At 39.4% G+C, this 137,274-nt stretch overlaps 3 protein-coding genes across 15 annotated transcripts in view; all 3 read left to right on the forward strand.

Moving 5' to 3' along the window:
* The window catches only part of LOC121957452 (major histocompatibility complex class I-related protein 1-like), a 5,698-nt gene extending 5,009 nt beyond the window's left edge, over positions 1–689 (forward strand). Inside the window, exon 7 of the mRNA XM_088090474.1 lies at positions 1–689. This exon is cut by the window's left edge and continues 207 nt beyond it. The gene's annotated coding sequence lies outside the window, so the exon portion shown is untranslated.
* Positions 690–17,898: 17,209 nt separating this feature from the next.
* rxrba (retinoid x receptor, beta a) lies at positions 17,899–43,941 on the forward strand. Of its 8 annotated transcripts, none has more exons than XM_088089929.1 (13): positions 17,899–18,001; positions 18,951–19,099; positions 21,822–22,057; positions 22,808–22,961; positions 23,086–23,265; positions 26,273–26,293; positions 28,464–28,624; positions 28,858–28,987; positions 29,958–30,090; positions 34,077–34,112; positions 37,186–37,277; positions 37,376–37,481; positions 37,944–43,941. In XM_088089929.1, exons 2-13 carry the CDS (start codon positions 19,084–19,086, stop codon positions 38,089–38,091), a joined length of 1,413 nt encoding a protein of 470 aa, XP_087946055.1. In that variant the 5' UTR covers positions 17,899–18,001; positions 18,951–19,083; the 3' UTR covers positions 38,092–43,941. The 8 variants fall into 8 exon arrangements, 7 of the variants coding, with proteins under 7 accessions (XP_087946055.1, XP_042362473.1, XP_087946058.1 ...); XR_015779377.1 differs by lacking the exons at positions 17,899–18,001; positions 37,944–43,941 and adding exons at positions 18,040–18,157; positions 35,413–35,468 and having other exon boundaries at positions 37,376–37,432; XM_042506539.2 differs by lacking the exon at positions 17,899–18,001 and adding an exon at positions 18,040–18,157.
* A 19,530-nt stretch (positions 43,942–63,471) lies between these two features.
* col11a2 (collagen, type XI, alpha 2) lies at positions 63,472–121,171 on the forward strand. Of its 6 annotated transcripts, none has more exons than XM_088090164.1 (65): positions 63,472–63,990; positions 79,595–79,756; positions 81,636–81,846; positions 82,023–82,185; positions 82,824–82,946; positions 85,296–85,412; positions 90,142–90,255; positions 91,813–92,028; positions 93,399–93,452; positions 94,530–94,571; positions 95,460–95,522; positions 95,691–95,765; positions 95,964–96,050; positions 96,473–96,529; positions 97,182–97,235; positions 97,414–97,467; positions 98,452–98,505; positions 99,213–99,266; positions 99,488–99,541; positions 99,679–99,723; positions 100,680–100,733; positions 101,503–101,547; positions 101,753–101,806; positions 101,973–102,017; positions 103,625–103,678; positions 103,799–103,843; positions 104,109–104,162; positions 104,804–104,848; positions 105,069–105,122; positions 105,298–105,405; positions 106,342–106,395; positions 106,530–106,583; positions 106,810–106,854; positions 108,069–108,122; positions 108,695–108,739; positions 108,882–108,935; positions 109,144–109,197; positions 110,133–110,186; positions 110,278–110,475; positions 110,593–110,646; positions 110,966–111,073; positions 111,169–111,276; positions 111,425–111,478; positions 111,602–111,655; positions 111,895–112,002; positions 112,153–112,206; positions 112,315–112,368; positions 112,691–112,744; positions 112,876–112,929; positions 113,035–113,142; positions 113,224–113,277; positions 113,454–113,507; positions 113,599–113,652; positions 113,822–113,875; positions 114,548–114,655; positions 114,798–114,851; positions 115,035–115,196; positions 115,315–115,368; positions 115,496–115,531; positions 115,649–115,702; positions 115,799–116,078; positions 116,492–116,604; positions 116,912–116,980; positions 117,238–117,474; positions 118,946–121,171. In XM_088090164.1, exons 1-65 carry the CDS (start codon positions 63,873–63,875, stop codon positions 119,090–119,092), a joined length of 5,427 nt encoding a protein of 1,808 aa, XP_087946290.1. In that variant the 5' UTR covers positions 63,472–63,872; the 3' UTR covers positions 119,093–121,171. The 6 variants fall into 6 exon arrangements, with proteins under 6 accessions (XP_087946290.1, XP_042362102.2, XP_042362103.2 ...); XM_042506168.2 differs by lacking the exon at positions 85,296–85,412 and adding an exon at positions 87,638–88,867; XM_042506169.2 differs by lacking the exon at positions 85,296–85,412 and adding an exon at positions 87,641–88,867.
* The last annotated feature ends 16,103 nt before the right edge of the window (positions 121,172–137,274 follow it).

Here is a 137,274-nt window from a genome sequence, read left to right on the forward strand (position 1 = left end):
AATTGCAATTTTATTTTATAATTCTTTTAACACTAACGCAGTAATGTGTTTCCTATTCAAAATTCTCAGTGCATTTAACAAGATTTTTTTTTATAATGTTACATAATATTTTATGGTTTTAAGGTGACCTCAGTCCAATAAACAGGCTGCTGGTCGAGCATATCAGTCACTGGATGTTTTACAGTGGAGTAAACTCTGAGATATTTGTAACAGGTACTAAAATGCACACCCTGAGATGTTTACAATAAGAAGGTTAGGATACTCTTGAGTTAAACTGAACTCCGACCTTCATTTTGAAAATCATATCAGTAACAGTCATAACTAGGGCAGGATTTTATCACTTGAAAAAGCATTTGATACTAGATGACCGGTTCCTGTATTTCTCAGGAACAGGTAACATTACTGAAACACTCTTTTTGTCAGATAAAACAAAATATTGCCAGCTCACTGAGAACACAGCCACCAGAATCCTCACATGTAAACACAAAGCCAAATACTGGAGCTGTAGCACTAATAACACTTCACTGGCTCTCAGTGCAACACAAAGTCATCTGTAACATTGTAATAGTAATCTAAGGCTAAAGTTTGGCTTTTCAGAGCATTTCTGACCTGTTTGCAGGGTTAGGAATAATATGAATTGCATGTCTGTTAATATGTTTGTTTTTTGATAAAGCGAATTTTGTCTTTAAGTGCTGCTTTCTTATGTTTTGATGCTTGTTTAGTGTCATCTCTTGGAGTTGCAACTCCAAACCAGTCTGCTTCAAATACTGATCATAGAGATCAATTCATGAAATTTTCATGAACAGAGACACAGGCATCCCTTTCCACATTTTTAATCATGTTTATTTGATATTTATGATCTGAATATTTGCAGAGGTTTATCAGGGCCTGAAACAAAACAACAATAAATTTTTTTATTTTTTTTTTATTTTAGGTAAATGTGAGAGGATGAAAACACATGGCAGTCAATGTGAACATACCATGATGTGTAATTTGTTTGCCAAATGGTGCAATGAATGTTCGAGGCTGTGTCTTTCCTTCTCTTACCACCAGAGAGCAACATAACGCTGAAATGTGTCAGCTGTGTAAAAATAACCAACAAGGGCATTCTCTCACTTCTAGCATTTGAGGGGTTTCATTTCTTTTTTAAAATATTATAACTAAAAAGCTTTCTTACAGAAGGTCTATTCTCTGTGAAGAATACAAGCAGCAAGTCCAACTTAAGTGATATTAAACTGACATTTGATACAAGAATTTGAGTACAATTTAAAATTAAATTTAATGTAAAAAGTGCAGCATCAATGGGGTTTTTTTCTTACAATACTATAAATTTAAATGGCTTTTGTAAGTTATTTCCAGCTGAATGTTGTGTGCTGGAAGTGACCGACATGGTGATGGTTTCAGTGTCAGATCAGAGAGGTGAGGTGAGAGGTGAAGCTGTTCAGAATGGTACAGAAATTAACATAAAATACATTTTAGTCAATTTTAATATAAAGCAAATTTTGCATCTATCAGAGAAATCACAAGCATCTTGTTTATGACAGGCTCAGTCTTTCCCACTACAACTTCCTTTTAAAACTTTTGAGTCTGTTTTATGAATTTCAGTTTGTCCAGATGACAGTGCTTCATATGAAATTGGGAACTTTCTAAGTTGGAAGCAGTGGAGCAGTGGAGCAGTGGAAACACAGAGGTGTCAAGACAAAAACTACAAGTTTCATTATATTATTGCTGAACATCAGCACACTACAACCCAAAAACATACAAAAACAGAAATACATCACTGCATCACCGTAATAAACTAGATCAGTTTCTTCACTGATATTGACCTTAAGTCCGTGGATCAGCCAGATACAGGAGACAACGGGCCCCCAGGCACAAACATGCACGGCCCCACCACCTCTCCAACATAAGAGTAAGACTCAGACTTTTTTTAGTTGTTTAGCCTCTTTATTGGTTTGTGTCTCCTCACTTCTACCACATCTCTCTGTGGTTTTGTGCCCCTTTGTGGTCCCTGTGTGCCTTGTGTATATGTAGCTTTTTGTGTCCGTGTTTTTTTTGCCCCGTTTATCATTTTAGATCATTTTGAGTCACTTCACCTTTCCCCGCCCACATGCTCACCTGTTCACACTTTCCTCATCAGCACCTGCAGATAACAGCCCTTTTCCCACTTAGTCCTTGCCTTTATGCACTCTTCTCTGCTCCACTCCTGCTATCCTCTGGACTCTACACTACCTCTGTTTGGATTTGCCAGTAAGTTTATGCACACTTTTGCCATTAATCTCTGAACCGTCGCTGTCTGTCCAGTTGTCTGCATTTGGGTCAGATTCTGTGCTGCCTCACATTCACCCCCATGACAGTGTTGACTCAGTGCTGGTGGATGTGTTATTGTGTCCTTCTTAAGGGTGGCTGTGCACAGAGGTAGAGCGGGCTGAGCTCTAATCAGGAGATCAGCAGTTCAGTCCCTGGCTCCTCCAGGCAACATGTCAAAGCATCCTTGGGCAAGATACTGAGCCTCAAATTGCTGAGTGTGTGAATTGTTACTGATTATCCACGTGGCACCACGCATGGTAGCTTTGGCCACCAGTGTGTGAATGTGTATGTGAACGGCTGATAGTGACTTGTAGTGTGAAAGCCCTTGAGTGGTCAAAAGACTAGAAAAACAAAGCAAAAATGCTGTTTCCTCTGGCTTCATGACATAGTAGGTGGGTGTGCTTTGGTAGAAACAAAATAGTTCCTCCATGAAACTGCAGAGAAAAAGGTCTGTTATCTTCAGTAACCGGGTTGTAATTTCTGCAAAAAGAAAGTGCTGATGACTTTTTGAGATTGTGCTTTTTTTGGCGCAATGAGCACCACAAGCTGAGTGCCATCGAGTTCCGTTATTGGAGAGAAGGCAGATATCTCTATGGCTGATATCTCCAACACTCAGCATATCACACCAGAACAATAGGTTATAGATTGATAAATAGCACTACAGATATGTATATTTTTTCTATTTGTTTGTTTTTTTTGGGGGGGGGGGACTGTCTCTTTAATTGATTTAATTATGGATAAGCTGTGTCTTTGGGGGCTCTTTTTTGTTTCCTCAGAGAAGTGATCGAGGTTCTGGCCTCTTAATCAAACCGGCTGCTTTCTGGTCTGTTTTTGTAACCTTAGTCTGTTTGATGGTCCTGTTGCCTCTGGAGTCTCTGCTCCTCGAGTAGCTTTACAAGGATCTAATAAAAGTACAACAGAAGTGAAGAATTCATGCTGTTTTTTTTTTTTTAAATAAATTTGTGCTTGAAAGTGAAACCTGGTACAAAAGCAAAATTGAGATCTTCCTTTTTGTTCAAAGACAAAACATGAACATAGCCAAACACAAGCTGATTTCCTTTTCTTGGCCCTGTCTTGGCTTTAAAGGAGATTTTTTTTGTTGATGTGAAACACTTTTGATATCAATCTTTACACTCAGTATATAAGCTTTTGTTGAGGTGTGAGCAGTGTTATGTTATTTTTGCATGATTTTTGCATGATAGCATGTCAGTGAAGACATTAAGATGGCAGCATCTGAGTGACCTGTGAAGATTTTTTGAGCAAAACATTGACAACTCTAAAGTAAAATGCAGGCCAATCACTAAAAAACAATTATTGTTTTTTCCATTTCATACTTTGAGAAACAACATCTTCACTGACAGATGTCACATGCACCCCCAGACAGACAGACAGACAGACAGAAATTTGAATCAATCAATACCTTGTCATTGAGTAAAGTCTACTTCAAGTTCACACGTTCTCAGGGGCGTCTGCAGCCGGCTGCTCATTTTGTCCGAGGGATCTCCTCTGACCCCTGAGCCACTGCCAGGGATTGTCCTGATGCAAATCAGGAGAAGGAACCAATTCATCGTCACACAATTCGATTAGACATCTGCATATTGAGCATCTGCACCCCATGAAAATCTGCCAATACTTACTCTCCCTCCCCCGCTGCCCCCACATTTTCTGGCCCCCCACAGGGGTAGCGCCCCACGACCCCAGGGGCAGCCTCTGTCCCTGGTCCCCATCCGCCTCTCCCTGTCTCCCCCTCTTGTCCCCTCCTGACCCTGTCAGGCCCGGCTACAATACCTGACCCCGCCCCAGAGACGAGACGATTGGAGTTCAAGGTAAACGTCCCTTTCTCTGGGTCCGTCTGCAGGCTGCCCTGCCTGGCCCCGTCCGGCCCTTGTCCGCTAATCACATGCACCGCTCTTTTTTTTCATACTTTCTCACACATGCAGACAGAAACACACTCTGTTTTTTCATTACAGCCGTTTTCTTGAAAAGACATGACTTTGCCTTGAAAATGAAGGCTTTCCTTTCTCTGGAGCTTTTCCATTGTAATCAATTCTGACCACTGACTCTTATTCAGACATCTCTGCCACTCAGATGATTTCCCTCCTTTTTTTTAAAATTGCTCTTATTGATTCATCAGGCACTCTTAGCAGTGGGAAAAGAGATTAAGCATGTCAAGAAGTTTAAAGCAACATGCATTGAGCCTTACCACACACAATGCAAAGTTGAGATGTGATGCTCATGCCAAAAAAATCTGGCAGAACTTGCTTTATATACTTTATATATTATAGTGTGACCGTTGAAGAAAATGAATTTTATCTAAGCAGAATAATGTCAGAAACATAGTGACATTTCTGACCTCCTTGTTTTAGGCACATTTTATGTACAAAAAGTTCATCAAACATATTTGGAAGTGTTTCTGTATCATTTTAAGCCATATAAACTACCCTGAATACCTTTTTTTAGATCAACAAAACCTGCCTTCATCAGCTATAATTGTTCTTACAGAAAACTGCAGTTCAGTGCCCAGGCTTGAATAAGAGTGGCTGCATGATGTGATAGTGCATGATTCTGCTAATCCAACATTTATCATCTGGGATGAGTAAAAAAAATTGTGTTTGTGTTTGTTAGACCCATCCACCACCTTAACCTGACTCATTGTACATATTTTCACTCTTTATACTGCTTCCTTATTTACTTCCCAATTATGTGGGCTATACATAATTACTGGCTCATGATTATATGTGTTATACATATAATGTGGTGCATAACTTTTCATAGGTATACATAAAAAGGCTGCATGTGAACAGCCTGCTTCAGAATACAAAATTTCACCACGGCAGATCCATGACAGTAACATCCACCATTGCATAATTACAGAGCCTTGTGTAAGTGTAGAGGGATTCTCTTAGCCCAGTGGCTGTCTTTTCTTAAGTCTCCTTCACATCTTTTTTTTTTCTGTCGAGGTGAAGGAAAAGGCATAGGAGGTTTTTTTTTCGACCACTTGAGCCTATATCTGTACTCATTACACAAAGGTTGAAGGATCTTTGAGAAACAAGTTGAATTTCTTTAAAGGAGAGTCACTTTGTTTACTATAGTTCTCTCAGTGCTTAGTGATAAAAAAAATGTAATTGACTCTTTTGTTCAACTCACTGTCCCTAAACCTGTCACATCTACTTCGTCCCCAAATGTCTTTTGGTAGCACTCAGTAAAAAGGCATGGACTTGTTACCACCTCTTGGCTGTATGTTAGTGAAGTTTCCCTCAGCAGCCATTGTCATAATTATGCAAGATCAGGTTTGAGAAAAGTCAAAAATGCTCAGTAGTTCAGTTTTAAGTGAGAAGTCTGATGGTATGAACGCGTCCAAAGCGAAACCCTAAAACGTGTCTGCCAGGGTTTATGTGTGTTTCTCATTGCACACATGTTGGTATGTGAGCTGCTGATCACTTTGAACCTTGTCTCGTCTCTGATTCTTGGCAGGAAGTGAGCGTCAGCAGCCCTTGGTCGTAAAACTGCTTTTGGTCCCTCTCCCAGAGTGCACTGGGAGGGAAGAGGACAGAGAATCTCTGTGTCACCTCGCCATGGCACGGGATGTGAGGAGATCGTTGGGAATGTCAATACTCGCTCGAACCGAGGACGAGCTGCTGCCTGCAGTGCAACAGAATGACCTGAATATAAATTCAACAGAAATAAAATATAATTATGACACTTTTTTTCACAAAAGCATAAGACTGTAACTGTAATTCTCAAAACACCCGCAAAGAGTTAAATGCAACTCTAACTGCGCTACCAAGCAAATTGTGGTCAGTAGTCCTTCACTACACAAACAGTCCAGTTCACAAAGATCAGCACTAATAGCCACACACAGTTACTGTAAAATTTGTTTGCTTCTTCAGAAAAAGTTGGTGGTAACTAAAGCACACTGACAGACCAGGATATTAAATCCAAAATCTGATTCATCTCTGTCAGGTTTAAAATTATTTACCTGAAGTTTTGAGAAATACCCCTTAGAGCTGGATATCATTTAAAAAATAGCAATACCAGTACAAATAATTCATTTGATGCCCAAAATGTGAATAGAGTGACATGTAGGCACTACTACAAACGTTTTGATCGCATCCCGGCGTGCTGAACCTCCATCAAATACAAAACTTTCGACTTCACCACACCTAACTGTTGCGGGAGTGTGAGCTCCATGCCAGGGACAGATGTGAGAGTGCGCCCAGTTGCATGAACACAGTGATAGGGTTAACAGGTCGCATCACATGCCTATCATTACCCAATCTTTGTTAATTAATGACAAAGTCGAGCGGCATCAGTATGAATTTGTTGGGACTGTTAATTGGCTTAATATTGGCTTTTAGCCTCTGCTGCTGTGTTAGCTGATGCTAATCAGGTAGACGGTGAACCGACCTTTTGCCGGGAAGACAGTGGCTCTGGATGTGGCTGTACCAGAAAGTTTGCTGATCCTGCAGGGAGTCAAAATGGTTGGGGATCAAACCCACGGCACGTAAAGGATCAGATGCAGGCATTGTTTGACTGGAGACCTTTTGATACTTGGTCATGTCAGTCGTTACCTTAAAGGTATCAAGTATAGACACCCAACCCTAATGCCTGCACCTCATTGGCCAGGTCCTGTAGCTTACTGCCTGAAATGCTTAGTTTTCTTTTTCTCTCCGCCATTGTTTCGCCTGTTGTGTTCTCGCAGCAAAGGCAACATAATAACACCTCTTGTACTGCCTGCTGCATCATACCACCTCATGCGAACATAAAAACTTTTTTGCGATAAATGGGAGTTGTTTTTTTTTACTGACTTTCATTTTCAGTTTCAATTTGAGGGTTAATGGAAACCCGCTTAGTGTTGACACTGCTGGCTGCAGCAGTCTCACTCAAAACTGGACCATTTTGAAAAAATATCATTCCCACTGTTCCTTTCGACACAGAAATGTGAAAATATTGTCCAGGTTGAAAAATACAGAAGTTAATCTTTAAGAAAGTTAAGATGAGTTAATAGTTAAATGAAAGTTAAGAAAAAAAACTTTGTACCATTGGATAGAAAATGTACTTTTATTAATGTAGCCCCCTTAGGAAAATCTTTCAAGCATTAAATTGAATTGTGAAAGTTGCCTGGGGCCTCTGGTATCATAACATTTCCCCTGTGAAGAATCATTTAGACTCCCATTTAAAATGAAGAGCACAGATCTTCTTTTTTTCAATAAAATATTTTCAATAAAAAATTTAAAAGTAAACACAGCAGGACTTTGCATTCACTGTTAGATTTATAGGACTGCAATTTATTGATTTACAAGGAGAAAAGCTGTGCCCCCCCCTCAGAACACTTGATCATCCTAAAAATTGATTGAGTTGTCAAAATCGCTGTCTGTTCATTTTTTCTGCTGCGGAACTTGGGGCTCAGCGTTCTCCCATCAGGGTATATTTGTAGCTACAACACAATGTTCAAAAGCTTTTGTCCCTCATCCCATTGCTGTGATCTGCGTCTCAGGGCTTGTGGACAAAAGGTGTCAAACGGAGCGTTGGACTTGGCCTGCCATGTCCTCCCGAGGCTGCTCCTAATCCTATTACTGTGGGCTGTGGAGGAGTATGGATCCCAGCGACTATTAAAGTCTAAGGGAGGCCCTGTGTATTTACTCTGTGTGTGTGTGTGTGTGTGTGTGTGTGTGTGTGTGTGTGTGTGTGTGTGTGTGTGTGTGTGTGTGTGTGTTCTTGTGTGTGTAATTGCATTGTGAGCGACTTCTTATCCACGTTGTCATAATGTGTTATCCACTGATGCGGCTCGCCATTTGCCGTCTTCTTGAGTTTGCTACGGGGCAGGTGGACATTTCAATCATTACTGATGCCTAGTTCAGCACGTTTGTTCCTTGATCCATCTATGAAGCTTCACCAGAAATCTTTCAGTTTGGAGAATATTGGTTGGTGCATTGGGAATAATGCCAACTTTTTTGACGAAGTATTCAGCTTTTTGACATCTGACAACTCTGCTGGCATCTGGGAAGTTATCAAGGTTCACATCACTTGTAAAGTGAACGATTCAAAAGGACTTTTTCTTAAAATCTGTTGTCACATCTGTGCAAAAACTAGAGTAAGAATTAGTCTCAAGTATTAAACATTTATAAGATAAATTGCAGAGGTAGGACCTTGATCACTGTTTCAAGTCACTAGTCACTAGTAAGTCTCAAGTCTTTGCACACAAGTCCTGAGTCAAGTCTGAAGTCCTAAACTGAGTTGAAAGTCCTATGCAAGTCATAATGCACACTTCACTGAATGTAATGCCATATCGTATTAAATCCACAAATCTTAAAAACATGCATTTATTTGTTAAAATAAGTTTGTTGGGAATTGTTGCATCTTTGAATGTAATTTTCAACCTGCATCTTTTGCACTCTGCAATTAGTATTTGTTGACCATCGCACCGAACTGGTGCATTCACTGGTGAATGCCTTTAAATGTGGTCCCCAATCAATCAATAAATCAATATGTTCACAGTTTACTGTGGAGCCATGCAAGAAAATCACAGTTTTCTTCACAAATTCAAGACAACATGGCATGAGTAACTGATTAACAAATAGTCATTTTGTGGTTGACGTATTCCTTTAAGTCATAAAATAATATCAGTACAGTTTCTCTCCTTCCTCGAAATGCAACTTTTCTTGAGGGGTAAATGGTGATTTGACTCAATTTAGATTATGTTCCACAAAGAATCAATAATTATTAAATCTGTAAAAGCTCTATTATGGAAATTGTAAAAAGCAACTAAGATTTAGTCAATAATGCACATGCACAAGTAGACCTAGAGAAGCTAGTGAAGCTTGTGGCTTTATATGTCAGATTTCTTTTTACTCACCATCAAAGAATAACTCTTTTCATATTGAGCTCTGTAGAAGAAACTTCTATTTTTAAATTAGCTCTACTAGTGAAAGGGAGTGTTTACAGTATGTGTTTGCTGTTTAAAGAGTAGTCAATGGCAACTTAATTCTCAAACCTCAAATTTTCAAACTTAAGAAATTGCTGGTGTTTGCTTTCAAGTCTCAAATTAATGCATCTGGATATATCGATGTCTAATCGCACACGACAATAATGAAAGATCACAAGGTTTGCAGCAGATGAAACAAAGTATGATAGAGAAGTTATATGTAATGATAAAAGATGCAAGAGGATCTGGAAAATGTCTTTTTTTAATGTTTTTTATGTTGAGAGAAATACTGATTCATAACCCGCCTTTTGTTTGTCTGCGAGCAGTTTGGAGCTTAAAATGACCGGAATGAAATTTCGCCGAATGGCCTTTTGTTTTCTCTGGGTATCACTTATCTGGCTAAAGTGCAGGCCGCGGCCACACAGACAGACACACACGCAGCCGTCCACATCCTCTCAATAGCCACATTTGCGTGTACATTGAACAGAGTCAATTGCCTGTCAAATGCGTTGCGCAGTCAGACACCAGTAGGTATCAGGCCTAAATGCAGGCGAGCCTCCCAAAGTCTGGACTGCGTGGGGGCCCCACTCTGTGAACCTTGTGGCCCCTCTCACACCCTCTGCAGCCCCCCCCCCCCCCCCCCTTTTTTTTCATCTTGCCGTCCCAGTTCAATGTTAATGTCCAGCGGTGTCCACTCTTCGGACGTCTCCTTCCCGAGTAAAAACCCAGAGAAGAAAGGGCGGAAAAGAGAAAGAAAACTAAACCATCCCTCCTTCTTTTCTCACCCTGGCCTCCTCTTGTGTGCTGTCCAGCTGGCTGTGACCCTTGACCCCCTGACCCTCACTCCTGACCCCTGGACCCGTTCCCACGCCACGCCTTTTTGTGTCCACCTCGCCATGGCAACACCTTGCTCACTGCTGCTGCCACGGTAACAGATGGACAGGGGCCTGGAAATAACTTCATTCAGCCCCACCCGGAGGGGTGAGCACCATGGACAATCTGCCCCAGAGCCCCCCTTTCCTCCCTTACCCTGTCTCACACACATACTTGGACGCACAGCACCCCCAACCCAACTTTGACACCTCCTGTGCCACATTCTAACACCCCAATCCCCTTGGATGCAATCCCTCAGCAGGGGCCTCTGGGTATCAGGGCCTGATAGAGTCATTAACACAGAGATCCCAGATTCACCCTGGCATGTACACAGCACATACATGGGAATAAGAATACATGGCCGTTGTTGGCACAAAAAAGCATAAAAAGACACCCCAAAGTCACCCACATATCCCATTTCACACTGCTGGTATTTATGGTTCAGGGAGTAGGAGCGGTAACTTCATCACCGTGCTGTAATTATCTCTCTGCTTCTTTTATTAGCCCTATTGTTTTCTCACATCCTCCGATGAGCAGAGGGGCTGGGGGGAGAGTTGTAAAGACACAGAGCTGAGCAGCGGGGGATCTGTTTGCTAACTTGGAGACAAACGACGGACTGAATAGCATCGCTGAGGAGCTCAATAAGGTGCAGCAGGAAAATGAACTGCAACAGTTTTGGTGCTAATCAGTAACTAACCTCTAAACAAGGTTGCGTGCGCTTTGTCCCCTTCTTTGGGGAACACCTCTCGGACAGACACTGTGAATAGATTAAAGGGGGATAGTGTAATTACTTGTGCTGAATGGGGTCCGTGCCGTGCAGAGGAGGAGTGGGTTTACACTGTCGAAACACACTTGTGTTTGTAAAGAGAGCTCTGATCCTCTGGGTCTCGTCTTGCACTCCCTGCAGAGAGCAAACAAACAAGCAAACAAACAAAATGGCGACACAACAGAGGGCTCTCATCACATGGTTATTAGGATGGACTTCAATTTAGACTTTGTAGGCAATTTTCGTTTTCCACTTTATCTTGCTGACAGGGCCGTAGCCATGGAGGGAGGGGCAAATATGCTGGGGGGTCTTATTTATGATTATGATTACATTTGCTAATGATTACTAAATACAGCGGTGCTTGGTTGCCTGTCATAGCATTGCATTTTATTTCAATTTTTTTTAAGGCACATTTCAGCATATTTGAATATTTGGTGGGATGTGGGTTAGCATTAGGGTTAACATTAGGGTTAGGGTTAGGAAGTTAAAGTTATCTTGATGACTCCTCTGCCTCGTTCCCACAACTGGGCAGTTAAAAATGGGAAGCCAAAGGCAGCTCTAGGATCCTATATTACTTGAAGTACCTTATTTTTATGTCTTTGGATTTTCTAGTTACTGTGTATTGTTTTGTGAGGGTTAAAGTTTGGGTTAGGAGACTCCTGTGATACATACTATATTTTAATTGCGGCCTTATTTCTTGAGGTAATTTAATTGCGTTTTTATGAAAATGTTTATTTAAAATGTCTTGGGTTTTTTTTTAGTTGAACCAGCTTGACTGACTGAGGAGCAGGTGGAGGGGGGCACCACATGCAACCGCCAAAAGACTGACCATTGAGGCCAAATCACACAAGCGAAGCCACTTATTCAGTTTTTTTAGATTTTGTATCCCCCTTCCATCCATGTATGCATCTGCATCCCACTATCTTTCCCTCTAGTTTCACTCCTTCCCTCCCTCACCCCTCCCTCCCCTCCTATGTCCAACACCCCCTCATCCTACCCCATACCCCCCTTTTCTCCCTCTCTCTCCTCCCCTCTGCCTCTCGCCCAGTTCATTGTACCAAAGGAGATTTTCTCCATTGAGGCCCAGTCTCTTAGGTAACCCCAGCGCTGCATGAAATGAGGAGAGGAAGAGAGCGAGAGACAGGGAATGAGAGAAAGAGAGAGAGAGAGAGAGGGCGGGGAAATTGAGAGAGAGAGAGGGTGAAGGAAATGTAAAGGCGGAGGGAGGGCCGGATAGAAAGGGTTGAAGAAGGAGAGGGAGAAGGACGCAGGATCAGAGGAGGCTGAGGCGGGGAGAGTGAAAGATGGAGAAGTAGGACAAGTGCGGTCAGACGTCGACAGCAATACAACTAAAACTCGACCCAGAACTGAGAAAGGAAGAATGAGAGACGAGGATGTCTGTCGCACATGTAAGGATGAATCCTCTATGGCTGAGAGGGACTTTATCACGTGCTTTTGGGCAGAAATTCTTGATCCAGATTTTAGGCCCCAAAGGGTCCAAACACTGGACACTACTGCGCTTTTGTCTTCTTGTCTTTTTTTCTCTTTCTTTTTTCTTTGCGTTGATACTTGCTTGTGTATCTTTAGGTATAACACTCTTTGTTTTACTTTTCAACAGTTCACTTTTTAAATTGGGGTCCAGTAGCCACTGTGGTAGCAGCACCTAAAGGGGAGTGTAACTCAGATGAGTTTAGGCCTCTAGGCCTTTTTTAAGACCAGCATGATCACAGCTTTTTTGATCAAAATGGAGCAAACTATTTTTGTTTGTAATAGATAATATAGAATGCACATCTTTGTTAATACAGGTATTAAACATTGAGCAAAGTTATTGCAAAGTTTTTTTCTACTTCTGGAAAAAAAGTTTCAACCGTCATTGGCATTCATGACAGAAAGTGTTCACTTCAGTGGTGCTTAGAGTGCAGGAGGATGATCAAGCTCAAATGTTTCCAGTTTTAGAGTATAAACATGTTTGTGTTTTTGCATTCAAATACTTTTTTCTTTTCACTGTAAACTATATGGTGTATTTTCTGTCTATGTTATTTAAGTGTAAACTTTTTTCTGAACAGAGACTTTAACTGTAAGGAGAGGACTCTGTGAAACGCTGCCATCCTTTGTGGCCATGCTGCTCTGCACCTCAATGGTGGGCACACAGCACATGGGGTTCCCATGAATAGGCCAGGCCTCACCAAAGACCACATCATTTGGATAAAGACGGGCTCCCACAGAAAGAGAAAACACCTCACGGAGCGAATCAGATAAAGAGAAAATGTTGCGTACGGCAAATCAGATTAGGGCGAGTCAGAGCTTTACTTTTTCGTTTTCAGTTTTTTTTTCTCCCCCTCCCACCCTCCTGCCTCCAACTCAGTTAAATTTACTACCGCTGCAGCTCATGTGTCTGATAATAATGCGCTCTACTGCTGCGCTGAGTTATCATCTCAGGCCTTTGTCTTCTTTGATCTGTGTGACCGTTGGGGGACCCACTTCTTCTTTTGTACAGGGTCACATCGCTGGCTCCTTTTGGACGGGCCTGCCCCCGGGTGGTGACCCCTTCGTTCATCATGGTGTCACCCGCACAGAGGACAAGCATGAGTTAGAGCTCTCTCCCTCTCTCTTTTCTCTTGTTTTCTTTCTCCTCGCCTTCCCGCTCATTCTTCTGCTCTGGTCTAACCATCCTTTTCCTTCTTGTCCATCCACAGGCGCTGACCTGAGGCAAGCTGAAGGTCACTGTGATACCGAACTTCAGCAGATGCAGGAGGTGATATTTGGATGGAATCGTGCCATTCCTTCTCTGACAGCCAACCAGGCCATCCAAGTGTACGTGAGTGTGTGATCATCGATGACGACCAAAAGAAGGCCGGAGGTCCGGAGCTGATTGTCCAAACGCAATTCTTGCGTCTGCCTTTGTGAAACCAGGAGTTGTGGATGGACATCACGCCCCTGACCTCTGAAAATCAGCGAGGGACAGACCACCATGGACGGGATAAAACTCGGTGGCTTTGTGGGTGGATGAGCGGGAGACAGTGAAAGACAAACAGAGAGAGGGAGAGAGCGAGGGAGATATTGAATAAGGGAGAGTGTGTGTTTATGTAAATGTAAAGCCTGTTAGAGCCTCTCTTGACATTTCTGGAGGTCAGCTTAACTTTTTTTCCAAGCAAGACCAGAATTGTTTCAAGTTGGGCCTGCAAGATCTTTTTGCTCGAGTTTTTACTTGTAACTGAACAAGGTGTCTAATTAATAGTCTTTTCTGCTCTTCAGGTTAACTCAGGTGTGTAGTGAAAAGTTTAGGTTGTTTTTACAGAGTAGTTACAAGCTGGTAAAAAAAATGGTGTCATCGATGGTTTGAAAAGTAAAGGAACCTGACAGCAGCTTAACAGGAAGTTGTTTTTTTTTAACTTTTTTATTTGGCAATTCACACATTTTTGTGAAATTTTTTAAATAAAACCTTTATATATTTCTATTCCATAGAAAATCTTCAGTTTTTTTCAAAATCCATAAGATACTGAAACCTTGCTCTTTCACACTGATGTGAAAATTTCACAATTAGCAGCTTTTAACAGACTGAGGGTTGACTTGATGCTTTCGGGAAGAGAAAGGAACAGCTGCCAGTACCATTTAGTTTTTATTTTTTCATATATATTTCCTGCTCAGGTGCAAAGCCTAATGCTCACAGGCCCAGCTCTGCAGATCAGGGGTGTCCCATTTTGAAAAGAGGGTTAGAGTCTGTTGGTGGAGCAGAAAGGGCTGCTCTCACCATGTTAAGTACAGTTGAATGTGTCCGGTTCGCACTTCAGCACAGGCGTCTAGAGAGGGCCTTGCTAAATTTGCAGTGGAAGGGGTGAGAGTGACAGAAAGGGAGAGTGAATGAGGGGAGGGAGGTGTGTGCGTCTGTGTGTGTGTGCTTACCCTCTCTGTGTTTGCCCCTGTGAATTTGCCTCTGTGTGTTTTTTCCTGTGTTTGACAAAGTTCAGGGGGCCAGACTTGGAGAGAGAAAAGGAAAAATGAGAGAAAGTAAAGGATTTGAATGAGGCAGTGAGGGAGAGAGACGGTGAGCAGGATGAAAAAGAGGGCGAAGATCCGACAGAGAGGAGGACAGAGAGGAGCACAAGAGGACATTTTTGGAGGGAAAAAGAAGACCAGGCACCTTGAAATTTGTGTGCCGAAATAGTCCAGTGCTTCACAGCACGAGTGGCGTAAATTGGCGATATTTATAGATTGAAGCTGCAGGAAGCAACAACTCATTCTGGGAAATATGTATAGAAGAAGTGAAAGAGGGAGGGAGAGAGAGAGCGGGAGAGAGAGGGTGGGAGGGAGATCAAGAGCGAGGCTGCATTAATATGCTAATGGCCTGAGTGAATGCACAACAGGCCCACTGACCAGGCTAATCACTGGTGGACACACACTGAGGCTAATCCCTCACACAGCACTCACACACACAGGCACACATACACATATAGTGCAGGTTAAAATATTTGGACAGTGACATATTTTTGATGTTTTGTCTCTATAGTCCAGCCCATTGAATTTGAAATTACACACAAAGCATTAGCTTCAAGGGCCAATTTTCAGATTTAATCAAGGTTTTTATGTCCATATTGGGTGATTAGAGTGGGAATCATATTTCTTTTTAGATGTGGAGTGTATTTTATGGCAATTTTAGCAGCATAATGATCCCAGTCAGACAAAGCAACCAAAATGTTCTTAGGGTCAAAATGTAGAATGTAACCACAGTCACACTTAGTAGCATCAATATTAAAAGTGTCTGCTGACTTGTATTTCCAAATGCAGTACTAAAAGTATAATTAAATTAATTTAAGTTCATGCAACATTTTGGTTATAAAGTTTGATGGGAAAAGGAATAATGAGGCTGTTCAAAATTTTATTTTGATATGGATGCACAGTGCAGTGATTTCAAGTCCAGTGTGCAGGACAGCAGAGAAAAAAATCAAAAATGTGTCTGTCGAAATGTTGAAACACACAAGGGAGAAATGTGAAGAACATAAAACTAAATCCTCAACCATTTATTGCCAATTTCAGTGGCTCCCGGCCATTTCTTTTATGTGTCTTTTATAGGCCAACATACAATGTTATGTAATATTTGTGTTTGGAAGTATTAATATTGACGTTATGTTGTAGGTTAAAAAACATATGCAAAAAAAAAAGAACATGGAAAAAATAAACTTTCATCATAAGTCTTGGTGTTCTTGTCTCTTTCTTTTCTGGAGTGATTGGACACTTCTGAACTATAAAAAATTAAAAAGGTGAAACACTTAAAAATTGTATTGTAAAACTTATTTCTAGGAGACAGTCGCCTTTGAGATATTGAAAAAATAATGCTTGATTCTGAGAAAATCTCATCACAAATTACAAATTACAAAAAGGGCTATATTGTTTTATTTTTACCTAAACTGTTGGATTAATTCATACAATTTACAAAAAAAAAAGAATTACTAAATTACCTACATGTAACTAAAAGTCATCATTTCACCCTACTGATTAATTATCTTGTCATATAATATAAAATTTAAAAAACTTGTGAAGAAAAACATTAAATATTATTTTTATATTATTTTAATGTTACTTTGACAAAAAAAAATTGGATGTAATTGTATACCTTTGTTTTTATGTCAGGGTTTAGGTTGAAGGAATAGACAACTGTAGCTGGCTGGAATGCAAGTATGTACAGAAGTTCAATTCAGAAAGCAGCAGACAAAATTACAATATATATATGTTTTTAAAAAAAGTTTTATGTTTTGTGTAATGCCGTTTTAGCCCCCTTGAGGGTGGTAGAGCACTAAAATACCAGCTGGAGCTTTTAGCCATAGAAAGTGGAGGGAACAACTCCCATAGTTATGAAAGGTTTTATGGTTTATAAAGACTTTTTTCTTTCCTCCTTTTTTTTACTGGTTATTTTTAAAAAGGAAATGCTCTAGGCTGTGAGTGTAACATATGTTATGGGTGTGATGCAGAACAGACTTCATAATATGTTTATCTTTTTGATTATTAATAATGCTCATTGGTGATGCTAAAATAACATTTGTAACAGCCGTCTGTCAAATAACTAGTAAAGCAACAAAACCAAATTTCATATCAAATACTAAAGCAAATAATGGTAATAATAATGTAAAAAAATTATTTGTCTACTGTTTAGGCAGCACAGTATGATTTACACTGCATTGCACTTCGTTAGAAGGTAATGTGCACACCTGAATATTTTGTGCTAAACTGCCAGCATAGGTTTTGTTTGTTTCTTCGTTTGTTTGTTTTTTTTATCAATACATCTCAGCTTTACTATGTGGATTTGTTTTTGTATGTGATTCTTATATTTTAATTATTTTTGTGAAAAGCATGCAAATCCTTTTTAAGGTGGTGCAGCATTATAAATACAGCAATTAGAACCATTGTGTGCCTTGCCTGAAATTCAGTGCTTGGCACCATTAAAAAAATGTGAAGACATAATTGTATCGAATTTATATTCATATGTAAATATGAAAGTTTGGTAAATTTATAAGTATATATCTACTATAATGTTATAGTAGATACATATAATATTATATGTATATATATATATAATTATACAGTATGATAAATACATTAAACCGAACGATGTTGTGTCAGCTTGGTATGGTATAAACTTGGGGAAATAATTGGATTATCGGATTATATATCTACATGTATGTATGTATATATGTATATATGCATGTATGCATAAATGCATTCATTCATCTCAAAATCTCTATATATGTACACGTATATACGTGTGTTCAAATGTACATAGCCTCAAATTAAAAAAATATCTGTACTGTACATATCTGCTTCTCTTGCAAGCATAGAACAATATTAGCGCCAAAGAGCTGCAAAAGGAAGATGAAGCGATCATATTCCCAGTATCATAACACTGGTTTATCAGCTGTCTGCAGCAGGTCCACCAATGCGCCAGTGCCCTCCAATAACCTTTCCAGCAAATGACATACTGAGATGAACTTGTCTTGACCTCTTGACCTCTTGCACTGGATGCGTCTCTCTCACTCAGTGACATGTGGGACGCAACATGACCACACACAAGTCTTCTCCTGCCTTAAGAAGCAGGGCTGCAGTGTTTTGCAGTGATTCTGGGCCAATGTTCAACAGTAAGAGAGCACTAAGCCAAATCCTCCACCATCATCATGTTTTCATCCTTACAGGGGGAGGGAGGGTTGACTACGAGGCAAAGTGGGGGGAGAAACAGACACACACGGGGCCTAGTCGCCACATCTTTTCATGCGAAGAAGCTGTGCCGCTAAACCGTCAGTAATCCTTATTTATTTGCACTCAATGTGTATTGACAAGATGTAGCTTGATGATATCTAGGAGAATGGGGTATGGGTGTGACAGACGGTAGTAAACTGGACTGTTTTTGGTTATCGCTCCCCGGTGCATTCGGGCTAACTAGCTTGCTAGCTAGGTTAGGTGGCTAACCGTGGCGAGCAATAGCGCTTAGCTTGTTTTGCCAACGGACGCTAGACATCGCATAATTTCTACGAAATGTGTCGTTAAAGACTCGTTCGCTTTAAACGTCATGCTGTTGTATGTAATGGAAATGTTATGTACATCGGATGAGGGTAGCTAACACGAGCCATTTAGCATTACGGTAGGCACAGATATTTTAGGTGTTAGCTAGTGAGGTTAGCTAGTTTACGAGCTAACGTTAGCTTGTAGAAACGGTGGTTTGTTGCCATCTGTCTGGGCTCCATCTAAATAGTGGAATGGGACGTTTTCTTCATTGCGTTGAGCCAAGTTAACATAGTCAGTGTCTGGTATTAATATGTTGTATCATGCCTATTCAATAACGCAGCGTGTTTGCTAATGTATCAGTTTTGCAGCCGACTGCTTTGCAAAGTCCTGCTGTATCGTCACATTGAATGCCAAAAAATGCATCGACTATACAAATATTTCTATTGACAGTCATACAGACAGCTCATAACCTTGCAACATTTTGAGGAATGTTAGTTATGTTTTACAATTTTATGATCAAATGGGCATTCTCTGTACCCCATCGTTATCTTATACCGAGCTCTCTCTCTTGTGTTGGAATTTCAGACCCGTTTTTGGTTTCCCAAAACAACTCCGGCCCGGGCCTCAGTCCGCGGTCTAGAGTTTGGCAGCGGGCTGTTTGAGACGGAAGCACGTCGGTGTGTAGCTGCCAGCCACCCCCTGTGCCCCAACCACCATCATGGGAGACAGCAGAGGTGAGAAAATAACTGCTCTGATTTTGTTAACAGCTATGAAACAACATAAATGTCGACCAGCAGTTACATTTGGAAAGTAATGTTGATATTGGCTGCATCTTTGCATATTTTACAGGCACATTTGTTATAATGCTTGCTGCAAATTTAGGCACATAAAAATGTGGGTTATGGTGAAAGGAAGACTCACCTAAGACTTACTTACATTGAAAAATAATAAAACTTATAAACACATGCCTTACAGCTTTCACAGTTGACCTATATAGATCGCCTGTCTTTCAGAGCTTATTTGACCTCAATCAGTAAGGATCAGTCATCCAAATTACCATCCCACGATTTCTCTGAAGTGAAGTGTGTTTGAATATCATCTGGTTATATGAAATGCCATCCTAAAACTGAGGTAAACAGAAATCTACAAAAGGAAAAAAAAATGCTTAATTTGACAATACTCCCTCCTCCTGCAGCCCTCTGTCTTAAGCCTCTCCCACCAGCTGACCATGGGCATATGCAGGTGCTTCATACAGTAACCCAGTGGTTCCCATACTTTGATTTATTTAATCTTATTTCACTGTAAATTTGCACGCAGCGCATTCACACGGAGCCTCCTTGCCCATCTCTCTCTAAGACCATAAATTGGACAAGAATTAACCACCTAGCCACCCCACGATCCTATCGCCTTGCTCCCCACTGCAGTGGACTGCTTTACTAGGAAGAGAGCAGCCAGCAGTTCTGGAGATCTAATGATGGTTGGCAGCTTTCACGGATTGAATTGGGCCAGTGCAAACCACCCCAGCAACGGGTGTTAGAGCAGACTGGTGGCCAGTAGCAGTGCCTGATCTAACATGCGTAATAACAGCAACAGAAAGGTTGTTGATCTAGTGGGGAGTTGGGACTGTATGGATCCTCAGAGCTGGGGTTTGCACTGGCTGGATTCAGATTTGCACTGTAGGCAGTCATTGCGACTTTCTCTGCAGGAATTCCCTCCAATGAATCAGACTTTTACCAAAGGGACATTCATGCACACCTGCATTCTTAGAACAGCAGCCTCTCTGAGATGATGTGAATGTGATGGGCCAAAGTCTCCCAATTTGTAGTGCTATGAAAATGTGATTAGGCCTATTATTGCTGTTATTATTATTATTAACAGGGTATGTAAATTATTCCGATCTACCTCCAAGCAGCTGTTAAGATGTCATATTCAGCCTTGCTGGAAGAAAGTGAGCTGCTTATCAGCTATTTCCGAACACCATTATATTCACACATGCTTAGTGACGGTTTGATACTGGTGTGTGTTGCCTTAATATGGGTGTGTAATCAACTTCATTGCTTTCTCCACGATAAACCTCTGGGCAAACATATTTTGTTAAACAGGGTTAATGGGGTTGTGGCAGTATGCTGATTGCAGATAGTGGGCATGCACCTGCCAATTTAGAATAACTCTGATTCACTAACATATGCACAGTGGTAAAAACAAGATCAGCCCGTGTAAGTGTGTCATAAATCTGCCAGCAGTTTTGCAGTCACACTTATAATATGTGCAGAGTAAACACTAACTGTTTCTACGCACATAATAGTAAATGAGACCCAATGTATAGTATTGTGCTAGTCGTCTCTCTCTCTTCCTATGCAAGAAAAGTAATGAAAAACCATGTTTGTACTGTTGTTTGGCTTGGCCACACAGGAATCTTCGTACATCTCACTATGCACCTTGAAGTCAGTATTCCTTACAAGTGCTTATTCAGAGAGCTTACTAAAATATTGTTGGAGTTGTACCCGTGTCGGACATTGATGGATTTTTGCGTGGTAAAAAAAAACCCTGAAATTAAGAGAAGAAAAGAAATGCGTGATTCCTTGCATTCGTTGTATTGATAAGTATTCACATTGCAGTGCAGGCTCTGTTCTCCATGGACCACAGTAGGTAATTTGTGTGAGTATTTGATAGGTTGATTTCTTTCCAGACTGTTTTTGATGCAAGAAAAATAGATTAGATCAGATGACAACTAAGAACACAGCCTGAAGCAGTGAAAATGCAGCACACAGCAGGCTGCAGAAAAAAACCCAACAGAATACAAACCACAGCATAAACAAAAATAAATAAATAAATAAAGCTATTGGCATCATAAAACCAGACCTAAATTCTACCAGAGACAGATCACAGAGCCAAAGGAAGGCTTCTAGAAACTGACATTAATTTCTTCCTATTGATTGCACACCAGTGAGATAGAGTAAAGGCACATCTATAGTAAACCTCATCTGAAGTTCTGTGTGTAAACAAATGATAAATCCTAATAATAAATAAGTAAGGAATATCTACTCAAACAAACCATGCCCTTTTGATTGATCACACTGGAACCAGACCCTAGATGGGCCTGAGGAAAGTTTTTCTTAATAAAAAATAAAACAGTTGCAAAAAGCAAGGCCTCTTTGTAGAAATCATTGTTTAACTAGGGATAGATTAATATATTTTCAAATGATTGGTTTTATATTTGCCAGCCCATTGTTATTGTTTTAACAGCTGGTGTTTGTTTAATAATTGAACTGTGAATTTGTCTCATAATTGAATTGTATATAACTGAACTATCTTATTTGTGTTTAAGTATAAGAATAAATTAAAATAATCGATGTGTCATCCCTATTAATAAATGTAGCCTTTTTGCACCATAATATTTTCATTAATGATTACATAAGCTGTTTGTGTGTTCGCCCTGTTGCTGTGTCTTATTAGATTCCCGCAGCCCAGACAGTTCGTCTGTGTCCTCCCCCCCATCGGGCCAGCGTTCGCCTCCGCTGGTTCCCTCAGCTGCAGCTTCCATGACCTCCCTGCCTCCCATCACCACCACTGGGGTCAACAGCCCCATCAGTAGCATCGGCTCCCCCTTTTCCGTCATCAGCTCTTCTTTGGGCTCCCCCTGCCTACCTGGCACACCATCAGTGGGCTACGGCCCCATTAGCAGCCCGCAGGTAAGGGAGGACTTGTACTTCATCAATATTATTTGTAGGTGTAGGTTTTACAGGCTGAATAAAATTTTTCTTAATTGTAAATATTTTTAGGTTGGAGAATATATACAGTTCAAGAACACCTAGAAATATGCATGAGCACTCTTATAGGCAAATATTTAAAAAAAAAACAGTTCTCAGTTCAGTTGTTTTGTCAAGTAAAACTGAATCATTTAAAAGATAGCAGGCTATACTTTCCTGAAAAGTCAGAGTAATTGAATATTGAAGTTTGGATTTTGACAGTTTGTAAGATTATCTATATAATTGCTAAAATTAAAGTAACTGTTAATGCAAGTCCTGCTATAACACACACTTTTTTGCTCAGGTCAGCAAAACACAGAAGACTCCACAATAAATAACAGTTTATAAATAACAATAAATACTCAAGATAAAAATACAGCACAGCATAAAACAAGACATTAGAGACAGAGTGTTATGTTAGGTGACTGGACAGTAAAATAACATGTATTTTGGATTGATCACTGCAACAATATTATAATGGTGTCCTGTAAACTCAGGAGGGTTGGGAAATTCTTGTGTACATGGTACAGAATAAAGAAATCCATCAATCCATCATTTTAGAGATAGAATACTTCATGAGAACAAAAGCAACTATTGCATTCTTACAGAAGGAGAATCATGAAACTCCTGACAACAACAAAAAAATCCTCCTTGCCGTTATTCTGTTCACCATCTCCTTTATTGTTCTTTCAGATCAACTCAACAGTGTCCATGTCAGGGCTCCACGCAGTGAGCAGCTCTGATGATGTGAAACCTCCGTTGGGCTTGAAGCAGCTGTCGTCCCACAGCCCAGGGCCGATGCTTTCCCAGAAACGCCTTTGTTCCATCTGCGGAGATCGATCCTCTGGTGACTAGACACCTTTATACAACTCCAGTCCAACATCCTTTAAAATTTCTGCCTTGAAACAAATTGTCATCCCTGTTGCCTTATTCCTCCTGCTCTTTTCCTTTCTCCTTCCCATGCCCTCCAGGTAAGCACTACGGTGTTTACAGCTGTGAAGGCTGTAAAGGATTCTTCAAGCGCACAGTGCGCAAAGACTTGACCTACACCTGTCGGGATAATAAAGACTGTATGGTGGATAAGAGACAGAGGAACCGCTGCCAGTACTGCCGCTACCAGAAGTGCCTGGCCATGGGCATGAAGAGAGAAGGTGAGCAAGCAGGGACACTTAAGCACACCCTGTAGAAGGCAGATTCTCAGTCCCTGAAGCCGAACTAAGGTCAATTCACTTTTCCACAAAAACAATTTTAGGTTTATATGCACAAAATGGTGCCTTTTCACACTAAGTTTGATTTAATCTTGGTTTTAATGGCCATTTAGGTTGATAAATTATTTAGAGACAACTATTTTGCTGACAGTAAGCCCATAAAAACATTTCTTATATTTTGCTGTAGTGTATGTGTTAGGGATGGATGGATAAGCCTTTGATTTAGCCCAGCGGAAACTCAGATAATGAGCAGTCCATCCCAAATCTGGTTTAAGACTATTCAGCAGTAATTGAGGGGGGAAACAAATATGTTATTCTCCTTCTTTTGTAACACTCTTCAATGATGATTTCGAGTGATCAGCTAATAAAGATAGAGAACGAGACTCAGACACCTCAGTGGACATTTGTCTTGGGCTTTGCTCAAAGATACATACAACACATAAAAACAATACAACATAAAAAACACACAAATGTAGTGCAAACAGGCAGTTGGAGCAATAATTTATATAATTATAAATAAATAGTGAAAGAGAGCACATCTTATAAAATAGTAGTTCCCCTGATACAGTTATCCTGTGTTCAGTGCCTGAATGTCATATAGAATAGAAGACTTCCTGTAAATGTAACAACTGGTTTTCGGGACCCTAAATCGACGGCCGGACGGGAGCAGCTCAAACTCTGAGTGTAATGGATGTGAGGCATCTGCAATTATATGTTTGGCCTTCCTGTGTATTTCTCTGGAGCTGAAACAAATTTGTGTCTTTCATCAGTGGCATATTTGCTCAGTGGCATTGGCACTACTACTAAATAGTCCACTACTTAAATTTATCAAAGGAAAATCTTAAGTTTTGCCAACTTTACTTACTTACTGAAGAGCTCCTGCAAACAGAGTTTTTAACAGCTCAAGGGCTGCCTCGTTCAAATTCAACATTTCAGTGCTGGACATCATTATGGGTCTCCCTTTTCCAAAGGTTCCTCCACATATGTTAGAAAAGTAGCAATCCTCCTTAGCCCAAAACTGGGGGAAGCAACTAGCGTATCCTTTGTGTTCTGTTATCACTGAACTTTACTATGACATTTAATACTCGTATTGCTATTTATTGATACCAAAACTATTCATCATATTCACAGTAATTCAGAGTTGTAAATTAATAAACCAGGAAAAAGTTCAAGGGAGTTTCGTAGTTTGTATAGGCATTGTGGGATGTTATGTTTAGACAATTTTTGCCAACAAATGGTCTGGAAATACCACAAAACAACATCATATTTACCAGGTGTTTGTCTTCAGGTGGCCATCAGACACCATTAGTGAATATATCCCATGATTCATGCAAATGAAAAAAGCACAAACTTCACTCTCAAGTCTGAAACTTTACAAACTTAAAAACTCCTTTCACAATCATAGAATTGTGTGAGTTTACCACTTTATAATTTCTTAGTGTACTATTATTTTAATGACAGGGATTGCTAATAAACTGATAGAGCCCATCTTTATATATGTAATGCTCACAGTGCATTGTATCAAAAAAGCGAACAGACACATTCACATGCTACAACTGATCTACAAACAGTGCCATATAAGCGTGTTAACAATGAAAATGATCCCAGATCCACTGTAAGACAATCAGTCTGAGATTATCTGATGCTAAGTCTCTGAGCGGAGCAGTGAAGGTAAGCGCTAACTGTGCTGTGTGCTTCGCTTTCATATAGTTAAAGACAATTATAAAGGATCTGAATCCCCCAGCACATCACAATGCTACTGTCTATCTAGTTTGATCATAATTCAGTTTATGTTTGATAAGTTGCTGAGACGAGTGGTCACTGTCACTATGATGATTTCTGTCGTCATGGAGTATTAAGCTGGGCATACACTGACCCGGTGTGTGAGCCGCAGAACTCATTTTCGAGTAGCACTTAATTTAAGCTTCTCAGACGTTGTTTACTGTGCAGTGTACGTCGGGAGCAAGGACCAATCGTGGCCGATCGACTGCTCCTGACCAGCTATTTGATATTATGATGACTTTCTGGTTCGCCATATTCAGGCCCCTGCACTGTTGAAGTAGAGTCAAGAGTCAAATCCCCAAGATCAGTACCATTTTTTTCTCACTGCGTCTATACAAAGTGGCGAACAGAGAGTCTGAAAGAGCCGTGGCGACGCGTCATTTGGACGGAGAATATGCAGTTCAGGTTGGTCGAGCTGTTGCAACAGCATACGTGCCTTTTTTGATGTTTCTTCCTCCTCCTATCATGACCAGTATTACAGAGAGAAACACTGGCAATAATGCATGATTGTGAACCATGGTGTAGCGTCACAAACCTCTGCCAGCAAACATACTTGTACCTGCCTTGATGCTGTCAAACCAATCTTAATTGACAGTTTTCAAAAGCCAAAAAACTCTGCAGGGACCCATAGGCCATTAAGCTCTGTTTTACAAATAAAATGTGAGCGCTCAGGTCTTGACTTGACATTTAGACCGTATAGTGTCCACAAATAAATGGTGAGCTTTGGCTTTAAAGTATGATTTACTGGTACACTAGGAGTACAAGTACAACAACATTCTAAAACCAGGCTCAAATCCTACAGTGTTTGCCCAGCTTTAAGTTAACACAGATGAGAATTGCTAAGAACTACTTTTACGTAATTTCCCTCAACCTGTAAATCCTGAGCCTAAACTTTTTAACTTCACCCATAATCTTAAATGAGATCTCATACTAAATCTATGAATAGTCATAAATGCATCAGCAAATGCTAATATCAGTGTTGATGTTTTCTTGTGCATTTTGAGAGCCTTAGGAACATTTGTACGATAGGGGACAGAAAGAACGAGTACAGAGTGGTAGAGAGGGAGATGGGGGTGGGTAAGCCTTGTAAACACTAACCCCCTTTCCCCTCTCTTCCTCTTTTTGTTTCTTCTCGTTCTCTCTCTCCCCCCCCTCCCTCCTTCTGTAGTGGCCAAGATGAACGACAGATGTAAGGAAAAGAGGGAGGGAGGGGTGTGTGCCTGTGTCTGTATGAGTGAGCGAGAAGAAGAGGAGATATTACACTGCATATCTGTGAGAGGGAGCTAGTTAAAAATGTTTTTCCAGCTTTTGCTGCCAGTGCTCAAAGGTGGACCGTTGCCAGCCTTAAATCACTTTCCCATGGCTTTTTTAACCTTTATAGATCCAGGGAAAGTTTGCTGAGTTTGCACACTCCTTTTGATCATCATCCTACTTTACTGTAAAGCTACTTGATGTTTATTCTCACCTGGGTGCTGCCCAGTAAGGTTACAGCTGCTACAGCCAGCCACAAGAGTATTTGCACTTCTGTTCAGGGACATTAATGTCCTTTTTAAGGATACTTTGATTCTTGCAGAGGAAGGATAGATGCTCATTGAATTCCCCACCCAATTTTTTTAACAGTCGTGGCTTCCAGAGTCACAGCTTTCCATCACAAGCCCACATCTCAAAATTCATGGCCGCTGCCTTTTCTTTTCTTTTTCTCTGTCACACACAAACACTGAACAATGAAGAATGATTGTGATACCGAGTAGATTAAAATCAAGGGTTCTAAATGGGTTTGCATAATTTGACATTAAGTGCACAAAATATACTATGATTCAAACTTTAGTCAGTTGCTTTAATCTGTTGACAGACATGTGAATGATCAATAATTAATTCATGATCTAAAGAATACAGAATGCTTATTTTTCCTTGTCAAAGGCAGGAATATTGGGTACTTGAAGCAGAAATAAATCTCTTCATTAGTCAGTTGCTTCTCATGCACAAATGTGATTCTGTCCAACAAATGACCAAACCAATACAAAAATAAACATAAATTCATTTACAGACCTCTCTGGGAAATGTCAGTTAATACAGTGCTATTTTTAGGTATTTGGACACACAACATTTTCTGTTGCGTGGAACTGCTATCAGCTTGGATGTTTTCAGGTGTTCTCATTTGTATGTAGTGAACAGGAGAGGACCTGTAGCCTTTTTTTAAGTCATAGTCCTCCAATTTTAGGGAAGGGGAGCAAGACAGTGATACCAAACATACCACAAAAACAACAAATTTGTAGGGCCTAACAGTGGGTTGTCCTTGACTCACAAAGGCAGACACATAACCTTAGACTGTCAACCGATGTATGTGGGTCAGAGACAATTGACAGTCTTTATTAAATATGTTGACTTTCTTTAAATAACTTCGTCCAATTATGGTTGCTCCCATAAAATGTAGATACTATGAATTAAAAAAACCCACACAGTTACTCTGTAGTGCATAAAAGGCTTCTTCCATATTTTGTTGCAGGACAATTTTTCTAGAATCTCAAGATGAGGGGTGGCTCATTTTATTCATTATATTTACTTGCACAAGTATAAACCTTATTACTGTTGCCTTTCTGCAGTGAAGTAATTTCTTGAACTTCATGAAAACAAGAACATTTTCTCTTAGTGCTTTCAGATTGCTAATGCCACATTTCATATTTACCCCCTGAATGTTGCTTTAAAAAAATAGCTTGTAATAATGACTCCTGTTGGTTATTTCTTATATGGTGCATTTCTGCCACAAGGGCCTGCAAGGAGTATGAAAGACAGCATGAGAGACTTTGAATTTATCATGAATTGTGTCTGTTTGTCCTTTTATTTTATTTTCCATTATTTTGCACATTTTTCATGTTAATTTGGTCATACTCTCTTATTTCTCATCCTGCTATTTTTGCTTCTTTCTTTTTGTGTGCCAACCTCTTGCTACACTAATCTTTCTCGCTCACTCCTCTTCATTTTCAACACATTTGTTTTGTTAATCTTCAATCCTACTTCTCTTATGTCATCCGTTCTGTTGTTTGATGGCACATCCTTGCTATTCATCCTCATGTTATGTCCTCTTCCTCTACCGTGTTCTTCTTGTTGTCTTTAATTATGTCCAATGCGCTCTACCACGGCCTGTCTGCTCAAACCCTTTGTTTCTCTATCCTTGTCCATTCCTTTGCTCTTACATCTTTTCATGCTTCTCTGTTCTTTCATACTAACCTTTCACCCATCTCATCCACCCACATTTCTCCTTTCTGTTCTTCCTTCTCTTTCTCCCTTCCTTTCCCTTCTTGTCCTTCATTGTTTTCTCCTGTGCTCCTCTTTGTCCCTCCCAATCGCCCATCCTGCAGCTGTCCAAGAGGAACGGCAGAGGAACAAGGAACGAGATGGTGAGGTGGAGTCGACTAGTGCGGTGAACGAGGAGATGCCAGTGGAGAAGATTTTGGAAGCGGAGATGGCTGTAGAGCAGAAGACAGAGCTTCATGCAGATGGGAGTTCAGGTGGCAGCTCGGTGAGTTGTCCAGATGGTGGAAACAAGCTTTGTTCCTTTGTGATGACATTCTTTGCAGTTAATACTATATTAAGTGAGGATTGTCACCTCATATATTTTTTAGTTTTTTCAAGTATATCATAATGCTTATATTAATTAAAAACATGCAGGTTTATTTTAACAATCTTCACAGGCTGTTGTTTTAATATTGTGGTGTCTAATTACAAATAATCCTCCAAATCTGCTTTTTTCAGCCCAACGATCCTGTCACCAACATCTGTCAGGCAGCAGACAAGCAGCTCTTCACCTTGGTGGAGTGGGCAAAGAGGATCCCTCACTTCTCTGAGCTGGCCCTGGACGACCAGGTCATCCTGCTACGTGCAGGTAAGTCTGACCTCAGAAAGTTTACTGAATCAGTTCTTGTCTCCATACATTAACCCTGTCCCTCCTTTGTGTTGTGCAAATACAGTCATACATCAGTTTACACAACACTGAGCTCCCAGCCCTTCTGGTTTTGAAAAATTGGTGTGGTGCAAACCCTGGATACTTTGTTGTGTTCCTTTTATCGGTGGCTCCAGAGTTTTAAGTTGCACTCACTCTGCACAAAAATAAAGGGAAAGTAAAATTCTAGTGCAAAATGAGAAAATGTTTACCTGAATGTTTGCCTCACACAATCAGCTGTTGCTCTATCATGTTCTACTGTTACACCATCATACAGTTTCCATTTCAACATTTGGTCTCTCTTGTTAATGTAAATGTTGGTGCATAAAATGTAAGACATTCTTAACACTGTCAGTATAACACAAATCCAGTCTTTTAAACATCAACAGGTATTATAGACAAAGTTGTTGACACATCGCCAAAAAAAACCCTTGAAACTTGCAGGATTTTTTGTGGCACTATTGAATTAGAATTGTCGTGTGCAGGGGTACCATAGACAGTGTAGTAGCTTGAGCTTTTTTAAATTGTCAGGAAAACTGATGGCGACCTTTGCCTTTTTTTAAAATATAGAACTAAACATTAAGTTCCACAATCCCAAAATACTTAAAAGAATCCTTCCTAAAGAAAAAAAATAGTCTTCTTTGTCTCATACAGTCTCATGAGAAATGATGTTAATGGTTTGATAAACAAATTAGTTCCATGCAGTTCTGTGTTTCGGCTCAGCTGGTAGATCCTAGTAAGGGTTAATTATTACAAAATAATGACAACATCGAGTTAAATGAGAAATTTTCACTTCACTAATTTAGGAAAAGCAGCATGCAGTCATATCAGGAAATATTAAGAAAGGGGGTACAATAGTAGAATATGTAGAGTTTAATTCCCTACAAATATTGAGACACTAATTTTTCAACAGGCTGGAATGAACTCCTGATTGCATCATTCTCCCATCGCTCCATCTCGGTGAAGGACGGGATTTTACTGGCCACTGGCCTGCATGTCCACAGGAACAGTGCTCACAGTGCAGGAGTTGGAGCCATCTTTGACAGGTAATACACAGATGCATATATGCACAAACAGCATCACTCTGACAGACGCACCACATCAGTGATTTCAGATGTTTGGGTGGGTTACCCCAGCTGGAGAGGACATGCCGCTGTTAAACAATATTCACTGGAGAGTTTTAGCATACTGTAAGCCTTTTCTACTTTGCTACTTTTAGCCATGAATAGAATGACCCTGGGAAGCCAGGTAAAAATCTGCAGCCCCCTCTGGTAGATCCACATCAGTGCTGAGAGCTAGACGAAGAAAGAACAAACACTTGTCTTTATTTATCCACATGAATTATTCAGGTTTAGCTGGATTAGTGACTGGGGTATGAATTTAGGGTACTGCGTTCTCATCTTTGGTTGGCTACAGCTGCTGTGTTCTGTGTTGGCTGTGATTGGCTGAGAGACTTTGCTTCTTTAGTGCTGCCTGTAGGGTGACAGCGCATGCTGGGCAGGTTGGTGACTAATACTTACACATAGAAATGCATGCGCACACACAGTCAGTGGCATAGCACCTATTACAGCTTTTGATAAAGTAATAATGGCTGGCTTATGTACAAACAGATTTGTAAATATAAAATAAGACTGTCCCTCAAAAATACTTAAAAATGCATTAGTGTGACAGTTCACATCCCATTGTTGTCCAGAACGTTATAGAGGCCATGGGTGTTTATTTTGTTGTTAACTTCTTTTTTCTGTCAACCAAAGAATAATTGTTCTGTGGTCATTTTGACAAAGACGTTTGTTGTAAAATAATTACAATCTTCACATAAAAACAGACTTTCCCTGATCATCAGACCCAAATGCACAATTTTCATTTGTAATTAGATCGCAAACATTGACAGTCTTTATATCAAATCTAAGGTCAGAACGTTCTAAAATAAGTAAATTGCCACAAGCAGATGATAAATAATATAGAAATATTACTGTGCCTTCAGTGTTCTCTATAGGCTTTTGTATGTAGGCTTATTACGATCACTATTATAAATGGATGTTATATTGTCCCAGAAATAATTCCTATTAACAATATTATTGTCATTTTAAGACCACTGATATAAAGATAATATATCAGCATAATAATGTACAACCTTTCGAAGATCAGTACACATCAAATTATTAAAAATCCTGTACATACACATAATAGAACCACACAACGAAAGCAATTAAAAAAATGCTTAGACACTCCGTTTTTTTAGTGTAATAATGGTCCAGACGCCCTTGCTGTTTGTTCACGCATAATTCTGGCTAAAATGCTGGTGATAAGCAGTTCATAAGGTGCATTAAAGAGGGCAGCAAAAATAATTAAGGTTATGTCCAAATATTGTACGATAAGATAATAACGTACTTATCGTGACATGCCTGTCTTTATCATTGGTGGCAACAAGAACACTGACAGTCTATAGTCATGCACATTTATATCTGAAGCAAGCTTATTAGTTTGAGATTCTAAAACACTTATCCCACGTTTTCTGGAAAACAAAAAACAAATATACAGTCATGGTCTCTCCAGCCGTTCAATTATCACATCAACCATAATTTGTTTCTTCAAAAGTAAAATTGTTCTTTTATTCTTATTCTTAGTCTTTATTCTTAATGTTTTTACATGTCACTAAAAACCAATAATGACAGTTGTTGTTCTTTCAGAAATTCTGTCCATAATATTATCACCTGCCATGGTTTAAAAAACAAAAAACAAATCACAACAACCTCTAAATCTCAATGGCTTTTATAGACGTAAATCCCCAACTACATCACAACGTGTCAGTTCACTGTTAATTACACAGTAATAACATTGTTAGGAAGGTTTTTTTTGCTTGAAAACCAGTCAGGTTTACAGCAAGCTAACTGGGCTTATGGCAAACAGCTCAATGATTTTCCTCTGATACTTGTGGATTTTCTCAAAGCACTGCTCTCTTCTAGTAGCAGCCTTTTGTTTAAGCTTTGCTTCAGCGTGTGTTTGAAGCCACTGAATCATATTTTATCAAGGAGGATGTAAATATTAAAATATTACTATGGATTTTTTGTAATACAGTATTTGAGGGAGAGCTCTTAGTAAGTTGGCCCCAGAGTGCAGCAACAACACAACAAAAATACAACCACCTTTGTGAAAAAACAAAACAAAGCCACAACATAAATTCCATTTCACAATACAAATTGACCAAAGAGAAAACTCAAAATTTCAGAAAACCTAACTTTTTTCAAACTGTAAAGGGTGGTTACCTACTATCTCTGTCATTCTAAGCAAGGGGGTATCCCTTAACCAAAATACCCCCAAATCCAAGGAAATGTGGCAACCTGTAACAGTTGCCCACAGAAAAAGCAATGTACATCTTGCCCTTTTGCCATCTGATCAGTGACCAGAATGACAATATAGTAGGTATCTTCCCTTTGAGTTGTCTTGTTTTCTGAAATTTTGTGTTTTCTCTTTTGTGGTTTAATGAGTTGTCGATTTGTGCTTTGTTGGTTTGTTTTGTATGTTGATTTTCTTAAATGTTGTTTTTTGCACTTGGAGCCTTCTTTTTTTCTGCACAATAGCCAAAGTTAAGTGAAACTTGCTTAAAGTCCAACTGAAATCACAGTTACCCTTTTTGTAGTTACAAATAATGCCAGCATGCCAGTATTGTTAATAGTTTTTTTTATTATTATATAAAGGAAATAAAAGGTTATTGCACTCTCCTTGGTTAATGATCGCTAGTTCAACATGCTAAGGTGCAGGGCAAGATGTGTGCTTGTAAGTTAGATAAGAACAATAATTTAGCAGAAAGGCGAATGTTGGTTGTTGCTCAAAGTCTGTGGCTCTTGTGTTGTGTAGCAGGCTGCTGTCTGGCTCAATGTTACTGTGCTCTGCCTATCATAGAAAGCTCTTGTCACTGCTTTATGCAAGATTTAATTCACTGTGTCATAATATGCTTGCTATCTCCATAGACAGAAGCCGGAACAACCACATTAGTGCAAAACCAGGGTGCTTCATCCTGAAACCAAAAACTATATATATTTTTCTTTACAGTGATTTTTATGGCAGAGAGATATGTATGTTATGCTCTAGCAGATACAAAATGTAATCTAATCGATCAAAATCAGTTGGACTTTAAGTTACTTTTCTTTATATATTACTATTAAAACTAGTTTACACTACACGACTTTGAAAGTCATCAGAGAGGTGTACTCTTCACACTACACAACTTGTTGTCTTGTAATCGGAAGTCTTAAAGTTGTAGACCTTTTACCAGAAGGATCCCCAATGAGTATTTCATATGATGCACAGGTGGAACCACAAACCGGCGTTGGGGATCTCATTTGTCCCTGTTGTCAATGCATGTTTTGCTCTCTTATTGGCTGCAGCTCACCGACAAAGTGCAAGGAACACAGGTTCAGAAATTCAGCTTGCTCAATATCTGGGGAGCATCTGTGATGCATGGCTGAGCTACAGTTCACACATAGTACTCAAGCACCAATGTGTGAGTACAGAGACAATGACAATCTGCCTCTGATTTGAGGCTTTTGTCAGGGAGCTCCATAAACTGTTGACAAACTGAAAAAAATCTCAACTAAAGTTGTGTAGTGTGAACCAGGCAATAGCAAGGAACACATATAAAGACTGAGGGTTGATAGTTAATAGTTTTCAACTTATGTACTAATGATTCTCTGCTGTTGTGCATTTAAGATTTATCATAACCTCTTTTCTGCTTATTATGATAACTCTAAATATAGGTGATGCCTTATGTAAGACTACAGTTGATGATGTTACAAAACTGATCAAATGTTATCAAAAGTCCACATTTAGCAGTATCAATGTTTGGATGCAGTTACAAGATAAATCAAACTTTGAGTCCAGGCACTAAAATGTAAACAATCCTCATTCAGTACTGTTTTATAACAGTTTTAAACATATCGGAAGGTAGTTTGTAATACAGAAAACAGAACTCTGTAATAACAATGTAACTGTGTAATGACATTGTAATAACACATTGTGATTGAATACACAGGGCGCACAATGCCGAGGTTGGGGCCATATTTGACAGGTAATCACGCCACTACACAAACACTTTTCTTAAACCCCTCCTCTTGAAACAAACACAGAGCCAAAACTAAAAGATTGATGGTTTTAGGCTTTTCTGAAGCTTTGCAGAAGTCAGCCATTTATTATTATGAACAACATCCTTTGAGAACTGTTTGACCCGATCACTCAGTGAAATATAGGGGTATATGTTTTAGATGACGATGACAAAGAGCAACGCTCTATTTTGAATTTGAATTCGCACCATATTTGGTTTGTGACTCTGACTGCTAATAGCCTCGTCCAATCGCCTGCAGAGTACTTTCCATCTTTTGCCCATTGACGATGCCTCTTCTTACCAAACCAAATGTCTGTTGAGCCTTGCCAGACCATAATGAGCAAATCAAAATGTGTGGGCTAGCTTTGTGAAGCTAGCTTTCCCAGGGCATTAATAGTGGGACAAACATACTGTATTACTCCAGTGAAGGATACACCAGTGCATATCTAGATGCCTGTATTTCATAACATCAATGACATACACTGAGTGCACACCAAAAGTCACTCCTACTTTCCTCCAGTCCTGGGTGTATAATAAAACATGATTGGGCAATGCACTTTATTGTGGGCTTGGGCGGTGTCTGTTAAAATGTCAATTTCCAATGATGGATTAATGACAACCCTTCTTTCCCCTCACTCTCTGGTCTGCATAGTCCTCTCTTCTTTCATCCAAGTCATATTCCAAGCTGGAGAGAAGTAGCTCTATAAGTTTTAAGATAAACTTATGGCGCACACCAAGCCTTTTAAAGGGGAACTAAGTTATTTTTCAGCCTGGACCCTTTTTTCTTCATGTTTTCGTGTCTTCAGTGACTCATGGGAAACATTTTTTAAAAAGGTCAGGTGTAAAACAAAAGTTTTGCAGTGGAGGTTGCGGTGTAACTGCTTGGGAAAGGTGCACACTATTAATTTATGTCTAATCAAAAGTACTTGTTTGTTCCACCGACAGGCTCAGATTGTTGTTATGAATGTCATACGACATTACAGAAAGGACCGAACCATGAAATTAAATTTTTTTTAGTACCTTTCGCTTGTTTCCATCCTGTTTTGTTTCCAGGTCTCGCTAAAGGAGAAGTCTTGTCTTACATTGGCAATAGCTAAATAGCTAAATCAGCTAAATATTCAGTCATGGTATTGAAAATCCTTTCGATAAGAGCAAGATTCGCTTTCTGTACTTCAACACAACAAACTCTTCCCACTGCTCCTCTCTCCAGCTCTCACTTGCGGTTCCACCGCTTTCTTGCCAAAAGTCACCTCTCGTGTAATTTCAGAACAAGACTTCTCAAAAGCAAGACTTGGACACAAAACAGACCGAAAGAAGCAAGAGGTACGGAAAAATATTTCTTGTCAGACACTCATAGGAACAATCTGAGCCTTTAATTGGCAAAAAACAAGCACTTTTGGTGGACATCAACGAAAGGGCCCACTGGCTTGAGTGGTTACATTGTAGCTTGTTTCACCGCTGCCAGCTGCTCTCTCAATACAGGACCAGTTTTACAAATTGTTCCCATGAGTCACTTAGATACAAAAACCTGGGAAAATAGAGTCCAAGTTGGGAAAAAAACAAGAGTTCTCCTTTTTTTCCCAAACTGACTTTCTATATATTAATGGGCTGCACAACTGATAAAGCTTGGTAACTTTTTTGATTAAAAATATTTCAATATCTTGGTAAGTTGGTATTTATTCTGTTTTTGCCAGGTAACGTTTTTGTTTCTTCTGGTTGCATGTGTTACTCTTGAATAACAATCTGTCTTGCAAGATATGTAGAGCTGCAATGATAAATCAATTAATTGTTCGACAAAAATGAATTGGCAACTATTTTGATCGTCAAATAGTCATTTTAATAGTTTTGTAAGCAAAAAAAGCCAAACATTTGCTGATGATTCATACTTCCTAAACCGAACAGTTGTGGATTTTTGGACTGTTGTTCAGCTAAAATGTCCCATTTGATGACATCACCTTGGGCTCTGCCAAATTACCCAGGGTATGTTTCACTGGTTTCCTGCATTTTACTAACAAAACAATTAATTGAGAAAATAATTTGCAAATTGATCAATAATGAAAATAATTGTTAATTGCAGCCCTAAAGATTTTTGAAGCAAGAATGTATGTAAGGCATTTTAAGTATAAAGTACAGCTACAACATTCCTCATCACTCCCTTTCTCTGGCCCTTCATTCTTGCACTTTACATCTAAGTACATCCAAGTATATCAACCGTGCGTGGTTACAGTAGCAGTTTTAACAATGATCAAATGTGGCCCACCCTAAAACGAGCCAGCCTTGCTTAATTGAATTATATTAATTGAGGTATTCAATGTAATAATAAAGTCAGTGATAATTGTGTCTTGATTACATTTTGTAAATAGAAATATGTCTTAAACCCTTATATCCTGACTGCAATATGCTCTTTCCTCCTTGGAGTTATCGTTGTGGGCAAGACAAAATAATGCGCATGTGTGGAATAAGCGAAAGTCTGAAACTTAACAGGAAACTGTAAAATTATATTCTCCAGCTGCTGTAGATTTCAATATTTGGCACTTTCACAGCAACCTACACACATTTTCGAGCACATCTAACAGTAAATGCGACAAAGACAAGCGACCACTCAATTATGAAGAGAAAAGAGAAATCAGCCACAGCCAGAGCTTCTCACCATTTGGTGGCAGCAGTTCACCACCCTGGTCAGTTTTAACTAATGTTTTTGTTTGTTTGTTTGTTTGTTTGTTTGTTTTGTTTGTCTTTGGGTTTGTTTTGGGTGGTTTTCTTGCAGAACCAGCAGTTCAGCTATACCATAACTAGTTAGACATAAATTCATTTCTGTACATTGAGAAGTAACCATAATTAACAATGTGACTATCCAGTCTGGTCCCTCTCTGTTGTTCTTACTCTCGTATTCTTTCCCTTTCTTCCTCTTGTTTTTGTTGCTTTCTCGCTCTCTTTTTCCTCTTCTTCTTCTCCTTTACTCTTCTCTCGTCCCTAATCCCGCATTGTCTCCAACCGGGATTTCCCCCTGCAACTCCCCTCTCCCCTTTCCTCTCTGCAGGGTTTTAACAGAGCTTGTAAGCAAGATGAGAGACATGCAAATGGACAAGACAGAGCTGGGCTGTCTTCGAGCCATCATCCTCTTCAACCCAGGTACACAGATAGGTAGAAAGTTGAAAGTCTAAAATGTCTGAAATGGGGAATGTGTAAAGTGTGTTTTTATCATTGAGATTCTCTGTTTTCACCTGAAGATGCCAAGGGTTTGTCCAACCCCAGTGAGGTGGAGCTCCTGAGAGAGAGGGTGTACGCATCGCTCGAGTCTTACTGCAAACAGAAATACCCCGATCAGCAGGGCAGGTAGGCTATAACACACACACACACACACACACACACACACACACAGGCACACTTAAAAGTAACAGGTGAGGTTGTGACAGTGACAGTTGTACTCAGACTTGTTTCTTTTGCCTTGACTAAAGAAATCCGTCACACTCCGAGCTTTCTATTGATGAACAAACAAATCTTTCTAAACAACCCTTTTTAGTGTCTGATATGCACAGGTTCAGCCTGTTGAATGTCAGAGTGCTGATAAATCCCTGATTTTATCACTAGCCCACTAATTTTTATCATGGCTAATGGCAGGAAGGACAATAATACATTCAGATAAAAGAAAAAATATTTATTAACAGTTCACATTAATCACAAAAGAAGGAGCATATTTTGCATTTTGCATATCGCTTCAAAATTAAAAGTCATACCAACTATTGGGTAAAATATTTTCTTTTACACCTCCTTCTCTTTCTCTCCTCCTTCATTCAGGTTTGCAAAGCTCCTCCTCCGGCTTCCAGCACTGCGCTCCATTGGTCTAAAGTGCCTGGAGCACCTGTTCTTCTTTAAACTGATCGGTGACACGCCCATCGACACCTTCCTGATGGAGATGCTGGAGGCGCCTCACCAGCTCACCTAGAGGAGCCAGGTTCGGTCCAATCAGGATCCAATGCACACCAGGATTACCAACATGTCACCCCATGTCGGGTCGTTGGCTCCTCTCGCTGGGCCTCACTTAACTGCAGCACCTGCTGGTTTTAATGTACCGGCTCTCAAACTTTTACACACATATACACACACACAAAATATTCCCTGTCACTGGCTAATTATCTTTACACATGCAGATCTAAACTTGAATACATGAATTGACAAAAAAAACAACATAACTAATACACAGATAATATGGTTCTGAATTAACAGTATGCTAAAAAACACACACATTTTAACCATCCTCTCCTATTCTCAGTTTTCCACCAGTGGGGTTACGACTCAGAGAATTTATCCCCTTTTTATCACACATACTCAGTAAATGTCTTAATTTTAAGTTATCCTTCAATTTTCACATCTTCATCTCACAGTGGGTTTTTGCTTCTGCGTAACTGGTATACTCCCCCTGTTTTGACTTGAGTTACTTAGTTACACTGCTAGCTGCACCTCTGTATATTATACCCATCACTAGCCAGTTAGTTAGTCATGTATGGTTTTAGCTTGAAATCAGGTGCGTAGCATTTCAATCAACTGTCAAATGTCAAACTAATTTGCTTCTTATTGGTCAGGAGGTGTCCTATAGAGGACATGCAGACACATCCTCCCAGTGAGTTCATCTGATCTCGTAAACATTGAAATATTTTTATGCTTTTTTGAATATTCATGCTGAAACTTGTTTGAGTTTCTATTTTGAAGTACTGTACTCATGAAATGAGAGCTTTTTCCAAGGCATTGAAATCCAGGAAAAGGGGAGTGGGAGCACTTTGTTGAACAAACTTTGTCCCTCCCACCCTGATGCGCACAGCGGGCTTTGTAAGACAAGAAGAATGACTTGAATTTTTTTGGGTTTTTTTTTCCTAGTTTTGATTTCATCCTTTTTCTCTATTTTGGCAGTTGGTTGGCATTTTAAACAGCTTGAGGCTCGCAGGAAGTACAGCTTCATGCAAGACAAAATCATAGTTGTTTGTCTTTTATCTCCCATTCCCCTAAATCCCCCCTTTGCTGGTGGTCATTTATGCACTTTTGTGAGTTGTAACTGTGTAAATGTTCCTGTTTCCTAGAAATGACCATCTATTGTCAGACACCTAAGATTACCTTGAAGGTACTATGTGTAGGGTTTTCTCATTATTGCATCATTGCCCAATCACTTCCTGTACAGATGATCGCCAAGTTTGGGACTTAACAATAACCACCAGTCAGATGGTTGGAAAGTTTTGCCTAATGGCAGGTGTGTTTGTCTGTCCTCACACCTAGTCCAACTGAAAGTCTATTACTTTTACTCTTAAAACCTTCTTAGTATTAACTGTTGGCCATGGAAGAGAAAAACATATTTTTTGTGCTCTTTGAACAATTCTGTTTTTAACTCATCAGCCTCTGTCTGAGTTGTGTGAGGCATTGCTTTGCACTCAATATGCTGCACTCAGTCCTCTCTGTAAAACCAGATGCAGAAAGCTGTATTTTTGTTCAACACAAAAAGCAGCAGCAGAGATGACAAAGCTGAAATGAACAGACAGTGGCAATAATGCAACATTTCATTTCACCTGATCATCAGATTTGACGTATCTGCCAAACTTTTGCACCCTGCCTCTCATGGATGGATCACTGGCTGTGAATATAGATTGGCTACAAATGCACCAGTGTTTGAATTACTTGTGTCGTGTTACTGTAATGCAATAATGAAATTAGTTAGTGCTATATAATGGAAATCCTACACTTACTACCTGCAGCTTTGGAAACTTTATTCAGTGTGTATTGGCTCAATGCTTGCAACTTTTGTACAGTAGATGTAAATAATACAAAAAAGAAAAAAAAACAGGAGTCATGTAAAAACAAAGGCATGTTCACAGTCATGTGAATGTGAAATATGTGGCTCCGGCAAACAAATTTAAAAGCTCTATTTTTTGCTGTCGAATCAACATTAGACTTGCCTCCCGTGTAACGACATCATCATGAAGTTGTTATTGAGCCCAGGGCCAAACCACACCTCACTGCTGCTTTTGCACCAACTTCTGCCAATGTTTCCTGTTGTTCTCAGTAACTGATTGGCCGGATTTCATTGACAATGGCACTTGACATTTACTGTGATTGAAATTTGTGGGCGACTGAATCTGAGCATTGCAGTGAAAAGTCAAATGCAGCTACCACATGATCAGGAGATATACAGTAAACTATGAATCAAACCGTCTACACAGGCTCGAAAGTGAGCAATACTGGGGTACACAAAGATTTATTACCATTTTTGTTAGTATTTAAAAAGAGTATTGAGGTATATTTAGCCTTCTTATTAGTCACCACATTGATTAGCAAGTAGAAACGTACATTTTGCAGTATCATTCTACAGGGAAGAGGTACAGCTGTCCTCTACCAGGTGCTAAATAACTAATATGGTCTTTTAGTTTAAGACTTGCACATGTACATCAATGCAAACACAGTATGCAAGTACACAGACAAATCATTCTCCACTCATTGAACAGGTCTGCTTAAGATGTAGGATTCCCTCTTCTTTTTTGTTACTTTGTGACCCCTAGCATTATTGCAGACTCCCAAACAATGGAAAACAAACACCAGCTAAGTGCTTGTACATTTAAGCTGTGGCTGATAAGTCTTTGTACTTACACACAGCCAGTGTCTTTTATATTTTAGAAAGCAGTAACGCTGGTGGAGCAATGAAAGCAGCTGGTGAGTTTTGGGGTCCACCAGCTACTTTGACCAGAATGAGCAATGAGCTTCCTGCCCTGTGGATAGTCCAAAAACTTCTCAGAGAGGATCCTTGGCCTCCCCTCATATGATGTGGACTTGGGGGCTGACAGTTAGATGACCTGTAAGACAGGTGGTTTTGTTTAACATGTCAGTAAGTTGATCTAATCTTAGAGTTTGGTTTTTCTTTTTTTTTTTATCCATGCACTCGCGTGGCCAGCTCAACAAAGTAGTCACCAGATGTCCATTAATTTCCTACATGGAGAGAAAAGTCCCAGCATGCACCATTGCTGCCTCATTTAGGTTTTACAAGGAAAAGCAAGGTGTTGGCAAGCACCAACATGTGCTAGGATTCTTGTACTGTATATGATGCAGAATGGTCTCAGTGCTTTAGTGGTTGTTTCAGATGAGCTAATATTGGCAGTCTGAGTTGTGAGACTTGAATGAGAAGGACTTTGTGGCCACCAGACTTCTAGATCTGGATGTGTGCTCATCCTCTGTCAGGTTGACATCTCAACTGTCTGTGCAGGATTTTAATTTTGGAGCTTCCTCTGTTGAATGGTAAAGCCTGCTGCTACTGCACCATGCTTATAGATAGCTGGGGATGGGAATGATTACACAATCAGTCAAGTGCTGGAGGATTTACAAGTTTGATCCACTTTTTTTTAAGCACTAGTCATCTGACTGAAAAAAATGCCAGTCTTTGTTGATTGATCCAAAAGGCAAAATATGCAACTTGTATATTCATATTGTGGTAAACAGTTGTCATGTGCATTATGTTTCTGGCATTTGCAAATATTAGCTTAGTCTGTTACGTAAGTTAGATAAAAATTGGCAGTGTAATAATTAAGAATTCCCATCCTTCATATAACAGCAATGCATTATATGAAAACTATGTACGTCTTGCCATCTCTTTTTTAACATTTTGCTATGAGCTTAGGTCATTTAGTGGATGATAAACAGATACAGGAGACACATTTAAAACAAAAAAAAAGCTATACAGTCAGTGCAGGTTCTGTATGCGAAGCCACTTTAAGCTTTGCTGATCAGAGCAGGTGGCTGGGTATCTCAGTTTTTTTTTTAGTATTTGTTTTAGGGTATGTGTGGCCACACGTGTATGCTTCAATGCACATGTGTAGTGAATCTGTCTGCAGCTACGCCTTTTGACTGGCAGATACTATAGCTTTGGCGGTGATGTGCTGAGCGCTGTTAAATTGATTTGTTGAGCAAAATAATCAAAGGATGCACAGAGGAAAAGGGGCCGAGCTGGAGGGGCGATTCACTGGCGTGTTGACCCGATGCTTTATCAACACAACACAGCCTCCTCCTTTCCTCCACTTTGCCCCGTCTCCACTGCTTTACTTTAGACTTAATAAATGCTTATTCACTCACCCATGTGGGCTGAAAATGACTGGGCTTTGCGTTGGAATGGACTTGTAAAATAAACCTATGATTCTTGGACTGTTTGAAAAGGATGTGAAGCTTTTCGTGGGACAAGCGTTGGAGAGCTGTAAGGAAGGGATTCAGCGCCGTGTGTCCCTCTTTGCTTACTTTACTTGACGGCAGAGCAGCGATGATCTGCGGTCGACCATGGGAGGCCGCTGGATCGCACCGCACCGCCCACAAATGTTTGTCCTTGCAACCGTGTGCACTCAAGGCAGACGCATGCTGTGACCTTTTGACTGTGTAGCAGTATTGTTGTCGCCATCTTTGTTACATTTTGAAATTACTCGCTTTTTGAAAATATACATTTTTTGAAATGGATCGCAGGCTGTGACTGAAGAATTGATCACCGTGTATAGATTAGATATCAGGGCGGCGTTTTTACGTATTGACACAGGCCCCCTGGAGCCAAGGCCCATCCCGTTAGGATCAATGAGGCAGTGTGTGCTATGCAGCCTTGAAACCACCACCCTCACTGGTTTATTTATCACTGCCAAGTTGTTTGTGGATGTGGCCGTTTTTAAATGCAGGGCCACTCAGTCCCCAGCGCTTGTTTGTCATGTATGTTGTGATTATTGTGCAGTGCACTAAAGAGTGTGCTCCAACCTTGGCCTGTGTAGTGCATACTAAAGAGGGGCCCTAATAGGAATGGAATGACAGCTCGTGTGGAGAGGGGAGGACTGGTCATTGGAGTGAGAAGTGGACCAGTGTGTGGCCCCCTCTTGGTGCTCAAGCTGTGCATTGGTGCTTTTTTTTATAGGGTCCCCCTGACCCTTAACACGTCTGCTTTGGTTTCCAAGACACAGGGAAATGCATATACGAGTGAAATGCAAATAAGGAATGATTTGACAGACCTGCTCTTCTTAAGTTGCATTTGTTTGGTTGTTTTCTGCGACCGGGTCCACTGCAACCTGTTGTGTGTTTACTGAGTCATATGTGGCTGTAGCTGGATACCTCCAGCAATAACAAGAAAACCTTATGATCATGAGGGAGAAATGGTGGCTCTAATTGTAGACATAGATAAAGACCGATAGTATCCACAGGTCTGGTTTGCAGGAGACACATCCGAGCAGGATCTGGTTTCACTGAATGAACCGATGGGAGGAATCAGCTAAACGTGATTGCTCTCCTTAAGGAGGTTGTTGTTGTTTAGGGTTGGAGGAATTGTGAAGAAAGAGAGAAAGAGGGAAGAAAAGAAGGACAGGGGCTTAAAGAACTCGGATCAGGTGTCCGTACGTCGATCGAGAATAAAAACTATTTTCCAGTAGATCTAGAATCTTCCTTAATTGTTTACTCTTCACTATAAAGAAATTCACACACTGTTTTCTTTGTCTTGTTTCATGTCTCCCTCTTTTCAGACTATGCTATTCATCTTTTGTTTATTACAAAGTATTAAACAAATACAAGAACTGTAAAATCAGAATGGAATCTGTCACTCTTATTTTTAATTTTTCTCCCTTTCTCTTGTGTCTGTTCTTCGTCCTGTTTGTATCCTACTCCATCATACACATGGAGCTGATTGACTATTGTGTGCTTCGGGGATTGAAAGAAGAAAAAAAATCTGAATAATTTTTTCAGTCATTAATTCTGAACCTTGTTTCTGTTTGTTGTATCATGTCTGAGTAAAGGTTTTAATACTGTATGTGAAGTGTTTTTCATTTATTGTAAGACTGCTAAACTTAAAGAAAATGAAGTCTAAGTTAAGCAGAGTCTTAAAACACATTTAAGACTCTGCTAAACTAAAACAATGAAGCTGTTCCAAAAAAAAAAATGAGAGATTACTATATGTAAGTGAAAATTACTTTTAATAACACATTTTACATTTACAGTACACTAATTTTATTTAGGCTCCACATTAAACACCAACTCACTGTCCATAAAATGAAACGTCCGGACTCGGCTCCCAGTGTGTCCTGGAGAAATGTTGGTGAGCTCCTCAGTCCAGCAGGACCGCAGGGCCTCGGGTGACCGCTTGTGCCGCACTCCTCCCTTTCAAACTCTAGAGGGAGCACTGACCTCTTGTCCCCGTCCAAGTTTCAACAACCGTGGTCTCAAGTCGCTCCACCTCCATACTCGATTACTGCTGCAGGGTGGGGACATTGTCCTGGATTGTCTCCCCGCCTACTTAACGCACCTTGGCCAATAAGGAAGCAGCAGAACTGAGAAAAGAACATTTTAATAGGTACATTTCACCCTGCACTGGTGCCTGTATCTCCTCTGCCACATATTTAAATGAAGAAAGAGAGGAATGTGGGTATGAGTTTGTATCTGTGTGGCCATGTAGCTAGCTCCCCTCACTGTTCCTCCAGCTCTCCTCACACCCCCTTCAGTTGGTCTCCTAGCTCGTCTCTGACGGTCCATCCAGGCCATGATCCAGAGTATCTCCTGGTACAGTAGCTAGCCCGTAAAAGCTTTTGCACAGCTTAGCTCACCATGCAAGGCCCGAGATGATGCGCAAAACTTAAGTTACTAAAAGAGCAATGCATTCTGTACACAGATTCATTTTTATGTCACATTTAAAGCTTGTTAGCCAGTTTCTAGAGTTTATATAACTCAGAATATTTAATGGATTTACCAGTATTTGGAGAGAAATAGGCAGATCTTTGTTTTGTTCATGCATGTTTGACTGACCATAATGAGAAATGCACACCATTGAGGTCTGAGTGGCTTTTGATATACAGTAGCATTTGTTAAACTATGTTTTAGTTCAGTTTAAGCAATTCATTTCCAGTTTAACTTAATATATCTCCCTGTAAAATACCCATGTATGATTTTCTGATATTCTGTTTTTGTACAAACCAGGGTTGGAAGAAAGAAATTCATGTATACGTAACAATCATTACAATGTTAATATGTTTTCCTCTTTGGTTTATGTTTGGTTTGCCTAGTTATAGATCCCGCAGAGTCCTTTGGCCTCTTTCATTTCTCTGTTTTACAGAGCATGCATTTAGAATTGTTTCTTTGTAAGAGCTATTTAGCTAAACTATTCATTACTCTAGAGCAAGTGATGTTAAATATGCCTTAAAACATGAGTTTGGTTAACCTGAATTGAATAAGTAGAGTGACACAAATGAGATGGAAGTTAAGCATCATTTTCCATGTTGCAGATGTCTGAGCCAAGTGTGCCACAGTGGATGCTGCTCCTGTAGCGCCCGCAGCTGCCAGCAGAGGGAGCAGGCACAAAGAGCGGTCTGTTCAGGACTACTGCAGCCATGTCAGCAGCATCATATTTAGAGACGACCATATAACCAGACAGTAAGTTGCCCATTTTGCTTAAGAAAAATGGTTACCTATATGTTGGTTTCCAAAATTTCCACATACCATACCATTTTTCCTTTCATTTAAGAGCATAGAATCACTAAATGCTATAATATTACATTCAGTGATTTAAAATTAAACCAGTTAACTATAGTTTATAATTTCAGACACTTAGTGGTTTTGTCTGAGTGCCCTCTTTGAACTGTATTTCGTCATCTTTTTCAACCTTTCTCAGGCCCTTTGCCATCTTACCCCCCCCCCCCCGCATCTTTCTTTTCCTGCATCCTTTTTCTCCCTCATCACAATCTTGTCTCACCTTCTTGTATTTCCCTCTTCTCCTCAGCTTTCTATCCTCCTCTCTCTAATTCTGACACCCTCCATCCTGTCTGTTAACCTTTTGATCTCTTGCTCCATGTCTCTCCTGCCCTCCTCTCTCCCCAGTCTCCTTCTGGCTCTAACTCTTCCTCTCCCTCCCTCCCGTTTCTCCCTCTCCGTTCAGCGTGTTAGGGTGCAGAAAGACACCTTTATACCAGGGGTCAAATTCCTCTTGATTTCTGCCTCGCAAATGTCAGTTTTCACCAAATGTTTTTGCTGTACCCTGTATAAACGAGCCGTGTTTGAAGTCACTTGCCAGCAGCTCTTTGGTGGATCCTGCCTGGTAGAAATACCCCACACATTGCGTTCATGCACACTGCAACACACACGTGATGAAGACAGAGCTTTATTGAGCTTGTGCACTCTAGACAGGGCAAATACCAAACAGGAGGGCAAGATGTCAGGTGTGTTTGCCTGCTCACTGTTATTTAATGTTCTTGTTGGGTAGGTACACAGTAAAATATATATATTTACCCCTCTGAACTTCAGGGTTGCATAATTGTCCTTGACTGCAAAACAGAATTAATCCTGACATTTAAACACAATTCTAAGAACACAACTTTACTTCAAACTCTGAACTTGTAGCTAAAGTATCAGGTTTTTCACACATTATCTGCTCTCTGCTTAGAAAAAAATGCTGATGAAGTTGCTTTTTTCACTTTATGGCATAATAATGAATATTTGGAGTAATGCATTTTTCTGTAATTTCTAATCAAAAGAAAAATGCATAAGAAATGCAGGTACATTAAACTTTCAGACTGCCGCCAGACAATTTATGTAAGAAACATTTAGCTTGCTCATTAAAACCGCTGTTGGCCGCTTTAAGTGTTTATGGCAATAAATTGAAGACAGCATTTCCATGTTTACTTGCTTGTTGGATCAAAGTGTCTGTTGGGTGAATTTTTGGCCAGGTTTCTATCGACTTTATATACAGTCATGTCTCCATGGTGTATTTATTTCTTTATGGCATATAAAGGCAAACTGCCCACTATATCGTACATGTATTTTGCCTCTGTAAGGTCCAGACTGGGGACGGGAAGAAACTTTGGAATGACTAGTGACAACATTTAGGAAAGCCAAATTACTGGTCAGCCACTGTCCCCATGTTCTTTCAGCTGTAATGATATGCTAGGTTTTGGGTACAGTATACACAGACCAAATCTGTGCCAGGGTACACTTAGAAAGCGCCTCCTGAGCAGAGCTAAATCTGGGTAAATCTGAAACTGGGTCCCACATAATGTATATAATTCTACATTTGTGGGAGGTTGTTCTATTCTCTAATCAAGGGAACATGGCAGAAAAAAAGTCAAATGTTTAAATAAGTGTTTCAGAAATACATCAACATGGTACCACTCACATCTTGGGATGTAAAAGATGTAACGAAAGAGGGAAACTGTTCAAATGTATTTCATGGTGTATTCTGCATTGTACATTCAGCGTGAAGGCCTCAGCATTGATCCAGATTCATTTATCGTGTCATCAGCACATGGTCTGTTTGCCTTCTAGATAAAGTAGCCTTTTGCACCTAGTGTCTCTTCGTATGAAAATGATAGTATGTGTTGATACTTTGCATGGACACTTTAATGCACCCAAACACTGAAGAGGAATCACCACAATATTACACTGACGCATTGAACATTGAACAGCATGCACCATATGGTCAAACTGTGGTTATGCAATTCAGGAGTTAAAGTGGAGATTAAATGCTGAAAAATTTGACTGTGTTTCATTTGATTTTTATCTTGATATGGCACTGCAATCAAAGTATAAATTCACTCCGGTTCATGAGACAACTAGTATGTGTTTTACTTTTTTGTGAGTTGGGTGCAGTCATATTTTAACAAGCTAGCTGGTGACATTACATAAATGGTTGATAATTTGGAAAACTGAGTACAGTGCTGCACTGACTAGTTAAGTGTTGCTTCAATAGGGTTTGAGAGTTTTCACAACATGCAGAGAACCACTGACAAAGGCAAAAACCCAATATGCAAATGCGTTTTGAGCCAATTAAACAAAGTAAGTGTTGAGCCCTGTCCTGATTAACAGTAGTGAAAATGTTAGGATGCATGACCTTGAAAGTCAGCACATTGGTTGTCGCATTACTAACATTGAATCAATATCAGAGTACTGTACCTGATTAACCATGAAAATATAATCTCCACGAACAATACGTGCTCTACCACTGTCTCCAACAATTTGTCAAACAGCAACAACAATGCAAGCTTATAACATTACATTGATGTTAGTGTGTCATAGCTAACATAATTAGCCTAAATCGGCGGTCACATCATGCATAATGAAGCATCAGTGAAATAAACACACAGTATGACTCACTGTCAGAAGAGCTATCAGGGTTAGGTGCCACTTCAAATTGTCCTGTTTCCCTGTGTGTGTGCTGCTGATTACTTCTCACCACTTTCATAATGGTTCCTCTCTCAGTTTTTTATATCCATATAAGTAATGATAAACTCAAAATAAGTGAGGTTGACCTGCACCAGGGATGCAACGTGTGTTGTGCAAAAGATCCTGAAAAGGGAAATACTTTCTCGTTTTCTGGCAAATCTAAGTGAATATCAAGTTAGATTGTGTTGCCATACCCTCCTTCGGGTAAAAATCAAACGAAACACAGTCATGTTCTTCAGTGTCTTTTCTGAACCTTAAAGAAGAGCCTGTTGACATGACACTGACTAAGTAAGAACAGTAAAAAAGTCTACCTACAAAAGCCTGACAGGTGGTTGGTTGTTTTTATTACAATTACAGTGCACATACTTAACATTTTCTTGCACTGTTAGACCCACTGTCATTCAACTGTGATACTGAATGTGAATGTAATGCATCGTAGGGTTAAGCGGTACTTCACAGCTTTAACACTTCTCAAATTATTCAAACTTAATTTTAAAGACTGTGCAGCAACAAATATTGGATTTAATAATGTGAAACATGCAGACACTTAATTAATAACATCTTTTGAGCAGTGTACGTAGAAGTGGTGATATGTTGTAACTGGAAAGATTGCAAAGCGCCACCTCTTAATTTCACTGTTATGACAAGAGAGACTGAGCAGTCTGCGTGAGGGAGGGTTAATGAGCTCTTGTCTGTGTGCCAGGAGTGAACGTGAGAGGGAAGAAATGTGTCAGTGAGGGGAAAACGGTGGATGGAGAGGAAGAGGTGTAAATAGGAAGACAGAGAAAAGGAGGAGGGAGGGGAGTATTTTCATTCTGCATTATCACAGTTATTTATCCTGACGCCTTTGTATGTGCGTGTTTTGTTCGTACAGTAATGGCCCGGATGGGACTGAACTGAGATAAAAAGCTCTTTGATGGCACTTCAGAGGAAAGACAGACAGACTGGAATGAGCTCATGGCCATAACAGCTCAGATTGTTTTTACTACTGGTTTTCCCTGAACTTATTAACCGGCTGCTGTTTCTGTGTACAAATACTGCAGCCATGCATGTACAGTCTCTTGTTTTGGAAATCAATAATTAGTTTTTCTGTTTTTGATCTTTTGTGCTTCCGTCCTGTCCTCTTCCTCTTTACTCCTTTCACTTTCATCTGCCTTGAATCATCATCTTCTCATCTCCCCCATTCCTCTTCAATGTATACAATACGGCTTCCCCTGTTGTATTTTATCTGCACAATTTTGATGTTTTTCTTATTAGTACTTCAAGAAATATATCTTGCCCTGTTCACACACAAAGTTTAACACATCCACACATGGAAGCTGCTCAGTGCCTCCACAGATTTAACCACAGATTTGTTGGTCAGTGAGCAGCTCCAGCTGGAGCAGTTGGGACTTTGCTCAAGTGCACCTCAGATGTGTTTGCAATGGCAGGTGCTGATCTTGCACTTTCTCCACCCAGATTTACCCTACTCCTGTAGGGCAAAGGATTGAACGGATGGTTTGGATTTTTTGAAGTGGGGTTGTATAAGATACTTATACTACCCCACTACTGAGATACTTACTTTAAAACAACGTTTTGTTGCTGCTCCCCTCCACAGCAGTATACATTGCTTGGCTTATGCAGCAGTATTTCTGTTTGCTTCTCCAAACTGTGGGTGTGCTGACCGCCATTCATGTTAATGCACTGACTATGGATAAGTACCTCATACAACCCCACCTCAGAAATCCAGAGCCCTCCCTGTAAACTGGTATCTTTAAAGTCACAGGCCAGCAGCTGAAACCTGCAATCCACTAAACTTAATAGACAGTTTATTTCTTAAATCAACCTTTCTAGTTTTTAGGTGCTCCATGCATCTTTCCAAACACTGAAATCTAATTGTCAGCTCACTTGTACGTTGTGGTGCGTAACTTTTGTTCTATGAGTTTGTCTCCTATGAATGGCCCAAGTAAAGTGCCCATATTTTCTAAATTTATTCAGCAAGCTCAATGAAATTCAACAACTTTACCAACACTGTAAGTGTACTGTGGGCAGTAAATGCTTGATCTAGAATGTATTTTATTTCCATACCATTTGGAACTTGAAGTTGACTATATGTTCAAATTTGTTTTACACAGAGTGTGACTTTTGTCAGTGACCCACCATTTTTGAACACAGTTTTTATACAGTTTTTAGTCCATCCAAGTATTGGAAAGGCTCAAACACCTAATCATCCAACACGACCTGTGGGAAAAATACATTTTGGGCACTAAATATAACCATTTCCACTTCTAAACCATATTCATCAGCATACTCCAACTTGCATCTCATTCCTTCACTCAGCCCTCTCTCTACCACTTGCCAGATGTCTTCTCCTTCATGTCCTTAGCTCACTGAGTTCTCGTCTCTCTTCAGTTAAAGCGGTCCCCATCCCCTCAGTCACATCTTTCTCATATCCCGGGGTTCTCTCTGCTCCACTACTGTACCCGGAGAGAGGGCCCTGGTCTCAGCAGTTTCCTGTCTCACAAAAGACCCCTCTGTTTCCCCCCTCTGTGTTTCCTCCACTGCCACCCCACCCCCTTCCTCAACACCCCTGTGGTACATTCCCTCCCTCTCCCCTGGTGCATTCCTCATTGACCTCGGCCGGCTGAGGAGTCCCTCTGTCAGTGGGCTCTGTGAGAGAGAAGCTGAGCCTGATCGGTGGAGGCAGTTTAAAAGGGATTCTGTCCAGGATTCTGTACTCTAGAGAGTATGTCCTTATATATTAGTGGAGTTAACTTTATTGCAATCACAACTTGCCTTTGTGAGCCGATAGAAACAGACAACCCGAAAATATACATCAATACACAAGAGATAATTTGAATATTCACAGTATGGCCAAACATTTGACATCAAAAATCTCCCATCTGTCATATAACCTGCCAATACAGGTTTAATGGCTGAAATCTTCACAAGGCTGGTTTCCATTAACCCTCAAATTGCACAAATTGAAATTGCAAATATAAAATGCACCTAATGAAAACGTGTCAATTTCAGAGGGAAAATAACACCCCTGTTTCTTGGTAAAAAAAAAAATAAATAAATAATGATCCCATGAGTTGGTATGTTAGATTATTTAAAAAGCCATATTTCACAAAACTGCAATGGAAACACTTTTTTCGCTTTTATAGGTAACATGATGCTATAGCTATGCATTTGCTGGTATGAACTGGTTTCTTCGGGCATGATGCAGCAGCCACTGCAAGAGATGTTATTGCATTGAATCTCCTCAAAAGTTGAGTGGATCATCTGGAAGTTTTGAGTCCACTATTCGTCTGTGAAATTGTGGACTATTACCTCCCAGAAATCCCTTTAACATGGCCATTCCCACGTAGAAGGGGCTTGCCTTTCTATTATCGCTCACATAACACACCGACATTGCCCTCGATTGGAAATAATGATGGCTAGAGCGGTAGAAATAAACCTGCTGATGTTTTGAACATATATCGCCATGCTTCTTGGAATCTTATTGCAAGAGGAGAAGTACGAAACATTGCGAAAAAAAGGTGCATAACATCACTCATAGAAACAGTCATCTCGCAAGTGTGTTTTTTCGAATTTCGAAAATGTTGCTTAGTTTTCTGTGCAAATCTGTAATGGAAAACTGCCTACTTTTGTTATATAAACAGTTCCTTGCAATCAATAGACAAATGCAGGACTAATACTTCAGTTCATCGCAGCCTGGAAGAGCTCAGTTGAGCAGCTGGTGTGAAACAGCTCCTGGCTGCTGCTCTGGCTCCTCCACAGCTCTTTGTAATGGTCAGCTGGGCCAGGTATAGCAAGGTGTCACTCCAACGGCAAAATGACCCACCTGACCTTCGCCTCGACCTCACAGCGTCCAGCTGACTAGTCTGGGTTACAGCCGGGCTTCACTGCCCTCTGTCCCTGCACCGTCACACCGACTGAATGCTTTTAATGCTTCACATACTTGCTGCTTCTCCTCTTTCATCCCTTACAATAAACCCACAAGACGGACTTGTTCTCAGCCAGAATGTTCTCTTTCTAAAAATGCTCTCCTGACCTGCAGGAGCCAGCAAGGAGCTTGTCCTTAGCCCAAACAATACAAGTTATTTTTACAAGCAACCGCTGCCTGTAATTGGGAGAGAGTTAACCTCACCAAGTTGTTTTCTAGTCAAGTTCCTTCTGATTCATTTGACCCATTGTTTCCTCATGATTTTCACTTAGGAAAAATGGATCTGGAAACGGAACATAAGTATTCAGGATGAGGGTCGTGAACTTTTTTTGACATCTTTTTTTCTAAGCGCTGTTTCCTTTGTGGGCAGTTTTTAAGTGACTTCCTTTGTTTGACTGGGTTTTCTCCAGAGCTCAGATTTTTTTTTTCTCAGTGCAAAGAACAGATCAGGTGGACTGAAGAGTCAAACCGACTGTCTGATAGGACTGGCTTATATAGTGGTGTCAGGACTGTTCCTTTCCTTCCGCCCAATGTGTGCTGACAAAGAGTACACGTGGTCACTAAACCAACAAATTACCAGACAGAGCGGTTTTATTGTTCCACGTTTTAGTATGGTGGTACATAGTAACACCTTCTCATAAGATAGTTAAGCAGCCTTTCATCAGGTGATCCAGGTGGGCTTTTCCTTGTCAGAAAACACACCTGGCACATATGTGATTAGTGCACAGAGATGGGAATCGACAAACTTTCCAGAATGAGCACTCATAGGGTGTGAAGACGCAGTTTCACCCATCACATCTCTTCCCTGCTGGATGCAAAATGAATCACCTAACATCAGATTGTTTCAGTTTTTCCCAACAAAGATGTAATAACCTGCTCACTTGTTTGAAGAAAAAGACTCGCCCTGGCTCTATTTTTCCAAAGTTTTGCGCACTTGCCTCAACTTCAACCTAGTTTCAGAGAAACAGTGAGCCTAGGCTCAGTAGGCTCCCTAAATGTTGTTGCTGCTTGCATTATAGCTGGATAATTTTTGCAGCTCCATCTGCCAATTTGTTTGCTTGCTGTATGTTAGGAGGAAGTGTTAAGGTTCAAGATTCAGAGGAATGTACTGAAATGGGATTTCATGTAAAGGTCCCATGAAGTGATTTCTAGATCGCTGTTATTCCCTAGTTTGTTGTTTAAATAAGTTAATTAGGCATGACTTAACATTGTCCAAAAAAATTTGGACAAAGACCGGAACATGGAAACTGACCCAAGATGTTCAGTAATTGTGATCATCCCCGTCATCCCCATGTGGTGCAGGCGTAAAGGAATAAGATTAAAGACTTCTTTTCTTAAATCTCAGGCATTGTGTTTTATCTTTGAGCCATTTATAGAAGAGTCAGCTGACGCAGACAACTGATCACAAAGTCCGCACCTCTGAAGGAATGTCTCGATCAGCTGATCATTCACGATCACATCGGGGGTAGGAATATTTGTATTTGACCCCAGAGTTCCTCTCCTAGGTCAGTAGTGCCACCTTTAAACTGAGGTAACCTTTGCACAGTTATTCTGAGGGAAACTGCTCTAAATTTTACTGTAGCCTTCTGTGTACTGTAGTGACAGCTGTTTAGGTGACTTCATTTGTGGAAAAACCTGTGACTTTGAGGATACAAACATGTTGCTGTGTCAAAGACGCCAAGGTCCCACCCTGTGTTTTAGTCAGTGGGTCAGTAAGTGATGCTTCTTTCTATCCATCCATCCACCTTTTCCCTCCCCACCTCAGTTTTTTCTAGAATCTCCATGTGTAAATACCTTTTGATCCCTCCTCCCTCACTTTTTCTCTCCTTTGCTTTCTCCCTCCCCTCACCTCCATCCTCTCACTCCTTCTTTATCAATGGCCCTCATTCATTCCCTCTCACCCTCTGCATGCCTGTGTGCCCCCCACCACCAGCTCTCTGCCCACCCATCCTCCCCCTTCCCATCCCCACTCTCTGTCTCTATTCATTCCTGTGATTTTTCCTGCCTGTACCTTTCCACGGCTCAAGCATCCCGTCCCAGGCAGCGGTTTCCTAAAACTTTAATTCAAGTCCTATCACTCTCCTCAATCTTCAGCTATGTTCATTTCAGGGATTTTGGTACTTAGATGCAGATCTAGATGTGGTTATTTCAGGCTTAGGCAATATTCACGAGTATTTATAAGGGAAAAAATAAATTGCCTGTACTTGTGGGCACACTTCTTAGAATTCCAGGTATTTTAGTGTTGGTTAGATATGGATCTTTTCTGCTTCTGCCTCTGTGTATAGCACAATGAGGGCTTTAGCACAAGGAATCTATGTTTTACCAAATCAATATACTGTGTATGATACCTGCTTCCTATACATTTGCTGAAATAATTTAACTTTGTGGCTCAGTACTGCATATTTTCCTCTTTCTGGTTCATGTTATATCACCAGTCCTTCTAACTGCCTTTTATTAGTACAGCCATTATGTGCCATCTGGGCAAATTACCTTCTAACAGTGAGTAATTGTGCTAAATTGAGCAAATCTTGAAGTTCACCTCTTGCTATATTTAACGTCAAAGGGTAAGGTAGCTGCCTTCAGACTCCCAAAAAAAAGAATTGCTAAGCGTTGAAAGCCACTAATGAACCACGTGCACAGGGAAAATGCTGAGAATGAGAGAGAAGGGAACACACACATTGCATTTTTGTTCGAATATCAAAAGACCTGTACACTTTGTCAAAATATACTGTGTGCTCATATATAAACTCCGCCTCTCCCACACAAACACACACTGTTTTACATCAGTTGGCACGCAAACTTCAGAGCTCACCCCACACAGAAAAACACACCCACTTAGGTGTACCCTTGCTGTTCCTCCCCCCTCCCTTGCTCTGCCCCTTAGTCACCCCTTGTCTTCCCTCCTCCTCCTCCTCGCCTTCGCCTGCCTATTTCGAGGTATGTGGTTAGCTGGGTGTGTTCAGTGGCCAGATTCAAAATCACTGACCCATTCTCTTTCCAAATTCCCTTTTTTTTTTTTTACCTGGCTCTGCACACCTCGAGTAGCTTCACTAGGCCAAGCTGAGCGTGTATTCACCACACACGCGTATACTCTTTGACCCCACTGTTAGCACTGAGAGTATCAGTCCACTCCCTTTCTCCCTTTCTCCGTTTCCTCCCAGGCGAGCCCCTGCTCTGATCTATTTCGGTGTGTTGTGGCTAGCAGGGTGTGTGTGCATTTGTGGGCCCTGCCCTGTAAAATACAGACTTTTCAAGGAAGTCAGCAATATAATATGGCCGCTTTATTGTAATTACAAGGTTCTCCTTTTGGAAATAGCGCACAGAGAGAGCTGCCCGCAGGCACTTGCTGAGTCCGTCTACAAAAAGCTAATGCCATTTCTTGCTATCCCTCTGCAGACGCCCTTGTCTCGGCCTCTCCATCCTTTGAGTCTCCCTCGCTTGCACTGACCCAGATGTTGCCACACCACGTGGCTCTATCAGCTGGGTACTAGTCACCCTTTGACATTACAGCCAGTTAAGATTCCAGAGCTGTCTGACTGGAAGGAGTGTGAGAAATAAATTTGGTGGGTGGCCATGTCTGATGGAGCTTCTCTGCAGGGAAACCTTGTGGTCTCTGGGTTCTTTCAGCCCTTAAATTACTGCCCAACAAATTATAAGCCTTTATTAATTCAAATATGGCTGACACTGAAGCTTAATGGTGTAATTGAAGGGTTCACAGTGACCTGTTACACAGATTTTCCCCTGGACTAGACAAGTGGAAGCACCTGCCTTTTGATGTCAGGATATTTTCCCCATTGTAACATTTTATCAGCCTCACTTCTTGGTAAAGCGGTCACTTGGATGTGTCACAAGTTTATTTGAGGATGATGCGGTCATGCTGCTGGTGGGGGCATTCATGCAATTCCTCTTCTTTTGGAATTTGTGGTACCTCCATAATGTGGATGCTCAGCACATTATGTGGATTATGCTGTTGCTAAGGCAGGGTTGCTTTATGCAGCATTTGGTTAAGGGTGTGGGCACTCAGGATGGATACTAAAACTGCACTAGACAGGATTTTAAAGCCAAATTCTTTCATCTTCATGCTTTAACAGCAAAGTAATGATCAGATGGCACAGAGTCTCCATATTGAGCCAAGCAGTTTAATATGGTGACTCTGTGGCAGTGTGTGTTCTTGAGGTAGCAAATCAAAAGTCTACCTGTGAATATACTGTATGTGCATTGCATTGTTTGACAATTGGCCTCCAACAGTGGTCTGATGAGAAACTTAGCTCACAAACATGAAATTGTCGCTTTAAAAAGTGTTGATATGCTATGTCAGAAACATGTAAATGTCTCAAAGACGTGGTTTGCAGAAATGTACAATACCAACATTTTCTTTAAGTGACAGGACTATGACTAGGCTTTTCTTCTGAGACTAGACAGCATTTGACGCCAACCAGGCCACATTAATGTGTGACCGAATGTCTGGAGATGCAAGTCTCCCAGTCACCCTGTAGTTCACACTACACTATTTAACAATTTTACCACGCAACCCTGTGCTGTGATAATATGTTTGAAGTGTGCAGCAGACTCTTTCTCCCGCCACACTTTACTGGTACTTTGTCAAACACCAAAAACGTTTTTAATAATTAGACTTACAGTGCAAAAGCAGAAGTGCATTTCTCGTATGAAGTAGCTTGCTCAAAACAAATTGTTAAATGTATTGGTTTCTGCAAAGAAACATGATAAGTATGAAAGAGCATGACTGTACCTCTTTTAAGTACTTCTCACTCCCTGGCGTCTGCGTTTTTCTGTTTCCTCCAGCTTGCTCTCCAAACTCCAGATGTCTAGACTGAATCGTCATCACGTCCCATCACATGTACAACATATCAATGCAAATGGAAGCAAGCCATAGGATCAGAATGAGAACAAGTAAGCACCCATGCTTAAACATGAAGACACACATGCAGTCTTAGTTTGGATGTCAGACGAAAGACATGAGGGTGATCACAAAGATGACACTGATGTTATGCAGAAAGATTAAATTTGAAAAAAAGCATATTTGCTTTGATATAGCTTTCATGTTTGTCATTCAGTGACATATACAGCTTATCAATGATAATATAACAGCATTGCTTCCACAAGGATTATGTTGTTATGTTAAGGTCCTAGTGACCATATTAGATTTTGCTCTTGCATTAAAATGTATGGAGTGATTCCAGCATTGGAATCCCAATTAAGGTGCCTATGGTCGAAATTTGTAAATTATAATTTATACCTCAAACACAGTTCCTCCACATTAAAATACACTTGAAAGGTAGACACATTTTAAAACTGCCACTTCAGTGGTTTAAACATGTTGTGGTTGGCTCAATGAGAATTTGTCACTTCAGTCTTCTATTGATCTGTTCATGAAATTAGTTAAGCATCACCAACTTAAAACCAGAAAGATTCACTACACCGGCTTTTGATCTTTACATGGGAAACTGTTACCTACTTTAATGATAGGCCTTAACTTTATTTCTTTAGCACATTTAATGCATAAAATGCAACACAATGTACTTTACATAAAAGGAAATGATCATGACAGATTTGATAAATAGCAACTGCACATGCACACACGTGCACAGTGTAGCAAATAGACATACCACAGATGTCTCTTGGGGTGTCTCTTTTTACGACATGTGGCATCTACTTTCAGAGCACAAGGAGGCCAGAACCAAACACTCTCCGAAAACACTCAATTCACTGTGTACAGGAAGCCAAAATAAAAACCCAGAGCTGCCACAGTGAGGGAGCGTTTCCTGGACTTTCCGATTTAGCATGAATAGAGAAAATAACAGCTTAGTATGTACAAAAGAAGGAAAATAACTCAAAACTAAGCATTCAAATAAATGACAAAATCTGGTTTTTAATGTTTATACTTCACTTAATTGCAATGTATACTCTAATATTTGTTTTTTTAGTTTCTGCTATCTGATTTTTTTCCCCAAATTTACAACTGATCCATTGACCTCTATCACCTTTAGTCTTTTTTTTTTTTGCAAAGAAATCTTAAATGTTTGTCCTCCTGCAGCTGAGAACTTGAGATTCTATATTTTCCTTCTTGTGCTCACATAGTAATATATAGGTATAAAAACTGCCCTGGCCCTACGTTCCTTATGATTCCTGATGGATAATTGCTAGATACAGCAGCCTAGTTGATGGTTTCAGAGAATGATCACACGACGGCCGCTCCTTCTTATTCTACGTACATCAAAGCTCACCCTATAGTTGGAGGCGGCATTCCCATTTTCCTTTTTGGGCACCCTTGCATGCAAACTCATAGGCAGCACATTTCTGCTTATAGAGATAAAAACAGGGTCATCGTACTTAAAGCATGTCCCATTTTTCTTTTTATGGATCTTAGTATCAAATAAACATGTATTCTGAGGCAGAGATGGTGGAGTCAGGCATCTTCTGAGCCTCTGGTTCCAAAAAAATCTAAAGTTAAGTACCTGGCACTGACAGAAACCTGGAGATGATCCACCCTGAGGCTTGTAGTATATACTACAGAACTAGAGTTCAACCAGTGATTTAAGCTGTCAGCTTGACCATCTTTATATTAACAATTGTAATTTATGTATTTTAGAGCATCATTCAAAATGTGTTTCTAGTCAATATAGAAAAGCTCTCAAAACATCATGCAGACACTAAAACTCACTACTGAAAGTCTGGCTCATTAAACTCTTGGCTGTTGACAGCTCTTTAAAACAGACACCCAATTTAGGGAAACCTAGATTAGGCTTTTAACCAATGACAATTAGTCAAAAACACGATTAAACATTTGAATTAGACTAATTAGAACAAATTACATTTTTCAAACTTCTGATGAAACTTCAATATCGTCCATCTACAGGGCTGACACTGCTAAATCAATAGCAAGGTGAAGTCCCTCCCCTTCCAATGTCCTCCATGGGACCTAATTTCATTAAAAAAAATGTGTGTTTTTTATCCAGCATCTCCTGATCTTTTTATCAGCTGAAAAGTAAAAGAACAAGCAAGATATATTGTTCATGAGAGTATATTCTAGTATGAAACCCACAGGCATAATAGCTTTAGTGAGAGAGAACTTTATGGCAACATTTAGGCATCTTGTGTGGTCTTTCTAATTCTGTATTTTCACAGTTTCATACTGCGACTTTCTTGATTTGCAAAACTATCATTAAATTTGACAGACTTCATAATTCATCGGCACTTTTCAATAAAAAAAAAAATTCTCCTGCTATTAACTGCCGTACATATTTTTTCCCAAATAAGGTCCAATGGCTATAAACTGGAAGGAGAAGGGCTTTGCCTCTATTTATCTAAGCTACTGTATTTAATCTGTCAGTCTTGTCAACTTGTTATGTTACCTATACTCATATTTTATCAACCTGGTTTTATACCTTGGTGGATTCTTGTGACTTTATATGACAATATTTGGTTATAGTGTTAAAGCCACTGATTATTATTATATTATGCTTCACTCATGGTAATACTACAGTGACCCAAAATGTTTAGTTTTTTTAATATATACCTGTAGCATGTTTATGTTTAGTCTGCTGTCATACTCTATTGCCTTGTATTAACACTTAAAGTGAAGTCCTGTTGGGATTTTTCTCCTCGTTGGTCTGGGCTGCAGTGGATTCAGAGGAAGTAACCATAATATATCATAACATTCAGCAAATTAGGTTGTGGTACTGATAATTCATTTGAAAGAAATTTAACATGTACGATCAAAAAAGACGTTTTGTAGAAAGCTACATGTCTGAAATTGTCAAACCTTTTAACACTTATATTTGTTTCTTTTAAAAAATATTGTAAGAACAAAAATATTTCAGACATTTCTGTCTTATTTGTTAAAATGTTTAAATCCTATTTTTCAGTTTAAAGCCACAGATAATATTCATAAGACCTTTCAACCTTTTAAATTTTAGTTTTATGATGGTAATCTAACCTCATGGTAGTTGTCAAAGAAGGTCACCCTTGGTAACTATGGGATATCCTCTTTTTTTAAGCTAAAATATTACTAGAACTTAAAAAGAAAATTGCAACATTGCAGTGTTGAAATGGATTTTCTGAGTTTGTTGCTTCCCCTTTAAAAGTCTTTGTAATGTGTGTTATCTGAATGTATTGTTTTTTATTTAAGGGACGGTAAAGAACTCTTTTTCTCTCTTTGCCATTTTCTACTAAGCCCTTTGAAAGGATGATAGTAAGGGGAGTTATCATGGAAATACCACAGAATGCAAACACATTGCAAACACACTCCCCTCCCTCCGCTCAGAGCATCAGATGGGATGGGGGGGTTTGAGAGAAGGAATGAGTGCTATAGAGCATCAAGGGATAATTACAGTTAATTGCTGCTTTCTGCATGTGGAGTCTGCATTCAAAGAAAGTGACTAACCATGGGCTTGGTGACTATAGAAACATTTACAAGGCAGACGGCTGGGCACGGGGGATAGCTTTGAAATATAGGAGATGCTGCTGAGTGTTTATGACAGGTGGGGACATAAAAGTCGCTTTGAAATTATGAAAGGAATTTCTCTTTGAGAGACTAAAGTTTAAATTTTATGTCCCAGTGGTCTGATATCGTCTCAGTGTGGCAGATAGAATCAGTGGCTTGCAAGTGAACTTTACTCGGCAAAAAAGTGGTGTTCACATCATTTTGGAAATTCAGGTTTTTTTTCTTTAAAACACACAAATGCCTCATACATACTGTTAGATTTTGGGTACTTTGTGTTGTTGTTCAAACTAAGTTCAATGTCTTGTAAGGCTGTGTTTCTTAACCATCAAGGATGTGTTGTGATTTTTCCCAAGTATTCCAGTTTAACTAACATGTGCTTAAAAACTACAGTGCTCAAGTGTGTAGGAAAGTCAGAAATTATTGAAAGACGGACAAGCATGTTGTTGTTTATGGTCTGTTTGACAATAGGAAAAGTACAGAATAACACCGGCCTTATCCTTTATTAGTGTTGGGATACTTTGTTGCTTGAAATGTAGGTGGGGTTGCATAGTGTGTTTATTTATGTGATCTCAATTTACAGACATTAAATGGGTCAGAAAAACATCATGATTTCTAAAAACCTTACCTGGTTCCTGGAGTCAGACCTGGGAGAGGAGCTTGCATGAGAGTGCATGGTGCTTGAGCAGGTATGTGACTGAGCTGTCAGAAGGCCAGGTGGGTCCTTTACCTGCAAGGTGTAGGGGTGTGATGCATTGCCAACGGGGCAGCAGGTAAAGGCAGGAGTCTTGGTGCGACCCCTGGATGATTGAGAGGAAGCGCCAGTCTGATATAAATGTGAGTGGTGCTTAGTTCTTGGACTTTGAATGAACTGGTAAACTAATGTTAAGTGTTTTTTAGACAAAGAGGTACCAGAACAGCTCCAAATGCTCCTTGGCATAAATTCCCCAAGTCTCTCAAACTTTATTGAATGTGTGGAACACTATTTTGCTGATTTTTTTCATTTGGTTTTGGCCATGGAAGTTTTGGACCTATAAATGTTAAGAAGCATAATATTTTATTTCATTGATCAATGCTTTTTTGTGTTTATTTGACAGGACAGGTTAAGCATAAAAGGAGAAGGGAGTGGGTATGGCATGCAGCAAGGAGCTGTCTGCTGAAATCAAACCTGCAGCCACTGAGGCAATGACAACCTTTCAACATGGGGCACCTGCCCTACCAGATGAGGTACTGGGTGCCCCTCAATGGTAATTATTTTTGACCAGTTGTGTGCCTTATTTAAGCATCATAAAACATAGTTGTTCTGGTGTAATTTGTTCATTTCCTTCAACTTATAGGCATAGATTCTTAGGAAGTCAGTTTGTCTGGTAAAAACATTGCTGCAAAATGTAAGAAAATATAATAATAAAAATGAGAGATAGATGACTGACATAAGTTGGCTTGGACTTGGCAGATAAAAGTTACAAACTACATGTTGATTCACATATTTTTTTCTAATATCTGTTTTACATATCTGTCTCTCTCCCTCATATTCAGATGGTTATCTATTTTGCGCAGTAAGACAACATTTTTCAGTGCTTTATATAATGTTTGTGATTAATGTCCTTAATTGGAACACTTCGTGCTTTATTGTCATCCTTCGAAGGAGAAGTTCATTGAAGAGGGTTAAATATTTAGAACAAAAAATGTGGACTGCTGAACTTCCTTTTCGGTCAAGCTAAGTTGGCAATTTATCTAAGCAGGTAGGAAAAACTTGATAGAGGGCAGAGGTGTAGAGGTGTGAGTCTAGTTAGAGCACTTGTACTTCTAGAATATAGTTTGTCAAAATGGAGGATTTGGATGCTTTTCTATATGTACGGAATTATGAAGGCTTGCTTTTCTCTTTAAAAGACTTAAAGGTTGTCTTTGCAGATGTGAACTGATTGATTTTGTGGTATTTAATGTAGTCTGGGATTGTCTTTGTAAACTTTTCAAACTTTTGTAAATGTAGAATTATTTTATTTACATTAAGGCGTGTTCAAAAACTCATATCTCTCTCTCTCTCTCTCTCTCTCTCTCTCTCTCTCCATGTGCACCTGAACTGATGCTGCAAAACAAGGCCACGTGGAACTGACCAATCAGAACGAGAGTGGGAGCTCGTGGGCTTGCAGAAAGGGGCGTGGTAATTAGCGCGGACAAAACCCTGATTGGCTGGCCGGTCTCTCACTCTTGTCTGCTGGCAGAGCTCGGTGAGTGGCTCTGCTGTCTTATTTACCTGAACGGTTCTTCGCGGCTTATAAAGCCAGCCTTTTCATGCAAAAGTCAAGCAAGTAGGAAAAGGTAAAGGGAAATACTCTGCCCACCCATCTCTTCTCAGTAAATTAGGATTGAATAGAGAGAATCAGAGACAGAAACGGGTTTTCACAGGCTGCCGTTCATCTAGTGAGCAACATTAAACCACTATATCACTGTCGACAAGAAAGACGCAATTGTTGTGTGTGTGTGTGTGTGTGTGTGTGTGTGTGTGTGTGTGTGTGTGTGTGTGTGTAAGGTGAAATATTCTTAGGGGCCTATCATTAAAAACGTTTATTGCACACTCTTAGGCGCATACCCTTACACACGTAAATTTACGTACGTCGAGTGCGCAATTACGCACGCCCTTTCTCTCCCTCTTTACCATTTACTCTGCCTCTCTCTCTCTCTCTCTCTCTCTCTCTCTCTCGCCACACTCACATACACACACGCTCTCACTCTTCGTGGGAGTAAGTGTGTAAGTAAAGAAGGGAAGAGGGAAAGAGAGAGAAGGGAGAGAGAGAGAGCGTGGTTCCAAGTCTCTCTCTGCTGCTCTCTCCACTTTGGGTGCTCGTACCCAGTCTGACTCAATGGGGCTTTAGCACTAAGGGGTTAAACGTTAAAATAAAACATATTTATTCACCCCGAACCCCCTTTAGTGTTAGGTTTTGTGCATTAAGTTAGACAGACATAGGGAACCCATCAAGGAAAGTCTCCGGGAGAGAGGTAGAGACGTCTCCAGAGGCGTGCCTTTTTGTCTGTTGCCTCGCAGAAGGTTCAGTCGGATCCCTGTCGTCGGCTGGCTTTCTGTGAGAGGATAACTTCCACCATATCCTACATTTACAGCTCAACCAGGCCGGCAAACTACTGCAACACTATGGATACTGGAGATTGTCCCTTCCGGAAGAAACGGAGACCATGGCGCATGGACTTCTCATCCTTCGCCTTGGTTATCGTGGCCCTCGTCGTGTGCCAAACGACCGTGGTTCGGGCAGGTAAGATGGTTTCTCTTATTCAGAATTATGTTATTTATTGTACATTTTAATCGAGACTTGGTCAAATTACTTGGCCACCTTTAGTGTTTCCCCCGTTTTAATCATCTTCATTCTTCGCTGTCTGCTAGGATTTGCCGTGCGTAATAGATGCACACCTCATCCATTATCGGACACTTGTGCACCTGATTTGCGTCTTCACATTTTCCATGTTGTCTCAACAACAATGGATCCAAATTGAGTTACTCTTTTGGATTTTTTTTTTTCTTTGCGTTGATACCTAAGTTTATCTTTATACCCGCATCGAATCAAATCCTCAAAGCAGCCAAGGGCGACTTGTCAGTCCTCCCTGATTCCTAAAGGCCTTATTAAAGTGGACCAGGCTACCGAAATGACAGAGGTTAGTTGGAAAACACCAATAGGTGCTACAGGGGAAATTTAGGTGTCTGATAACAATGAGATTTTATGCGCTGCCTCTCTAAAGGTTTATTCTATAAAACAAACTAAGAAAAGAATGACAACAATTTATTTTTTTCCTACTAACTTGTGACTACACTTGGATTCTTTGGATTCTTTTCTTAGCTGAAAAGCTGAGATTTTTCCACCCTTAGTATACCCTGTCCGATAATGGATGTTGCGCACTGTCAGTATTAACCACCGGCCACAGCACAGATAATTTATAAAAGCATATTCAGTCATTTTTTGCTGCAGTGAAACATACAAACGCGCAATCATGTCTTGTATAATCATTTTTGTCGCTGGACAAAAATGATTCTGGTTCTCTGGACATCACCTCCTCGGCTGTCTCCCTCTCTCTCTCAGCGTTCATGCAGCCTGTTGACAGGTGTCATCTCACCAAGAGTTACGAATAAGCTCAAAAATTTCAGACATTTAGTTGCTTTTGTCAATTTGAGCAACGTTTCTGTTTCTGACTTTTATTATTTTTCCTCCAATAAACTTAATTTCACTACTAAGAATCCCATTCAGGTTTGACAGGCTTGTGCGCAATTTACGCACTTCTATGGCTCCCCTATCCACGCGGGGGCATGGGGTAGGACGGTGCAGATGCTTCAGACACTTTTGGGGATGTTTGCCGACTTAATATCCAGTTTATTAAATTTGTACTGGTATTTTTTTTCTGTATTGCAACTGGACGTTAGCCTGTGCGTAAACTGGGCTGCGGATAGCTTCCAGCAGGGACCCTGTGAGGTTGGCAAGTGTTTACCAGTTCAGCCTGTGCACCAGTCCATCCATCACTGCATCTGGTTGGAGGAGGGATTTCTGCATCAAATTTGTAGGATGTGACTAAGCCCATGGAAAGTTGATTTTGCGTTTTTCCACTTGTGGAACAACATTATTTGTTTGTTTTAGTTCAAATTGTGATAAAGGTACATTCACGTTAACAAGAATAGTTTGGACATTATGGTTTGGTTGAACATATTTTCCACGTCGGTGATTATTTTAAGATTTTTACTTTCTTGTCCTTTCCCCTCGCTACACAGTTAGACATCTAAAAGGACTGATCAGTATGCGCTGCAGTTCCCTGACGGACCGCTAGTTGACTTTAGTTATTTTTAACACAGAGAATCCTTTGATTCACCTGAGTCCAGATCAGTTCAGATCTGACTGAGGACTTTTGATGCGGAATGGCACGCGGCACACGGTGGAAATATAGCGTTAAAGATAAATGCCTTTTTTTAAAATTAAAAATGTGATGTTTGAATATTTGTTGTGGGCCTTTGATTTAAACCATTTAAATTATGACTTTTTATTTGACAGTGGATATGAAGCTGGTCGGAAAATAATTTCTCACAACTATTGTTGTATGATAATTATTTGCTATTAAATTACAAGCGATGTGCTTTGGCTAACCATCCCGTGTAGATTTTGATCAGAAACATGAAAGCAGGTTTACTTTATTTAAAGTTCTTTTGAGAAATAAATTCGTTTTAGAAGTTTCAGCGGACAGATAGATCAATGGTTCTTTATTCTTCTGGCGGGGACAGCTTACGGACCAAGGGGGCTTTTGTAACATAAATTGCCCTCCTCCAGTGTATTCTTTGGCCCCGTTTCCAATTTCAGATTGCGAGAGGCGATTGCACCTTCCCGTCGTCTCCCGTGTGTATTTTGGAGGCGGAAGACTGAGACATTTTTGCTTTTTATGAATAGGTTATTATGCGGCGGAGCACCTCGGTCACAGGAGTTTGGGAGTGAAAGCGTTCAGTGTCTCCGTGTCTATGTGCGCTTTGTACAGTTATGTTTGTGTATATGTGTCTGTAAGCTATGGATGTTTTTTCTCAGTTGAGGGTGTGGAAATGTATGCCACATCTATGTGAATGTGCCTCTGTGCCCAACACCTCGTGCAGGTTGTATTTCTCATCTTAAAGGATGCTTATAGAGGCTCTGTGCGAGCGGAGGTTATCCTTTGCTTGTAGAAAAGTTTGTTTTTTTTAAATATTCTGATCCTGTGAAAATGTCATAGTTACGCAAAATAAAGCACCCATTTCACCTGTGAGCGCGGATTGGGGGTTTTGTGTGTGTGTGTGTGTGTGTGCATAGCGTCCCTGCGCGCACAATGGATCACATGCGCATAGCTGGCCAGACGCGCTGGACCAATGCGCGCGGTGTGGTGCAGCAGCCCAGATGCTAGTGTAAAGTATACTAGCGCCCCACCCAAGCTATGCAAAACCGATTTAGAGAAGAAAGCGGTCAGAATGTTTCGTGTTTATTCTCTCTTCCCTGGGAGAATGAAAAAGAGGAGGGGTCATGGATGAGGCACCCGGGGAGCAGTGTGCCTAGAAAGGCATGAAAGCAGAGTTTTGTTTAAAGGAGGAGAAAATCAGAGGGCAATATTTTCTTGACATGGATGTTCCTCAACCTCATTTCAAAGCAGAGCGCTCCTCAAAGGGCAGTCTGTCTCAGTCTGGCTAAACATAACTTAACCCCGCTCTCTCCTCTCTCTCTGCTGTTGAATAGAGCTACTATATGTGGCGGCAGAGCAGGCGTTTGACAGCTCACTTCTGTGACTGTATGGAAGTGTGTGATATTTAAGGCCTCTGTTGGTCACATGTGACCCAGTCTGGCAGCTTTAACCTTGTCCCTTTTCCCTCTTTGCTTTGTCATCATTTTCCCGTGGACCCTTGTGGCTCATATGATCCACACTCTCTCCTCATATCTTTGTTTACTCATACCATTTTGTCCAGAGTCCAGTTTGAGCATTTTGTGCTGCTAGTCGGATCCCCATCAGATGTCAGTGTTGCACATATTTCTCAGCAGACACCATGATTACACTAAGATGGAGAGCTTTAAGCTGCTACAAAAAAAGATGAGTTCTTTGTAGGCCTAGTTATTGAGTAATTTGGTTGGTAGAAATTGGCAGTTGACTTTTCATTTCCTCATTAGAATTAGTTTTAATTTTCATACAAAAGCTTTAGTATATGGCACCAGACTGAAACACTCCTGTGTCAGGTGCTTTCTGCTGTCGAAGAGATTTTTCCCCCGAGTTTGGCCTACCAGGCAGAGCTTAGTCTCACTCTGCATTTAAATTCTGCCTCCTTTGCCAAGATTGACAAACCACAGCCATACTTTAGCTCAACCTTTAACTTAACCGTGTGTAATGTAAGATTGCAACGTTGGTGGTAGGACACAGCCTGTGAGAACAGGCTGCCTGGGACACCGTGTTCAGGGCAAAGAGTTCATTTGTTTCAAATTGGACTGTTTTTTGCTTAACTTGTATTAATTTCCACCATTTTCCAGACTATTAACGCTTTGAACAGCTGATTAAGTAAAGCCTGCAACAGTTGATTTAAGCTACTGATGATTTTATTGAGAACTTACATTACTGTCATTCGTGAGATTTCCTTTTCCCGTTTAACACTCTGTGTTACTTTACTCAAACCAGGACTGTTGAGTGGCTCAGGTATCTTTTTGGCCAGACAACTGTGACTACACCTTCACAATCACCCTCAGATGCAAAATCGGATCATTTACATGGGCAGATAAGACCCGCACTGTGGTTGCGAAATTAAAACATAGAAGTCAAAGATCAGATACACATAAACAATTCTGAGTCCTCAGTTCCAAACCATTACATCCGCTTAAACTGGGAACTTGTAAAAGTCCTTTCTTTTACAAAACCACATGAGCACTGCAGACTTAAGGGAACACATTGTGCAGAAGATAGCTCATCCTTCTTCCTTGGTTTTGTAGGTGATGATTTAGTGGTTTGTGTGTGTGTGTGTGGATAGTTAGGCGTCGTTCCTCCAAGGCATTCTGTTTTAGCAGAAGATGTACAAGGGAGGCAGGAGAGTGTGCCAACTTTATAATGACAGGCCGTCTATATAGGCTGCTATTCCTAGTCACTGTTATTTTGCTGCTTCTAGGAAGTTGGTGTAGGAGGGTGCGGAGACCAGCTGTGTGCTTTTGCATGTAATTTTAATGTACATTTCTTTTCCAGACACTCACACAGTTTATTTGAAAATAGTTTAAATATTACTTTAACATTGTTGTTTTCTTTAGACTAGGATGAGCGTAGTTTGAGTTTATTAACATTCATGCTCACAGTTAACAAGTGGAGAGATGCAGAATTTGCATCAGGAAGATTAGAGCTATGTCTACATATGATTTTATATAATAAATATATACAAAATATACAAATTGATAGACATAAATGGGCCCTTACATCTATACTCATATACACCATACATCATACACTTACATGCAACCATGCATATATTTAAATGCAACAATATACAATAGAAGAATCCCTAAAACTCCAGCTATCTTTAGTTTCATTCAGTTCTGTATTGTACAGTTTGACTTCTGTAGACATGATTGCTGGTTTCATTCTGTTAAAAGTGTTACTCTTCAGTCCATCATATACAACATTAAAAGAAAGAGTAGAATTAAAATTAAAATTGTAAAAGTAATTGATCACAGGAAAGCACTCACCTCTCTGTACAATTCCACTGGACTATTTGAAGTGGCCTAATACAGCAACCCTTCATTGTCAAATAATAGAGTGCTGCAAGGATGATTTTTCTTTTTTTTTTTTTTTTTTTGTGGGTCAATGCAGAAGTTAGCTTTGCCCTGGATCCCTCCAAAGCCCAATGGGATTTTCCTTTTTGCTTTTTGATCATAGCAGTAAATAAACTCTGTGGAAAACTTTTCAACATCACCACCACAGTGAGGCTGTAAAGCTGTTTGGCATGATGATGTTATGTAGTCTCATTTAGCCATTTGTTAGCAACCACCTTTTTGAAGACAAATAATGTTTCAAAGTTATTTTAGGCTGTATAACAAAATGTAAAAGTCTCTTCAATTTGTGTTAACCACAGACCTTATTTCAGACTTCTAACCAAACCCATTGACTTTGAGATGAGGGAACCGCAGGTGCTTAAACGTAAACTTATTTCTGGATTTTAGGACTTATTTCTGCAGCATTCTATATAAGCAGCATAACGTGCACATGGGGAACCTATCCCAGCATGCACTGGCAGCAAGGCAGAGAAAGACAAAAAAGGAAAACTGTATTTGCCAGTAACAGCAATGTAATCATTGCATCCTGCAAGTAATACCAACACAACTGTATAACCTTTAGGTAGGGATTAATCATTTTAATAACCAAATGCAGTGAACATAAACAGATTAGTGTTAGTGGCACTGGTGGAGGAAACTAAGGGACTCCAAGATTTCTAGCATTCAGTATTTTCAAATTCACACAATTCAGTTTAGGAAACTTTTGATTTTGTATCTCCCACTATATCCAAAAATATTTAAGGTAAAATTTGTGTAGAGTGTTTAAGTAAGATCCAGACACATCAGATGTCTCTGCAGTGCTTTTTATGAACCATCTACGCACACTTGTTTTTACAGTTTAATTGTAGCTATAAAGATTCCCAGAATGTAGTAGATTTCTGATGTGGGGATTTCCACACTGAAAAGGTTTCACTATAGACAGCAATGATGATTATTATGTGCGCTGGTGTTATACTTGTCTTCATTATAGTCTAACTTGTCAACTCTGGCTAGACTCTTAGATAAATGCAGGTATTCAAATAACACTCTTCACTATTGTTAAAGATGTTGTATTTAATATAAATATATTGGCTGTATAGTATGGTGTTCCAGTTTTTTCAGCTGCTAGAGTTAGACCAACAGATTTGTGGCATGGAGTTTGGAGGGGTTTATGAAACATGCTGTAAAAACTTTTTGGCTCTTACTCAAATGAACATTGTGTTTCGGGGGGGGGGGGGGTGGAGTGCGCACTTTAGGCTATTATCTATAAATTATGTTCAATATATATTAACACTGAGCAGTTTTTTGCAGAATTTTGCTGTAAAAATGATCCAGTTTGTGAAAATTTAACGATTGGCATCAGGGCATCAATTACATTTTCAGCAGTAAAATTGTATATCACTTGATGCCAAATAAAGTTACATTGGCCCTGTGTTAAAAGTATGAAATGAACACTGCGTTTGAACTGTCAAGTTTTGTAAACTACGTTTAGTCAGAGCTGAGCTGTTAAGTCTGACCATTCAGCACAGACACATCAATAGGCCTAAGGCAGGTTTCTAATTTGTGCCCTCTCTGACTGTCTGTCCTGTGTGATAGTACGGTACGGAACCACTGACTGTCTCCTGGTCAGGGCGCTGTGGTCCCATGAGGGCCTTGTGGTGTCAGTATCCACCCTCAGATCCAAACTAAGACTGTGGCCTCAAGCCCTGAAACCACACTAGACTCCAGCATGATACACACTGGCAGCGTCAGCGCAGCACACACACACACACACACACACACACACAAACACACACGCACACACACACACTCTGGCACAGACCACATAATGTTACACGGGACAGTAGAGGACTTGGGCATGCGCTGGCAGCAGCTCCTCAATGCAGGGAATAAAGAAACCACATAAGGCTGCAGCACAGTAACTGTTGGCACTGGCACGTAGTGACGGATAAACCACATGGACTGTGGGAGTCATCAGTACTGATACTCTACAATTAGTGCTGAAAGAGACAAGTGTAAATAGTTAAAAGGAACAGGATTTTGTGATCTTATTAGGGCCAGAATAGAATAGCTTTGTCACAGAGAAGTTCTTAGATAAAGGTTTGTACCTGGGTTGTAGTTTGGCTTTGGTTATCTATTAGCTGATTAGCTTCACTGGGAGATAAAAAATGTTATACTTTCCCTTTAGTTCTGTGTCCTCTCTAAAAGCTCTCCAAACCAGTAACACCATCTTAGAGACTTTCAGCAAACATTAGACTTTTTAATGTCATTTAAGCTCTCTGTTCTTGAAAAAAAGCATAACTGCAGGTATATAGTATCGATATCGATATAGGAGACTAAATATCTTCTTAGATTTTGGATATTGTAAGTGCTGTCTTTTTCTGGATTTAAAGGTTGAATTACAGTAAAGTGATGTAATTATAAAACAAACCAAACTGTTCTAGCTGTTCTATTATTGCCGTTACCACTGAGTCATCATATTCACATTAGTGATGATTATTTATCAAAAATCTCATGTGTACATATTTTCTGACCAATTGTCAACCTTCAATCAATACAATACCATGATACATGACCAATATCAAGGTATTTAGATACAAATATTGTGATCTTTCCTATGTAACCTTCTTTTGAGATTGCTGTTGTAATGTGGGGACAACTTAGGTGCTGTTAGATTCTATCCAAACATTTTTTTCAGCATTTTTAGACATTTTTACTCTTCAGCACATGATGATGTTACAAGCAAAGGCCCAAAACAGCTCATAAATTCATAAGTAACTCCACTGTCTGTATATTGTGTTGTGCTTTGAATAGACTTTTAGGCAATTCAGATATTGTTTCTCTCATCTTTTTTAAAATTATTAAGTTAAATGACTTAATTTTACTCCAGATCTCTTTTTGTACTTGTTACTCTTCTTGTTCTTTTCATGCTGGTGTCATTCCAGTGTTGCTATTGATTTTTCTGGTGTTATTGTGGGAGTTTATTTCAACATTTGTGATGGCAGGATCACCTCCCTATCATTTATAGGCTCCCACTCCTTTTTCCTCTAACACCTTTGTCTGGGTTTACCTACGATTCATTCACATAACCAAGAATAGTTGTTTTAATTTTTCCTTCAGGAGCAGCTATCCAGACACTGTCACATGACATGGCATGTACATGATAACCACACTACACTGACAAACCTCATTTTATAGCTTACCATATAAATAATGTAAAGTCTAATAGCCCCGTTTTACAGCACAGGTGCTCATAATGGTTTTTCTGTCTGTATACGCAAGGCATTATAAATAAATTGTAACTACAGAGGACCACGTTGAAAATTATAACCTGCAGCTGCTCGTACGCCCGACCATCATGGTCAGCTGGGTGGATGGGGACACAGCTGGGGATTTCGAAGCAACTGGATTTTAGTTCAGGCTTTTCAATTTTTTAGTTTTATATTTAACTTTATTGCAATTAATGATTCTTTTTGGGAGATCTCATTTTAATTTTTTCCTCATCTCAGCTTTGAAAAAAATCTCCCGTCTTTGTTTACTCTTAGAAATGACAGGAGACTCAAATATTGAGACAGAAAGTTGGTGCACTGATGAATTTGCACGTTTGAATGTGTTAATCTGCTCAATATCGCACGTCCCTCTTGCTCTGTGTGTCTGACAATGTGGTCGTTGTGTAAAGGTGAGAGGTGAGGGGTCAACGTGTCAGCTGGAGTGTGTGTCTGGTATTTAGCACATCTGTACCAAAGGAGGAAAGGGCACACACACAAATGCACACACAGAAATTGTTACACTGAGCATCCATGGCAGAAAACCCAGGAGAGGAAATGAAGGTTTTTTTCTGAAGTGAAGTGAGAATCACAGAGTTTCTCACTTCACACAAGTCTGCAATGATAGTATGACCCAGGGCTCAGAGGGCGGACTAGACAGCTGTGTGTGTGCATGCAAATATGCATGTTTCTACTTAATAGCACATGCATAATACAGTATTTAAATCACCCAGGATTGTCTTTTTATTTTTCATGTTTTAGCCTGAGCTGTCCATGGTGTCCCCTGTCTCTGACTTTGTGTATGCAGCTATAGTAGGAAAATGATGGATGGAATATAAAAATTATTTGCTACCCCTCGCTGGAGTCCTTTATTCCTATTATTTTAGTCATTTCAACAGGCTGAATTCCTTTGCTTTGCAAAACTTTCTTGACCGGTGGCTCTCATCCTGATGTGTTGTGTGCCTACAGGGTTTATCTGAGTGTGTCCAGCTGCTTTGCATTCAGACAGGAGAGGTGTGTGTGTTAGCTGGTAGAATGAAGACTCATACTCTTGCAATAATCATTAATCATTGTTTGTGAGCGTGTCATTTGCATAACATGTGTTCATGTAAACAACTATTTGTGTGTTTGTGTGCAGCATCACGTGGTTCCAGCCCTTCAACAGACTGTAAACTCTGTTAACAGTGTCGCCTGTCACCATGGGGGTTAAATCTCTTTCAGCACCATCTAGTGGCGCCTGAGATGAACTGCAGTAATAATGACGCTGCTGAAAAATGTGGCAGTTTTAGCAGCACACCTCATTTTACAGTGTGACTGCAAACCAAGGTATCACATATGTTTTCTATCAGGTAGTAATAAGCTGGTGGTCTGAATGTTTGGTCAGTTGTGGGCGATGTGTGGAGCTGCGAGGCTGCTGAAGGAACAGTGATAGGATTGTCTCTGTCATTGGAGGCACCTGTACATTCACCCCATAGTACAGAATTCCATTATACATCAACAAGCATATCATCATTTCGGGTGATTTTTACACCACTTGCAGTGATTATGGAGATATGAGGTATTTATTCACAATATCTTGTAACACTATCCAGCTTCACCAGTCACTGCTTTAATCACTGCAGAGACAAATTAAATATAGGTCTACTTTTAAACTAAGCTATACAGACAAGGTTTTGAACTTATATATGCCAGCACACCTAAAGAATTTACTTACTTTTGCATTTTTTTTATCAGTCAAAATAAACATACATAAAATAAAATGTAGCAGGGGGTTCAGAAAGGACTGATCAGGGGTTTTTACACAAGATATTTTCATAATTTCAGATTCAATTAAAAAAGTGTTTCACTGCTGTTAAGATGGCCTTTTCATTAATCTGGACTGCCTATGCATTAGACAAACACAAATAATTCTGACAATTGTGCTACATAATCAGAGTAAACAGACAAAAGGGGGCTTTGGCATTTGATTTTGTTCAAGAGTTAGAAAACCCACAATTACACCAGGTGACGCAATGCTTTCAACACAAGAAACAGTATGGCAGCCGACTGGTAATAAATTATTTCACTTTACAGTGAAACAGTAAACTAAAATGTTGTGAGAAATAGGCTCCACGATAACAAAAGTTTGGTTCATATTTGATCAACACTGCTTAGTTGAACTATTTTTTTTTTCAGCCTCTGTTTGTACAATACAGGAAACAGCCAGCTTTTTGTTGATAAAGTTATAATAATAATAATAATAATGATAATAAAGTTTTTTTTCTGAAGATATTTTAAGGGAGAAGTATGCAATACAGGAACAGAATCTTGGTTTATATTTGATTAGCACTGGCTAGTTTTACTGTTTAGTCTGAGTTTCACTCTCCCAGTTTAGCTGTCAGTAGTTATAACTGTTCAGGCTACTGTAATCTTCACCTACAGCACCAGTTCTAACTGCCTTCACGTGCCTGTGAGCCCTGCTTCCTGTCTTAATGACAGCAGAGTAATTGGTCTGCCTTTACATCAGAAGGCTGCGGCCATCTGTGAGCGCTTATGGTAAGAAGGAGCGATAGAGCAGGAAGAGGGAAAAGAAAGAAAGTAAAGAGAGAGAGTTTGTTCCCCCTGGCTTTCTGTTTTTCTACCTTGTCTAGTTTCATATTTGCCACCCTTCGTCTCATAAGGTGTTGGTGCCGTTTTCTCTTCCCAGGCTGCATGACTGTGTACCTCTGTGGCCCCGGGTGTTATTTTTGAGGGTGTGTTTTTGTCGTGATTGTGGTCCTCCAGGCAGGAAGGGCCCCGGCTGCAGATGTGAGCTGGGCAGGCAGCGGGGAACAGAGCGGCACATTGTACTGGGTGTACTGGGGGTAGCTCAGGCTGCAATCTGATCCAGTATCCTGCCATCGCAGAACCACGCTGTCTACTGTCACTGCCTGACCCCCCAAAACACACACACACACACACACACACACACACACACACACACACACACACACACACACTTACTCACTCCACCTTTGCCTGAACCTCCCCTCCCTCCCTCTCCCTCACTTTGCCCTCCCTCCTTTCCTCCCTCTACCTGTTTCTCATTCCCAGCATTCCTGTGCAGATGTGCAAAAGTCTTGAAAAGTATTTGGAGAAAAACTCAGTGTTTCCAAAAGCCCAAAATGGCATCCTCATATGTTTGAGTAAAGAAACCAGGGAACATTCACATTTAAGAAACTGGAATCAAAGAATTCTGGTTTATTTTCTTTAAAAAAAAAAATACTCAAACAGATTAAATGATTCTAAAATTAGCTGATGATTCATTTAAAACTTGACAACTGAATGATTAATTATTGCAGCTCTAGAACACAAAGTATGGATAAGCATGCCCACATATAAATCTTCCTGTTCATTTTAAGTATTATTACATTTCATGTACTAACTTTCCAGTACTTAAAAAATCTCAAGTCTTCAAGGTGAGGGGAAAAGGTCTGTTTCTCCTATTTCACTTTTTCACTCTCACTAACTAATCTCCTTCATGGTAATTTCCGCTTTCAAACAGTTTTAGGGAAGTTTGTGTTTTGGATGGTTTATGTAGCATCACAATACCACTCCTCCTCCATAAATATTGCTTTTACTTCCTTCTCTTTCTCACCCCATCTCTTCCTCTTACTCCTCCCTCCTCTTCCTCTTTCTCTCTCGTATAGAATGACGTTAATGGACTGTAGTCTAGACACCCCGAGGTAATATTAACGCACCATTTGCTCTGTCTGAATAAATATTACCATCTGTGGGCCTGTTTGACTAACTGTTAACTCTGAGACACTGGGTGTCACCTAAACACAGTTACCACCGATGGGATCAGTGTGATTTTTTTTTTTTTTTTTTAGGAAACATGAGGAAACTTCACATTAGAGCCCAATATAAAGCAACATAAAGTAGTTTGACATTTATAATTATAAAGTTATGTAACTCTTTGACGATGGCTTCATATGTGTGGCAAGAGCCGTCAGATTAATGGTATTCTACATTAGTAGATTACTGCCAATTTTCATTTGGTTTCTGGTGAGTTGCTGACAAACTGGTGTTGAATAAGAGTGGTGCATAAGCTGCATCCTCTTGTGGTTTTGCACTTAAAAACGTTTTACTCTACCAGGAGGTGAAGTGTAACCCAGTGACAATACAGTGTTAAAAGAAATCAAAAATGTATTAAAACAGCGTAATGTCCCTTTACTAACGGACAGTGAAAGATCAGCCAATCAGGAGCGATAGTCCCGCCCCTAACTGAACTTGATTGACAGGTCACGACGTCATTGCGTGATACTGCACGTGAGTATGTGCGGAAAACAGAGCAAACGGGCATACATGATGGCGACAGGAGAGAAGGGAGTAAACAGACCGAATTAAAGTTAATAAAGTAGATAAAAGTGAACGTACAACAAGTTAACGAACCAACTCGGAAGGCAAACTAGAAAGAAGTGACCGGGAGTTTGGGAAAAGTCCAGTTTTGTCCCTCTGTTTATCGCGGTAAGCTAGCGAACTGCGTTATGCTAACATTGCTAATAGCGTTTGCGGTGCTACATTGCCTGAACGTTTTTGAGTGTTGTGGGGAGGTTTATTGCCCCAGCACCGTGGTTATTGATCGTTGATGATGTTTAAAGCATAAAGACGTTAATTAGCAGCCCTAATGCAACTGAAGGTAGTAACCTGATGCTCAGATTAGCCGAGTACAGCTGCATTATGTGTGTTTTATTTGTTTTAAAGATTAGCTGAGTGAATTTCACTGCATTGTTAGTAAAGAGAATGTAATTAAAAATACCAGATTGTTTTTCATGATTATTTTGTAGTTATTTTGAGTGTGAAAATGTGTTTTAAAATGTTGCTTGCAAATTTATGTTAGTAAAAGTTACTGTTCACATCTTATCACCTGGTACTTGTGTTTGTGTATCACTTAGCTCCCTCTGAAACTAGCACAGTGTTACTTACAGAGGGTTGCACGGTTACGGTTGATGATCGGCTCCCTCACTAAGAGTTAGTGCCAAGCTGCTGTATGCTCTGTTGTATTTACTATTTAAGCATGCTAAAGTTTGTCTGATAAATAAATATATATGCTAAATATATAAATATGATGCTTTTTAAAGTGTTTGTAAATTTCCGTTTAAAAATTTGGCCGTTGAATGAAAAATGAAAACAACTTCAGAGTCTGCATTGCAGGAGGACTTGGTAGTTATCTTTTCTTCAGGGTTGTAGTTTTAACACGGGCAATGCATCTCTGCAACCAAAAGTTTATTATGAGAAGTGCCACTGCAGGGTTGGCTGTAACTGAATTTAACTGGCTGTTAACTGCAAAGTTAGCTCTCTGGTGCATCTTAAACACAGGAAGGCTAGCCAAGAGTGAGGGAGGATAAGAGTTCAGGAAAATGTGAATACTGGGTGTTGGTGAAAACTCTAACTTTATAGGCACCTTGCTTAACAACCATCAAGATGTAACTGGTAGACTTTGTAATAACATATGATTTGGGTTCTCTAGGGCAGCAAAATATTTTTTTAAGTGTATGCAAGCTTTCTGTTTTGAAACCTTGGCACAATTTGTGTCGTGCATATTTGCCATTCCATCATGAATCAGACAGCAGCATCTCAGCATCTTGAAAGCAGTTGAATCAAAAAAAAATTGTAGCATGAAGATGGGTTTCCTAAATGAAATAATAAAAAACGGGCATTTCAAATAGATTGACTAACTGATTTTTCAATAGCCAATTATCTAAGTAAGCATAACTTGGACATTTAGCCTATAAAACAGCATACAGCAAGACTGAGCAATTATTGTAATCCTCATATCATAGCAAGACGGTGCAAGTCAGCTCATGTGGGCAATTACATATCCACCCTTTTTAAGACATAATGCCCACTGTGTTGAAATAAGAGCTGTCATAAATGTCAAACTAACTGTAAATTATGTTATGGATTATCAGTCCTTTCAAGGTGGAATTTCAGGTAGTACTTAAAAAAAGAAAGAAAGAAAAATTTAATTTTGTCTCTGTAGTTAGCTACTTTTGATTTCAGTAGCTCATGTAGGGAAATTAATCATAAAGTAAGAAATGTGTTTGCTTTTATCCGAGGTGGCTGAAGTGGTCATAAAGGGAATCAAATCCAAAATGTAGAGCCATGATTTTCAAGCTGAAGCACATAGACTGATGCAGTGCCTTTGAGCAATATGAGAAAGCCAACATGATAAACCACAGGGCAGACTGAGGGTGGAGAAACAGACTGGTTGACCTCAGTGTGTGAAAGTGAAGACAGGTTGTGAGACCGGTGGTGCTACAGTGTGTGTGTGTGTGTGTGTGAGTGTGTGTGTGTGTGTGTGTGTGTGTGTGTGTGTGTGTGTGTGTGTGTGTGCACATTTGTGTTTATGTGATGTTAGGAGATATACTGTACATCAGGTGTGTGTGCGTGTCAGGGAACTGCTTGTGTGCCTTCACACAAATATTCACCTGACTCAGCAGTATCACATGAACAGCCACTTGTGTCAGTTGCTTGATAAACGTGAGCAGAATAGAGGGTACAGTCTCCGCTCTGATTTGAACTGAGCTTTACTGTACCTGCCCTGCAGTGGTTCATGTATGTGGCTTGGACTGTGGCCAATGTGCTTGAACACAGTGCTTCCTTTCTTAAATTATTATACCTTAATGTACAGTGGTGGCCATTGTGGACGCCCCCTGTACCTGCTTCTGTATCACATTAATGCTTCAAGAACGTTTAAGATTACTTGCAAGATCAAGTTTTTTGATCATCAGAGCAAAGTTAGGGCTCTGCAGCTGCAAAGAAGTTCTATGTTAAAAGATAAAACTGTCTACTATTTTGGATTCAGACACATTGCAAAAGTATTGGAGTGAGCTTTAAGGGTCTCCTTTACAGTGATTTCTATAAAGCCTGTAAACACTGAGTTATATTTAAGCTTGTTGTGTTCTAACTGTGAGAAAAAGGCTTTTTAATCTGTTTTTATGTTTATGCAAAAAATCACCTGTCTTATTTGTTCAATTAAAAAAGAGAGCTGCAGCAGAGGTATTTACATTTATGTAGACATTGCAGATATGCTGTATGTGCACCTGACAGCCAGAGAAAATGACCATGAAAACGAGAGAGCTCCGTCCAGAAAAAGCAGGACCCAAAGTTAGATATTGTAGAAATGAGTATGTGAAATTGTACTAATGTAACATGACAGGATTTCTAGGCAGGGAAGTTTCAGCTTTGGCATTTCACTTGTTTATTTTCAGCACTGAGTTGCTGTGTCACACACAGGGCAAGTTTTCTAAGGAGTTATTTCCTAAAAAATGTAATGACACTTTTCTTCCTCTCTTCCTCAGACCCAGTGGATGTGTTGCGGGCTCTACAGGTTCCCTCTCTCCCCGAGGGCGTGAAGAAAGTCCCCGGCTTCTGCACATCCCGTCGCTCCGGCAGCCCCGACCATGCTTACCGCATCACCAAAAAGGCCCAGATCTCTGCCCCCACCAAGCAGCTCTTCTCAGGTAGGCTTCAACTAAACTATTGTTTGAATATTTTGAGAGACTGCTGTTTAAAATGTCATAAGGTTGTTTGATCACTGCTGTTTAAAAAACAGAGAATTTAAATCTTGGTTTCATTTTTGTTTTACTTAAAGTGGTACTTTTTCAATTTATTATTGTTGGAGGATTCTACAAGTAGAGCTACAGAAGATATTATACAGCTGTTCACTGGTTTATAATACTCCTCTTGATGAGTAAACTGAACACTTGAAGTTCTTCCACTGGCATTGATTAAACCCCTAAAAAATAATCTCTATTCATCAGAACATCCTTTTTGGAAGTTGCTTTTTTTTTTAATGAAATAAATCCCTACATGCCTTAGAATGACTTAGGTTAAACTCTAGACTTTTGCCTCATTTAGTATGTGTGAATCTATGAATATGCAGATTACCCCACCCCTCTGCCACCTGCCTGCAGCTTCAGTGTACCTGCTTGTAAAAAGTTAAAGATACCATGGGCCTTGGGCTTGGTATTATTAAACAGCTAATATTGTGCTTGTAATGTTCGTTTAAACTGATTGTCATCTTTGACAAGTTGAAGTGAAAGTGACTCAGCCATAGTGCTTATTACTTATTCCTGCATGATACGTCTTGTAGCATATTAAAAAAAAAAAAACGTGGATGTTTTAACTATATTTTTAACGGGGGTGGGGGGTGTCTTTAATACTTATTGCCGTGACCGTAATTAGGTGCAAAATTGCCCAAAGCAGTTTGGAAAAAATGAACTTATATAAGTATAAGTATGTAGGGATTTTCTAATGAAAAAAAGGTGGCAGGCTATGAATGTTACTTCATAGGATACTATGATGAAATTTTAAAAAGCTGTGCTCATATTTTCCACTTCTATTTTATATCATATCAATTTTATATATATATATTTATAGTAGGTCTCAAAATTTAGTGTATGTAGTTAAGTTTTAATTTGGTAAAGAACTTGGTCCCTACTAAAAGAAATTCTTGAATATACATTTAAAAAATTGAGTTTTTTTTCAGAGTTGTTAACGCTCCTTTGTTACACCAGAACCACAGCACACTTTAGGATAGGCATAATATTTCATATATTTATGCTGAATTCCTGAGTGCAGCAACCTATAATAGGAATTACAGTTTCTTTTTATTGTTGCAAATGTTTGGATTTATTTTAAACTGAGCTCTCTGGAGTTTAGTGAGGCTTTGGTGCCCCATGCTAGATTGCTCACTGATATAAAGTATAATTATGTGTTGCAGTGCAGGAGTGGGAGAGCCATAACAATTTAACTTAAGAAAACTGTCTGACACCCTGGAGTGAGGAACGAATAACACAAAGTAGCACTTATGTGGTTATGAAGAAATTCTCAAAAGTCAAAAGCTGATTTTCAACTCATTTTCTTAGGTTAAGCTTTCCTCCAACAGTTCTGCCCACCTGTCATTATGTGTCCTCATTATCCATGCCAGCTTCATATATTGTGGTATTCTGTAATCAGCTGATCTTCACAAAGATTTCTTACTTTTATCATTTTAAGCTCATCAATGGTGTAATTTTTACATTTTCTTATCCATCTCTCATCTTGCGCTACTGCTCCATACTTGTGTTTTCCTTCCCCAGCCACGTTTTCTTTATCGGCCTGTTTCTTCAACTTGAAATTCCTCTCTTTGCTTTCCCTTTTTTAACCTTCACCTCCCTCTCCTGCCTCCCTTATTTTCCATGATGAATAAATGCTCTGGTCCAGGTCATTAAACTCACAATGCAGTGTTTCTTTGCCTCCTTATTACGTTGTCCACAAGCCAATCCAAGCAATGACCCATGTTTTTTGTCTGATCCTTTCTTTGTTTTCATCCTCTCTTCTCCCATCTCCCATCAATAGGTCGATTCCCAGAGAACTTCTCCATCATGGCTCTGGTTAAGGCCCATGCTGGTCTCCAAGCCTTCCTCCTCTCCATCTACAGCGAGCAGGGCATCCAGCAGCTGGGCATTGAAATGGGACGCTCGCCTGTTTTCCTGTATGAGGACCAGAATGGAAAGCCAGCCCCTGAGGACTACCCACTGTTTAAAGGCGTCAACCTGGCTGATGGCAAGTCAGTAACCAGCAACAACCAGTTTGTGACTGGTTGAGATGATTTGGGGTTATGTGGGTGTGAATGGTTTGTGTGTGAGTGTTGGCTGGAGTGTATGTGTGATTTAAGGGTTTTTATTCAGGCCTGTAGTCACAGTACACATTTATTCGCCTCTGCTTCCTCCTTCTCGTCTCTAGGTGGCATCGCATCGCTATCTCTGTTTCAAAGAAAAATGTGACACTGCTGCTGGACTGCAAGAAGAAGATGACCCGCCCCCTCCCTCGCGGCAACAACGCAGTAGTTGACACAAATGGCATCACAGTATTCGGAGCCCGTCTGCTTGATGAGGAGGTTTTCCAGGTGAGGACCTTTTTTTAAAGCGTAACTTCAAACCCAGGACTGAGCCAAACTCCAACAGTGGGCAAAGGCTGAGAGGTGGGGCAGGGAGGTAGGGGTGAATGTGTGAGGCAGGAGTTGATTCTTAAATTTCACGATGTAGAAATGTCCCATCTGGTTGTCTCTATGTCAGCATTGGCCTGCAAGGTTCAGGACTGATGTAAAACAGTAGATGACATGTTTAGCCATTTTTTACTAAACATGAAATGCACATTTCTTTTATAAATGTGGTAAGAAATGTCAGTATTAACACCAACATTGATGCATTTCTTCATAGCACAATCATATTCTTCAGTTTATGACTCAAAAAAACACATTTAAGTGTGCAGTACTTCTTTAAGCATAACCTGCAAGAGAAAAAGTATGCAGTTATGGTTCATTGACTGACTGTGAGTACCCTCTGCTGTAGAAGTCAGCAACTACAAAGTTAGAACAGGCACATCATGTATTTGTTGGTGCTTTGGTATGGCTTTCCACTCATTTAATTGAAATTAAAAACACATCAGTACTTAACATACTTTAGAGGTTTTCACTGATTTCTGTAATTGATGATGCCACTACAGGTTTTGTTGATCTGTTTTTAATTTCTTTTTTCCCCACAGGGAGACATCCAGCAACTGCTGATCGCCTCCAACCCCCAGGCCGCCTATGACTTCTGTGAACACTACAGCCCTGACTGTGACTCCCCACTGCCCAAGACCCAGGCTCAGGACCCCAACACATATGTGAGTAACACCACAACAACATGAGTCCATCCACAGACTGATGGAATCAACATTTGCTCCTCCACTTATATGAATGAAACCTTTATTAAACGGTTAACCTTCTTAGTAGAAAAATATCTTAAATCTTTCAACAGGCTACAGTGACTAGCCTTTGTATTTTACTCACTCACCTTCTATTGAGGTTACTGTGGGATGAGGTCTCAGTTGTTCACACAAAACCCATACCAGACTACTAAGTAGCATCTATTACAGAGTGGGTAACCTCAGACAGTCCCATCATGCCAACACTACTCATTCATAAAGTTGCTCATCTGTAGCTCCAAGAAAAAGAGAACCAAACAGAACTTGTGGACTTTATTTTTATTTTCTGTGGCATTTTTTTTTAAGAATTGTTGTGCAAGGTTTTTTTTTCTTTTAACAAATATTAAGAATTAAGATAAGGCAACCAGGGTGCTAATATGAAAAAGCCAGATTCTTGGACCAAAATATATCGGTTTGGCTTCCCTTTTCTGCATGATGGTCATATGTATCCTACAGTAAAGGAGATTAAGAGTTTTGACATGGATAGAGCTGAAACAGCTTGTCTGCCTAATAGATGCTTGTGTATCTGTTTAAAGACATACGGTACTTTGCAGGGATTATCGGTTACTGTTTGTAAACACAGCATTTAAACTTGGCCCCTCCTGCCGTCTTTACTTTGTATATACGCTGCAATATACTAATATATAAGGTCACTCTTTTAGTAATGGGGAATCAAGCAGTACTTTAGCAAGCTAACTGAGACAACCACCAGCACCTACCTGCTCGCTAGCTAAAGTGAAAGCCAACCCCTGATATACTCCTGTTTTGGAATTTGCTGTTTTTCTGCACTTTTTCCATGAGCTTCATAGCGTCCTCTTGCTGCTGCTGCTACCCGGTTGCTCCCTTTTTATAGAGTCCAGACCTCACTTGTGAGTTGTTTTTGGCTTGAGACCACATGCTCATAAACATCCCAGAGCAAAATAAGGAGAAAATAATAAAATACAGGCAGATGACTGGGTTTCTGCAGATAAATATGCCAACACACACCTCTAGTGGGTCATAAGTGATGATTAATAAGGATTGCATCTATATGAGTCTATACACTGCTCTTGCATAGTACCCAAAGACTAGAAATTTTCCATTTGTAAATATACTAAATGCACCAGTCTGCTGAAAATGAAATAAAAGTCCTCAGGTTCAGTTTGTGTTACTGATGATGTCATCAAAGTGCTGCTCTGCTTCTCTGTCTTCTTCACGCATCCCTGCCATCAGCAACAGTTTGTATCCATCCCCTTTCCTCCTCACTTCCTCGGTCTGTGTGTCCCTGAGGTAAACGAGAGAAAAGCAGAGGCTTTATCATGCCATACCTTTCAATAAGTACACCTCTAAAAAGGGGCACATTTCCATCATTGCATACAGTCTTGGAGAAACACAAGTTTGTATTTTAACAGCAGTGGATTAGTTGTCGCGTTTTTTTCTGCAGTGGAACACAGAAAGGTAGGGGAAAGAGGATGATACAAGCCAACTTGTCTTTCCCCATTTTTTTCCCACATGGACAGAAAGAAAGAGAAGTTGTTCAGCACATGAAGTTAAATTTTGATTTGTTTTGCGGGTAAATTGAGACATATAAGCATTTGGCTTGAAGATGGCTTAAGGTGGAGCCTCTTTGCTCACTGAGACTGGTTGTGCACATCACATACATTATAAGCTTTGTTTCACTCTTCTTTCTGTCGAAAACATGCTGATATTTGAGAGCTGACAGTTCCCTGACACCAGCAAGTGATTTTCATCCGCATTTGTCCGTCCCAAGTACACCATCTTTGTTTTACAAGCCTGCATGCCAGATCAGTCAGTGCAACAATCAGTCAAAGTTCAGAGATTCAACATCATACGTCCCAAACCCTGTCATGTTGATGCTGCTTTCTGGATGAATATAAATCAGTGTGGTTTTATTCATTGGCTTCACCTATTGCTTTGTTTTTTTTTTCTTATTCATCAAGGTCGTCTGTGTTTTGTTTTTAATATCAACACCTTTTAACCAGCAGCACAGACTTCTTCTGATGAATGGAAATATGTATATCTCGCTGTCTATCAACATGTTTTATTTTTTCCTCTCTTGCTGCTTCACCCCACATTTATCACTTTTCTTCTGTGTCGTTATTTATTCCTCTGTGCCCTCTGCAAACCCTTCTTACCTCCCCTTGGACATCCACTCGCCCCCTCCTCATGCATTCCTCTCCTTCCATACCTCTTGAGCTCCTGTCCCCTCTGCCAACCCATCCTGTTTTCCATTCTCCCCATCTTTCAATAATTCCCCATCTCTCTCAGTACTTTGATGAGGAGCAGGATGACCATGAATACCCCTATTATTATGAGGAAACAACAGGCGTTCCCTCCTCCTCCTCTGCGCCCCCCTCTCCCCAACCTGGGGCCCCCAGTCAACAGGTAAAGAGGGAGCACGAGAGAGGGAAAACACGAGCGGGGTTTGTGGAAGGGAAGGAGAATGAGAAAGAGAGGTATTTAGGCAGAGGCATAATTCATATATAGGTTTAGCTTGCTAATATTAAGTGTCAACTACATTTTCACATTTCCGTAAAATATTTGTTTGAAAAGCTCTTCCAAGCTATTTACTTTTAGCATTCAATATGCCTCTCATCCCTCATCACTCCATACCTCCTTTGTTTTATTCATATTTAACCTTTCCTTTAATACACATGACCTCTCACACGTCAATCTCGTCCTCCACCGCCTCCGTCACACCAGATTATCTTTGCTCCTTATGTTTTTATTGTCCTCATGTCATTTACATGTTGTCACATATGTATGTATGTGTTCAGATGTGGCCAAGTGGGGGCACTGGGGTGGTGTTGGTGCAGCCGTGTTGTTAGGCACACTTTTTCTCACACATTCTTCTCCAGTGTGTGCTCCTTCTTTATACATCCCCATCCTGTTCCACCCTAAGCCGAACCAAAATAATTTCTCACAATTAGAATTAAAACCTTTTGAGAATTCCAGGAAAGCAAGTTTAAGCTGAGAATTGAGTGTCACAAAACTTTCTTGGCACATATTGGATGCTATAAGGGTAAAAAATTAAAGTTTTATCAGAAAGCATACACATGTTGGTACCCACCAGAAGGTTCACTGGCATTTTTTTTCATGAAATGATGTCAGTTATGCCATAAGAAAAAACTGATCACCTGATCACATAATATCATCTCTTATTTTGAATTTGTAGATCTATGGACATTACCAAATCAAAGTAATAAATTACATAATGATGTGTGTTTTGTCTTTAATGAAAAACTGAGCGTGTTCTAAATACAAGCTAGCATAGGAAACATAATAATAATGTGCCAGGGCAGCCTTTTTCTTAATCTGATTTTGGTCAAATAGTCATTGTAAGTAGGTTTTGTTTTTACCAGATAGCTTAATTAATTGAAATGCTTTCCTGTGAGTTTTCTGGCACTTATTTTTATCTATGATAAACTCAACCCATTCGGCGTCACAACTAAATTAAATTTACCAAAAAAACTAAATTTGCTTTTTTATTTTATTTTGCCAGGGCATGTGTCTGTATTGTCTTGTTACTTGCATGGTATCTTTTCGAAGATGTCACCGCATGCACTTCTGGGTCATCAGTTTCCATACCAATTTTCCAGTCAACATGGGGATATCAATGCACATGTTTTTTGCTTGGTATATGCATTCATGTTTGTACAACTGACTTAACTGACTGACATAACATACATGTATGCCACAGTCTGTCTCCTTTAATTTTTGTTTGTGTTCTATAATGCATATTTGAGGAGTTTATATCCACAGTGTTTCTCATTCACACTGTATTACTTGGGTGAAATGTTTGTTTGTTTACTATATTAATTTGCATGTATATTTATTATAGCAGCATGAGAAAGAAGAATTATGTACCTTTGTTGTCACTCTGTGGTTTTATGTGACTAACACACATTTGCATGCTTGCCTGGCATCCACACTCATTCTTTTGCATGGCTAAACAGCAGTAACCTTCGCAGTCTTGCAGATGATCTCAGTGCATTATAAACTGTGTGTGTGTGTGTGTGTGTGTGTGTGTGTGTGTGTGTGTGTGTTTAAGAGAGAGAGAGACCTAGCAGGTTAGTGCATCAGTGATGTGTATGTTTTGTGAGTGTGTTCAGCACCACTTTCACCTGACCAGTCACACCCTCAGTGCCTCTGCCAAACCACAGGCTCGAGTTCATATTAGCGCAAAGATGCTGCTTTGTCATTTAATATTGGGAATGGCATTACTGGAGAGATCAGCAAAAACTCAACTTAATAGCTTGGGTCAAAAAAAAAGATATTTCTCAAAATTTGGATTCTGAATTTGAATACTGGTTGTTTTTTTCAGTTGTATTTATACATACTATTTTCAAAAATTGGATTAATTCTCTGCTGTATCCAGTAATGCCTGTACAGTCTCAGTAAATCATCCAAGCCTTGGCCATCTTTATGTCATTGTTTCTCAAAAACATCCACTCTTGTCTTTCTCTCTTCTTCTGTCCATCCCTTGTTTGTGCTTTTCAACCCCCCTCCCAACCCTTCCATGTATCTTTGTCTTCCTCAATTTTCTCATGTCATTATGCACTTTCACATACTAAACAACAAATCAACCAAACAATAATCTTGGATATTAGAAGAAGGTGCCCAATGGAAAAGCAGCCCCCACTAAATCCTCCCCTGTCAAACCAAAACCCACTCCTGCTAAACCAGCCAAAACTGGACCATCCAAACTTGTAGTCAAGGTGCCTATGCCCACCAAAGCTTCTAAGTCTGCCGCATCCAAGCCATCCAAAGCAAAGCCCACTGCAGTAGAGATCCTCTTGTCTAAGATCAAACCAACAGCAGCAGCTAAGCCTAAGCCCACTGCTGCCCCAGCTAAGAACGGCAATGGTAAAGCAGCTGCTGAGAAGAAAGTAAATGGTGCAGCTAAAGCCAACAGCAATGGCAATGGAAAAGCAGCGGTGACAAAAACAAATGGCAATGGCAAAGCTATAGCCAATGCCAAGCCTACAGCTCAGGCCAAGGTTAATGGAAATGGCAATGGCAAGGTTGTGGTTGAGAAGAAAGTAAATGGTAATGGAAAATCCTCAGCAGAAAAGAAAGCCAATGGAAATGGAAAACCAACAGCAGAAAAGAAAGCCAATGGAAATGGAAAAGACACTGTTGTGTCCAAGACTAATGGAAATGGCAATGGAAAAGCTACAGCAGAGAAGAAAGTCAGTGGAAATGGCAAAACTACCATTGAGGTTAAAGAGGTCAAAGTCAAAATTAATGGCAAAGCTGAGAATAAGGTCAATGGTGAGGCTAAGGCTAATGGCAATGGCAAAGTTATTACTGTGGTAGAAAAGAAAATTGTTAGTACTGGCGCTGAAAATCAGGCAAAAATCGAAACCACTACAAAAGCAAAGACTGAAAAAGTTGTGAAAGTAGAAAAGACTGTGGTCGTTGCAGCTAAGTCAGCTGCCAAAGTAGAAGCTACAAAGGCACCTAAACCCACGAAAGCATCAGAATCTGAACCTACAAAACCAGCAAAGGCCGTGGCCACCAAAGCTTCAGCAGCAAAAACTCAAGTAAAGACCGAAGTCAAAGAGGTCACCAAAGTTAAAACTGTGGTCTCCAAAGCCCCCCTGGTCAAACCAACAGTGAACAAAGTGGTGAAGACTGTGGTCGAAAAGGTTTCCATCCCGAAGAAAGTAGTGACAACATCTGCCCCTGTCCAGCCCACTCCACCCAGACCCACGAAATCCAAGGTGGTGTTGGACCTCAATGTCAAATCCCAGCACAAACCATTCCCACCCTTCGGCAAGACTGTGTTGAGTGGAACTGCAGTCCCAGCGAAGAAAATTACCAACGGTTATCAACAGGTACAACAAGAGGGCCCATGTTTGGGTCAGAATGTCCAGAGTTGTATGTTCCATCTGTCCAATCTGGTTGCCATTTCTTTCCACCATCCAGGGTCTACAACAAAGTTTTTGTGAAACTTAAATGGGTCTCTGTGATGAGTAGTTTGATATTGGATTACAGTTCAGATTTTGAGGTAAATCCTTGATGGTGGACAGTCTGGTTTTCAGAATGGAAGCTGGTTCATACCAAGCTGGGTGCCTTCTCCTCTTTTCAAATATCATATGATCTTTGCGATCACTCCAACTTCTCCATATGATATGATACAGCGGTACACATTGAAGCATGGCTAATCGTACAGTTTCATTGTTCTTTACTTCACTTCATACTCCTACCTTCAAGCTACTGAAACTGGATCTCAGAACCTGAATACACTCCAGCTCTCAGTCTCTTTCTTTTCGGGGAAACCATTAACGTACCGGTCAGATGAATGAGCATGGATTTCTGTGGCACAAAAACTAAACCTGAGAAAACACAAATACTATTACATCCTATACACAAGGAACACAACAAACCTCCTCTATCACCCTGTCATTCTCTTTGTTTTTTTAAGTACCTGTGTTTTCTCTCTGATACCTATCTACCTGTCTGGCCATATTTTGTATCAAATATGAATGAAGCAGTCTCACAGAAACTAAAAAAGTGTGCTTCCATCAGAAGACACATTTCCTTCAATGAGTAGGACATTGTGAAGCTCATGGTCATTGGTGGGTTTGGGAAAATTCATAAAATAGATTACAGTGATTCATATGAATTGTTTTCTGTGAGGCTGTTGATAGGGGTTGTCTCTCTTTTTTTCTGGTCTTGGGTGAAACTAGACATCCCAAAGCATCAACATATGATGTTTTCATCTTAAGGGATGTATAGGGGCTCTCAGTCCTACTTCCAATAAGAGCAGACCTCCCCCTTATATGAAAAAAAAGTTCAACATACAATGAAAAGTAATTTCAGCAAAGTTGTTTCAACGACTCCCTAAATCTTGCACATGGCAAAATTTATAGTCATTGAGATTCTAAAACTACCTGAAATCTCTTTTCTAAAATGGATCTTTGCAACTTTAAAAATGTGAGTTGCCAGTAAAAATCTCTTCGGCAACCACAGTTTTATGATGTGTTCCATTTTTTTCCACTTTTAACTCATCGTCACTTACAAGCAGACTTTGAACTAACCACGCTCTTTCATTAAAATCTGCTTGCTTCCTCCCTGCTCCCCAATTCCTGTCAACTTGACCAATCAGGATGTAGATACTGAATATGCCGAGGCTGGCCACACCCCTACAGAGACTGATTATTACTATGAGGAGACGGTGCCAGAGGGTGAGGTGTTTGGACAAGAAGAGGTCCCAGTACAGGTAAAGAAGAAAAAGTACACACTGACAAGAAGATGACACAGTCAAAAGAAGACCAGACAAGTAAATTAAACACCAAATCTGTAGATGGATTTGGTGATTTTGCCCAGTAAAATATAAAAACATAAGTTACCAGTTAGCACACAGTGACAAAAACAAAAAAATATAATCATCACCAAAGGACGAAGTGTAATATCTGTGTGGTGGTGAGCCCGGTCTTTGTAGGTTAACCAAGTAGTTCTAGCCCAGTGTCTCTCTTTAAACTTTTCTAACCAACGTCAGTGTTTCGTTGGCACCGATGCCACGTGACAAGACATACAAGAAAATCTTTTTCAAAGAGAATGCACCACATTCATCTGCTTGTATCATCAAACATTTTTAGGTGGCTCCCCTTTTTCCCCTCTAACAACAAGACTCCTGTCCTCATCTCAAGATCGTCGGTTGATCAGGTTCTGATCTTGACATAAGAACAAAAATCTTGTGAAAAAGGGATCCGCATAAAAATATTTGATGTGCAGTTTTAACCTCATCAACAAAGGGAGATGGATATAATGCATTCTGGTTTGAGAAAAAAAACATCTAACTGAACTAAAGAATACAGCTGCTGCTGTGGCTTACTTTAAAGCCCTAAAACTATCAGAATTTGAGAATGAACTTCTCACGGTTCTGATCTGTTTCTCACAGTTCACTTATTTTGTCAGTAATTCATATTGTCATCATTGACATTTTATATTTGTTAGGTGACTGTGATGACTTTGTTTTGCACTTTTGATGTCAAGAATGTTTTTGCTGTTGTTGTAGTGTCAGTTCTATAATGTATATTTTAGGAACATACACATTATTCCCTTTGCACTATTTTCAGTTATTGGGTTTTTTTGTATAAGTTAAAAATACAGCATAATTCCAATGGATTCATATTTGGTTTTTTTTTAAACATCCACGGTAAGTAAAATAGAAAATAACATAGTTTTGGCTTTGCATAGCACATAGCAGCAGTTTGTTTTCACAAAGTGCCTCCTGTCAGTTCTGTGTGTTTAGGGACAGTGAGTGTTTTTTTTCTTACTCTCTTCTTTTCAAGCAAATGTTTACAATATCAGACAATAAATGTATCAAATTAGGAGAGATCATTTGGTTACAGGTCATCACACACAAGCTGATAAGGATATGCTTTTGTGGAAACAAACTGTTCAACAAAAGATTATTAACAAGATTTAAAGTTGCAGGATAAACCTGAAAAATTCACCTGGAAATATCAGACTGAAGTTAGAGCATGGATGACTAATAGAGTCCCCACAGTCTGCCAGATGTCTTTTTGTTTTCTGTCCCTATGTCACTGTTTATTTGCAAAAGGTAAGACTCACTTCTTTCTATATATGCCCCCTCCTCCATTCCCCCTCTTGTTTCATTCTATATTTCTCTTTCTTTTACTAACATTTCCCCATCATGCATACGTCTCCCTCTTCCTTCCTTCTTCCTTTTGCATCTTTATTTTCCTTTACTTGATCCATCCTCCCGTGCCCCTCTATCCATCCCGTTGCGGCTCTGACACACTCAACGCAGCCCCAGGTGGAGACAACGTTGGTGGGAGAGGAGGTAGATGCCACCAAGGCAGGCGGTGTGGGTGAGGAGGCCTTCACTGAGGAGTATGTGACTGGGGACGTGGGCCTGAGGGAATACGACTATTCCTACAGGGACTACAATGAGCCGATACTGGAGACTACAGATGTCGAAGCCAACATGGGCCCCGCCCTGTCCGCTGTGACAGACGAGGGAGGCGTAAGTCGTTTTGCTTCCGAGGCAAAAAAAAAAAAAATCAGTTTCAACCAACTCTGAATCTTAGTCTTTGTCAAATTGTATTCAATGTCCTCTCAAGTGACTCGTTTGAGTTTGCCATCTCTCAAAGGCCGTTATTGAGATACATCATTTATTTCTGTGTGTTTTTGTTTTTACCGTTCTGGGACCTATTGACCATCTTCAAATTTTACACAATTGGTACTATAGAAAGATTTACCTGAAAAACTAAGATAGAGCCATAATTACCTTCATTTTGGCACATAATGTGTACTCTGAGAGCCAGCTGCTACTTTGATTATTGTGGACATGACCTGAAAAATACGCTTTCAATTTACCCTTAATTTCATTTTATATAGCAGAAAGCCCTATTCACATATTACCAGTATTACCAGGGGACCTCTTGTAACTTTTAATAATTGCAGATGTCTTGTGTGATCTTAATCCCATGCAAATTTGCCATGTCTGTATTTTGTCAAGTAAAAATTCGGACCCTAAATCACCTACCGTATAGTCCTGTGCAAATCCTGTGCCTCATAACTAGGGGGTATTTGTTGTAATTTGAGTAAAATGCAGTTCACTTAACTCGTGCAAATGTGCAGCATGAAACACAGATGTCTGGGTCGCATGAGGTCCCCTGGTTATACTCGATCTGTGCAAGTAGGGCTAAACTGTGATGTATGGAAATTCAAAATGTCCACCATGCAAGTAAGGTCAATTCATAGTTGAAAATTAATACCAGGCAAGCTCAATCCATCACAGAGAAGCCTGTATTTGAATGCATTTCAAATACTTAAAAGACCAAGACTTAGTCCCTTAATCAGTGGTTGAAACTGGTTTTATACTACATGGTGAGAAAGTACAGTGAGAAACTCAGGATCCCGGGAAGAATAGCTGTTACCATGGTAGAAGCTATTAGGGATCCTAACAAACAGAAAGAATAACTTGTATAGTCACATACACTGCATAAAGAGGCATTTGGAAGTGCAGCAGTAACCAATTGCTGCATCTTTTGTCTTGAATGCCATTTATCTCAGTGTATGGCTTCATTTAGAGCTGCTAATCCCAATGATTCTTTATCTATTACCAAAAAAAGTACACATAATGGACCTACAGTTTTGTGAATCTGTAATTGGACGAAAGCTTATGTCTTTGTCATAAGCAACTCAGGTTTTCATTTTTTTGTTCTTTTTTTATATAATGAAACAAAGTAATGTGGTGTGCCCCTGTTTTTAATGCATCTTGCCAAATCTCTGTTCTGTGAATGAGTTTGTCTTTTTTGTTTTTGGTCGGTGTGTGTGAATACCTTTATACTGACTATGCTGTGTTGTTGGCTACATGTGTGTTTTCCTCAGGCCGCCGTCAGAGGCCAGAAAGGAGAGAAAGGAGAGCCTGCTGTCTTGGAGCCTGTAAGTGACTCATTGTCTTTAAGCAGCTTTACCTGAGCAAGTTTGTTTAAGCTGGCTTGCTCTGTGACAGACAGGAAACGCTTCCCCCAGTCACTTTTCCCAGAAGCTCCAGGGATTTGCACCAGTAACCTTCCAGTCACAATCTCACTGATTCAACTCTAGTCCAAGACAGATTTGTCACATGCATTTGAGGGTGTGATTACACAAATATTCACCATTTAGAATACTACTTAAGCAGAAGACGCTTAGTTTGTTCTCAAGTAACTTGATCTATAGCTGGTTACCTACACTGTTAGATATTTGTTTACTTTGGTCCAAATGAGTTATGTCCAATTTCAACTAACAAACTCCATTAAAAAAATCTTGTAGTTCAAATGGCAGCAACCTATTCAAAGACTGAATGACAAACCAAAGCTTCTTGTCCTTGAAAAAAAGGCTGAAAATTCTTCCATTTGTCATCTGAACTTGTTTTCTTTTATGCATATTTCAGTTCCAAAATGCAGAAAGAGGTCATTAATAAATTCGTAAATCCAGCTGTTGAAAAGGGACCAACACAGCTGCCAGAAAAAATGTTGGCACTGTACGTTTCTGCACACTTTCAATACGTTACATATGCACGTTATTATGTAGCAAATATCTTGCAACTTAACAGTTCAGTTGCATTGTAGTTAATGTGTGGTTAGATTTAGGCACAAAAAACAGTTGGTCATGGTTTGGTTAAAATACCCCCATTTTGAGGCCAATACCCCAAAAAGAAAGGCAGTGATGTCTTGGGCACCATCCAACATCCTGATGATAAAGTAAGTTTATTTACTTCATCACTTTAGAAACATTGTTTTTATGCATATGAAATATATAAATGTTTACAGAAACATTCAAACCAACATTTTCTTCTGCTGATTGGGTTGAAAGGGATAGATCTCTCCAGTTGGATCCAAATGTTTTTAGTTAAGAAAAAGCTATGGTGCATTACAAGCAAAATCCAAGGAGCCTGATAAATAGAGTAATGACTTATATTTTCCCTCCCTCAGGTTTTTGTCCTTCTGAGTAACATTTATTTTGTTTTGACTTTTGTAGGGTATGCTGATCGAAGGACCTCCTGGACCTGAGGGACCTGCTGTAAGTGAATGATGGTTATTCTCTTCTTTTCTTCACAAAAGTAAGTTTAGTTACTCTAAATATTATATTAATACTCCTTGCTCTTCTAGAGCAGTACCTTTATTCTTAAAGTTATGACGTATTTTGATTAGTAATATAATTTGCTTGTTGCCAGTATAAAGTGCTGCAAGGATGATATGTGTTTTTTTGTAGGCCATTCCAGAAAAAGCCTATGGGATTTTTCCATTGGATTTTGGATTATTGCAGAAAATAAGCTCTGTGGCAAACACAAGTTTATGATACTTACACATTCTGTTCAGTAAGATTGTCTTCAAAAATGAACACCACTTTTAGGATTGTTTAAGTGTAAAAGCAATCGCTAGAGGCAAAAAGCTAACATTAGGCTATAAATGAGTCCCACTGCAGTTGCATGCCTTCAAAGTCACCACCATATCAAGGCTGTAAAGCTGTGTTTGGCGTGATGATGTTTTGTAGTCTCATTTAGCCACTTCTTAGCAGCTGTTTTTTTTTAAGACACACAAAAGCTTCAAAGTTCAAAGAAGTTTTTACTCAAGTATCTTCTGTTGTAGAACATAACGTGAAAGTCTTTTTAGGCCTGTGTTAACCCCAAACCTTATTTCAGGCGTTTAACCAAAAACTCATTTAAAAAACCCATTGACGAGACGAGGTAACCAGAGTGCCAAGATGCAAACTCATTTCCAGGATATAGGACTCATTCCTTCCGTGTCTTAGCTTGTACACTTTTCTGTTATAAGACTTTGACAACTGACATTATCTTTTGCATGTTAGGATATTCCTTTGCAATACTAAAAAAGAACTACACCTGACACAAACAAAGAAATGACCAGCTTACTGAGTCTGCATTCGCTATATCCTTACCTCTTTCAGGGTCCTACTGGCCCTCCTGGCTCCTCTGGACCTCCTGGCTCTGTTGGTGACCCTGGCGAGAGAGTGAGTGTTTCACTTCATCCTAAAAAATGCTGTTTTGTAGAGACATAAGTGCCGAATCTGTGCACTTCTGAGACATGAGTGATGATTGCTGATGTGCTTTGCAAAAGAAGCAGATTTCACTCTCTCCTTGAACCTGCCAGCTCACCCCTTCCTGTCTCCATCCTGCAGGGATCTCCTGGTAAGCCTGGTCTGCCTGGAGCTGATGGAGTCCCCGGACCTCCTGGAACCTCAGTCATGCTGCCTGTGAGTCAACCTTGACTTTTGACCCTTTATTAGAAATGCATACTGTCTGAATAGCCATAAATGTGAATCTCTATATTCTCTATATTCAGCACAAATACTCATAATTCACTGATGCTCAATTTTTAAGAAAATATTAAAAATAATGGCCACTCAAATACCAACAAATGCTGTTTTTTCTTCCTTTTCTTCTTTTTGCAGTTCCGTTTTGGACAGAGTGGGGGAGATAAGGGTCCTGTTGTTTCTGCACAGGAAGCTCAGGCAGCAGCCATCTTGTCTCAGGCTAGGGTCAGTCATCATTTTTACTTTATATTTCCCCTGCACAGTTAATTTTACTCAATGAACATATCAGTGGAGTCTTGAGGATTCACCAGTGCCAGAGATTGTTGCTGTCTTTGAAGATGTCCATAGGTGTATAACTACGCGTATGGATATATGTTTTGGTAATGTTAGCCTTTGTTTGCTGCTAATGTTAAAGAAGAAAAAAAGGATTGTATACAACACAAAAAAATCCACAAGTGTACATAAAAGAAACACTGCAGAGAAAACTGTCATAACCTTCGTAGTGTCTACATGTTGATTGTAGATATTTAGTTAATATTCTCATCCGTAGAGATTTAAAATGAGTGTGATAGGACATTTTCATGTTCACCAACATTACATGTAGCCATGAGCATCTGTCATCATTAAATTTGAGATGTTGTCCCTAGATGGCTCTGAAAGGACCTCCCGGACCAATGGGATTCACTGGACGCCCTGGACCTCTGGTATGTCATATTGACACTAACTTGTTCAGAGTTTGTTGATGCCAACTGTCATTTTCACATTACAAGACATGATACAAAAAATATTGACCTGTACAATGATTTTGATCCCATAACAGGTTTCTTATAAGCTTTTTAGTTAAAGGGGATCTATTATGCTTTTCCTCATTTCTGTCATATATGATATATGTTGTTAATTTCTCCCCACTTTTAGATCATATTTCTGCTGGAACATCTCCAGTTGTGTTTAGATGCTTTTATTGGTGATTTTTTTAAGTGCTGCTGTACTCAGTTACAGTCATTCTGCAGGGGCACTAATGGTGCAGAGACACCGAGATGCAGAAGACATGCTGACCAGTCTGAGCAGACTGAGCTTTTCAGGACAGGGTCTTAAAGAGACAGGCGTAGTTCAGCCAGAGAGTGAATACATGTGTTCTAGCACAGACAGTATGAGGACTATTAAGTGTCTCTTGACCATTGAATCATTGTAACACGTTCTATTGGAAACCCAAAATACAAGTATAAACCTGAAAATGAGCAGAATAGGCCATCTTTAGGTCTCTTAATTACAAAAAAATACATTCATTTTTCTTTTTTCTGATCATTATGGGGCGTGAGAGAATAGTTTTGATGATGATGATTGTGTCTGTTTCAGGGAAATCCAGGAATCAATGGTGTGAAGGGAGAGAGTGGAGACCCTGGTCCTCAGGTAAAAACACTGAACCTGTCCTCTACCCTAACATCAGAATTAAATAATTTGTATGTCAAATCATGTATTAAACCCTCCATTTGACATACCTATATTGTGCATGTTATTGAACTAATAGTATACTCAGCTCAGACCTATTGCAAAAATATGTCACAGACATCTAATTAATTTTTTTCAGGGTCCCAGGGGATCTCAGGGCATGATGGGACCTCCAGGCAAAGCAGGAAGAAGAGTGAGTATGAAAAGCGGTCAGCTTGTCTCTAAATTGTTTGTGTTTTTAACTAAGAGAACACAGGACATGACAGTGGCTTCTGAAAGAGGATCAGGGACTTCAACAGGTATTAAGTAAATTCTGTAGTGAATGGTGTTTCAATATTTTCAAACAAAATATCTTAGATAGGGGCGCTGCCCTCTTGCACTACTCAGGAAGTGGATTTTGTGCCTTGTTTGAAAGATGTGATTTTTGGATTCAACAGTTATAGAAGAGAATTGGAAGATGAATTATTTTTATGCAGCCTTATCATATTACTGGCCAAGTTTCATAACCACAAATCAAAGGTGCTCAGAACAAAACCCTCTTTTCATCCCTTCAAAAAAGAAGCTGAAAACTACGGACCATAAATCTGTGTTCAAAAATAAGTAAATAAAAAATTATTGTGTTAATTTAATTGAGTTCAGTTTGTATTTGAGTTGAACCTTTTTTTTAATTAACCCCTGGTGTTGCATGTTTGTATGGTTGTTAGTTTTTTGCTTTTTGTTATTGTTTTGTATTGTATTTGTTGTTTTGCAAATCAAGTTTAATTTAAAAAAAATATCAGGAAATGAAGACGTGGTATATTATTCCCACCCATATACACCATACACCTGTATGACTCAATTACAAACAGCATCAGTGATCACAAGCACTCGATTGATACACAGCTGTTAACCATGTCGCATCACCAGACTCATACTGCAGCCAGCCACCAGGGGGTGATCAAGATGTTTAGCCTTAACTTTTGGGGAGCTGTCGTTACCATCCATCGTTATATACAGTCATTGTTTCCAATCGTCAAAAAGGGAAAGATGCCGGTTTCTATTCTAATACCTGGATGTCTCCTATAGTTCTGTTTAAATTCAGTCTATCTGAGCCAAGCAGGCCCTGTGAAAGACAAAATCATTGGGCAAGTGTTGCAACTGTGCCTCAGATGTTCATCCTCTACTTGTCTCTACACAGGGCCGTGCAGGAGCTGATGGTGCCAGGGGAATGCCAGGAGAGTCTGGAATTAAGGTAACCTCTCTCTGTTGTCATTTCTCTATTGTCAAAATTATATTATACTATTCACTTGACCTTTTCTTATAGCCACTGGATCTCTGGAAGCTTGTGGTTTTTTTATTATTATTGTTACTAGTTAATTTGTGAACTATAACCCAGTAGGCTACACAGGAGGATGATTAAGCCAGCTTTTACTTAGTATAGACCTTCCACAGTGCAGAAATAATATCTTACACAGTGGTGGAAGACGTACTCAGATCTCTTACTTACCACATTGCAGAAATATTTTATTGCAAGAAAAAGTCATGCATTCAGTATTGTACTTAAGTAAAAAGCACATAAATGTTATCATTATAATATACTTAAAGTACCAATAGTAAAAATACATTACGCACAATGGTCCATTTGAGAATAACGTATTACATTAATGTATTAGAATTATTGAGTAAATTAACATGTTTGCTTTAATGTTGCTCTGATAAAGGTGGAGCTCATTTAAATTGCTTTATATATTGCTGGGTAGTTTAATCTGTAAAAATGTATCACAACTTATTAGTTAATTAAATTTTTATCTTTATCTGAATCCGCAAATTTGCACTGTCAGATAAATATAGTGCAGTTAAAAGTACAGCATTTACCCCCAGAGTTCTTAAGTACAGTACTTGACTAAATGCACTTAGTTACCTTCCACCATTGTACTTACATGTCTGTCTTTCTCTAAGGGTGACCGTGGTTTTGATGGTCTTCCTGGTTTGCCAGGTGACAAAGGACACAGGGTGAGTCAAAAGCAAATTACAACCAAAATGCCATTTACACATCGCACAGTATTATTATCTATATTATTATTAGTAGTAAAAGTAGCAGTAATAGAGGTAACACTAAAGTAATCTTGATTTTTTTTTTAATATGCAGAGACCTTAAACACTTGAAAATCTGTTGGTGAGCAGAGCTTATGAATTTTGTGATTTCTCACTCCTCCTCTCTTTTATCTCACCAGGGTGACACTGGAGGAATGGGACCCCCGGGACCTCAAGGAGAGGACGGAGAGAGGGTACGAAGATTTATTAAAATATTTTGAAATTTGATTCCAGGCACTGCTCAAAACGTGTCATTGTGTGTCACTCCATAAATGTTCATTTTCAGCTTCTGTACAACCTTAGCATGTTGTTGTTGTGTATGTGTTTTCAGGGAGACGATGGAGAAGTTGGACCCAGGGGTCTCCCAGGTGAACCAGTGAGTGTTTCCATGGCAAAAAAAAATCTAATATTTAATCCGTCTCTCTTGTCTAAGTCTCTGTTATGGACAGCATCCTTAAAATACAACTTGTGTTTCCATCTCCGGCATCCCCGTTACCTCCAAACCAGGTGTTTCTCACCATAGCATTCATATTACCTGACGGTGGGTTCTTCCCTGTAATTATGTGTCGCGCAGTGATGGAGAGGTGGATGATGCAGCCAAGTAACAAAACAGTTACAATGTGCAGACTGACAAGTAACAGCTTGTAAAAAAAAATAAATATAAATATATATGTATGTGTATATATATATATATAGAGAGAGAATAAATCCTAACAGAGTAGAGGTTCAAAATGTTGCAAAAGTGACTAAATAAGACTAAACAGTTTTAATATTTCTTAAATAATCTCCTAATTACAGAGACAACATACACTCATTGGGTACATTTTAATACAATCCAGAATGCTGTACTAAATCATTTTAAGCTTCAAAGTTTCCTTCGTAATTCGATTTATATATCAGTATTTGAATGCACATCTCTGTATAAACCTGGTATTTCTACTCAGTTACAGGTAAAGACTAGGCTACGCTAATGTTATTCTTATATAATTTTTAGATTGGATGCCAGGGTGGCTGAGTTTGACTGAACATTACAGATTACTAGTCATAATTAGTGTTTTTGAGTCCTAAAGACAAAATTAAATGAGAAAAGATCCATATAATCATTTCCAAATACCCAACATGTTTTTATCTAAAGAAAAATTCTGCTTCAAACCATTATTGTTGGTGTTCAGCCTTTCAAAAACAATATTTTCACTGCCGTCCAAAAACATTTTTGCTCTCCTGCTTGCTGTGCACGAAGGGAGGCATGCAGCTGTGTTTACCTGCCATTATATTCCTCTATATGATAAAAACCAACTGATCTTTGTTGCTTGTGTGTGTCTTTCTCTTCAGGGACCTCGTGGTTTGCTTGGACCCAAAGGTCCAGCTGGAATCCCCGGACCTCCTGTGAGTAAAAAACAATTTCAAACCATATTATGCCGGTGTTATTTTAGCTGCATTGTTTTATCCATCTGTGACCACTGAACACCCACAGCAACTCCTGAAATATCACCCTGTGACCTGATATAAAGATGGGGATATCCAGGAATCTAAAAATAAGCATGTGATGTTTCCACATTCAAAACAATACCAGGGCACTCAGGATTTAGGCAGCCAAGTTCCAATTTATATATATTTATATGTGCTAGAGTTGTTTGGCTACAGTAGTCGAGCTCTGCCCTTAAAAAAAGTAATTCTCTGACTTAGTATTGCACTCCTTCAGAGTTTCAGTGCAGGACAGTTGTCTCCCCCCTCTGGCAGTGAGAGTAATTACACAAACACAGGCAATGGTGCCTTTAACATATGTCTGCAAATGAGCTTGCAACATCTATTGTACTTACTTAATAATACTTAGTCAGTTATTAGTATGTACAGCCAAGTTTGGATTGTTATGTATTCCTGTGGTCCTCTACAAGTTTCCTTAAAGGACCCCTTTTCTATCACTGAGTAAGTGATAGAAATGAATAAGTGACAAGTGAATAAGTGACATATTTTATGGATATTTCATCTTAGGTGGTCTATCTTGTGAGATTTTTTTTTTTTAGTTTCTATCTTGATTAGTAATCTCATTTTTAAAAATAATTTCATTCATTTTTCTTCAAAGAAAAGAATGCTGAAATACAGGCCTACTTAAAAAAAAAAAAATGAATTCAGATTTTCTGTCTTTTCTTCTCAGGGTGTACGAGGAAATGACGGGCCCCACGGTCCCAAGGGAAACCTGGTCAGTGCCACTATAAGTTATCGACCATGTTATCATGTGACCTTGTGCCTAAATCAGCAGATAATTTGTTTCAGAACCCTTTAGGGAAACACGAGATTTCTCTCATGAGTAATTTTATGTGTAATTATTCTCTCTTCTTTATCTGTTCTTCACTCTGTGCTGCCGTTTGTTTTGCATTTGTCATCATTTTATCCTCTTCTCTCAGGGTCCCCAAGGAGAGCCAGGACCTCCAGGTCAGCAGGGAACCCCAGGAACTCAGGTGAGATAGAGGACAGATGGCCACTATCACATAACTGATACATTAGCTTCTTTCACAAAATAATTGTTTGCTGAAGAGCAAAGGCGTACACATGCACAAAAAATAGAAGTAAACAGTAGTTGCTCAGATTTTGTATTCATGCTTTTTTTTTCTTCTTTTTTTGCAGGGAATGGCAGGACCTCAGGGAGCCATCGGACCCCCAGGAGAGAAAGTAAGACACCAAAAACATATATGGGTACTCTGTATTAAAGGTACCACAAGATACACACAGCTTGTTCAGAGAAATATATTCACCAAGTAACAGTTACGCAATAGAATATTAATATTGATTTACTCCTAAAACCCTCTTCATTCATGTAAATGAGGAAAGGTGGGGCATACAGAAATCCCTTTAGCCCTTTGAGGTTTGTTGGAGATCCATTTTTACAATGTATCACCTTTTGGAGGGCATTCTGCATCCTCAGTTTGTTGTACTTCTTGTACTTGGGGAAAAAAAGTTGCAGTGACACAAAATGCAGTGAAGAATATAAAAGTGAAAAGCAGTTGGATATCAGTTTGGAAATGTCTTGCAGTTAGATGCACTTGGATATGCAAAGCGGGCAGATTCTTTGAAAACTGATGATAGTTTTATTGGTTGTGGCATTTGTTTACACTTCCTGATACATGAGAATGGAATCTATCTCATAGTCCACAATTCCGCATCACATTTTCCAGAAAGTAAACAGGGTGTCTGCAGGTCCTTAAAAAGTCTTGAAATATCTTAAATTCTATTTAATGTATACAAGGCATCAAAAGTTATTAAGTGGTATTAAATTTGAATGTTGAATTTGTGAGGTCTTTAATTGCCACATTTGATCTATTTTAATTTTCCATCTTTTAATTTCTTTTATTAAAATTATTTAAGCTCTTCTGTGTGAAAGTCCACAGTTCTGATGATATAAAACTTCAAACCTACCTCCAAACCTAATACTGTCTTTTTTCTTTATACTTGACATTTAACTGTTTGCTACATGTAGATTGACCTAATTCACTCTGATAACCATATTCCCTACCTCTCATCGGACCACATAAATACAACTTACCTTTATATTTACCTGCAATGTGTGAATAAGAATTTGTCCAACAATTAGTCTTAAATTTGGTCACAAAAATTTTGAAAATTAAAAGTTGGAGTATCTGATACCTGTGGACACACCAGTAACAATGATTTCGAAAGTATTCTTGTCATATTTTTGTATGAATTGACAAAGATTAGATGTAACAAAACAGGCACTATAAGTCAAATCATTTCATTCTGATTTCATAACATTAGGGAAAGAGGAGGGATGCTTGATGATTAATTTACTAATGTGTCTCTCTTGTCGACATTTGAAGCAGCAGTCATTCTGAGAAATATGCTTATTTGCTTTCTTGCCAATAGCTGCATTAGAAGATTTATGAATCTCATTTCTGTCCATTAAATATAAAGTTACAGCCAGCAGCTATTTAGCTTTGCTTAGCAAAAAGACTGGAAACAAGGGAAAATAGCAAGCTATGCCCTGCCCAAAGGCAAGAAATTTCACCTTACACCACCTGTATCGGTCAAGGAAAATCAGAAATAAGGGCTCATGATTGTGAGCAAAACATTTGTCTCACTCATAGTTTATTCATCTGTTGTTAGTGGATGTATGGATGAATGAAATACTATACATATGAACTTAGTAGCTCCACAATTTCAAGCACATGTTATTCTTATGGTGTTTTATTGCAAAACAGTTTCAAGTGTAGTACCATCGCCCTCTGGACTCTCACTCATGAACACCTTGTCTTCCCTCTCAGGGTCCTACAGGAAAACCAGGTCTGCCAGGAATGCCTGGAGCTGACGGCCCTCCTGTATGTTTGTCTCTTACTTCTTTTTTTTGTTTTGTTTACATCACTAAAACTAAATTAAATTGAATCCGCCCAAACTGCATGTCCTTACTGAGGCTTGAGCTTTCTGTCTTCCCTTCTTAGGGTCACCCAGGAAAGGAGGGGCCTTCTGGCACCAAAGGAAACCAGGTGAGTGTCAATCTTAACCTCATCATACCGCATCCCTTCCATCTATCAAACTCAATTCACCAATTAAATATGATTCATAACAGAAAAAACATAATACATCTGAAAGACTTTAATCAAAATTCACATTTACAGTGAAATTGTAGTGCAATTACTTTAAGAATGTCTGTGTGCTTGTAGTTTTATATGTAAAAATAGCACCCATTCTATTTGTTTTAAGGTATGTCTTGTGTTGTAAACGTGTCCTTCTTTCTTTGACCTTGACCAGGGTCCCTCCGGTCCCCAGGGAGCTATCGGCTATCCTGGCCCTCGTGGCCTCAAGGTCAGTACAATGAAATTGAATATACTTTATTTTCAACATTGAAAAAAATTAAATACTATGCGTATGGAAAAAAACAAGAGTGAACATATATAACTGATTTTTTAAGCAACATTAACTTACATTTTATGTCCAAAATGGAGTAGGAGTAGTCCTCCCCCTTTTCTATTCTAACCATTAACCTACAATCATAAACCAGCTCTCTGGCCATGTCCATCCCTACAGCCAAAACACTCTGTTCATGCTCTTATCACCATTAGCGTGCTTTACATTCCCCTTTTTCATCTCTGTACCTTGCAAAAATTCTGATTTTATATTTTTAAATTGCCTGATTTCCTTGCTTTGTTTGAATCCTTCCTTCAGTCCATGCCACAAAAGCACACCACGAATAGATAGACACACATTTACTTTTAAGATTTATGCATGCATAATATTGCTTCAGATTCAGTTTCCCTTATAAATTATATCCCCCTCATCAATCCAAGAATATTTTTTGTATATTTCCAAAAAGCCAATTATTCCTTTATTCTTTTCTTTCCTCAGTTACCAAACAAGTTTAAATGTGCAAATAATCTGAGCTGACACAAGAATGTAATGTTCTCTTAGCATATCAGTGTATTGATTGTGCAGTGCTTTCGTTACAGGGTAGTCAAGGAATCCGTGGACTGAAGGGCCACAAGGGAGAGAAGGTAAGTTATTGATTACAATTTGATACTTCCACTCATTCAAGAAATATCCTGTTATGAATCACAATCGTGTAGTGAAAGCATGCTAATATGTGTATTTAAAGTTGATTCACAATAACAGTGTTAAAAAATGGACATGTTCTTGTCTTTGTCTCAAAGTATTTCAAGTTAGAATTAATGACAATGTTCATCTCTGATGTTCTTTGTTTGTTTCTGTTTCTAGGGAGAAGATGGTTTCCCCGGAATTAAGGGAGATTTTGGTGCCAAGGGAGAGAGGGTAAGATAGATTGATGGAGTAATTGTTTGGTTTAGCAGTTCATTTATAAAATGATTAATGGATGGAGGTAGTGTGGGATTGATTTGCTTATTTATCATGGAGTTTACTATCAAGTTATTACTCCATATATTTTTACATTGATTTATTCTGATTATGCTTTGTCTCCTGCTGATAGGGTGAGATTGGAGTATCAGGACCGAGAGGAGAGGATGGTCCAGAGGGGCCAAAGGGACGCGTTGGACCCCCTGGTGAGATCGGACCGCTTGGACTGGTTGGAGAGAAGGTACAACCAGATTACATGACTGGCTCTAAGTAACGTGAAATAGGTTACTTATATTATTAGGAGCATCATCTCCAGTTTTATGTATTTTTCACTTAAAGGAAAAATTTTCTGAAAAGGAATTTCATTTTTTTTCTTCGCAAATGCTGATATTTCCAGAAATTTACCCAGATTATTTTAGTTTTTCTTAAATAATAGTAAGCCCTCCCTTTTGTCAGTACATTGGGCAGGAAATATCATAGGGCTGCATTTGAGCGAAATGTGAATTTTACACATGAAATTTAGAGTAATTTTAACTTCAGCTATATCTGTTTATAAAGCAGCTGTCATCCAAACACGCAGAGACCCTGAAGTTCCAAAAGGTTTTTTTTTTTTATTAAATCTTGTACACACAAGATAAGAAGAAAAATATTTTGGGACTTTAGAGGCTCCATAACAACATGTTGCTCTTCACATAACAAAAAAAAAAAAGAAATTAAATTTAAAAAAAATTAACTGCAAGAAAGAAAAATTTTCAAGACCAAAAAATTCTAATGATAAACAACAGGATAAAATAATGTTTAAAATAAACAGAATAAAACTCAATATTAAGGCTATGGCACTACTCAAAAGCCATATTAAAAATAAAGAAAAATGATATAATTATTCACAAGCGTAATTGGATTAGAAATGGCCATGTAATTTTCATGAGTTTTAATTTTGTGTTGTATTGTTTTGTTGTGTTGTACTGTGATGGATGCTGCTTATTTTAGCAGTGCCATTAATTGTTATTGCATGCTAATATGATTGTAGCACACTTAACCTTAATATCAGCTTATTCTCATTTACATGTTATATTGTGTCATATTTCTGAATTTGAACACATGATCTTTGGTTACTGATGTTATGACCCAGTAAAGTTAAAGGATAACGATTAATGATGTCATCATGTGATTTCAGGGTAAACTTGGTGTAACTGGACTTCCTGGATATCCTGGAAGACAAGGACCTAAGGCAAGAGAAACACACAAATGATCCTCAGTGACTCATTTATTTATCCAGGATGATTTTCACTGTAATCATCACCACATTTCTGTGCTGTATGTTAAGAAACAAAGCTAAAGTTGGAATTTTGATTTGTTTTTTAGGGATCTCTTGGATTCCCAGGATTCCCTGGCTCAAACGGCGAGAAGGGAACAAGGGTAAGTAAATCAAGTCTGTGGAAGATTTTACTTCTCAAAACTCCTCAGCTCCTTAAGGCTTAAAATGATTATTGATTGAGTTAGTCAAATTAAGCCTATGACTGTGTATCTCTACACAGATGAGCTACAATGATCGATATTGTAGATTAAGTTATAAAATCAGTAATGTACAGTTACATTCTGTTTGACTTCAATCTTCAATCATTGTTTTTGTTTGTTTTTTCAGGGTCTTAGTGGCAAATCAGGGCCAAGAGGACAAAGAGGACCAACGGTACCATTTCACATTCATTCATTTGTTCTTTCAGTTTCTAAACGCTATTCTCCTCGGAGGATTGTCTTTCAGCTCTCTTTTACAAAACTGAGTGTCAGGCTGATAAGCAGTTTCAGCCTGAAACGCACCCAGCAGCGATGCTTGGGTGGGGTCAGAAGTACCTTTTTTGCACCAGTAACCACACCCAACAGTGATGTCAAAGGTTCCTATAGCACACCTGTGCATCACTGCAGTAAGGCTGAATTTAAATTTATGGACTTCACCCCTACTTACAGTCTAGCAGAATTAATGGACACTTTCCCAGAAATTCAATGAGTGCTGAGTGCAGTCCAAATCCACAATTATTCATTCAGTCCACAATATGGGCATTTCCACTGGGGCAGACTTATAGAGAGTCTGCTGGGGCTGCAGACATTGTCAGACTTCCCTGATTTAATTAGGAAAATGTAAATCAAAAGGTTACTTGAATCATAGGCTACAAATAATATTCAACCACATTTCGTTTCAGATGTATTTAGAAGTATAGTCTATAGAGATGGCCTAATCAAAATGCAGTTTATTAGTACAGTCAAACTATAATATTTGCACAGTGTAATGCCAAATACTGTGTACAGGCTAAGAAAAATAACCAAAAAACAACAGAAGATTTTTCAATATAATACCCAATTTAATTAGTCATAGGCTGGTACCTATTTACAAACATTTCTGCTTTTGAATACATACAAGCTTAAAAAAATATATACATTTCATTTTGTTCACTCACAAAAAAGCCTATTTATGGACAGTTGACCCAGACATTATTCACCAACTTGCATGAGGAATATGACACCAGCAGTCTCTATGTACACTGTAGTTGTTGACTGAACATTTCCACAGCCACAGATTAAATCAGTGTGAGGCCAGTCTATCAGTGGCTTGTGTCTTGCACACTTACAGATTTTACATGATGACAGTGAACACTTTACAGAAGGTATGACTGAGGTCTGTGAGGGCCAAGTCTGCAAGTCAAGAAGGTGGATAAATTGGATTTAGCCTCAGATGGAAAGTTAAATCACTGAAAACAACAAAGCCAGGATTTTCAAGGAGAATGAAATTATGCTTTAAGCACTGATTTGATATTATTTGATGAATTAAAATTCACAGAACATCGTGGTAATTATAGACAGTAAAACAATTTCATTTTCTTTAACCTGTTTGCTGTCTGTGTCCATCAGGGCCCAAGAGGGCAGAGAGGACCAAGGGGCGCAACTGGAAAACCAGGAGCAAAGGTTTGTGTGCATACAGAATAATTCCAGGTTGGACTAAGAAAATATGTCCATAGAGGAGCTTTGCATGTGCCAATATGATGATTTTGATGATTATTGTTGTTGTTGATCAGTTGATCAATTACTCATAACAATCTTACAATATAAGATACTGACACCCAATAGTTATATTATTTATTATTATTAGAATTTTTATTTTTAAGGGGCAAGTACAGAAAAACACTGACGGCTGCAGAAGCAGTGTGCGATGCACTGTACATGTGTATATAGCTGAAGCTAGTTTTCAACACCAGTCCCTTGATGTGTATAGGCACGACACTGAATTTTGATTTTTCAGACAAAACGCAGATCTTCACCAAACTATCCTTATTCTTTCTTAGTTTTTGAAATTTATACATCTGTCATTCTACATCATTCTTATTTTAAGATATTCTCACACACATTTTTTAGGTCTGCCCTATAATAACTTGGCTCAAAATTGAAGCCCATTTCAAGAAGCAAAAGATGATAAGTAATAATAGTTTGTGAACCAAAACTTATTTTTTGATTTGCTGTGTCGTTTTGTTGTCTCTTAGGGAACTTCAGGAAGTGATGGCCCTCCCGGCCCTCCTGGAGAGAGGGTAAGTGCTTAATTTTCATCCAGAAAAAGCATGTCCTGCTGCAGGGGTATTTATCAGAGCTTACATTCAGATCTGTGACACTGTATATCTCTGTCGGACATTCATATATGTTCTTATATATCATCTGCTGTTGTCTCACTAGGGATTGCCCGGACCTCAGGGAGCCAGTGGTTTCCCTGGACCAAAGGGACCTCCTGTAAGAAAAATATTATGATACCAGTTTCTTTTAGACTGATTGTAAATGCTGAATAAATTCAGAATGGTATTATTTGGCTGTTTATGTAGAATTGCAGTACATTGTTCCAACATGATCTTAGGTTTGATGTTTCCTATTTTTGAAGGAAGAGCTTTCTTAAGGTTGATATTTAATTAATGTCTGGTGGTTGATTGATGTTTTCTTACAGGGACCTCCAGGAAAGGATGGACTGCCTGGACACCCTGGACAGAGAGGAGAAGTTGTAAGTTTTTTTTTTTTTAGTACTTGTAAAGATCATTCGTCTGTTTGAAGTGGTGAAATTAGGACTGTTAAACTGATCCCAGGGATGGCTTTCTTCTAGGGTGCAGTCACTCTAAAATATACCTAATAGAGGTCTAACAGACTGAAATGTCAATTAATAAATTTATCATCAGTAAGCGAGACAGCATACTGGATTGGACTTGTTTTTTTTCTTACCCATGCATGCAGTCATTTGGCAATTATATCAGTCATCAGTTTGATGAAGATTAATTTTCATACTTTCAAAAACAATTATTTAAGTATTTTACACTATTTTCTTTCGATTTTGAAATCAGTAATCAGTTAATCAGACAGCTTTGGTGACCCCATTTTGAGGTGTGTTGGACTCATTAAATATCAATTAACCCCAATTATTTACCTTTACACACTTTCTCATACCCCATTCAGGTATCTATATAGCTATACAGTTAGAATAATTTCTAAAAGCACGCACTTGTTCCTAGTCGTGTTTTTAGATCCTATCCTATTTTCCTCTGTTCAATCAAAGATTTGACTTTTTTTATGACTAAGTAAATTAAATATTGGTGAAGAAGTAATAAAAAAAAGCAGTTTAAAATGTTGATTTGCTTACTCCTCATATGCACTGGGTTGTTTTAACCAATATTTTTACATTGGTCCCTCTCCTATTGTGTCATTAACTGTAGACTCAATCTTAATTTTTGGCTGTTTGTTGAACAGACCAATTATTAGAGACAATAGACTCTTAACATAAATGATTGTTTCAATCGAATTTCACTTAAGTCATGGAGCTGAGATTATGATGAAGGTTGTTAGAAGAAGCTGAATTCTTCTGACATGGATTAAATACATTATAATTTATCTCAACAGTAGGAACAAAGCTCAATATTTAGTTGATTTTGTTGTGTCTTCCTCCAGGGTTTCCAAGGTAAAATGGGTCCACCTGGGCCTCCCGGAGTCGTTGGACCTCAGGTGAGTTTTTCCAATTGTGGTGCAAGTGTCATCCATCCTGATACAGTAAATAGGATCAGTTTTCTTAACAACAGAATTTGCCCTCTCACAGGGTCCTTCAGGAGAGACTGGCCCCATGGGCGAGCGTGGCCACCCTGGACCCCCAGGTCCCCCTGGAGAGCAGGGACTTTCTGGTCCCTCTGGAAAGGAGGGCACCAAGGGAGACCCTGGACCCCCTGGAGGTCCCGGTAAAGATGGTCCCCCAGGACTGAGAGGCTTCCCTGGAGAGAGAGGACTTCCTGGAACCCCTGTGAGTGTGACTGAGTGAAATACTGCGTAAATCATAAGGCTTATTTTGATCACTTTGATAAGTAGCAGAGGTGGAGTAAAAGATTTCTGATTAATCTATTCTTGTCTTTTCTTACAGGGTGGTGGAGGACTGAAGGGAAGTGAAGGACCTGCCGGACCTCCTGGACCTGCTGTACGTTTCAATCCATATGAAAAGCTCATTTTCATAACTCCAATTTATGTCTAGCCCACTTTGTTAAAGTACTATAATTTGTCAATGAAGGATTTAAGTTATTTTGTGCTAGGGTGGGTACATAATGTGCATTTGTTTCTGGCTGTATTTATTTTGTTGGTTGTAATATTTCAAATATTTTGATATGGGATGTGGCTGTGACATTTTTTCAGCTGGTAAAGATTGTGTATCTCGGTCCATCCAGCTTTAGAATTAAATACTCATTTAAATGAATACCTGCTGAAATCGATACTGACTTAAGGCTGTTGCATCTTTCTAGGGTTCTCCTGGTGAGAGGGGCCAAGCTGGTACTGCTGGACCTGTTGGACCTCCTGGCAGACCAGGCCCTCAGGGGCCTCCTGGACCTGCTGGAGAGAAAGGCGTTCCTGTGAGTATTCTGGACATCTTTATCCAGTGTGCAGTAGTGCATTTGACTCGACATTTGAAATAAGATTTAACTATTGATTGCCCTCTCTTGTTAAGGGTGAGAAAGGCCCTATTGGCCCAGCTGGTCGTGATGGAGTGCAGGGTCCCGTGGGTCTGCCTGGCCCTGCCGGATCACCTGGAGTACCTGGAGAGGACGGAGACAAGGCCAGTAACTCTAAACAACAGTCTTCATACCAATACCTTACCTTACCTTTTAAAAACAACCAACTCATTAATCCACCCTGCTCTTATCAGGACTGATGATCATTCAGTTCGAACTTTTGTGTAACTTGACGTTTCTTTGTTGATGCAGGGTGAGGTTGGAGAGCACGGACAGAAGGGCGCCAAGGGAGCAAAAGGAGAACATGTGAGTGACTCGGACGTGCATCAAAGTCCCCTATGATTTCTTTACTGTCAGCAATGATCAGAATTTCATTTGTGTAAATGAAAATGTTTAAATATGCTGTTCATGTTTTTTGCTTGCTGGTAGGGTCCTCCTGGTCCACCCGGGCCAATGGGTCCTGTTGGTCAGCCTGGCGCTGCTGTAAGTACAAAGTACTTCAACACTTTGAGGACAAAATCAGACAGTTTGGCACTTTGCTGTACTTGTTCCTTTTTGTTTGATTTCAAACAAACCAGGATATTAAGATGCATAAGCAGCAGAGAATTTTCCTAAAAAAGCCACTATCACTGTGTTACACAGGAGCTATCAGTATGATGTTATCACCTTGTCTCTCATGTCACTCATGTCTTAATTTCTGCTTTTCTTCTTCTGTGGTGCAGGGTGCTGACGGAGAGCTTGGACCAAGGGGCCAGCAGGGACCTTTCGGAGCCAAAGGTGATGAAGGAACCAGAGGATTCCCAGGAGCCCCAGGACCCATCGGACTGCAGGTACAATAAAAGCCACAATACTCACTTTAGAGGTTGATTCATACAAATATTCAGTGTTAAACGTTTATATAAATATTTAGATGAAGTTATGAGCTATTCTCTTGTGCTAAGCTGCTTAACTAATTGTTTTTGTAACCCTCCGTCCTGCAGGGATTGCCAGGACCTCCAGGTGAGAAGGGAGAGACAGGAGATGGTGGCCCTCTGGTGAGTTTCAGAAATATGAAATCAATCATGATGACAGCCAAAGTGACTTATTTTATTACAAAAAAATTATAGATGATCACATAAATGTGAGCCTCTTTATGTTTCCAGGGTCCTCCAGGCCCTCCAGGACCCCGTGGCCCTGCTGGACCCAACGGTGCTGACGTGAGTGTTTACAACTCTTATTCAAAAAATGACAGCATGTAATTTGCATGGTTCACACTACAAAAAGCTGTTATTGTACTATTGTATCATGGATTGTCATTTGGTAGCATGTTAAACAGCACTATTAGAGTACTCTAAAAATAGAAATAGTCATGAATTTTGTTTTTTAGAAATAGCACAGCATTAAAAATATTATGCAAAAGGTTTCTATGAAGTTCCTTTTAACAGTAATCAAGTAAAGTAGTTGGTAAATTTTTGTTCATTTTGATGTGAATCATTCAGTCTTTCCTTGTCTGGGATTGTTTTTGTGTGTGTTTTTCAGGGTCCTCAAGGCCCTCCTGGTGGTTTGGGTAATCCTGGACCTATTGGAGAGAAGGTGCAGAGATAGAGATTATTTTGCTTACACTGACGCAATAATTTTGTCATACGTTTGATGGTATCCAAAAACTTAAGAGAAATAATTCCAGCCTGTCTTGAGGACTAAATAAAATATTGTTTGATCTACAGGGAGAGCCTGGTGAGGGTGGACCACCTGGAATTGTAGGAGAGCCAGGAAAGAAGGTGAGTGGCTGAGCATCTGACCCGAACAACTTGTGGGTTGAGATGCCTTTAACGCTTTGTTGATAGCGCTCATGAGTTAACAGAGCTGTGTGCTCCTGTTGGCAGGGTCCTCGTGGAGAGCGCGGAGAGAAGGGAGAGGCTGGACAACCTGGAACTGCTGGACCTGCTGGAGGACGTGGACGACCTGGAGACGATGGACCCAAAGGAAACCCCGTACGACGTCCATAATCAAACACACACAAAAAATACACACAAAAACATTGCTACAAACACCAACACTTTTCATCTCTTCAGGGTCCTGTTGGTTTCCCTGGTGATCCTGGCCCCCCTGGTGAGGTTGGACCCAGAGTGAGTATGCCTTTTTTGAAGAATACATGCCAGCATCTTATTGAATCACCATGTCAATCATTTACTCAGTTACATTTCAAAGCTATGTGGTTACCAGAGGTTCAGTTCCCTTTGTTCCATATGCTTAACTGAACAACAAGAAGAAAAACATTTAACCCTGCTCTGCTTTACCCCAGGGTCAAGATGGCGCCAAGGGAGAGAGAGGAGAAGATGGTGAATCAGGAGAATCTGTAAGTCAAAAGATGCAATGATGCTGATATGTGAATGAAGTATTGAACATGAAGTGTTTCCTGATTCTGCTCTTTTTGCCTCCTATTACAGGGCTCCCCTGGACCTCCTGGTGAGAACGGACCTCCTGGCCCACCTGGAAAGAGGGTAAGGTCACCATCTTTCTTTGACACGCACCTGGTCCTACTTTGAAGTGTTAAAATAACAGCACAGTGGCAGTCATGGATGCATTCCTCCATAATGCATTCATTCTTATAATTACTGAATATATTATATTTTTTGTTTGTCAATGAAATGTTTATGTTTTATTTCTCAGGGCCCTGCAGGAACAAGAGGACCAGAGGGACGTCAGGGAGAGAAGGGAACTAAGGTCTGTCCAGAGTTCCTCACTTCAACTCATTGTGGCTTTACATAGATAATGTTAAGTCTAAACTCACAGCAAAGATACCAAAGTTGACATCAGATCACAGTTTGACTTCCTGGTAATGATAGTTTTCATTCGTGATCTCAACATAAGTCACTGACTAGCTTTTACTCTGAAAACATTTACAAACTGAGACTGTATCTTACTCTGTAATGTTTTGATTAATGCAACCAAAAGTTTTCAGCAGATAACTTTATTTTCCTTTGTTAGGCAGTAGTAATACCTAAAGTACACAGTTAAACATTGCATGCGATAACTCGATGACAGGGACAGAAGTTTTCTGGTTGTCTGTGCGTCCCATTCTCCCAAGCATGGTATTTTGAAGGCATTTCTTTGAATTTGTCACAAACTTCCACAGACTAAAGGAGAAACTGATTTTGGAGGTCAAAGGACACTGCTTTTTGGCCATAACTCAAAAATAAATACACTATTTATGACAAGATTGTAACACCGTAACTCAGAAAAAGAGGGGTAGACATTTGGTCAGATACTGAATTGGTAACACTAATCTGGGGTGTCCACCTTGAAACTGTTGTAACTGTAAATATCTATTGTGCTGCTGGTTAAATAAGTTTGTGAATTCTTGTTTATTGTGTTTCTTGTCATCATCATTTACAGGGAGACCCAGGTGCTGTCGGCCCTCCAGGAAAAACCGGCCCCGTCGGCCCTCAGGGTCAACCAGGAAAACCAGGAACAGAAGGTCTCAGAGGACTCCCAGGATCAGTGGTCAGTAATAATGTTGATTTATTTTTGTATTTGTTAATGCAACCAACAAATAACACAATATTTCAGGAGTAACAAGTGTATACATTATTCGTTGTACATGTTGAATGGCCGACAGCTAAATATGTTTCACATTATATTTCAGGGTGAGCAAGGATCTCCAGGAGCCGCTGGACAAAAAGGACCACCTGGACCTATTGTAAGATACCAATCTACTCTGCACTTTGACATGCACTTCTGTAAAATACATTATATACTACCAAAGTCAATCCATCTTTCTTTTTCCTGTCTTCCATCTCCCATCTTCTCTCTTCGTCTTCTGTTCCTCATGTTTCTCATATCCTCCATCACTTCCTCACTGCATCTCCTTCTCTTCCTGCAGGGACCTTCTGGTTTGCCAGGCTTGCGTGGAGACCCCGGTGCAAAGGGAGAGAAAGGACACCCAGGTCTTATTGGTCTCATTGGACCCCCAGGAGAGCAGGGAGAGAAGGGAGACAGAGGTCTGCCCGGGCCTCATGGATCCAATGGACCAAAAGGAGAGACTGTAAGACTGATCTCTGTTACATGCGTTACAAAAGAGCCAGCTCAACCACCACTATTCATGCTCATTTTGATCATAATTTAAATTATAATCATGTTTGACATCTCGTGTTTTATCACAGGGAATGGCTGGCGGCACTGGACCCATTGGCCCTGCTGGTCCTCCTGGTCTGCCTGTAAGTGCCTGTTCTGTTTTATCCCATGCACATACCGTTTTCACTGTCTGCTATTTAGTGTCATAGCATGATTAGTAACAATGAGTGAAGGTCAGCATCTTAAAATAAAGCCTCAAATCTTTTACAGGGTCCGCAAGGTATCAAAGGAGCTAAGGGCTCTTCTGTGAGTATACTTTAAGAATGTTTGTACCATAAAATATGAATGGAGTTGGTCACAAAAAATGCCTTAATGTGGATCTGATACAGTATCTCGAATCTTTCCTCTTTGTGCTGTGTTTAGGGAGGATCTGGTCCAAAGGGAGAAAAGGGTGTACAAGGACCTCCTGGACCTCCTGTAAGTACTCCACCATTGCTTAAATTATGCTCACTTTATTGCATTTCATTGTTGATAGTCAGTGACTCGGTTTTACAATGCAAACTTGCTTCCCAGGGCCCACCAGGCGAGGTCATCCAGCCGCTGCCCATCCAGAGGAGTCCCAAGTCCAAGCGTTCCATCGACGCCAGCCAGCTGCTTCCCGACACAGACATGCCTGCATCTGACGCCACGGGCACTGAGTTCCTGATGGGCAGTGAAGGCATGGAGGAGATCTTTGGCTCTCTCAACTCACTACGACAGGAGATCGAGAGCATGCGTTTCCCTCTGGGCACCCAGGACAGCCCTGCCCGCACCTGCCAAGACCTGCACCTCAGCCAGCCAGACCTCAAAGACGGTGAGGGAATTAACCCCAATATGTACCTGCCATCTGCTCAGAGTAATCATCCCTCCACCAGGTTTTGGTCCCGTTTTTGACGTGGCAATCATTGTCATTTCAACATGTGGGTGATGCAAAACAACACATTTTATATATAATATTTTGTAACTAATCCCTTATGGGCAAATTCACAGAAATGATTGCACAGCTATTGCGGCCACTAAACTTGCACAAATATGACAAAAAGAAATATAGCTTCTCCTGTCTTGTGACTTTTGCACATAAGCTAATGTCATCTTTTTATGGTAATAAGCCTTGTATCAAAAAATCACAAAGAATAGCGTAACCTGATATAAAATAATATAAAATATAACATCCTTTGTGAATATCCTCCTCAACGTTTTTTGACATTGCTTTGTTGCCCCCTGCAGGAGAGTACTGGATTGATCCCAACCAGGGCTGCTCTAGAGACGCATTCAAGGTCTTCTGTAATTTCACCAGTGGAGCAGAGACGTGCCTATACCCCAGCAACAGCATCAACTCGGTCAGTCTACCAAACCAACGAAATTGTAAAGTCTCCTTAAACCATGTCAAATTCTTGAGCATTTGAGTGCAAGTTAAGAAATCCATTAAACTAAACATGTAAGGGTTAAGAATGATGCATTTGGGTGTTAGTAAATGGTAATACTAATCAGTTTTGGTGAAAGTTTGCTGTCCTTAATTGCCCGGTTTCTAGAAACTAATTTCTCAGTTTTATCTGACCATAGTGTGCCAAAAAATGTGTTTTTTGTCCCACGGAACTAAACACTTAACACTAAACTCCAATGTGATGTGGACAATTGTGGTGGTAGGTGAAGATGAGCTCCTGGGACAAAGAGACTCCAGGATCCTGGTACAGTCAGTTTGCCACTGGTAGTAAGGTTAGTAATCCTCCATGACATGGAGACAGTTTTTAATTCTTAAGTTTACTGAATTACCCTCAATTTTGTTCTCACCATCTATTTTCTCCTCCTGACTCCACTCACTTTCCCCTCTCGCCCCCTTTTTCCCTTCACTGTCATTGCTTCCCCTTTATGTACTGCTTTCGATCCTCCACTGTTTCCTTCTTATAACCTTCTTTTCCTTCCTTATCCTGTTATATTATCTCCTCTTCTTCCCTTCACACTCCTCCTCCCAGTTCTCCTATGTAGACTCTTCTGGTGAGCCTGTGGGTGTGGTCCAGCTAGGCTTCCTGCGTCTCCTGAGCGTCCAGGCACGCCAGCAGCTCACCTACCACTGCCACCGCTCAGTGGCCTGGGCTGACAAAAGCGCCAAGAACAACTACAACAGGGCGCTGCACTTCCAGGGCGCCAATGACGAGACACTGAGCTACGAGACCAACCCTTACATCAAAGCTTTGGTCGATGGCTGCTCTGTGAGTTTACACACATAATGATACATTTAATTTTACGCAAAAAAAATGTAAAATAAAGTTACTTTAGTAGTTAGTAAGTAAAGTAGTTATCATCTAACCACTAAAGCCAACACATTTTTGAAAAGTCTGCCTGTCTTTCTGTCCTATCAAATTACACTGCCTGTCCCTCTCTCTAATACCCCTTTCCCACCAAAATTAGCGTGTGTGGGTTGGTTTTTAAACACATGTAAACCCGCTAAATATGAGCAATTGGCTATATTCCCACTGCCACTGAATTCAGCTCTGCCTTTCTGTCAGCTGGCCTGTGTGTGTGTGTGTGTGTGTGTGTGTGTTTGTGTTTGTGTGTTGTCTTGTTGGTGTGCCTATGTGATGTCATGGACAGACAGGAGAACAGGTAAACAGTAGGAGGCAGAAGGATAAGAGGCCTTTGAAAACTTTTCAGTTGTTTCCTTCTCATTATTTATCCCTTATTTACCAAGTCCCCCTTTCAAATTCAGTGTAGATGTATTTGGATCTGTGTTAGCACTGCTTAGGAGGAGACGAGCAGTAATTAGTGACATTGCATCATTGCATCTCGCCAGTTAAGGAGCTGAAATTACTGCGTTCACCCAGGTGTTGTGTTCCCATCAATGGTAATTGTAAGAGACAGTAAAAACCCATGTCTACTGCAGAGACATTTGACCTGGGTGTAGATGCTGATTGCTGTTTAATGCTATTAATGGGCTGAGCATTACCTAGTTGTTTACATTGCAGACTGTTTTGCCTCTCACACAATGCTGAACCATGTTTAAAAAAATATTTAAAAATATATATATATCTATTGTCTCCATTAGTCACTTAAAATCAAGACATGGGAAAACAGGGTTCAGGTTGAAAAATACTGAACTCACCCTTCCAGCTTGATGTGTCATTACATCCTGTAAATGTCTGTGACAACAGTGGTAAAAAATGAAAAAGGCATTTCTTAGTGACAACAGTGTAGCTTTGGAAGCATACAGCGGGCATTATACTGGCCGTAAGGAGTAAGTGCAAACATGTCCTGATTGGTTACATTAGTGTGTTTTGTGGCTGCGAGCTGCAGGGGTCTCGCTCAATACTCCATCAGTTACAAGTTTCTTGTTCCCATTAGTGCTTTGGACACAAAACAAAGGAGAAATGGTCCAGGTTGGAAAATTCTGAACTAACCCTTCAAATACAGACTTTTGAGAGTTGGCTGTTTTTAACTTCTGTCTGTAGGATATACCGTCTTTCCATTTTTGCATTTTTACCTTTTATAATGAATGGAAATGATTAATGATACTCCATTGTTATCTTCAAGTTTCAGGCAAGTTATGATGCAGATTAAAAAAACAGGCATTAAAATTGTACAAGCTTATTTTACCACAACCATAGACAATTTCTGTTCACATGCTACATAAAATATCTTGGTTCCAATATCCAACACGTGTCTCTCTTTCCTGTCTCTCTGCAGTATCGTAAGGGCTTTGACAGGACAGTCCTGGAGATCAACACACCACAGGTAGAGCATCTTCCTCTGCTGGATATCAAGGTGTCAGACTTTGGGGAGAGTAACCAGCAGTTTGGTTTTGAAGTGGGACCTGTTTGTTTCCAAGGCTAAAAACACACACACATACACGCATCATGCAAAGAACAACACGTGCAAATACTCACGCACACACACATGCACTTAGAGACACACTTTTATATAATAAACATACATGCCCAGTAATTTGTAAATTAACTTGTAAATGATATGAAACACACACGCACACACAAACCCACAGACACACACTTACACATGCAGATGCTGTTGTGAGACAAAAACGCACTCACACTCAAGTACGTGCCTCGGGAACGCAACATCCTCCCAACAATTCATGGACGTCACACAAAAAAAAAGTAAAGAGGAGAGAAATAAAACACTCACAGAGAGGAGACCTTCCTTTTGGCGCACGATTGCGAGAAAGGGAGAAAAAAAATGGAGAAAGCGTTCTTTGGAATAAAACAGTGTTTTTTTGCCAGCAGTGAAAGGGGCCGGCTTGAGAAAGAGGGCAAGCCGGTAACTTGAGGCCTGAGGCCCCCCCATCTCCGATCCCCCTCTCACTCTTCTGTCCTCCCCGCTGTCTTTTTTTTTCCACTTATCTCACCTGCTCTACCTCCCCCCTCCTCCTAAAAATGGGTCACACTCCAACATTATTTCAATTTCTTTAACCCCATGTTAACACTGCGAGTGACATGATTGACAGTTCATGCTCCTACATAGCTGTCTACATTTATGGCGTTTTGAATAGTAAAATCAAGCATTTTTTGTTTACTTATTTTGGCATGCTTTTCTTTAGTCATTCAGATTAAAACGTGCAAAATTAAAAGTTTTGAATCAGTGCTTACCCATTTTGCATTTGCCAGAGATAACTTCTCCTGGATCAAAATCAGATGGAAACGGTATTCACCAAAGTTAGACCAGTTAAATCATCTTGTTGTCTAGTTCTGACAGAAATGAAAGAAAGATCGGTGACTTGTCAATCATGTTGCTCACATTGAAAACACAGAGTAAATCTCAGCTTTTATTACAAAAAGAACCAAAGAATTAAGCCACCAGTTTCAAACAAAAATAAAAAGAGGGAATTAACCAAATGATACCAGCTGGGTCTTTTTTGTCTTGTTTAAGCTGGCACCAAGTGATTTTGTTACTCTTTGTCTTCACCACCTTGGAGTTTTATTAAAACAGTCTAAAACTGGGATTCACAGCTCAAACTAACGATTTGTTTCTGGTGTTGTGCAGCAAGGTTACTGGAGTCCAGCGTGGTACAAGGTATTTTCGTTTTTCGAACTAGACAATTTTTCCTCGGCCCTCCTTTTTTAACATTGAGCAAAACTCGCTGCATGCAGCGAGGCAGGAAAGGCAGTGAATTTAAAAGCCATTATTTTTGTAAACTGTGCTGAACTTGACGCTATTGTACTTGCATGTTACTGGTGCCTTTTAAAAAGGCAGATTCCTCTTCTTTAGATCATGAATCAGGCTACCAGGGTCGCAACCACACACACACACCAGTCCAGTATTTGCTGAGTCAGTTTCTGGGCCCTTTTTTATTGTTTTCCATCCAGAATACATTTTCGGAGAACATCATCAGGGTTTAAATATGTATATGTGATTCAAAGGTCTCTTCTTTTTTAGCACAGCAGTGAATAAAATGCATGCTTTATTGAAAGAAACTGTGTGGCAAGGTGCTAATTATATCAAAGCATAAAAATTTTAATATTCACTTCGAGTCATTCTCTTTAGTCTCTTTTCAATTTCATGAAGCTTTTTTACTGGGGAAAATGTGCATTACATTCCATTTGTACAGAAATAGTGATATTCTATTGTATTTATTTAAAACAAACAGGGTGCTTTAAGATTTAAAAAAAATACAGACTACCAAATATTCCAGTCAAACGTGGTATATTTCATTTGTATTTATTTCCTGTAGCTGACACTTGAAGGCCAAGTGAACCAGGTGACTCATGTTAAACTCACTGCCAGCCTGAGTTGTGGTGCTTCTGTTCACACCCTGTCCAAACTCCTTATGTAGAACCAACAAATCTGTGGCCATATTTTAATGTAATTTCCCTTTTTAGTGTTTTCAACAACTGTACTGTGCTGTTAAATTTTGCTTCCTCTGTAAAGATTAAATGGTGACTCTCCAGGTCTGTCACATTTCCTTGTTGTTGCTACTGTTTGACTTAGCAGATATTGGTTTTAGGCTCAGTTATTGACGCGCTGGGCAAATGCTGGCTCGAGTTATTTCAGCACTGGGCAAATGTATCGCAGAAATACAGTTTGCTGAGTCAGCCCCTGCATTGACCTAGACTGAGGTGCTGAGGACACACAATCCTGATCTTTTAAATTTCTGTCTGAGACCACAGCGGGTAGGAGAAGGATTGTGAGAGGGAGGAGAAAGCTTTGTAAGCCACCGTGGGATTAAAAATGATTAATAAGGTTGTTGTTTGTAAACAAAGTGTGGCTGTGGGGTGATATCATGCAAGGATTTTTATGTTGTTTTTTTAACTATAGCAGATAAATGGGGTGGAAAGGCTAAGACCTAATTTTTTTTTTTTTTTTTAAATCTGACCATGAGATTCTCCAGAGAGAATGACCTCAAATATTTCTTTTTACCGTGTTGAAGACAAATGTTTCAACATAAAAACATATGGTGCTGAAAAGAGAAAAAAGTATTATTTTATAATGTGTGTAAGTAATTTTTTTTTGAAAATCTTGTTTCTGTAATATATAATCTTTTTAAAAAGAGCTGCTTGATTCTTGTTTTTCTTCTGGACCCCTACAATCAGTGGTGCTTGTCACAGTCTCTCATTTGTGCATGTTGGTTAAAGCTGGGATGAGATCAGTGTACACTTTGTGGGGCACAAGTGTCGTTCACCGAATTAATTCATGTCTCCTCTTGTAAACATAGCAGCAAGAGAGTAGGACAGAAGAAGGAAAAGATAATATGGTGTACCACAAGCAGTTCATTATCAGAACTTATGTGTGAGTTGAGGCAGTTTTCCAAAATCAAAGGGACAATAAACAATATTATCTTAAACAGAATTACTTGAATATGCACATTTTGATTTCAGAGATTTAAATCCAGTTAAAAACTTGAGATTGTGCTGTAGCCCTGTTCAGGAGAGCTTCCGATGTACAGTATACCCACATTGTCAGCCATTGGTAATTGTGTAAATTTCTGTGGTGACGGTACTAAGAAGTCTGTTTAACATTTGTTATTTAAATTACATGATTATACCAGCTTAATCTTTTAGTATAAAGTTATATAATCATAGTTTGCAATGACCAAAAGAACATAGTACCGTGTCAAAAATTGACAAAAAAAGTCATTGTAAGAGCATGTATACAAAAATCATAAATACTGATATAAAAATGATGTTGATGAATGATGAATAGTTTATCACCCGAAATTAATGAAAGAATGTCAGTATGGTATGTTGTCCCAAATGATGAAAAACATGTCCAAATGAAAGAAATGAGTCATCGTAGTTTAGTGTGTTTTCCAGTGTACAGAATTTTGTAATTGTAGGTGAAACTGGCCATTTGGTCTACATGGTAGGGGGCGCTGTAGAGCCATATTGCCACAGCCATTCCCTTTTATGAGTTTTTGGGCATGTTTAGACCTCCTCTGGAGGTAAAGCTGGTAATACTTCCTTGCATTCCAAGAGGGTCCTTGCACTGGCCGGTGCACGTGATCTAAATATGACGCTGAAAAAACCAGCATGGCCAAAGCAACATAGTATAGCATGTTTAGACAAGTTATAGCAAAGAATGTTGCAAAAACAGTAAAAAAAACACCATAATATACCATGTCGAAAAGATGAGCCAAAATGTCATACTATACTATATACTATATACAATATACTGTACTTGTCTCAGCACTATAGTATGCTATTTTTGTTAATTTGTTTGACATGCTATATTGTGATGTTTTTGGCCATTTTTGCAAAACTCTATGCCATGGTGTTTCTCTGCAAGCTATTTTATACAGTTTTCACCTGTTTTAAGCTGTTTCTGGGACATGTCATTTTTGGACATTTTTGCCTTGCATTTTTGGGTTGTTTTTTCCACATGCCGAATTATGTTGTTTATAGCAGTTTTTGCAACATTTATTCTCTGGCATGTCTTAGATGGCTATTTCATACAGTTTTAAGCACTTGTCACCTGTTTCTGGGATATGTCATTTTTTGACATTTTTTGCCTTACTATAACCTTGCAATTTCTGTTGTTTTTTCCACATGCCATACGTTAGTAGTTTTAGCTGTTTTCGAACTTTTTATGCTCTGACATCTCTTGGGGGGCTGTTTCATGTAGTTTCCAGCAGTTTTTAGCTGTTTTTAGCAATGTCATATTTTGACATTTTTGCCTTACTATAGCCTTGCATTTTGGGTCATTTTTTCTGCATGCCATATTAGTGTTGAGTGAGTGTTTTTGGCCATTTTTTACAATATTCTATGCCATGGCATGTCTTGGCACCCTATTTTATGCAGTTTTCAGCAGTTTTAAGCGGTTTTGGGGATGTGTCATTTTTTGACATTTTTGCCTTACTATAGCCTTACATTTTGGGTCATTTTTTCCACACACTGTTTTTCCAACATTTTCTGCTCTGGCATGTCTTGGGGGGCTATTTCATGAAGTATTCAGCAGTTTTCAGCTGTTTTTGGGTGATGTCTTATTTTGACTTTTTTCTTACCAAAGCCTTGCATTTTGGGCCATTTTTTACACATGCCATTTTATGGTGCTTTTGGCCATTTCTTGAACATTCTATGCCATGGTGTGTCTTGGCAAGCTGTTCTATAAAATTCCCAGATGTTTTTAGCTGTTTTTGGGACGTGACATTTTTTGACAATTTTGCCTTACTATAGCTTTGCATTTTAGATCGTTTTTTGCACATGCCATATTTTGTTGTTTTGGGACATTTTTACAAACCTCTATGCCAAGGCATGACTCGGTAAGCTATTTCATGCACTTTCCAGCCTTTTAAAGCTGTTTTTAGGACTTGACATTTTTGACATTTTTTCCTTACTATAGCCTTGCATTTTGGGTCATTTTTACCACATGCCATACTTTGGTGTTTTTGGACGTTTTTACGAAATTCTATGCCATGGCATGACTCAGCAAGCTATTTAATTCACTTTCCAGCTTTTCTGAGCTGTTTTTGGGACATGACATTTTTTGACATTTTTGCCTAACTATAGCCTTGCATTTTGTGTTATTTTTTTACACGTGCCATATTACATTTTATGCAATGGAGTATACCCATAATCTCTTTTCAATCAATCACTCAATCAATTAATCAAATTTTATTTACACAGCACTTTTCATACAATTGCAATGCCATATTTTGGTGTTTTTGGACATTGTTGCAACATTTTTCGATGCCATGGCGTGTCTCTGCAAGCTATGTTATGCACTTTCCAACTGTTTTAATTTTTGGGACGTGAAAATTTTGGTTTTGGACATTTTTGCAACTTTAGATGCCATGGCATGACTGGGCAAGCTATTTCGTGCACTTTCCAACCTCTCTCAGCTGTTTTTGGGACGTGTTATTTTTGGACATTTTTGACTTACTATAGCTTTGCATTTTGGGTCATTGTTTGCACATGCCAAATGTTGGTGTTTTTGGATATTTTTGCAACTTTAGATTCCATGGCCTGTCTCAGCAAACTATTTTATGCACTTTCCATCCCTTTTAAGCTGTTTTTGGGACATGACATTTTTTTTACATTTTTGCCTTACTATAGCCTTGCCTTTTGGGTCGTTTTTCGCACATGCCAAATGTTGGTGTTTTTGGAAATTTTTGCAACTTTCTATGCCATGGCATGACTGGGCAAGCTATTTCATGCACTTTCCAGCTGTTTTAAGCTGTTTTTGGGCCGTGACATTTTTTGACATTTGCCTTACTATAGCCTTGCATTTTGGGTTGTTTTTTGGACATACCATATTTTGGGGTTTTGGGATGTTTTTTCGAAATTCTATGCCATGGCATGATTCTGCAAGTTATTTTATTCACTTTCCAGCCTTTTTAAGCTGTTTTTGGGACGTGACATTTTTTGACATTTTTGCCTTACTATAGCCTTGCCTTTTGGGTCATTTTTTGCACATGCCATATTTTGATCTTTTTGGATATTTTTGAAACTTTCTATGCCACGGCGTGTTTCAACAAGCTATTTCATGCACTTTCCAGCTGTTTTAAGCTGTTTTTGGGACGTGACATTTTTTACCATTTTTGCCTTACTATAGCCTTGCCTTTTGGGTCGTTTTTTTCACATGTCATATTTTGGTGTTTTTGGAAGTTTTTATGAAATTCTATGCCATGGCATGACTTGGCAAGCTATTTTATGCACTTTCCAGCCTTTGTAAACTGTTTTTGGGACGTGACATCTTTTGACAATTTTGCCTTACTATAGCCTTGCATTTTGGGTCATTTTTGGCACATGCCATATTTTGGTGTTTCTGGACGTTTTTACGAACCTCTATGCCATGGCATGACTCGGTAAGCTATTTTATGCACTTTCCACATGTTTTGAGCTGTTTTTGGGACGTGACATTTTTTGACATTTTTGCCTTACTATAGCCTTGCATTTTGGGTCATTTTTCGCACATGCCAAATGTTGGTCTTTTTGGATATTTTTGAAACTTTAAATACCATGGTGCTTTTCAACAAGCTATTTCATGCACTTTCCAGTTGTTTTAAGCTGTTTTTGGGACGTGACATTTTTTGACATTTTTGCCTTACTATAGCCTTGCCTTTTGGGTCATTTTTTTCACACGCCATGTTTTGGTGTTTTTGGAAGTTTTTACGAAATTCTATGCCATGGCATGACTCAGTAAGCTATTTTATGCACTTTCCACATGTTTTAAGCTGTTTTTGGGACGTGACATTTTTTGACATTTTTGCCTTACTATAGCCTTGCATTTTGGGTCGTTTTCCGCACATGCCAAATGTTGGTGTTTTGGGACGTTTTTATGAAATTCTATTGCATGGCATGGCTCCGCAAGTTATTTTATACGATTTTCACCCGTTGTAAGCTTTTTTGGGACGTGATTTTTTGACATTTTTGCCTTACATTTTGTGTTTTTTTTTTACATATGCCATATTACATTCTATGCAATGGAGTGTACCCGTAATCTCTTTTCAATCAATCACTCAATCAATCAATCACTCATTCAATAATCAAATTTTATTTATACAGCACTTTTCATACAAATAACATAGTACAATGTGCTTCACACATTAAAAACTTAAAACAACATAAACAACAACCCCAGCAACCCTACCCACCCTTCGCTCCCAGCCCCAACACAACACCTGCCCAAGCGCCATGAAACACCATGTGCGGGTGCACATGGACTTGGCAGGAGAGACACAACAAAGATGAGATTATAAGGCACTAAACAGAATGGCCTAAGATAAAACGCACATGGCTGAACACAGAGGAGTGTTTCATACAGTTGTAAACTACTTTCTGCTGTTTTTGGGATAAGTCATATTGGGACATTGTTGCCTTACTATAGCCTTGCACTTTAGGACGTTTTTTCAGCGTGCCAAATTTTAGTGTACTTGGCCGCTTTGAAACCAATCTATACATTGCTTGTCTCTGCATACTATTTTATGCAGTTTTTAGCTGTTTTGAGCTGTTTCTGGGATATGTCATTTTTTGACAATTTTGCCTTACTAAAGCCTTGCATTTTGGGTCATTTTTTGGACATGCCATATTTTGGTGTTTTGGGACCTTTTTACGAACCTCTATGCCATGACCCAAAAACAGCTTAAAAAGGCTGGAAAGTGAATGAAATGGCTTACCAAGTCATGCCATGGCATCTAATGTTTCAAAAATGTCCAAAAACACCAAAATATGTCATTTGCCAAAAATGACCCAAAAGGCAAGGCTATAGTAAGGCAAAAATGTCAAAAATTGTCACGTCCCAAAAACAGCTTAAAACAGCTGGAAAGTGCATGAAATAGCTTGTTGAAACACGCGGTGGCATCTAAAGTTTCAAAAATGTCCAAAAACACCAAAATATGACATGTGCAAAAAACGACCCAAAAGGCAAGGCTATAGTAAGGCAAAAGTGTCAAAAAATGTCACGTCCCAAAAACAGCTTAAAACAGCTGGAAAGTGCATGAAATAGCTTGTTGAAACACGCCGTGGCATCTAACGTTTCAAAAAATGTCCAAAAACACAAAAATATGGCATGTGCAAAAAATGACCCAAAAGGCAAGGCTATAGTAAGGCAAAAATGTCAAAAAATGTCACGTCCCCAAAACAGCTTAAAAAGGCTGGAAAGTGCATAAAATAGCTTGCCGAATCATGCCATGGCATCGAAAGTTGCAAAAATGTCCAAAAACACCAAAATATGGCATGTGCCAAAAATGACCCAAAAAGCAAGGCTATAGTAAGGCAAAAATGTCAAAAATTGTCACGTCCCAAAACAGCTTAAAAAGGCTGGAAAGTGAATGAAATGGCTTACCAAGTCATGCCATGGCATCTAATGTTTCAAAAATGTCCAAAAACACCAAAATATGTCATTTGCCAAAAATGACCCAAAAGGCAAGGCTATAGTAAGGCAAAAATGTCAAAAAATGTCACGTCCCAAAAACAGCTTAAAAAGGCTGGAAAGTGCATGAAATAGCTTGTTGAAACACTCTGTGGCATTTAAAGTTTCAAAAAATGTCCAAAAACACCAAAATATGGCATGTGCAAAAAATGACCCAAAAGGCAAGGCTATAGTAAGGCAAAAATGTCAAAAACTGTCACCTCCCAAAAAAAGCTTAAAACAGCTGGAAAGTGCATGAAATAGCTTGTTGAAACAGGCCGTGGCATCTAAAGTTTCAAAAATGTCCCAAAACACCGAAATATGGCATGTGCAAAAAACGACCCAAAAGGCAAGGCTATAGTCAGGCAAAAATGTCAAAAAATGTCACGTCCCAAAAACAGCTTAAAAAGGCTGAGAAGTAAATAAAATAGCTTGCCGAATCGTGCCATGGCATCTAAAGTTTCAAAAATGTCCCAAAGCACCAAAATATGGCATGTGCCAAAACTGACCCAAAAGGCAAGGCTATATTAAGGAAAAAATGTCAAAAAATGTCATGTCCCAAAAACAGCTTAAACCAGCTGGAAAGTGCATGAAATAGCTTGTTGAAACAAGCCGTGGCATAGAAAGTTTTGAAAAATGTCCAAAAACACCAAAATATGGCATGTCCAAAAAACGACCCAAAAGGCAAGGCTATAGTAAGGCAAAAATGTCAAAAAATGTCACGTCCCAAAAACAGCTTTAAAAGGCTGGATAGTGCATGAAATAGCTTGTTGAAACACGCCTTGGCATCTTAAGTTTCAAAAAATGTCCAAAAACACCAAAATATGGCATGTGCAAAAAACGACCCAAAAGGCAAGGCTATAGTAAGGCAAAAATGTCAAAAATTGTCATGTCCCAAAAACAGCTTAAAAAGGCTGGAAAGTGAATGAAATGGCTTACCAAGTCATGCCATGGCATCTAATGTTTCAAAAATGTCCAAAAACACCAAAATATGTCATTTGCCAAAAATGACCCAAAAGGCAAGGCTATAGTAAGGCAAAAATGTCAAAAAATGTCACGTCCCAAAAACAGCTTAAAAAGGCTGGAAAGTGCATGAAATAGCTTGTTGAAACACTCTGTGGCATTTAAAGTTTCAAAAAATGTCCAAAAACACCAAAATATGGCATGTGCAAAAAATGACCCAAAAGGCAAGGCTATAGTAAGGCAAAAATGTCAAAAACTGTCACCTCCCAAAAAAAGCTTAAAACAGCTGGAAAGTGCATGAAATAGCTTGTTGAAACAGGCCGTGGCATCTAAAGTTTCAAAAATGTCCCAAAACACCGAAATATGGCATGTGCAAAAAACGACCCAAAAGGCAAGGCTATAGTCAGGCAAAAATGTCAAAAAATGTCACGTCCCAAAAACAGCTTAAAAAGGCTGAGAAGTAAATAAAATAGCTTGTTGAAACACGCCATGGCATCTAAAGTTTCAAAATGTCCCAAAGCACCAAAATATGGCATGTGCCAGAACTGACCCAAAAGGCAAGGCTATAGTAAGGCAAAAATGTCAAAAAATGTCATGTCCCAAAAACAGCTTAAACCAGCTGGAAAGTGCATGAAATAGCTTGTTGAAACACGCCGTGGCATAGAAAGTTTTGAAAAATGTCCAAAAACACCAAAATATGGCATGTGCAAAAAACGACCCAAAAGGCAAGGCTATAGTAAGGCAAAAATGTCAAAAAATGTCACGTCCCAAAAACAGCTTTAAAAGGCTGGAAAGTGCATGAAATAGCTTGTTGAAACACGCCGTGGCATTTAAAGTTTCGAAAAATGTCCAAAAACACCAAAATATGGCATGTGCAAAAAACGACCCAAAAGGCAAGGCTATAGTAAGGCAAAAATGTCAAAAATTGTCATGTCCCAAAAACAGCTTAAAAGAGCTGGAAAGTGCATGAAATAGCTTGTTAAAACACGCCGTGGCATAGAAAGTTTCGAAAAATGTCCAAAAACACCAAAATATGGCATGTGCAAAAAATGACCCAAAAGGCAAGGCTATAGTAAGGCAAAAATGTCAAAAAATGTCATGTCCCAAAAACAGCTTAAAAGAGCTGGAAAGTGCATGAAATAGCTTGTTAAAACACGCCGTGGCATAGAAAGTTTCGAAAAATGTCCAAAAACACCAAAATATGGCATGTGCAAAAAATGACCCAAAAGGCAAGGCTATAGTAAGGCAAAAATGTCAAAAAATGTCACGTCCCAAAAACAGCTTAAAAGAGCTGGAAAGTGCATGAAATAGCTTGTTGAAACACGCTGTGGCATCTAAAGTTTCAAAAATGTCCAAAAACACCAAAATATGGCATGTGCAAAAAATGACCCAAAAGGCAAGGCTATAGTAAGGCAAAAATGTCAAAAAATGTCACGTCCCAAAAACAGCTTAAAAAGGCTGGAAAGTGCATGAAATAGCTTGTTGAAACACGCCGTGGCATTTAAAGTTTCGAAAAATGTCCAAAAACACCAAAATATGGCATGTGCAAAAAATGACCCAAAAGGCAAGGCTATAGTAAGGCAAAAATGTCAAAAAATGTCATGTCCCAAAAACAGCTTAAAACAGCTGGAAAGTGCATGAAATAGCTTGTTGAAACACGCCGTGGCATCCAAAGTTTCGAAAACTGTCCAAAACACCAAAATATGGCATGTGCAAAATGACCCAAAAGGCAAGGCTATAGTAAGGCAAAAATGTCAAAAAATGTCACGTCCCAAAAACAGCTTAAAAGAGCTGGAAAGTGCATGAAATAGCTTGTTGAAACACGCCGTGGCATCTAAAGTTTCGAAAAATGTCCAAAAACACCAAAATATGGCATGTGCCAAAAATGACCCAAAAGGCAAGGCTATAGTAAGGCAAAAATGTCACGTCCCAAAAACAGCTTAAAAAGGCTGGAAAGTGCATGAAATAGCTTGTTGAAACACTCTGTGGCATTTAAAGTTTCAAAAAATGTCCAAAAACACCAAAATATGGCATGTGCAAAAAATGACCCAAAAGGCAAGGCTATAGTAAGGCAAAAATGTCAAAAACTGTCACCTCCCAAAAAAAGCTTAAAACAGCTGGAAAGTGCATGAAATAGCTTGTTGAAACAGGCCGTGGCATCTAAAGTTTCAAAAATGTCCAAAAACACCAAAATATGGCATGTGCAAAAAACGACCCAAAAGGCAAGGCTATAGTCAGGCAAAAATGTCAAAAAATGTCACGTCCCAAAAACAGCTTAAAAAGGCTGAGAAGTAAATAAAATAGCTTGCCGAATCGTGCCATGGCATCTAAAGTTTCAAAAATGTCCCAAAGCACCAAAATATGGCATGTGCCAGAACTGACCCAAAAGGCAAGGCTATAGTAAGGCAAAAATGTCAAAAAATGTCATGTCCCAAAAACAGCTTAAACCAGCTGGAAAGTGCATGAAATAGCTTGTTGAAACACGCCGTGGCATCTAAAGTTTGAAAAATGTCCAAAAACACCAAAATATGGCATGTGCAAAAAATGACCCAAAAGGCAAGGCTATAGTAAGGCAAAAATGTCAAAAATTGTCACGTCCCAAAAACAGCTTAAAAAGGCTGGAAAGTGCATGAAATAGCTTGTTGAAACACGCCGTGGCATCTAAAGTTTCGAAAAATGTCCAAAAACACCAAAATATGGCATGTGCAAAAAACGACCCAAAAGGCAAGGCTATAGTAAGGCAAAAATGTCAAAAAATGTCATGTCCCAAAAACAGCTTAAAAGAGCTGGAAAGTGCATGAAATAGCTTGTTGAAACACGCCGTGGCATCTAAAGTTACAAAAAATGTCCAAAAACACCAAAATATGGCATGTGCAAAAAATGACCCAAAAGGCAAGGCTATAGTAAGGCAAAAATGTCAAAAAATGTCATGTCCCAAAAACAGCTTAAAAGAGCTGGAAAGTGCATGAAATAGCTTGTTGAAACACGCCGTGGCATCTAAAGTTTCGAAAAATGTCCAAAAACACCAAAATATGGCATGTGCAAAAAATGACCCAAAAGGCAAGGCTATAGTAAGGCAAAAATGTCAAAAATTGTCACGTCCCAAAAACAGCTTAAAAAGGCTGGAAAGTGCATGAAATAGCTTGTTGAAACACGCCGTGGCATTTAAAGTTTCGAAAAATGTCCAAAAACACCAAAATATGGCATGTGCAAAAAATGACCCAAAAGGCAAGGCTATAGTAAGGCAAAAATGTCAAAAAATGTCATGTCCCAAAAACAGCTTAAAACAGCTGGAAAGTGCATGAAATAGCTTGTTGAAACACGCCGTGGCATCTAAAGTTTCGAAAAATGTCCAAAAACACCAAAATATGGCATGTGCAAAAAACGACCCAAAAGGCAAGGCTATAGTAAGGCAAAAATGTCAAAAATTGTCACGTCCCAAAAACAGCTTAAAAAGGCTGGAAAGTGCATGAAATAGCTTGTTGAAACACGCCGTGGCATTTAAAGTTTCAAAAAATGTCCAAAAACACCAAAATATGGCATGTGCAAAAAATGACCCAAAAGGCAAGGCTATAGTAAGGCAAAAATGTCAAAAAATGTTACGTCCCAAAAACAGCTTAAAAAGGTTGGAAAGTAAATAAAATAGCTTGTTGAAACACGCCGTGGCATCTAAAGTTTCGAAAAATATCCAAAAACACCAAAATATGGCATGTGCAAAAAACGACCCAAAAGGCAAGGCTATAGTAAGGCAAAAATGTCAAAAAATGTCATGTCCCAAAACCAGCTTAAAAAGGCTGGATAGTGCATGAAATAGCTTGTTGAAACACGCCTTGGCATCTAAAGTTTCGAAAAATGTCCAAAAACACCAAAATATGGCATGTGCAAAAAATGACCCAAAAGGCAAGGCTATAGTAAGGCAAAAATGTCAAAAAATGTCACGTCCCAAAAACAGCTTAAAAAGGCTGGAAAGTGCATGAAATAGCTTGTTGAAACACGCCGTGGCATCTAAAGTTTCGAAAAATGTCCAAAAACACCAAAATATGGCATGTGCAAAAAACGACCCAAAAGGCAAGGCTATAGTAAGGCAAAAATGTCAAAAAATGTCATGTCCCAAAAACAGCTTAAAACAGCTGGAAAGTGCATGAAATAGCTTGTTGAAACACGCCGTGGCATCTAAAGTTTCAAAAATGTCCAAAAACACCAAAATATGGCATGTGCAAAAAATGACCCAAAAGGCAAGGCTATAGTAAGGCAAAATGTCAAAAATGTCATGTCCCAAAAACAGCTTTAAAAGGCTCGAAAGTGCATGAAATAGCTTGTTGAAACACGCCGTGGCATCTAAAGTTTCGAAAAATGTCCAAAAACACCAAAATATGGCATGTGCAAAAAACGACCCAAAAGGCAAGGCTATAGTAAGGCAAAAATGTCAAAAAATGTCATGTCCCAAAAACAGCTTATAACAGCTGGAAAGTGCATGAAATAGCTTGTTGAAACACGCCGTGGCATCTAAAGTTTCGAAAAATGTCCAAAAACACCAAAATATGGCATGTGCAAAAATGACCCAAAAGGCAAGGCTATAGTAAGGCAAAATGTCAAAAATGTCATGTCCCAAAAACAGCTTAAAACAGCTGGAAAGTGCATGAAATAGCTTGTTGAAACACATGGCATCTAAAGTTACAAAAAATGTCCAAAAACACCAAAATATGGCATGTGCAAAAAATGACCCAAAAGGCAAGGCTATAGTAAGGCAAAAATGTCAAAAAATGTCATGTCCCAAAAACAGCTTAAAACAGCTGGAAAGTGCATGAAATAGCTTGTTGAAACACGCCGTGGCATCTAAAGTTCAAAAATGTCCAAAAACACCAAAATATGGCATGTGCAAAAAATGACCCAAAAGGCAAGGCTATAGTAAGGCAAAAATGTCAAAAATGTCACTCCCAAAAACAGCTTAAAAAGGCTGGAAAGTGCATGAAATAGCTTGTTGAAACATTGGCATCTAAAGTTTGAAAAATGTCCAAAAACACCAAAATATGGCATGTGCAAAAATGACCCAAAAGGCAAGGCTATAGTAAGGCAAAATGTCAAAAATTGTCACGTCCCAAAAACAGCTTAAAACAGCTGGAAAGTGCATGAAATAGCTTGTTGAAACACGCGGTGGCATCTAAAGTTTCAAAAATGTCCAAAAACACCAAAATATGGCATGTGCAAAAATGACCCAAAAGGCAAGGCTATAGTAAGGCAAAATGTCAAAAATGTCATGTCCCAAAAACAGCTTAGAAAGGCTGGAAAGTGCATGAAATAGCTTGTTGAAACACGCCGTGGCATTTAAAGTTTCGAAAAATGTCCAAAAACACCAAAATATGGCATGTGCAAAAAATGACCCAAAAGGCAAGGCTATAGTAAGGCAAAATTGTCAAAAAATGTCATGTCCCAAAAACAGCTTAAAACAGCTGGAAAGTGCATGAAATAGCTTGTTGAAACACGCCGTGGCATCTAAAGTTTCAAAAATGTCCAAAACACCAAAATATGGCATGTGCAAAAAGCGACCCAAAAGGCAAGGCTATAGTAAGGCAAAATGTCAAAAATTGTCACGTCCCAAAAACAGCTTAAAAGGCTGGAAAGTGCATGAAATAGCTTGTTGAAACACGCCGTGGCATCTAAAGTTTCAAAATGTCCAAAAACACCAAAATATGGCATGTGCAAAAATGACCCAAAAGGCAAGGCTATAGTAAGGCAAAAGTGTCAAAAAATGTCACGTCCAAAAAACAGCTTAAAACAGCTGGAAAGTGCATGAAATAGCTTGTTGAAACACGCCGTGGCATCTAACGTTTCAAAATGTCCAAAAACACCAAAACATGGCATGTGCAAAAAATGACCCAAAAGGCAAGGCTATAGTAAGGCAAAAATGTCAAAAAATGTCATGTCCGAAAAACAGCTTAAAACAGCTGGAAAGTGCATGAAATAGCTTGTTGAAACACGCCGTGGCATTTAAAGTTTCAAAAATGTCCAAAACACCAAAATATGGCATGTGCAAAAAATGACCCAAAAGGCAAGGCTATAGTAAGGCAAAATGTCAAAAATGTCATGTCCCAAAAACAGCTTAAAAAGGCTGGAAAGTGCATGAAATAGCTTGTTGAAACACGCGTGGCATCTAAAGTTTCAAAAATGTCCAAAAACACCAAAATATGGCATGTGCAAAAATGACCCAAAAGGCAAGGCTATAGTAAGGCAAAATGTCAAAAATGTCATGTCCCAAAAACAGCTTAAAACAGCTGGAAAGTGCATGAAATAGCTTGTTGAAACACGCCGTGGCATCTAAAGTTTCAAAAATGTCCAAAACACCAAAATATGGCATGTGCAAAAATGACCCAAAAGGCAAGGCTATAGTAAGGCAAAAATGTCAAAAATGTCATGTCCCAAAAAACAGCTTAAAAAGGCTGGAAAGTGCATGAAATAGCTTGTTGAAACACGCCGTGGCATCTAAAGTTTCAAAATGTCCAAAACACCAAAATATGGCATGTGCAAAAATGACCCAAAAGGCAAGGCTATAGTAAGGCAAAATGTCAAAAAATGTCATGTCCCAAAAACAGCTTAAAACAGCTGGAAAGTGCATGAAATAGCTTGTTGAAACACGCCGTGGCATCTAAAGTTTCGAAAAATGTCCAAAAACACCAAAATATGGCATGTGCAAAAAACGACCCAAAAGGCAAGGCTATAGTAAGGCAAAAATGTCAAAAAATGTCATGTCCCAAAAACAGCTTTAAAAGGCTGGAAAGTGCATGAAATAGCTTGTTGAAACACGGTGGCATCTAAAGTTTCAAAAATGTCCAAAAACACCAAAATATGGCATGTGCAAAACACGACCCAAAAGGCAAGGCTATAGTAAGGCAAAAATGTCAAAAAATGTCATGTCCCAAAAACAGCTTAGAAAGGCTGGAAAGTGCATGAAATAGCTTGTTGAAACACGCCGTGGCATCTAAAGTTTCGAAAAATGTCCAAAAACACCAAAATATGGCATGTGCAAAAATGACCCAAAAGGCAAGGCTATAGTAAGGCAAAAATGTCAAAAATGTCATGTCCCAAAAACGGCTTAAAAGAGCTGGAAAGTGCATGAAATAGCTTGTTGAAACACGCGGTGGCATCTAAAGTTTCAAAAAATGTCCAAAAACACCAAAATATGGCATGTGCAAAACACGACCCAAAAGGCAAGGCTATAGTAAGGCAAAAATGTCAAAAATTGTCACGTCCCAAAAACAGCTTAAAAAGGCTGGAAAGTGCATGAAATAGCTTGTTGAAACACGCCGTGGCATCTAAAGTTACAAAAAATGTCCAAAAACACCAAAATATGGCATGTGCAAAAAATGACCCAAAAGGCAAGGCTATAGTAAGGCAAAAATGTCAAAAAATGTCATGTCCCAAAAACAGCTTAAAACAGCTGGAAAGTGCATGAAATAGCTTGTTGAAACACGCCGTGGCATCTAAAGTTTCGAAAAATGTCCAAAAACACCAAAATATGGCATGTGCAAAAAACTGACCCAAAAGGCAAGGCTATAGTAAGGCAAAAATGTCAAAAAATGTCATGTCCCAAAAACAGCTTAAAAAGGCTGGAAAGTGCATGAAATAGCTTGTTGAAACACGCCTTGGCATCTAAAGTTTCGAAAAATGTCCAAAAACACCAAAATATGGCATGTGCAAAAAATGACCCAAAAGGCAAGGCTATAGTAAGGCAAAAATGTCAAAAAATGTCATGTCCCAAAAACAGCTTAAAAAGGCTGGAAAGTGCATGAAATAGCTAGTTGAAACACGATGGCATCTAAAGTTCGAAAATGTCCAAAAACACCAAAATATGGCATGTGCAAAAATGACCCAAAAGGCAAGGCTATAGTAAGGCAAAATGTCAAAATTGTCACGTCCCAAAAACAGCTTTAAAAGGCTGGAAAGTGCATGAAATAGCTTGTTGAAACACGCCTGTGGCATCTAAAGTTTCAAAATGTCCAAAAACACCAAAATATGGCATGTGCAAAAAATGACCCAAAAGGCAAGGCTATAGTAAGGCAAAAATGTCAAAAAATGTCATGTCCCAAAAACAGCTTAAAACAGCTGGAAAGTGCATGAAATAGCTTGTTGAAACACGCCGTGGCATCTAAAGTTTCGAAAAATGTCCAAAAACACCAAAATATGGCATGTGCAAAAAATGACCCAAAAGGCAAGGCTATAGTAAGGCAAAAATGTCAAAAAATGTCACGTCCCAAAAACAGCTTAAAAAGGCTGGAAAGTGCATGAAATAGCTTGTTGAAACACACGTGGCATCTAAAGTTACAAAAAATGTCCAAAAACACCAAAATATGGCATGTGCAAAAAATGACCCAAAAGGCAAGGCTATAGTAAGGCAAAAATGTCAAAAAATGTCATGTCCCAAAAACAGCTTTAAACAGCTGGAAAGTGCATGAAATAGCTTGTTGAAACACGCCGTGGCATCTAAAGTTGCAAAAATATCCAAAAAGACCAACATTTGGCATGTGCGAAAAATGACCCAAAATGCAAGGCTATAGTAAGGCAAAAATGTCAAAAAATGTCACGTCCCAAAAACAGCTTAAACCAGCTGGAAAGTGCATGAAATAGCTTGTTGAAACACGCCGTGGCATCTAAAGTTTCGAAAAATGTCCAAAAACACCAAAATATGGCATGTGCAAAAAATGACCCAAAAGGCAAGGCTATAGTAAGGCAAAAATGTCAAAAAATGTCATGTCCCA

This window comes from Plectropomus leopardus, chromosome 17, assembly GCF_026936395.1.
Source record: "Plectropomus leopardus strain MGB_pleo_1.0 chromosome 17, ASM2693639v1, whole genome shotgun sequence".
Taxonomy (NCBI): Eukaryota; Metazoa; Chordata; class Actinopteri; order Perciformes; family Serranidae; genus Plectropomus; species Plectropomus leopardus.

Excerpts from the sequence above, each read along its gene's own strand:
- col11a2 (XM_042506168.2), top strand. The coding sequence starts at position 63,873 with ATGGATACTGGAGATTGTCCCTTCCGGAAGAAACGGAGACCATGGCGC. Across the intron at positions 102,018-103,624 it reads TCGGACCCCCAGGAGAGAAA|GGTCCTACAGGAAAACCAGG; the intron begins GTAAGACACCAA and ends CTTCCCTCTCAG. Across the intron at positions 105,123-105,297 it reads TTGGTGCCAAGGGAGAGAGG|GGTGAGATTGGAGTATCAGG; the intron begins GTAAGATAGATT and ends TCCTGCTGATAG.
- rxrba (XM_088089929.1), top strand. Across the intron at positions 28,625-28,857 it reads GGAGTTCAGGTGGCAGCTCG|CCCAACGATCCTGTCACCAA; the intron begins GTGAGTTGTCCA and ends TGCTTTTTTCAG. Across the intron at positions 30,091-34,076 it reads GTTGGAGCCATCTTTGACAG|GGCGCACAATGCCGAGGTTG; the intron begins GTAATACACAGA and ends TTGAATACACAG.